Raw genomic sequence first — 129,070 nt, forward strand, 5'->3', positions numbered from 1 at the left:
AAAACACATACAACTGGGATCACTGTTATTTAACTACTAGTAATTAGTGATGCACGACTCATGCACGACTCGTCTGTGGCGAACAAATTCTTTAAATGACTGGGAGTGAAAAGAGTGAATCTTAGACTTAAAATCTGGAAATGTTTACTAAACTGAAGTTAAGTACAAGGAGAAAAAAGTCTCTGCATTTGTTAAAATTCATCTTGATTGTTACTTATTCACTCTTTGCATTCCGCTGTTATAATAATTCTTGACAGAATTCAAGTATTCTCGGGAGAGTTCCATTCACAACTCAGAGCTGAACCGACTCCTCCATCGTTCAGGAAGTCCTCCCTCGCTCACCGTGCGTCACACCGACTGAACCGAAAAACAAACAAAGAATCGGATGAACGCAACGACTCTTTTTACCGAGTGACTCGTCGGGAACCGAATCTCAAAAGAGGGTCAAAGCTTTCATCACGACCAGTAGTCGTGAAAGTTGTTCTGCTGGAGATGAGCATTGAGATTAATTAGCGTAGCCTTGCAATTTTGATGTTGCAACACGAGAGCTATTTTCCATTATTCCCCCCTCCCCCGCCCCCTCTACAGGTGGGCTAGGGAAACGCGGCAGGTTTCCTCGTCTTCCTCACCAGCTTCCTGGGCGTCATATTCATGTCTCGCTGTCTGAGCGACGTCAGCCTCATCATGACATCATAACCGCCGTTCAAGGTCCAGACTCCTCCACCCTCGTAGGCCTCGCTCCTCCACCGCTCCGTGGACTCAGGACTCGTTCATCCCAGTCGCGACTCAACAACCAGAAAAAAGAGGAAATCTCTAACTCTACTCGTGTTGCTTGTTCCTAGACAATGTTTGGCTGTGGCTGTGACATTAAAGCCGCTTTAATACAGAGATCCCTCAATACTGCCCTGAAGAAGAGCCGTCGACATCACGGCTTTGCCTTTTGACACTTTTGACCACTTAAGTGCCATATTCCAGAGAAAACGGCTCCATCACCGCAGTGCAAAACCCCAGACCGGCAGGCAGCCGCAGCGGACATGCGCAGTAGAGTCGGCTCCTCGCCTATGTGACATCCGGCTGTAATGTGGTCGCAGAGGACGGCAAAAAGTTAAAATAGTTAGACTTTTTTGACGGCAAATGCCGTGTACCGTGGCTGTTGCCGGTGTTCTCTGCTGAGCTGCACCGTGCTGTCGTCCACTAACATGTTTGGTTTGCCGTCGTTTTGGACTAAATCGCAAATGACGTCATGTGATTTGTCGGTCCATTAGCGACGCAGCGTTGCTGTGCTGGCGTTTGAAGAGACGACGTGTGTCTCCTTCAACGGGATGAATGAATGGTCTTCAACCGTAGCTTTCAGAAGAAGCCATTCAACACCAGGTTTGCCCTTTAATGAGCTCGGCCTGGGAACCTTGCCTGCACGCCTCGCCAGGCGGCATCGTCTGGAGCTGCTTTATCCACAACACCGATCCCCAGTCTCTCTCTCTTTATGTTTTCATTCTTTACGTACGTAGCTCCGGGGCAGGGCCGTGTGTGCAGCCGTCCTGTGGGATCACGTGATGTGTTTGTCATGAAGTAGAGCAGATATACCCAACCAGACCAGGTGACGACCAAATGGGATTTCCCCGATCACGGATATAACAGTACTCTAAGAGTACTCTAAGAGGAAAGTTGAAACAGGTTGTTTTTTGGGAGCAACTGCAAAATTATGACTGTGTAAATTAATAAATTACACTACTGTGTAAAGTAATAGTATCACTGTAATAGCAACACTGATCCTATTGTAACTGCTCAGAGCAATATATGTGAGGTGACGGTATGTGTGTGTGGCGGGAGGCAGGGGAAAGAAATGCCTTAAAAATTGTGTTGAGGCATTTGAATTCCAGGCTCAGATCGGGGTTTGTGGCCTTTATCTGGAGTGTGGCTTCACAGGTCATAGACGTTAATATCATTCACTCTTTTGGGAGTAATGCTGCGATACTGTAGACCAACACGAGGCCTTTGAGACTAAACCTTTGTCCAGAGTTTCACACAATAAATAGAATTTCCCTCATCGGTGCCATTGAATACCAGAGTGACGATGTCGGCTGGTCAGGTTGTGATCTTTTCAAAGCCAAAGAAGTCCAAGAAGACCTTCAGTTTTACTTTGGAATGTTTGGAGTGTTTTGTGACTGGAGAAGTTCATCGTTCAGCCTGGCTGCAGTGTAGTTCTATGGTTGGGCGGTGTTTGCGGCTGTGGGTGGGGTTTCCAACGCCGCAAATAACGACAGTTCTCATCCTGAAGTAGGGCTGCACGATTAAGGATGAAATGATAATCATGATTATTTTACTCAATACTGTGATCACCATTATTGATCATGATTATTGATCCATTTGGGAAACAGAATTATTTTATGGCACTTTCTAAATCAACAGAAAACTGCCTTTACAATAATAATGTATTTTATAAACCTTGAAATAAAAAAGTGTTTTAACTGACTTCAGGACTACACCTACAAACAAAACATAAAAGAATGAAAATATTTGAAAACACATACACAATAAATACATTTTGCTTGCATTCTGTAATTGTTTATGGTTATTGCGACCAGAAATTATAATACAGGAATTTATTTTCTTTCATCCAGTTGTCTTCTGGAAACACTTGAACTTATTTTTTTGACAAACATAATAAAGTTTATTAGTCACAAAATAATAGCTTGCTGACAGGAGGAGCCCGCCCTGTGAACGACGCCATGTTGGAACCGGAAAAACTGAAAATATTGACCTTATTCAGATTGTCTGCGGGTTCGTCGGCTCCATGACGTCCATACAGGCCTGATATCAGTTACATCTTCATGTTGCGCCTTCTTGATAAGGACCTGGTTGTTGACCAATCACTTACGATGCAATGCCATCATGTGAGCTGTGGAGGACCTAATTTGCACACGCACGCGTTGTGGGGATGAAAAAAAATACAGTTTTTTTATTAAATTATTCCACAATAACGGACCGATCTGGATCAAACTTGGACGACGGCATGTTGGGGCCGCCCCCAATCCACATTTTATTCAGCTTGTCCGTTGACTGCGTCGGATCCATGACATCCACAGGCGAGCGACGTCAGGTTTTCATGAACAAAAACAGCAGAGGCTGGAGCCCCAATAATAAGTGAAATAGACAAATGTCGACAAGACAAAGAAATAAGGTCAAATAAAGGTGAAGAACAGCTCATATCAAGGTGTGTTCCTCCCATGTGTTGGGCATTCTGCCCTTTCTCCTAAAATGTCAGACATCGCTCGACTCCTTTTTAAACTCGTACTTTTTACTATTAGTGTTGTTGTTGCCTCTAATGGCCTGATATTTGTGCCCCCCCCCGTCTGCCTTGTCAGGAAACTGGATCAACGTCTTAATCGCCCTGAGACGAGGGTCGCTGCAGTGCAGGCACAAGTACACACACACACACACACACACACACACACACACACACACACACACACACGTGCATACTTTTTGGCAGCTCATTAACAGCCCACGATCCAGCGCCAAAGGGAATAACTGCATGTAGATGAGCGGTGTGTGTGTGCGAGCCACCTGGACAGACAGGAGGACATCTCTGTTGCATGTTCAGAGGAATTAAGGTGCATTATGAGCTGCTGAAGGGGAGAACGGAGGCAGCGCTGGCGACTGAGACTGTGTGTGTGAGTGCACAGGATGATCCTGATACAGAATGATTGTGCACAGAACACTGCTCCATCAATAACACAACAGATGACTTGGATTCCTCATCAACTGTTTCATCCAATTTATTTTAAAAAGGTTTTTAAAGATGTCACATCAAGAAAATTCAAACCTCCACATTCAATGGTTTTTGATTATCACACATATTTGAACAAAGTGAGTCTTATGTTCCCATCAAAACATGAAAAACATGTCATCATTATTTCTGGCTTTGACCTCTAGAGAGCTGCATGTGTTAAAGGACATCTCTTCATTTCATATTTGTTAGAATTATTCCCAAGTAAGTAACTTCATTCTTTACTGGTATGTTACACATTTCAGAAATGGTGCAATCTTTAATATTCATTGATTATCACAGTGATGAGTTGAATTGAAGACCTGCAGCTTGAATATCCCATAATATTTCCCAAAGGGGATCTGAGCAGCGTCTCTTCAAAACAGCGTAGTATCATCAGCGAACTGGTTGATGATGATTTGATTGTAAGCAACAGAGACGCCTTGTGATCCACTGATACTAATATGAGAAGCAAGAAGAAATACTTCAAATCATCTGCTGACAAACCAACAGCTGATGTCACAGACCCTACGTCCATTTTGTTCTACAGTCTTTGGTTTGGACGGGAACAAAGTTGTACAAACAGCAAGAAGCAGAGCTGTGCCGTTCTCTAGAGAGTTATGAAATAACGGTAACATGCAGAAGACTGGACAACAGCAGGTTGACAAACATCAACATGACTACAACACTTATTTTGACAGTAAAGTTATATACAGATGAAGGGATAATTACTATAAAAATATGTCATATACACAAATATACCACAGCATGGAAAGGCAAATTAGTACAGTGTTTATGAACTACGTGATAAAAACATTGAATATTCAGTTCGCTTTTAGAGAGAGTATACTACACCTCCTCCATCTGACACAGAGACACTGAGGAACCAGAGAACAAACTGAATCCAGCGTGGAGTGGATAAATGAATGTGGTGTAGAAGGTGTAGAGGTGTCTCAGTGTGTCAGAGGAAACTGAGTAGAAGGACAGAGTGCCAGCAGACCAGTCCAGATACACTCCTACTCTGTGACGACCAGAGGACGGAAGGAGATCTAAGTCTGTTCCACTGTTATTGTACCAGGCAGAGCAATGATCATTAGAACAAGACAGAATCCAGGACTTGTCATTCAATCCCAGACAGCAGTCATCACTGCTTCTGATTCCTCTGTATGTCATTCCTATTTCAACCCTTCCTTCCCTCTCTACCTCCCAGTAGCAGCGTCCAGTCAGACCTTCTCTACACAACACCTGTTTCCAGTAGTCAAATCTCTCTATGTGATAAGGGCGTGGCTGCTCCTCTTCAACCTTCACCTTCCTGTTGTTGTCAGACAGACAGAGTTGTCTGTGTGCTGTATTTGGGTCCAGTGTGAGTTTAACACCATCTGGCGAGAACAATACACAATACAGCAACAGTTTATAATCTAACAAGTTCAAGTTCAAGTTCAAGATTGTCCATTTATCAGCAGCGTGATGAAGACACATGATGTCCACCATCATCTTCATTCTCAGTAGGATCTGAATGGATGGACGTCCAGTACTGCTGTGTGGATGGACTTTCCATCTAAATAGTTGATAAATAGTAATGAATCAAACTAAACAGACACTTACACTTCCTCAGCCCTGGTTTTAGCCTCCACTCTCCACCCTGCTCCACCCTGAGAAGAACACAGTCAGAGCAGAACGTTCTCTTAGATCAGGGAAACATGGACATTAAGAAGCTCCCGTATCCATCTTTTCCCATCATACATCAGTCATATGTGCTGTCTAACAACAAAGCACGTTCCCCAGCATCCCAGTATGATTGACCACACGGTTGTGGAGCATCCTCCTTGTAGAAGAGCTTGTCAGGGAGTGCCCGCTGGTCTCTACATACCTGAGAGTGTCCAGTCTCCAGCGTGGGTCCTCCAGGCCAGCAGAGAGCAGCCTCACTCCTGCCTCTCCTGGGTGGTTGTAGCTCAGGTCCAGCTCTCTCAGATGGGACGGGTTGGAGCTCAGAGCTGAGGCCAGAGAAGCCACGCCCTCCTGTGTGAGCAGACAACCTGACAAGCTGCAAACACAACATGAAGCACAAGGTGTCAACATCAGGAAAACGGTTACTACAGCAACAGACACATAATACAATGAGATGGAATATTTATTTGAAATTATTTTGGAAGCAGTATGCCAGCGCTGTGGTAGCAGGATGTGAAGACATGGAGGGAGGAGTTGTTCCCCCTTACAACGTCATTATTAACAGACAGACGTCATTCAGAAATAACTGACCACTGATTGACCCATCAGTAAATATTCTATAGAGCCGTGTAATAATGTCAGTCAAGTAGTTGTATGGGTGATTTAAAAATGTAAGATCATGCAGACACATATATGTTCCATGTTCTAAAACACTTTTTCAGAAGGACTTTCATGTAAATGGATCATTGTTTGATGTTTATTCATGGTCCAGTTGGTTCCAGAGGTTGAGTAACACTGACCTGAGAGTGTCCAGTGCACAGTGTGGACTCCCCAGTCCAGCAGAGAGCAGCTTCACTCCTGAATCCTGCAGATCATTGTTGCTCAGGTCCAGCTCTCTCAGACGAGAGGAGTTGGAGCTGAGAACTGAGGCCAGAGCTTCACAGCTTCTCTCTGACAGATTACAGCCTCTCAGCCTGCACACGCACACACACACACACACACACACACACACACACACACGCACGCACGCACGCACGCACGCACGCACGCACGCACGCACGCACGCACGCACGCACGCACGCACACACACACACACACACTTAGGGACTTATATCTTCAGAGAATGTGTTTTCATACAGGTCACATGAGGTAGATTGTACATTAAATACGATTTAACATAATTAATAATAATAATACATCTACAAACACATGATTATGAGAATGGACTCATGGATCTGTGATTTGGCTTCAGAACAGCTGCATTATGCAGCTTCACATTATGTTGAGTCCTTTTGTAGGAGCCAATTGATGTATTGCCTTTGACCATTGAATACCTTTATTTTTTAATTACTCTGGACATAAAGTTTCTTGGAGTTGTTTTTGTGTTACAATGAACATGGTGGATGAAGATAAATACCCCATTAGGTCCCACAGTGGTTATTATAATAACATTTCATGGGAAAGTAACCATTTAAAATAACCACGACACCTTTGTTTTATTCCAATTTCACGTCTCTTCCATTATATTCTCCTGGATAATTGGTAGTTTTGACATTGTCTGTTTTGCTGTTCTTCATTCCATGTCTATCTTCCTCACTCTGCACCGATTGCTCTCCTAGCCATCCTGGAAGGAGGATCCCTCTCTCAAGTCCCTTCTCAAGGTTCCTTTATGTTTCTGTCTGGGATTCTGGGAATTTTTTCCTGGTCCGTAATTTAGGGTTGGGGGGGTCGTCATCTAACTGTCCTTTGAATGTGAGGATGTAAAGGTCTGTGAGACTGTAACTGTGATGGAAGCTGTGACTTTTTGGAACGCTGTTCAATTACATTGTTTGGAAAAAGGCTGTGGTTAAACTGTACGAGCTATCTAAGAGATATGGAATAAATAAATTGTTTTGACAAATTATGATTACCCTGATGTGATTATTATATTCATTAATGTTATGATTTAGAATAATGATGTATATGTATTATATGCATTGTGTAAATGAAGTTATATTACCTGTATTTAATAGTGTATATTGACATAGTGCTTTACAGTAAACATGTATACAAATCTCAATATGATTGGAATATTTCGGTCAAGGTTGAGTAACACTGACCTGAGAGTGTCCAGTGCACAGTGTGGACTCCCCAGTCCAGCAGAGAGCAGCTTCACTCCTGAATCCTGCAGATCATTGGTGCTCAGGTCCAGCTCTCTCAGACGAGAGGAGTTGGAGCTGAGAACTGAGGCCAGAGCTTCACAGCTTCTCTCTGACAGATTACAGCCTCTCAGCCTGCACACACACACACACACACACACACACACACACACACACACACACACACACACACACACACGCACACACACACGCGCACACACGCGCACACACATACAATTTGATAGATTTACACACATTAACTTCTAATATCTCATCAGTTGTCAAACAGTGTGCACTTCATATATGTATGTTATCTGTGCACCTACAGAGATGTTTTGGAGGCTTTGACCATGGGCAGCAGCCTCAGAAGAGCCTCCTCTGAGGCAGAGTATTTCTTCAGGTCAAACACTTCCAGCTCCTCTTCTGATGACAGTAAGATGAAGACCAGAGCTGACCACTGAGCAGGGGAGAAGTTCCCTGTGGAGAGACTTCCTGATCTCAGGTGATGTTGGATCTCCTCCACTAGAGAACGGTCATTCAGCTCATTCAGACAGTGGAACAGGTTGATGCTTCTTTCTGGAGAGAGATTCTCACTGAACTTCTCCTTGATGTAACGCACTGTTTTCTGATTGGTCACTGAGGTACTTCCTGTCTGTTCCAGCAGGCCTGTTAGGAGCAGCTGATTGGTCTCCAGGGAAAGGCCCAATAGGAAGCGAAGGAACAAGTCCAGGTGTCCATTGACACTCTGCAAGGCCTTGTCCACAGCACTCTGGTAGAGGGATAAGTCAGGTTTATTTTTCTTTCCCTTAGATAACTTTGATGTTGGTTGTGGTTTTGACAGCAGATTGACACCGGTGCTGGTGAATGTCAGAAAGACATGAACAGCAGCCAGAAACTCCTGGATGCTCAGATGGACAAAGCAGAACACCTTGTCCTGGTGAAGCCCACACTCCTCTTTAAAGACCTGGGTGAAGACTCCTGAGTACACTGAGGCTGCTCTGACATCAATGCCACACTCTTCCAGGTCTGCTTCATAGAAGATCATGTTTCCTTTCTCCAGCTGCTCAAAGGCCAGTTTTCCCAGGGACAGAATGATCTTCCTGCTTTCTGTATTCCAGTGTGGATCTGTCCCAGATCCTCCATGATACTTGACATTCCCCTGTATGGACTGAACCAGCAGGAAGTGGATGTACATCTCAGTCAGGGTCTTGGGCATCGCTCCTCTCTGGGCTGTTGTCAGGACGTGATCCAGAACTGTAGCAGTGATCCAACAGAAGACTGGGATGTGACACATGATGTGGAGGCTGCGTGATGCCTTGATGTGGGAGATGATGGTGTCAGCCTGCTCCTCCTCTCTGAATCTCTTCCTGAAGTATTCCTCCTTCTGGGGGTCGCTGAAGCCTCTCACCTCTGTCGCCATGTCCACACACTCAGGAGGGATCTGATTGGCTGCTGCAGGTCGTGTGGTTATCCAGAGGCGAGCAGAGGGAAGCAGGTTGCCCTTGATGAGGTTTGTCAGCAGAACGTCCACTGAGGTGGACGCTGTGACATCAGTCCACATCTCATTGTTCTGGAAGTCCAGAGGAAGTCGACACTCATCCAGACCGTCCAAGATGAACACAACTTGGAACTTGTCGAAGCTGCAGATTCCTGATTCTTTGGTTTCAATAAAGAAGTGATGAACAAGTTCCACCAAACTGAACTGCTTCCCTTTCAGCAAGTTCAGCTCTCTGAAGGTGAATAGAAATGTGAAGTGTATGTCCTGGTTGGCTTTGTCTTCAGCCCAGTCCAGAGTGAACTTGTGTGTTAACACTGTTTTACCAATGCCAGCCACACCCGTTGTCATCAGTGTTCTGATTGGTTGATCTTGTCCAGGTAAGGGTTTAAAGATATCTTGACATTTGATTACTGTTTCTTCTGTCACTGTTTTCCTGGAAGCTGCTTCAATCAGTCTGACCTCATGTTCCTGGTTGACCTCCTCACCCCCTCCCTCTGTGATGTAGAGCTCTGTGTAGATCTGGTTCAGAAGTGTTGGTTGTCCTGCTTTAGCGATTCCCTCGTACAAACACTGGAACTTCTCCTTCAGATGAGACTTCAGTTTACGTCGGCAGACAGGAACAAGATTTACTGAATGAACAAACAACAGAGAACATCAATGAGTAGATGTTAAGGTCAATGAGAATAATGTCAATATTTCCTGCTAAATGTGTACAACTCACAAACCCATGTTGTCTATTTAGCTCATCACAGTTGGAACAAGCAGACTGACTGACTGTATGTGTGTGATGTGGAGGTTAACTGTGCAGTTGGTCATAAATCTGCAGCGTTACTGATATTCACATGTTCCACCATGATAACCAACATGTAGCTTTACTGGCTTATTGGTAACAGACCATTCTACTCTGACATGGAGGTGTTGAAATCTCCCATTAAAAAGGTACTAGTACTACGATAAATCTCCCATTTAAAAGGAACTAGTAGTACCATAAATCTACCATTAAAATGGTACGAGAACTACTATAAATCTCCCATTTAAAAGGTACTAGTATTACTAGACTGTAAATCTCCCATTAAATAGGTACTAGTACTACGATAAATCTCCCATTTAAAAGGTACTAGTACTACTATAAATCTCCCATTAAAAAGGTACTAGTACTACTATAAATCCCCCTTTAAAAGGTACTATTAGCAGTCTAAAAAAGTAGACAACTTCTATGTTGCTTTAATTTTGATCATATATTATTCCACTGGAAACTATATTAAAGTCTTAGTTCTTAGAATCCCGACTGTCTCCTAGCCACTGTCTCCTAGCAATTGTCTCCTAGCGACCTTGTCCTAGCGACTGTGTCCAAGCGACTGTCTCCTAGCAACTGTCTCCTAGCGACTGTCTCCTTGTAGCTGTCTCCTAGCGACTGTCTCCTTACTCCTTACTCCCCTACTGTCTCCTAGCAACTGTCTCCTAGCGACTGTTTCCTTGCGACTGTGTCCTAGCGACTGTGTCCTAGCAACTGTCTTCTGGCAGCTGTCTCCTAGCGACTTTCTCCAAGCGACTGTCTCCAAGCGACTGTCTCCTCGCGACTGTATCCTATCGACTGTCTCCTAGTGACCGTCTCCAAGCGACTCTGTCCTAGCGACTGTCTCCAAGCGACTGTCTCCTAGTGACTCGTCTCCTAGCGACTGTCTCCTAGCAACTGTCTCCTGGATATATATCTGAACTCTACATGTAGAGAACTGGTAGAGCTCTCATTTTCTTCTCAGAAACAGTTGTACTAATAAAGCAGAGAACCAGAGTGGAATGTTCCTTTAAATGTGTGAATCACAGTCTCTTACTGCTCTGCAGAGAGTCAGCCACATCCTCCTGCTTCATCCTCCTCAGGAAGTGCAGTGTGATGTTCACAACTCCCTCTCTGGCGCTCCTCCTCTGCTCCTCTTCCTCACCGTCCACCTCATCATCCTCTTCCTCCCTCTGCCTCTCTGAGCATTGTGGGTCATCTGGACTCAGAACCCTCCGGAGCCTCTTCAGCTCCTCCTTCACAAAGGTGACCATGTTGTCCTCCAGCAGCTGGAACAGAAGAACATCAGTGAGAACTTTACTGTCCTGGATTCACATCCCACTGGTGTGAAGAGGAAGCATGGAGACCATCAGCACCACAACACATGCTGCTTCATGTCATTTGGAGCTTGTTGGACATTTACACACCAGGAATAAGGAGTCCAGGTCTGTTTGATGCTGCTGTCCAGACTGACCACTGGTGACCTCTGACCTCTGCTGGTCTCTGTGGCGAACACACACACACACACACACACACACACACACACACACATACACACACACACACACACACACACACACACACACACACACACACACACACACACAGTTAGAGGTGATGGGACTGAAAAACGACCCGGGACTTTGACTCACAGAGCGACCCACCACACAAGTCCTTTTCCCAAATACATATTCACACTCCACCTCCTTTGATACGGTGCTATCCTTGGCTGTTTTCACCTTTCTTTTCCTCTCCATTTCACTGTGGTTCACAATCAACACAGTTTTTTGCTCAGTTGCACTCCCATCAATGAAAACAAGGCGGTATTCACCAATCGTGTTCTTCAAAGCTGACGTACAAGTTCAAGTTAAGAGGGGTCACTCGTGCAGCCCCAGCCACATCTTTTTATTTGACACATTTGGATCCTACCACACAAATATTTATAGACAGAATTCAACATTTGAACAAATGGAAATATGCCTTAATAAGTATAAAACATTAATACGACTAAAAATACAATTCATCATAAACAGGCAACAGACAGGATTAGTCATTTTAAAACAACGTCCCACAATGCATCAGGGCAGGTTGGCATGGTTGCAGCAGTTGATATCAATATCCAATATCCCTTGGAGCTTGAATTCAGTGCACTACACATTCTTTTGAAGTTGAAGCAGTAATTTCTATATTTCTACTGAGGTGTCTTAAAATATAAAGTCAAGCGCTGTTGAAGTTTTTGGAGAATTTGATGTACTGCTGGTCAGATATGTCTTTTTCCTGTTGGGGTGTGAATGTGCCTGTGTGTGTGTGTGTGTGTGTGTGTGTGTGTGTGTGTGTGTGTGTGTGTGTGTGTGTGTGTGTGTGTGTGTGTGTGTGTGTGTGTGTGTGTGTGTGTGTGTGTGTGTGTGTGTGTGTGTGTGTGTTTGTGTGTGTGCCGTGGCTAAAGAGATGTGAAGAGATTTGTTTATTGTTCGTGTATATGTGTAAATGATATATAGAATACATGGATTATTAACATTACATTACATTACAATTAGTCATTTAGCAGACGCTTTTATCCAAAGCGACTTACAAGGGAGAATAACATTCAAGCTACATTGCGAATCAATTAAATAGGTATACATATGTGGTGAGCAGTTAAATAATATATAAAAGAAACATTTCTTGCCCCTTTAGTGATAAATATACACGAGCCTGTTTATGGACTTTGTAAAGCTGATAATAAAGATTATGAGCCTTTCTTAAAGGACGTTTTATAAATGTATATGAGCCTTTTTCTTTCAAGGATGTTTTATACATTTGATAAAGGATATGAACCTTCACAGGACTTTATATATTTAATAACAAAATGAGCCTTCTTGAGAGAAGGACTAGAATCACCAGAAACAGTCTGCCTACACATGCATATACACATTCAGAAAAGAAAAGAAAATCTCCTGCTCTGAATTATGGGTAGGATTTGTGGATTGTTTGGTTGGTGTGTGAGTTTTTCTCTTTGTGCTTGGAGTGTGTGACAGTGCTTGTTGTGAGTTATGTTGGTTAAAGGAGCAGATAGTCTTGGTGAAATAGAAGGAACAGTGGGATTTTTGATGCAAGAGACGAGGTTTTGTGTTTCGGCTGCTGAGTGAAGGGAACCAGCTTTGATTTATGACTCCTTGTGTGGCCCAGGGGAGCTGAAACAGGATGTTCGTTCGCTGACGACCAGTGTAAACTGGAAGGTGTGACTACATTTAAGAGGTGGAGCAAGGGGTGGTGCTTAGTCGACTCCCCCTGACAAGAGGGGGTTGAAAAGAAGCTCCCCTCTCTCTCCCTCCTTTCTTAGTATGATAGAAGGAAATAAATTTTAAAAAAGAGAAATAAAATTAAATAGGAATATAGAATAAAAATAATGAATTAGAGGTAATATTAGATTGACTCATATACTCTTTAGATTTAACTCGTCGTATGAATAAAAGTAAACATTGCTTTATTTAAAGTGCACGAGAAATAAAAAAGCTGATAATGTATGTCTCATTGAATTGTATTATAGTATGTATAAGAATTTAGAGTGAGCCTAAGACACTGAACTCTTCTGTTGTTCTTTTTGTTTTTTCTTTCTTTCTTTTACTTTGCTGAGTGAGAGCTGGGGGAAAGACAGAGAAGATGGAATGTGTCTGAATTGGATCATCCAAGGGGCAGATGACAAGACATCTGGCAGTTCTTCACAGACACCGGGAGCATGCGGATGACAGCGCATAAGAATTCTGAATCCAGAGTGAATAAGGCCAGTACGATTTATCCACAAACTCTTTCAACAGACCTCACCTGCATTACCTATATGCCTATACATTTGGTTATAACGTACATGATTGCTTGTTCTCAAATATAGGATTACAGTAGTTATTTTTCTTATATAGCGTTTAGTTAGTAAGAGACTTGGCAACGGACTGACTAATCAAGGCATTCGCCTAATTAATGGAGCATTATTGATTTGATTGATCACATGCGGAAAAACTGATTTGATTTAAATACGGTTGAGTGCTGTGAATATTGGTTTCATTATCTGAGTATGGTTTATCTTGATTGAGGCTGTTTTGAGAGTGAACATTGATGGACATTTTGATAATTTAAGATAACTTAGTATGATCAGATGTATCACATCATGAACAAGTGAAGTTGCTTTCATAAGTGGGAAGCTATTGGTCTCCTTTGGGGTTGGTAAATTCAGTTGTTTTTAGTTGAGTGTGATTACACCGTGCTTTATAAATGATTTTAAAATAAATCAATTTGAGTTACAATAAAAGAAATGGATACAAGAATTACAAAAGTTATCACTCCTATTGATGTAGTGCGAAAGAATAATCCTCTTATTAAAGATATTGCAAAAATATCAGGAAAATGGAGCAAGCGGTGGTCTGACATTGAACAACCATGGCCAGCTGAAGGAACTCTTAACCCGGCTGTGATTAAAATAATGCAGGTGCTTGTGTCCACATATAAAGTAAATAAAAAGAAAGGAAAAAGAGGAAAGAGATGCACGGAGAAAAGACAAACAGAACTTGGCATTCTGCAGCTGTTCGTAAAGGAGGGACAGACATGGTTCGAACAAAGTAGACAAGAAATAAAGTAAAATGAAAAGGAAGCAGAAAAATTGATGGAGAAGATTACCGCACCCTTCTCACATGCAGCATCTGTAAAGAAGCCCCCGCCTTATGAGAAGGAGGTGAAGTTCACTGATGTTTATCCTCAGCTCCCAGTGATGACAACGGAGGGCAACTATCTCTTCAAGGATGAGGATGAGCAAATAATAGAGATGGGCAAGGCTACAACAACCATTAAGATGTATCAGAGCTCCAACAGTACCAAGAGAAGGAACCGTTTGGGAAGCAGGCAACAAGTCAGAAGCCTGGAAATAGGAGAAGAGAGTGTGAGTGATTTGGACAAAGCTATTGGAGGATACGACCCCGCAGTCAGACGGATGTGGGCTAAAGTTGAGGAAGGAACAAGACCAGGAGACTCTCAGAAATCTCAGCCAAATACAGTTGGTGGATAAGAAGAATGAGGATAAGAAGCCCAAAGAGAAGGTCTATAGATGAGCAGAACAGAAAGAATTGTAGGTAGATAATGCACTGCGGCGCCCCTAAGGGGAGCAGCCGGAAGGAGAGGATTCTTGGTGGTGGAATGAGGAAGTAAAGGAGCAGCTATGAAGATAAACACTGATGATTATCTTGATAAAGAGCGTGACATTGAGAAAAGTGTGCCACATATGACTTTAATGGTGGCTGAAGGAGTTGAGCAGAAGCATGTGGAGAAATCATGAAGGATTGATGGTAGCACCCCTGACCTATTTAGTTTGATGATTCAGGAAGCACATGGGTTAGCCCATGTTGCAAGGGGGGAGGCAATAAGAAAAATCACGAAAGAGTATGGGCACCGTACTTGCTTGAGCAAATTGAGATGTCATAGGCAGATGTACAATCGCTCTTAAAAACAATGTTCGGAGAGGTGTGAAGAGTTCACCCGGTCACATTCCAACTCCGACAGGTCCCATGCGTGAGTTGGTTGTGGATTTTGCTGACATGATAAGACCAGTAGGAGGTAAAAGATACATGTTAGTGGACGTGGATAGATTTTCACGATGGACTGAAGCATGTCCAACAAAGCGTAAAGATGCTCAGTCAGTTGCCAAGCCAAGTTCTTGTGTCATGAGGTCATAAGCAGGTGGGGACTTCCAGATCGCATATCTTCAGATAATGGGAAAGAGTTCGTGGATAAAACAATAAAATTAATTCAGCAAAAATTGGGAATGAAACAATGTCTAGGAGCTGTTCATCATCTGCAAAGCCAAGGTGTTTCTGAAAAATTGAATGGTGTGCTGAAAAATCGCATTGTTAAAATCTGTCAGTATACAGGTCTGAATTTGCATTAGAGGTGTGTAGTTAGGAGCTAACACTAGTAGAGAAATATCTATTCTGAACATCTGATTCCATCATAGACCCGAGACTATTTTTGACTGAGAAAATGCATGGACAAAGGGGGGAAAAGGAAAATGTTAATCATATATTGGAATAATTTTAAAGTGTAATGCAAAAGTGAAATTATTATACTGTATTTGATGTGTGTGCAAGATACTGGCTGGTGAATTTTTCTTCCAGGACCAGTATGAGGTTGGCTGTGTCCACAGATCCTAACAGCCTAATGGACTTGAGCACTCAAACATGGACATTCAAAAATGGAGGAAGAAAATGGACGACGGACCCTGAATGAGGACATCATGATCAGGAGTGTCGAGTGAAATAGCATTGAAGATCGATGGTGTTAAAAAGCAACAGTTCAATACATACATTGGTGTTATGCAGGTTTTTATAATATTGGAGTTTGTTTATTACAATGTAACCCGTATTATTGATGAAAAGTCTGTATTCTACAGCAGATATTTTTAGCAAGACATATTACTTTAATTTAGTATTGTTTTCTTTTAAGTTTTTTGTAACAGGGTGAAATGGATATATTGGGACCTCAAGTGTTTTTTTTTTTTGCGGGGTTTTGAGGGACATTGATAATAGGCAGGGACATGTTCATTGGAAGGTCCGATGGGTCGACAGGCCTGACTTTGGACAAATTTTTGATTTATTTCTGAGGTTCTGAATGTATGCATTTACATGTAACATCCTGTACAGTTCTCTAAACCCTTCTTCTTTGCGGTTTATTGAATTGGAGTGCAATAGGTGGTTTCCTGGGGCAGAGGAACCGTGAGAGAATTTTCCTGTCTTGATTCTTGTTGAAAGAACTAAGAAAGGAAGCTGCCAGATGGGTTTTTCGCTCTCACAATTAATTGTATTGCTATGACTAAGTATATTCAAAAGGGTAGATTCTAATCAGTCTGTTTGTTAGTAGGTGATTTCTATTAAGCCAATTAACGTCGTAACTTCAATGACACTTCTCTCTGTCGAGACTTTGTGTAGTCTCGAAGGGGGGAAATATGAGGTGTCTGGGAATGAGTAGCGTCCCAAGAGATGTCACTCCTTCTTCATCAACACATCAAATTCATCAAGAAACTACACTACTTAACTACATGGATATACACAATAATTTAAAAAGTGCCAACAAAAGCCCTCCCTGTCACTGACGTTGTGCTTTAACGCTGGTTCCGTCCAATTCATTTCCTCCTTACTTGTTCCCTGTGCTCAGTAGAGAATGATGAACATCTACTCTGTTTCCACCATCTGTTTGAAAGTCCTACCTCTTCTCCCTGGAGGGGCGGCCATCTTTGAAGTCAATAGGAATTAACATAGACCAGTCACTCTTCATGGAGACACAGCTGGGTTCAGGACAGTCTGCTCTCTCCTGATGGAATCTACCAGATAAACAATAACCACCATCTGGACGTTAGGATTTGACGATGTTGAGCTGTTTTATTTGATAAACTATTTGATAAATCCTCACCTCTGCTCTGTAGAATGATCTCCAGCTTTGAACACCAAAGGTATTTTCATAGATTGGTCACTCTTGATGGAGACCCCACTGGGTGCAGGACCCTCTGGACTCTCCTGCTGCTCTGGGCTTAACACAACACACACAGAGCTTTTCCTCAGACTAATGAAGGTGTAGTGACATCACTGCTGAGCTCTGAGATGGACAACAGTCCCAGACGCTCAGAGATCCTCATCTTACCTCTTAGCTTTGCTCGGGCCGCCATGTTCCCCAGACTGAGTTGTTTTAAAGGTGGGACGCCCCTCCTCTCCCTCCTCAGACACATTCATAGTTGACTGCAGACCTTTAAATTCAGATAACATGATGATGTCACAGTGTTACACTTAACCACAGGTGGTCAAAGTCTGGCCTGCAGGCCAAACAGGTTCCGTAACTAGATTTAAACAGAAAGAGTTTACTACAAGCTCTGCATGTTATTCATCACAACACAGTTTGCACCTCAAACCAATAACAACAATACCTGCATTTGTAAGTGATGAGAACAAGCTCTGTATTTCTACCCAATCAGATGCAGCGAACAGAACGTTTCACTGATCACATTGAATGAGGGATGAATTTTGATCATCGCTCCTCCAGTTTCACAACATTTAACTCAAACTGAATGATTTACAGTCTCCAAGAAGCCACCGTTCATCCATTGTGTCCAAACAGAAACACACTTTTCTTGACCTTGGCTCATGTGACCATGTGGTGGTCTCTCTCTCCCAGTCGATGAAGTGGTTCTGTCTCTCTGGCTGGTCTATCATCTCTGCTTTGAGATTCTCTCGCTTGTGTTGATGTTTCTTTGTTCCAGTCTTCACTCGATGCATCTGAAACATTCCTTTCTATTCTCTACAAGTTAGAAAGGAATGACTTCCTGCAACACCAGATTGTTCGAGATTTCCTGTAAATCTCACCCCTTTCAGTAAGACAGGCAGATAGATGGGTATATCATAAGTGAGACATGATCAGTAAGGCAGGTATGTAAGCAGTAAGACAAGTGCATGTATTTCACATATAAAGCTTGAAACTAAGGTCATTCCCTTCTCCGACCTGGTGTTCTACATGAAGCGGATGCAGATCAAATGTTTTTCAGTCCAACCTGTGGAACCTCTTCAAATAGAAGGTAAATGATCAACAAGAACCAACGTCACATTCTAGCTTTCTTCAAAAATACATGAGCTCATACAGATATAGTGTCCGGAGCTGTGTTCCTACCTCACCCTTCATACGTCCACTGTTCCCTGGTAGGTTCCAGTCCGTTGAATCCACTGAGACATTTGACCTTCTTGATGTGTAGAGAGAAGACGCTGCTGTTCCTCCACAGCCCGTCCTGGCTGCTTGTGTTCATTTGTTCCTCCTCAGTAAAACTTTCCTTCTCAAGTGTCATCACATGAGTTTGAAATCAAACCGGTCCAACCAGGAACCTGGAACCAACTCCCACATCAGCGAGTGCAGACGGACTGTGTGTACAGCAAGTGTTGCACAGCAGCTAACTGAGCGGTAGGTCCAGCTCACACAGAGAAGGTGTGAATGAGGGTGGAGATATGGCTCCATCTCTAAACCTGAGTGAGCAGGTACAACGACGCTGGATTCAAAGAGCTGGTGCATCTCTGTGGCTCTTTAGGCCTGTACATGCTTCATGGTGGGGTCAGAGGGGAGTCTCTAGGGAGGTTCACCTACTGTTCAGCTCTTGACTATTGTAGTTGACTGTGTTCACTGACCTGGACCCCTTCTCTACATATTCAATATTTTTCACAAATCAGCCAATAAAGGTCTTATTAAAAATAGCTCTGTGGTATCTTGGTATTTTGCCGTCAGGTAACTGAGACCAACTTCTGGTTTGTTCACCTTTTATTAACCGTCTTCAGCAACATGTGGCGCGGCCGTAACATGCCAGGCTGGCTATCAGTACAACACATGACAGAGAGGGCGAAGGAGCATTTACTTAAGATAGAGTCACTCTACTGGCGAAGTCATATAATTGCACTCTATCACATCCCTCCCTTCTTCGCTCTTGCTTTTCTGTCCTTTAGTTAACCAATGAAAATAATAATACACCACAGCATTTTCTTTCCCATCTAGCCAATAACATATAAACTTATATATATATATATATTAGCTTGCTGTACCCTGCTTCCTTTTTATAAATGTATGTAACCATCACAATGTCAGAACACCTTTTATTTCTTCCGAACACTTTGTTATCTACTTTTCTTTCTTTTTATTTATTTATTAGAACACTCATCTCCCCCTTAGGGAGACTAGGGTACATTCTTGCCCCTAAAGGCATCCACTTTATGTGGAGTAGTCTTTCAAATGGTTTGGAGGACGTTGGTCCCTCCTTAATCTGTGCAATCCGTCGGCTGATGTACCCCCTGGTGCTGGGTCACCACTGGCACAGCACTGTCCTCTCTTTGGTGAGAACTCACCTTCCTCAAAGTTGCGATGTTTGGCGTGCCTGTCATGGTAGTTTTTCTGACTTGTTTGTTTTGACTCGACTTTTTCGTTTTAAATCTGGGTGCATCAAGTCAAGTGTACAGCTCAGCTTCCTTCCCATCATCATCTCAGCTGGTGACAATCCAGTAGTCGACTGTGGAGTGATGCGATAGCTGAACAAAGCACTATCCACCATTGTCTCTATTGTCCCAGCTGTGCTGTTCTTCATCAGCTCCTTGAATGTTTGCACTGCCCTCTCTGCTAGACCATTAGAAGAGGGGCTCCAGGGAAGTGTTTCAAAGAGTTTGTGTCCGGGGTGGAAGGGGTCAGCCACAATCTAACCTGCACACCTCACGGTCCTTGAGGCATACCTGGAGAGATGGCAGATTGTGTATATATATATATATATATATATATATATATACACACACACACACTTCTTTTTGGATACAGATTATAAATCTTTTCTTTGGATATACTGACTTAAATTTTGACTTGATTTTATTTATTTTGAGCAGAATATTTTTTTTTTGTTCGTATACTTCTAGTTCTATTTCTGTTTTTATACTTTTTCATTTCATACGGTGCACTGCCTCTGTAGGCACTGCCACTTTGCATTTCACTGCATACCTGTATGCATGTGATGAATAAAAACCTTGAATCTTGAATCTACATTAATGAACTAGTGGTGTTGTTGGAACAATCTTCAGCCCTGCAGGCCACACCCTCAACAAGAAGGAAGTAAAATTCCTGCTCGATGCAGATGACCTTGTGTTGCTGTCACCCACAGAGTAGAGTCTGCAGAAGCCTCTGGATCTGTTGGAGCAATACTGCCACAACTGGGCCCTGCCAGTAAACTTAAAGAAATCCAAAATAATGATCTCCCAGAAAAAGCCCAGTTCTCAGGAAAACAGACACATGTTCACCTTCGGAAACACAGCACCAAAACACACCCTGTCCTATGATGACCTCAGTGCCTCTGAAAACTTTGGTCCGGCAGTGAATGCACTGAAAGAGAAGGCCTGTAGAGCCGTGTGGTCAGTGTAGGACAGGCCAGTGTAGGACAGGTGTGGTCAGTGTAGGACAGGTGTGGTCATTGTAGGACAGGCATGGTCAGTCGCAATGGTCTGTCGCAATGTAGCTGAATGTTATTCTCCCTTGTAAGTCGCTTTGGATAAAAGCGTCTGCCAAATGACTAAATGTAAATGTAAATGTAAATGTCAGTGAATGGACGGGTGTGGTCATTGTAGGACAGGTGAGGTCAGTGTAGAACAGGTGTGGTCATTGTAGGAAAGGTGTGGTCATTGTAGGACAAGTGAGGTCAGTGTAGAACAGGTGTGGTCATTGTTGGACAGGTGTGGTCATTGTAGGACAGGTGAGGTCAGTGTAGGGCAGGTGTGTTCATTGTAGGACAGGTGTGGTCATTGTAGGACAAGTGAGGTCAGTGTAGAACAGGTGTGATCAGTGTAGGACTGATGTGGTCAGTGTAGGACAGGTGTGGTCAGTGTCGGACAGGTGTGGTCATTGTAGGACAGGCGAGGTCAGTGTAGGAAAGGTGTGGTCAGTGTAGGACAAGTGAGGTCAGTGTAGAACAGGTGTGGTCATTGTTGGACAGGTGTGGTCATTGTAGGACAGGTGAGGTCAGTGTAGGGCAGGTGTGTTCATTGTAGGACAGGTGTGGTCATTGTAGGACAAGTGAGGTCAGTGTAGAACAGGTGTGATCAGTGTAGGACTGATGTGGTCAGTGTAGGACAGGTGTGGTCAGTGTCGGACAGGTGTGGTCATTGTAGGACAGGCGAGGTCAGTGTAGGAAAGGTGTGGTCAGTGTAGGACAGATGTGGTCAGTGTAGGACAGGTGTGGTCAGTGTAGAACAGGTGAGGTCAGCGTAGAACAGGTGTGGTCAGTGTAGGACAGGCCAGTGTAGGACAGGTTTGGTCAGTGTAGGACAGGTGTGGTCATTGTAGGACAGGCATGGTCAGTGTAGGACAGGTGTGGTCGGTGTAAGACAGGTGTGGTCATTGTAGGACAGGTGTGGTCAGTGAATGGACGGGTGTGGTCATTGTAGGACAGGTGAGGTCAGTGTAGAACAGGTTTGGGTCATTGTACTAAAGGTGTGGTCATTGTAGGACAAGTGAGGTCAGTGTAGAACAGGTGTGGTCATTGTAGGACAGGTCTGATCATTGTAGGACAGGTGAGGTCAGTGTAGGACAGGTGTGTTCATTGTAGGAAAGGTGTGGTCATTGTAGGACAAGTGAGGTCAGTGTAGAACAGGTGTGATCAGTGTAGGACAGATGTGGTCAGTGTAGGACAGGTGTGGTCAGTGTCGGACAGGTGTGTTCATTGTAGGACAGGTGTGGTCATTGTAGGACAGGCGAGGTCAGTATAGGAAAGGTGTGGTCAGTGTAGGTCAGATGTGGTCAGTGTAGGACAGGTGTGGTCAGTGTAAGACAGGTGTGGTCTGTGTAGAACAGGTGAGGTCAGCGTAGGACAGGTGTGGTCAGTGTAGGACAGGCCAGTGTAGGACAGGTTTGGTCAGTGTAGGACAGGTTTGGTCAGTGTCAGACAGGTGTGGTCAGTGTAGGACAGGTGAGGTAGAGACAGATGCACTTTCTACTGCACCGTCAACAATACAAAAACATCAGACTTTTCTAATTATAAATTAAATTGACTCAGCGTCATTCACCGCACTGTGTGATGAAGTAAAGATGGACGTGCTCCTTGGGGGAGGGACAAACAGCTCCCCCAGATGGACGCTTCATCTTAGAGTGTCATCAACTGAGCTGTGACCTGCCCTCTACATACTGGTACATTTTATTTATTATAGAGAGAGAGAGAGATTTTAGATTTTTTAAAAAACGATTAATTGAACAAACATCCAAAACAGCGTTTTGAGTTTGAAACAAGAGGAAGTGAGAACATACACAAGAGAATAAATAATCATGAAGTACATAGGATAAACAAAGACATAATGAGTAGTATTATTGTTGATAGTAGGAGTTAATGAATAAAATAAATAAACAAACACATTCATAGGGAGGGGGCTACAAATAGCCAAAAAACAAAAGAAATCATTAAATCTTTAAAAGACAAAATATACGTAACATTATAATGAACATAATATATAAATGCCTCTCCTTGATTGTGCAGTTTTACTGCATGGATATTATTGCACATATGTGTGAGTTGGTATGTGAGTGAGTGGATAGTAGTAGTAGTGTAGTACGAAGAATGTCAAACACATACAACTGTGATCACTGTTATTTAACTACTAGTAGTTAGTGATGCACGACTCATGCACGACTCATCTGTAGCGAACAAATCCTTTAAATGACCTGGGAGTGAAAAGAGTGAATCTTTGACTCAAAATCTGGAAATGTTCACTGAGCTGAAGTAAAGTTCAAGGAAAAAAAAGTCTCTGCATTTGTTAAAATTCATCTTGATTGTTATTTATTCACTCTTTGCATTCCACCGTTATAATATTCTTGACAGAATTCAAGTATTCTCGGGAGAGTTCCATTCACAACTCAGAGCTGAACCGACTCCTCCATCGTTCAGGAAGTCCTCCCTCGCTCACCGTGCGTCACACCGACTGAACCGAAAAACCAACAAAGAATTGGACGAAACTCAACGACTCTTTTTACCGAGTGACTGGTTGGGAACCGAATCTCAAAAGAGGGTCAAAGCTTTCATCACGACCAGTAGTCGTGAAAGTTGTTCTGCTGGAGATGAGCATTGAGATGAATTAGCGTAGCCTTGCAATTTTGATCTTGCAACACGAGAGCTATTTTCCATTATTCCCCCTCCCCCGCCCCCTCTACAGGTGGGCTAGGGAAACGCGGCAGGTTTCCTCGTCTTCCTCACCAGCTTCCTGGGCGTCGTATTCATGTCTCGCTGTCTGACCGACGTCAGCCTCATCATGACATCATAGCCGCCGGTCGGGTTCCAGACTCCTCCACCCTCGTAGGCCTCGCTCCTCCACCGGTTCGTGGACTCAGGACTCGTTCATCCCAGTCGCGACTCTTCTCGTCCCTGGAGCCACGATGGTAGAACGAGCTCCCCCCCGGTAGCAGAACGAGCAAATCCCTCCCCATCTTCCGTCGCAGACTGAAGACCCCGTCTCTTCAGACCAAACCTGGCCCTGTCTACGCCCTGAGCATCTCTTTTCCCTTTACTGTCCGAATGACATTCCAACCGGAAAAAAGAGGAAATCTCTAACTCTACTCGTGCTGCTTGTTCCTAGACAATGTTTGGCTGTGGCTGTGACATTAAAGCCGCTTTAATACAGAGATCCCTCAATACTGCCCTGAAGAAGAGCCGTCGACATCACGGCTTTGCCTTTTGACACTGAACCAAACCAAGACAGCATAATGCTGCCCCCGTGTGTGATTTGAGGGAGCATGCTGGCTGTCCGGATCAGAGGCATGATCATGGGGCGCCACCTCCAACTCAACAGAGCCAGCCCCCTGCGGCGCGACGTATAACATGCCTGCCAGGTAGCGGACATCCATGATCTGGAGTGATCAATAGCTGATCACCTGGTTTCCACTGGCGATGGAAGCCCTTCTTTTATGACCGGAATTAATGATTCATATTTAATTATATTATTATACAAGTAATAACCTGGAGCCGCACCCCAATCACCGGACCATCCACACCACGTGCGCAACCGGGTTCAAATCTTCCGTCTGCTTCCTCGCTACAAGCACCAAACAGCCTCCGTGCAATTAGAAAAAAACAACTTTTATATCAATCCAGGGTTTTTTATTTATCCACTTAAGTGCCATTTTCCAGAGAAAACGGCACCGTCACTGCAGTGCAAAACTCGAGACTGGCAGGCAGCTGCAGCGGACACGTGACATCCGGCTGTAATGTGGTCGCAGAGGACGGCAAAAAGTTAAAATAGTTTGACTTTTTTTACCTCAAATGCGTGTACCGTGGCTGTTGCCGATGTTCTCTGCTGAGCTGCACCGTGTTGTCATCTACTAACATGTTTGGTTTGCCGTTTGGACTAAATCGCAAATGACGTCATGTGATTTGTCGGTACATTAGCGAAGCAGCGTTGCCGTGCTGGCGTTTGAAGAGACGACGTGTGTCTCCTTCAAAGGGCTGAATGAATGGTCTTCAACCGTAGCTTTCAGAAGAAGCCATTCAACACCAGGTTTTCCCTTTATTGCGCTCGGCCTGAGAACCTTGCCCGCACGCCTCGCCAGGCGGCATCGTCTGGAGCTGCTTTATCCACGACACCGATCCCCAGTCTCTCTCTCTTTATGTTTTAATTCTTTACACCATGACCCCGCTCGGCCACGTAGCTCTGGGGCAGGGCCGTGTGTGTAGCCGTCCTGTGGGATCACGTGATGTGTTTGTCATGAAGTAGAGCAGATATACCCAACGAAACCAGGTGACGACCAAATGGGATTTCCCCGATCACGGATATAAGAGTACTCTAAGAGTACTCTAAGAGGAAAGTTGAAACAGGTTGTTTTTTGGGAGCAACTGCAATATTATGACTGTATAAATTAATAAATTACACTACTGTGTAAAGTAATAGTATCACTGTAATAGTAACACTGATCCTACTGTAACTGCTCAGAGCAATATATGTGAGGTGACGGTATATGTGTGTGGCGGGAGGCAGGGGAAAGAAATGCCTCAAAAATTGTGTTGTGGCATTTGAATTCCAGGCTCAGATCGGGGTTTGTGGCCTTTATCTGGAGTGTGGCTTCACAGGTCATAGACGTTAATATCATTCACTCTTTTGGGAGTAATGCTGCGATACTGTAGACCAACACGAGGCCTTTTAGACTAAACCTTTGTCCAGAGTTTCACACAATAAATAGAATTTCTCTCATCGGTGCCATTGAATACCAGAGTGACGATGTCGGCTGGTCAGGTTGTGATCTTTTCAAAGCCAAAGAAGTCCAAGAAAACCTTCAGTTTTACTTTGGAATGTTTGGAGTGTTTTGTGACTGGAGAAGTTCATCGTTCAGCCTGGTTGCAGTGTAGTTCTATGGTTGGGCGGTGTTTGCGGCTGTGGGTGGGGTTTCCTACGCCGCAACTAACGGCGGTTCTCATCCTGAAGTAGGGCTGCACGATTAAGGATGAAATGATAATCATGATTATTTTATTCAATACTGTGATCACGATTATTGATCCATTTGGGAAACATAATTATTTTATGGCACTTTCTAAATCAACAGAAAACTGCCTTCACAATAATAATGTATTTTATAAACCTTGAAATAAAAAAGTGTTTTAACTGACTTCAGGACTACACCTACTAACAAAACATAAAATAATGAAAATATTTGAAAACACATACACAATAAATACATTTTGCTTGCATTCTGTAATTGTTTATGGTTATTGCGACCAGAAATTATAATTCAGGATTTATTTTCTTTCATCCAGTTGTCTTCTGCAGACACTTGTTTTTTTGTCAAACATAATAAAGTTTAATAGCCACAAAATATTAGCTTGCCGACAGGAAGAGCCCGACCTGTGAACGACGCCATCACTAGCAATGCAATGCCATCATGTGAGCTGTTGGGGACGTCATTCACACACGCAAGCGTTGTGGCGATGATAAAAAATACAGTTTTTTTATTAAATTATTCCACAATAACGGACAGATATGGATCAAACTTGGACGACGGCATGTTGGGGCCGCACCCAATCCACATTTTATTCAGCTTGTCCGTTGACTGCGTCGGATCCATGACATCCACAGAAGAGCGACGTCAGGTTTTCATGAACAAAAGCAGCAGAGGCTGGAGCCCCAATAATAAGTGAAATAGACAAAGGTCGACAAGACAAAGAAATAAGGTCAAATAAAGGTGAAGAAAAGCTCACATCAAGGTGTGTTCCTCCCATGTGTTGATCATTCTGCCCTTTCTCCTAAAATGTCAGACATCGCTCGATTCCTATTTCAACTCGTTGTATTTTTTACTATTAGTGTTGTTGTCGCCTCTAATGTCCTGATATTTGTGGCCCCCCCCCCGTCTGCCTTGTCAGGAAACTGGATCAACGTCTTAATCGCCCTGAGACGAGCGCCGCTGCAGTGCAGGCACAAGTACACACACACACACACACACACACACACACACACACACACACACACACACGTACATACTTTTTGGCAGCTCATTAACAGCCCACGATCCAGCGCCAAAGGGAATAACTGCATGTAGATGAGCTGTGTGTGTGTGCGAGCCACCTGGACAGACAGGAGGACATCTCTGTTGCATGTTCAGGGGAATTAAGGTGCATTATGAGCTGCTGAAGGGGAGAACGGAGGCAGCGCTGACGACTGAGACTGTGTGTGTGAGTGCACAGGATGATCCTGATACAGAATGATAGTGCACAGAACACTGCTCCATCATTAACACAACAGATGACTTGGATTCCTCATCAACTGTTTCATCCAATTTATTTTAAAAAGGTGAATTAATAATTAGAATTATATAATTATAAGTAAGTAACTTCATTCTTTACTGGTATATTACTCATTTCAGAAATGGGGAAATCTTTAATATCCATGAATTATCACAGTGATGAGTTGAAGTAAAGACCTGCAGCTTGAATATCCCATAATATTTCCCAAAGGGGCTCTGAGCAGCGTCTCTTTAAAACAGCGTAGTATCATCAGCGAACTGGTTGATGATGATTTGATTGTAAGCAACAGAGATGCCTTGTGATCCACTGATACTAATATGAGAAGCAAGAAGAAATGCTTCAAATCATCTGCTGACAAAACAACAGCTGATGTCACAGACCCTACGTCCATTTTGTTCTACAGTCTTTGGTTTGGACGGGAACAAAGTTGTACAAACAGCAAGAAGCAGAGCTGTGCCATTCTCTAGAGAGTTATGAAATAACGGTAACATGCAGAAGACTGGACAACAGCAGGTTGACAAACATCAACATGACTACAACACTTATTTTGACAGTAAAGTTATATACAGATGAAGGGAAAATTACTATACAAATATGTCACATACACAAATGTACTACAGCATGGAAAGGCAAATACGTACAGTGTTTATGATCTATGTGATAAAAACATTGAATATTCAGTTCAGCTTTTAGAGAGAGGATACTACACCTCCTCCATCTGACACAGAGACACGGAGGAACCAGAGAACAAACTGAATCCAGCGTGGAGTGGATAAATGAATGTGGTGTAGAAGGTGTGGAGGTGTCTCAGTGTGTCAGAGGAAACTGAGTAGAAGGACAGAGTGCCAGCAGACCAGTCCAGATACACTCCTACTCTGTGACGAGCAGAGGGAGGAGGGAGATCCAAGTCTGTTCCACTGTTATTGTACCAGGCAGAGCAATGATCATTAGAACAAGACAGAATCCAGGACTTGTCATTCAATCCAAAACAGCAGTCATCACTGCTTCTGATTCCTCTGTATGTCATTCCTATTTCAACCCTTCCTTCCCTCTCTACCTCCCAGTAGCAGCGTCCAGTCAGACCTTCTCTACACAACACCTGTTTCCAGATGTCAAATATCTCTCTGTGATCAGGGCGTGGCTGCTCCTCTTCAACCTTCATCACCTTCCTGTTGTTGTCAGACAGACAGAGTTGTCTGTGTGCTGTGTTTGGGTCCAGTGTGAGTTTAACACCATCTGGTGGAGAACAAGACACAATACAGCAACAGTTTATAATCTAACATCCCTGTTTGGTTCATATATTGTGGATTCATCAACAGACAGATTGTCCATTTATCAGCAGTGTGATGAAGACACATGATGTCCACCATCATCTTCATTCTCAGTAGGATCTGAATGGAGGGACTTTCCATCTAAATAGATGATAAATAGTATTGAATCACACTAAACAGACACTTACACTTCCTCAGCCCTGGTTTCAGCCTCCACGCTTCACCGTGCTCCACCCTGGGAAGAACACAGTCAGAGCAGAACATTCTCTTAGATCAGGGAAACATGGACATTAAGAAGCTCCCGTATCCATCGTTTCCCATCATACATCAGTCATATGTGCTGTCTAACAACAAAGCATGTTCCCCAGCATCCCAGTATGATTGACCACATGGTTGTAGAGCGTCCTCCTTGTAGAAGAGCTTGTCAGGGAGTGTCAGCTGGTCTCTACATACTTGAGAGTGTCCAGTCTCCAGCGTGGGTCCTCCAGGCCAGCAGAGAGCAGCCTCACTCCTGCCTCTCCTGGGTGGTTGTAGCTCAGGTCCAGCTCTCTCAGATGGGACGGGTTGGAGCTCAGAGCTGAGGCCAGAGAAGCCACGCCCTCCTGTGTGAGCAGACAACCTGACAAGCTGCAAACACAACATGAAGCACAAGGTGTCAAGAAAATGGTTACTATGGCAACCGATACATAACACAATGAGATGGAATATTGATTTGAAATTATTTCAGAAGCAGTATGCCAGCGCCGTGCACGCGGGAAGTGAACACATCCAAGGAGGAGTTGTTCCCTCTTACAACGTCATTATTCACAGACAGACGTCAGTATTCATAAATAACTGACCACTGATTGACCAATCAGTCAATATTCCATAGAGCCGTGTAATCATATCAGTCAAGTAGTTTAATGGGTGATTTAAAAACGTAAGATCATGCAGACATATAAAGTACACATGTTCCAAAACACTTTTTCAGATTGACTTTCATGAAAAAACATCATTATTTGATGTCCATTAATGATCCAGTTGGTTCCAGAGGTTGAGTAACACTGACCTGAGAGTGTCCAGTGCACAGTGTGGACTCCCCAGTCCAGCAGAGAGCAGCTTCACTCCTGAATCCTGCAGATCATTGTTGCTCAGGTCCAGCTCTCTCAGACGAGAGGAGTTGGAGCTGAGAACTGAGGCCAGAGCTTCACAGCTTCTCTCTGACAGATTACAGCCTCTCAGCCTGCACACACACACACACACACACACACACACACACACACACACACACACACACACACACACACACACACACACACTTAGGGACTTATATCTTAAGATAATGTGTTTTCATATACGTCACATACGGTAGATTGTACATTAAATACAATTAAATAGAATTAATAATTATAATACATCTACAAAGACATGATTGTGAGAATGGACTCATCATTGTATAATTGTGCTTCAGAACACCTGGATTATGCAGCTTCAAATTATGTTGAGTCCTTTTGTAGGAACCAAAAAGTAGATTGTTTTGTTCTAACCTACAGTTAATTTATTTGACTGAAGAGTAATAAAGCAGTGATCAGTCAGATCAAAGCTCAGGAGGTCAAGGGGGTCGTCTAGTAAGCAGAAGGTTGCTGGTTCCATCCCAAGCTCCTCCTGGTGGCGTACTGATGTGTCCTTGAGCAAGACACTTAAACCTCTAACCGCTCCCCGGGCGCCTCTACATGGCAGCCCGCTGCTCCTAGATATGTCAGATACTAGGATGGGTAAATGCAGAGAAATTAGGAATTTCCCCGTTGTGGGACTGATAAGGGTTTATATATGTATTTTAAAAAAGTATATTCACACTGTGTATGCATGCACTAATGACACTGTGAGTTAGCTCCCTCTGCAGGCTGGAGGAACAAAGGAACACACCTGAACTCATTTCAGTTCAGGTGTGGCTGCACTGGGAGCAGTGAGCACATACATACAGATACTCAGAGCTCCTTGGTTTGAATTACAGACTTATTTTGTCTTACAATCTTGGCTATGGAATAAAAGCATTGATTACCTTTCTTTTTAAACTACTCTGGACATTCAGTTTATTGGAGTTGTTTTTGGATTACAATGAACATGTTGCATGAAGACAAATCCCCCATTTGATGCCAAAGTGGTTATTATAAGAACATTTCATGGAAAAATAACCATTTAAAATAACCATTTAAAATGACACCTTTGTTTTATTCAAATTTCATGTTTCTTCCATTATATTCTCCTGGATAATTGGTAGTTTTGACATTGTCTGTTTTGCTGTTCTTCATTCCATGTCTATCTTCCTCACTCTGCACCGATTGCTCTCCTAGCCATCCTGGAAGGAGGATCCCTCTCTCAAGTCCCTTCTCAAGGTTCCTTTATGTTTTTGTCTGGGATTCTGGAAATTTTTTCCTGATCCTTCATTTAGGGTTAGGGGGGTCGTCATCTAACTGTCCTTTGAATGTGAGGATGTAAAGGTCTGTGATACTGGAACTGTGATGGAAGTTGTGACTTTTTGGAACGTTGTTCAATTACATTGTTTGGAAAAAGGCTGTGATTAAACTGTACGAGCTATCTAAGAGATATGGAATAAATAAATTGTTTTAACTAATAATGATAACCCTGATATGATTATTATATTTATTAATGTTATATTTACAATAATAATGTTTACATATATTACATGTATTTCTTCTAATAAAGTTGTGTTACCTATATTTTAAGTGTATATTGACATAGAAATTTATAGTTGACATGAATACAAATCTCAAAATGATTGAAATAATTCATCAAGGTTGAGTAACACTGACCTGAGAGTGTCCAGTGCACAGTGTGGACTCCCCAGTCCAGCAGAGAGCAGCTTCACTCCTGAATCCTGCAGATCATTGGTGCTCAGGTCCAGCTCTCTCAGACGAGAGGAGTTGGAGCTGAGAAGTGAGGCCAGAGCTTCACAGCTTCTCTCAGACAGATTACAGCCTCTCAGCCTGCACATCAACATGCACACAGATAAATATATAGTTTGATAGTATATATACACAGATATTAACTTCAAATATCTCATCAGTTGTCAAACAGTGTGCACTTCATATATGTATGTTATCTGTGCACCTACAGAGATGTTTTGGAGGCTTTGACCACGGGCAGCAGCCTCAGAAGAGCCTCCTCTGAAGCAGAGTATTTCTCCAGGTCAAACACTTCCAGCTCCTCTTCTGATGACAGTAAGATGAAGACCAGAGCTGACCACTGAGCAGGGGAGAGGTTCACTGTGGAGAGACTTCCTGATATCAGGTGATGTTGGATCTCCTCCACTAGAGAACAGTCATTCAGCTCATTCAGACAGTGGAACAGGTTGATGCTTCTTTCTGGAGAGAGATTCTCATTAAACTTCTTCTTGATGTAAAGCACTGTTTTCTGATTGGTCAGTGAGGTACTTCCTGTCTGTTCCAGCAGGCCTGTTAGGAGCAGCTGATTGGTCTCCAGTGAAAGACCCAATAGGAAGCGAAGGAACAAGTCCAGGTGTCCATTGACACTCTGCAAGGCCTTGTCCACAGCACTCTGGTAGAGGGATTTTAAGTCAGGTTTCTTTTTAAAAAGCCGAGATAACTTTGATGTTGGTTGTGGTTTTGACAGCAGATTGACACCGGTGCTGGTGAATGTCAGAAAGACATAAACAGCAGCCAGAAACTCCTGGATGCTCAGATGGACAAAGCAGAAAACCTTGTCCTGGTGAAGCCCACACTCCTCTTTAAAGACCTGGGTGAAGACTCCTGAGTACACTGAGGCTGCTCTGACATCAATGCCACACTCTGCCAGGTCTGCTTCATAGAAGATCATGTTTCCTTTCTCCAGCTGCTCAAAGGCCAGTTTTCCCAGGGACAGAATGATCTTCTTGCTCTCTGTATTCCAGTGTGGATCTGTCCCAGATCCTCCATGATACTTGACATTCCCCTGTATGGACTGAACCAGCAGGAAGTGGATGTACATCTCAGTCAGGGTCTTGGGCATCGCTCCTCTCTGGGCTGTTGTCAGGACGTGATCCAGAACTGTAGCAGTGATCCAACAGAAGACTGGGATGTGACACATGATGTGGAGGCTGCGTGATGCCTTGATGTGGGAGATGATGGTGTCAGCCTGCTCCTCCTCTCTGAATCTCTTCCTGAAGTATTCCTCCTTCTGTGGGTCGCTGAAGCCTCTAACCTCTGTCGCCATGTATACACACTCAGGAGGGATCTGATTGGCTGCTGCAGGTCGTGTGGTTATCCAGAGGCGAGCAGAGGGAAGCAGGTTGCCCTTGATGAGGTTTGTCAGCAGAACGTCCACTGAGGTGGACGCTGTGACATCAGTCCACATCTCATTGTTCTGGAAGTCCAGAGGAAGTCGACACTCATCCAGACCGTCCAAGATGAACACAACTTGGAACTTGTCGAAGCTGCAGATTCCTGATTCTTTGGTTTCAATAAAGAAGTGATGAACAAGTTCCACCAAACTGAACTGTTTCCCTTTCAGCAAGTTCAGCTCTCTGAAGGTGAATAGAAATGTGAAGTGTATGTCCTGGTTGGCTTTGTCTTCAGCCCAGTCCAGAGTGAACTTGTGTGTTAACACTGTTTTACCAATTCCAGCCACGCCCGTTGTCATCAGTGTTCTGATTGGTTGATCTTGTCCAGGTAAGGGTTTAAAGATGTCTTGACATTTGATTACTGTTTCTTCTGTCACTGTTTTCCTGGAAGCTGCTTCAATCAGTCTGACCTCATGTTCCTGGTTGACCTCCTCACCCCCTCCCTCTGTGATGTAGAGCTCTGTGTAGATCTGGTTCAGAAGTGTTGGTTGTCCTGCTTTAGCGATTCCCTCGTACAAACACTGGAACTTCTCCTTCAGATGAGACTTCAGTTTACGTCGGCAGACAGGAACAAGATTTACTGAATGAACAAACAACAGAGAACATCAATGAGTAGATGTTATTGTCAATGAGAATAATGTAGATATTTCCTGCTAAATGTATAAAACTCACAAACCCATGTTGTCTATTTAGCTCATCACAGTTGGAACAAGCAGACTGACTGACTGTATGTGTGTGATGTGAAGGTTAACTGTGCAGTTGGTCATGAATCTGCAGCTTTACTGATATTAACACCATGAAAACCAACATGTAGCTTTACTGGCTTATTAGTAACAGACCATTCTACTCTGATATGGAGCTGTTGAAATCTCCCATTAAAAAGGTACTAGTACTATGATAAATCTCCCATTTAAAAGGTACTAGTAGTACCATAAATCTACCATTAAAATGGTACGAAAACTACTATAAATCTCACATTTAAAAGGTACTAGTATTACTATACTGTAAATCTCCCATTAAAAAGGTACTAGTACTACGATAAATCTCCCATTTAAAAGGTACTAGTACTACTATAAATCTCCCATTAAAAAGGTACAAGTACTACTATAAATCTCCAGTCTAAAAAAGTAGACACCTTCTATGTTGCTTCAATTTTGATCATATATTATTCCACTGGAAACGATATTAAAGTCGTAGTTCTTAGACTCGCGACTGTCTCCTAGCCACTGTCTCCTAGCGACTGTCTCCTAGCGACTGTGTCCTAGCGACTGTGTCCTAGAGACTGTCTCCTAGCGACTGTCTCCTAGCGACTGTCTCCTTGTAACTGTCTCCTAGCGACCGTGTCCTAGCGACTGTGTCCTAGCAACTGTCTTCTGGCAGCTGTCTCCTAGCGACTGTCTCCAAGCGACTGTCTCCAAGCGACTGTCTCCAAGCGACTGTCTCCTCGCGACTGTATCCTATACCTTGTCTCCTAGTGACCGTCTCCAAGCGACTCTGTCCTAGCGACTGTCTCCAAGCGACTGTCTCCTAGCGACTCGTCTCCTAGCAACTGTCTCCTGGATATATCTCTGAACTCTACATGTAGAGAACTGGTAGAGCTCTCATTTTCTTCTCAGAACAGTTGTACTAATGAAGCAGAGAACCAGAGTGGAATGTTCCTTAAAATGTGTGAATCACAGTCTCTTACTGCTCTGCAGAGAGTCAGCCACATCCACCTGCTTCATCCTCCTCAGGAAGTGCAGTGTGATGTTCACAACTCCCTCTCTGGCGCTCCTCCTCTGCTCCTCTTCCTCACCGTCCACCTCATCATCCTCTTCCTCCCTCTGCCTCTCTGAGCATTGTGGGTCATCTGGACTCAGAACCTTCCGGAGCCTCTTCAGCTCCTCCTTCACAAAGGTGACCATGTTGTCTTCCAGCAGCTGGAACAGAAGAACATCAGTGAGAACTTTACTGTCCTGGATTCACATCCCACTGGTGTGAAGAGGAAGCATGGAGACCATCAGCACCACAACACATGCTGCTTCATGTCATTTGGAGCTTGTTGGACATTTACACACCAGGAATAAGGAGTCCAGGTCTGTTTGATGCTGCTGTCCAGACTGACCACTGGTGACCTCTGACCTCTGCTGGTCTCTGTGGAGAGCACACACACACACACACACACACACACACACACACACACACACACACACACACACACACACACACACACACACACACACACACACACACACACACACACACACACACACACACACACACACACACACACAGTTAGAGGTGACACTCTTGGATGTGACAGAGGTTGAAGGTTCTGATGGGACTGAAAAACGACCCGGGACTGTGACTCACAGAGCGACCCACCACATGAGTACTGTTCCCAAATACATATTCACACTCCACCTCCTTTGATACGGTGCTATCCTTGGCTGTTTTCACCTTTCTTTTCCTCTCCATTTCAACTGTGGTTCACAATCAACACAGTCGTTTGCTCAGTTGCACTCCCCTCAATGAAAACAAGGCGGGGATTCACCAGTCGTGTTCTTCAAAACTGACGGACAAGTTCAAGTGTAGAGGGGTCCCTTGTGCAGCCCCAGCCACACCTTTTTATTTGACACATTTGGATCCTACCACACAAATATTTATAGACAGAATTCAACATGTTAACAAATGGAAATATATAAATATATAAAACATGAATACAACTAAAAATACAATTCATCCTAAACAGGCAACAGACGGGATTAGTCATTTTTAAACAACGTCCCACAATGCATCAGGGCAGGTTGGCATGGTTGCAGCAGTTGATATCAATATCCAATATCATTGGAAGCTTTAATTCAGTGCACTACACGTTCTTTTAACGTTGAAGCAGTAATTTATATATTTCTACTTAACTACACGGATATACACAATAATTTAAAAAGTGCCAACAAAAGCCCTCCCTGTCACTGACGTTGTGCTTTAACGCTTGTTCTGACCAATTCATTTCCTCCTGACTTGTTCACTCTCCTCAGTGGAGAATGATAACAACCATCTCCTCTGTTTCCACCATTTGTTTGAAAGTCCTACCTCTTCTCCATGGAGGGGCGGCCATCTTTGAAGTGAATAGGATGAAACATAGACCTGTCACTCTTCATGGAGACACAGCTGGGTTCAGGACAGTCTGCTCTCTTTTGATGGAATCTACCAGATAAACAATAAGCACCATCCAGACGTTTGGATTTGAGGATGTTTAGCTGTTTTATTTGATCAACTATTTGATAAATCCTCACCTCTGCTCCGTAGAATGATCTCCATCTTTGAACACCAAAGCTATATCCATAGATTGGTCACTCTTGATGGAGACCCCACTGGGTGCAGGACCCTCTGGACTGTCCTGCTGCTCTGGGCTTCAACACAACACACACAGAGCTTTTCCTCAGACTAATGAAGGTGTAGTGACATCACTGCTGAGCTCTGAGATGGACAACAGTCCCAGACGCTCAGAGATCCTCATCTTACCGCTTAGCTTTGCTCGGGCCGCCATGTTCCCCAGACTGAGTTGTTTTAGTGGTGGGACGCCCCTCCTCTCTCTCCTCAGACACATTCATAGTTGATTGCAGACCTTTAAATTCAGATAACATGATGATGTCACAGTGTTACACTTAACCACAGGTGTTCAAAGTCCGGCCTGCAGGCCAAACAGGTTCTGCAACAACATTTAAACAGAAAGAGTTTACTACAAGCTCTGCATGTTATTCAGCACAACACACTTTGCACTTCAAACCAATAACAACAATACCTGCATTTGTAAGTGATCAGAACAAGCTCTGTATTTCTACCCAATCAGAAGCAGTGAACAGCACGTTTCACTGATCACATTGAATGAGGGATGAATATTGATCATCACTCTTCCAGTTTCACAGCATTTAACTCAAACTGAATGATTTACAGTCTCCAAGAAGTCACTGTTCATCCATTGTGTCCAAACAGAAACACACTTTTCTTGACCTTGGCTCATGTAACAATGTGGTGGTCTCTCTCTCCCAGTCCATGAAGTGGTTCTGTCTCTCTCGCTGGTCTATCATCTCTACTTTGAGATTCTCTCGCTTGTGTTGATGTTTCTTTGTTCCAGTCTTCACTCTTTGCATCTCAAACATTCCTTTCTATTCTCTACAAGTTAGAAAGGAATGACTTCCTGCAACACCAGATTGTTCGAGATTTCCTGTAAATCTCATCCCTTTCAGTAAGACAGGCAGATAGACGGGTATATCATAAGTGAGACATGATCAGTAAGGCAGGTATGTAAGCAGTGACACAGGTACATGTATTTTACATATAAAGCTTGAAACTAAGGTCATTCCCTTCTCCGACATGGTCTTCTACATGAAGCGGATGCAGATCAAATGTTTTTCAGTCCAACCTGTGGAACCTCTTCAAATAGAAGATAAATGATCAACAAGAACCAACGTCACATTCTAGCTTTCTACAAAAATACATGAGCTCATACAAAAATAGTGTCGGGAGCTGTGTTCCTACCTCAAGCTTCATACGTCCACTGTTCCCTGGTAGGTTCCAGTCCGTTGAATCCACTGAGACATTTGACCTTCTTGATGTGTAGAGAGAAGACGCTGCTGTTCCTCCACAGTCCGTCCTGGCTGCTTGTGTTCATTTGTTCCTCCTCAGTAAAACTCTCCTTCTCAAGTGTCATCACATGAGTTTGAAGTCAAACCGGTCCAACCAGGAACCTGGAACCAACTCCCACATCAGCGAGTGCAGACGGACTGTGTGTACAGCAAGTGTTGCACAGCAGCTAACTGAGCGGTAGGTCCAGCTCACACTGAGAAGATGTGAAGGTGAGATGGAGATCTGGCTCCATCTCTAAACCTCAGTGAGCAGGTACAACGACGCTGGATTCACCCTCCAAAGCACAGGCAACTTGACCCTCCTGCATTTTAAATGTTGTGGAACATTGATGTTGTTGTGGATCTGTCAAACCAATTAAAACCAATCAAAAAAGCACCAACACATATGCGGCTAAAACTAAATCAAATCACATCAAATGTGATAACGATTTATATATATGTGCAGCATACCATCCCCCCTCCCCCCCCGGAATCTCCCTATTTTAACAAATACCTTTTTGACCATCTCCAAGTACAGATCAACCGCTACCAGGCCCAGAAAGGGGGTTCTGCTGATGGAGACCTGAACGCCACAACATGATGTGAGCCTGATACAATTAATATAATTATATAATTATAGAACCCAGAATCATGAGGCGCCGCCCCTGTGTGAGCACCTTGTGTCGATTCTGCACATTTTAGTATTTTTAGAGCTTATAGAGCTTATTGTGTGTAATCACCGGGTGTCATGACATTTCACTGCATATATGTATGACCGTATGTATATGTATGTGACAAATAACCTCTTGAACTTGATATAGTGGATGCTACTGGCAACAGTCACATCTTCAGACACCTTCCCTGTACCTCAACCCCACCCCTTCACTGTACCTCAACCCCACCCCTTCACTGTACCTCAACCCCACCCCTTCACTGTACCTCAACCCCACCACTCCTCAGAGAAACAACCCTGACCGTGTGGTCAACAAAACAGGCAAAGAGCTGGTGCATCTCTGTGGCTCCTTAGGCCTGTACATGCTTCATGGTGGGGTCAGAGGGGAGTCTCTAGGGAGGTTCACGTACTGTTCAGCTCTTGACTATCGTAGTTGACTGTGTTCACTGACATGGACCCCTTCTCTATATATTCAATATTTTTCACAAATCAGCCAATAAAGGTCTTATTAAAAATAGCTCTGTGGTATCTTGGTATTTTGCCTTCAGGTAACTGAGACCAACTCCTGGTTTGTTCACCTTTTATTAACCGTCTTCAGCAACATGTGGCGCGGCCGTAACATGCCAGGCTGGCTATCAGTACAACACATGACAGAGAGGGCGAAGGAGCATTTACTTAAGATAGAGTCCCTCTACTGGCGAAGTCATATAACTGCACTCTATCACATCCCTCCCTTCTTCGCTCTTGCTTTTCTGTCCTTTAGTTAACCAATGAAAATAATAATACACCACAGCATTTTCTTTCCCATCTAGCCAATAACATATAAACTTAAATATATGTATATATATATATTAGCTTGCTGTACCCTGCTTCCTTAATATAACTTTATGTAACCATCACAATATCAGAACACCTTTTATTTCTTCCGAACACTTTGTTATTTACTTTTCTTTCTTTTTATTTATTTATTCAAACACTCATCTCCCCCTTAGGGAGACTAGGGTACATTCTTGCCCCTAAAGGCATCCACTTTATGTGGAGTAGTCTTTCAAATGGTTTGGAGGACGTTTGTCCCTCCTTAATCTGCGCAATCGGTCGGCTGATGTACCCCCTGGTGCAGTATCCTCCTGGGTCACCACTGGCACAGCACTGTCCTCTCTTTGGTGAGAACTTGCGCCCTCCAGTGCTCCAGCAGCTGGTGGACTGGGTTCTGTTATGTCGTCCCCTGTAGTACTGGACACTGGTGTAGGCAGCTCCCCTTCCTGCCTGCTGAACAGCTGATCGACATGTCGCCTGACCACTTTTCCATCCCCCAGCAACACAGTATAGGAAACTGGTCCTGTTAACTCCTGCACTCGTCCATGTATCCATTTAGGTCCATATCCAAAGTTCTTAGTGTAGACAGAGTCACCGTCCTCAAAGTTGCGATGTTTTGCGATGTTAGTTTTTCTGTCTTGTTTGTTTTGACTCGACTTTTTGTTTTAAATCTGGGTGCATCAAGTCAAGTGTACACCTCAGCTTCCTTCCCATCATCATCTCAGCTGGTGACAATCCAGTAGTCGACTGTGGAGTGATGCGATAGCTAAACAAAGCCCAATCCACCATTGTCTCTATTGTCCCAGCTGTGCTGTTCTTCATCAGCTCCTTGAATGTTTGCACCGCCCTCTCTGCTAGACCATTAGATGAGGGGCTCCAGGGAAGTGTTTCAAAGAGTTTGTGTCCGGGGTGGAAGGGGTCAGCCACAATCTAACCTGCACACCTCACGGTCCTTGAGGCATACAGGTCCTGGAGAGATGGCAGATTGTGTATATATATATATATGTATATATATATATATATATATATATATATATATATATATATATACACACACACACACACTTCTTTTTGGATACAGATTATAAATCTTTTCTTTGGATATACTGACTTAAATTTTGGCTTGATTTTATTTATTTTGAGCAGAATATTTTTTTTTTGTTCGTATACTTCTAGTTCTATTTCTGTTTTTATACTATTTTATTTCATACGGTGCACTGCCTCTGTAGGCACTGCCACTTTGCATTTCACTGCATACCTGTATGCATGTGATGAATAAAAACCTTGAATCTTGAATCTACATTAATGAACTAGTGGTGTTGTTGGAACAATCTGCAGCCCTGCAGGCCACACCCTCAACAAGAAGGAAGTAAAATTCCTGCTCTATGCAGACGACCTGGTGTTGCTGTCACCCACAGAGCAGAGTCTGCAGAAGCCTCTGGATCTGCTGGAGCAATACTGCCACAACTGGGCCCTGCAAGTAAACTTAAAGAAATCCAAAATAATGATCTTCCAGAAAAAGTCCAGTTCTCAGGAAAACAGACACATGTTCACCTTCGGAAACACCGCACCAGAACACACCCTGTCCTATGATGACCTCAGCTCCTCTGGAAACTTTGGTCCGGCAGTGAATGCACTGAAAGGCCTGTAGAGCCGTGTGGTCAGTGTAGGACAGGCCAGTGTAGGACAGGTGTGGTCAGTGTAGGACAGGTGTGGTCGGTGTAAGACAGGTGTGGTCATTGTAGGACAGGTGTGGTCAGTGAATGGACAGGTGTGGTCATTGTAGGAAAGGTATCGTCATTGTAGGACAAGTGAGGTCAGTGTAGAACAGGTGTGGTCATTGTAGGACAGGTGAGGTCAGTGAAGGACAGGTGTGGTCAGTGTAGGACAGATGTGGTCAGCGTAGGACAGGTGTGATCAGTGTAGGACAGGCCAGTGTAGGACAGGTGTGGTCAGTGTCGGACAGGTGAGGTAGAGACAGATGCACTTTCTACTGCATCATTCACGCACTGTGTGATGAAGTAAAGATGGCCGTGCTCCTTGGGGGAGGGACACACAGCTCCCCCAGCTGGACGCTTCATCTTAGAGTGTCATCAACTGAGCTGTGACCTGCCCCCTACATACTGGTACATTTTATTTATTATAGAGAGAGAGAGAGATTTCCGATTTTTAAAAAACGATTAATTGAACAAACATCCAAAACAGCGTTTTGAGTTTGAAACAATAAGAGGAAGTGAGAACATACACAAGAGAATAAATAATCATGAAGTACATAGGATAAACAAAGACATAATGAATAGTATTATTGTTGATAGTAGAAGTAAATGAATAAAATAAATAAACAAACAACTTAATAGGGAGGGGGTTACAAATAGCCAAAAAAAATAAATCGTCACATCTTTAAACAGACAAAATATACGTAACATTATAATGAACATAATATATAAATGCCTCTCCTTGTTTGTGCAGTTTTACTGCTTGGATATTATTGCACATATGTGTGAGTTGGTATGTGAGTGAGTGGATAGTAGTAGTAGTGTAGTACGAAGAATTTAAAAAACACATACAACTGTGATCACTGTTATTTAACTACAAGTAATTAGTGATGCACGACTCATGCACGACTCATCTGTAGTGAACAAATCCTTTAAATGACCTGGGAGTGAAAAGAGTGAATCTTAGACTCAAAATCTGGAAATGTTTACTAAACTGAAGTAAAGTACAAGGAAAAAAAAGTCTCTGCATTTGTTAAAATTCATCTTGATTGTTACTTATTCACTCTTTGCATTCCACCGTTATAATAATCTTGACAGAATTCACTTATTCTTCCATTCACAACTCAGAGCCGAAACCGACTCCTCCATCGTTCAGGAAGTCCTCCCTCGCTCACTGTGTCTCACACCGACTGAACCGAAAAACCAACAAAGAATCGGACGAACGCAACGACTCTTTTTAGCGAGTGACTCGTCGGGAACCGAATCTCAAAAGAGGGTCAAAGCTTTCATCACGACTAGTAGTCGTGAAAGTTGTTCTGCTGGAGATGAGCATTGAGATGAATTAGCGTAGCCTTGCAATTTTGATCTTGCAAGACGAGAGCTATTTTCCATTATTCCCCCCTCCCCCGCCCCCTCTACAGGTGGGCTAGGGAAACGCGGCAGGTTTCCTCGTCTTCCTCACCAGCTTCCTGGGCGTCGTATTCATGTCTCGCTGTCTGAGCGACGTCAGCCTCATCATGACATCATAGCCGCCGGTCGGGTTCCAGACTCCTCCACCCTCGTAGGCCTCGCTCCTCCACCGGTTCGTGGACTCAGGACTCGTTCATCCCAGTCGCGACTCCTCTCGTCCCTGGAGCCACGATGGTAGAACGAGCTCCCCCCCGGTGGCAGAACGAGCGAATCGCTCCCCATCTTCCGTCGCAGACTGAAGACCTCGTCTCTTCAGACCAAACCTGGACCTGTCTACGCCCTGAGCATCTCTTTTCCCTTTACTGTCCGAATGACATTCCAACCGGAAAAAAGAGGAAATCTCTAACTCTACTCGTGTTGCTTGTTCCTAGACAATGTTTGGCTGTGGCTGTGACATTAAAGCCGCTTTAATACAGAGATCCCTCAATACTGCCCTGAAGAAGAGCCGTCGACATCACGGCTTTGCCTTTTGACACTGAACCAAACCAAGACAGCATAATGCTGCCCCCGTGTGTGATTTGAGGGAGCATGCTGGCTGTCCGGATCAGAGGCGTGATCATGGGGCGCCACGTCCAACTCAACAGAGCCGGCCCCCTGGGGCGCGACGTATAACATACCTGCCAGGTAGCGGACATCAATGATCTGGAGTGATCAATAGCTGATCACCTGGTTTCCACTGGCGATGGAAGCCCTTCTTTTATGACCGGAATTAATGATTCATATTTAATTATATTATTATACAAGTAATAACCTGGAGCCGCACCCCAATCACCGGACCATCCACACCATGTGCGCAACCGGGTTCAAATCTTCCGCCTGCTTCCTTGCTACATGCACCAAACAGCCTCCGTGCAATTAGAAAAAAACAACTTTTATATCAATCCAGGGTTTTTTATTTACGCCACTTAAGTGCCATATTGCAGAGAAAACGGCACCATCACTGCAGTGCAAAACTCGAGACCGGCAGGCAGCTGCAGCGGACACGTGACATCCGGCTGTAATGTGGTTGCAGAGGACGGCAAAAAGTTAAAATAGTTTGACTTTTTTGACCTCAAATGCCGTGTACCGTGGCTGTTGCCGGTGTTCTCTGCTGGGCTGCACCGTGTTGTCGTCTACTAACATGTTGGGTTTGCCGTTTGGACTAAATCGCAAATGACGTCATGAGATTTGTCTGTACATTAGCGAAGCAGCGTTGCCGTGCTGGCGTTTGAAGAGACGACGTGTGTCTCCTTCAACGGGATGAATGAATGGTATTCAACCGTAGCTTTCAGAAGAAGCCATTCAACACCAGGTTTTCCCTTTAATGAGCTCGGCCTGAGAACCTTGCCTGTACGCCTCGCCAGGCGACATCGTCTGGAGCTGCTTTATCCACAACACCGATCCCCAGTCTCTCTCTCTTTATGTTTTCATTCTTTACGTACGTAGCTCCGGGGCAGGGCCGTGTGTGCAGCCGTCCTGTGGGATCACATGATGTGTTTGTCATGAAGTAGAGCAGATATACCCAACCAGACCAGGTGATGACCAAATGGGATTTCCCCGATCACGGATATAACAGTACTCTAAGAGGAAAGTTGAAACAGGTTGTTTTTTGGGAGCAACTGGAATATTATGACTGTATAAAATAATAAATTACACTACTGTGTAAAGTAAAAATATCACTGTAATCATAACACTGATCCTACTGTAACTGCTCAGAGCAATATATGTGAGGTGATGGTATATGTGTGTGGCGGGAGGCAGGGGAAAGAAATGCCTCAAAAATTGTGTTGAGGCATTTGAATTCCAGGCTCAGATCGGGGTTTGTGGCCTTTATCTGGAGTGTGGCTTCACAGGTCATAGACGTTAATATCATTCACTCTTTTAGGAGTAATGCTGCGATACTGTAGACCAACACGAAGCCTTTTAGACTAAACCTTTATCCAGAGTTTCACACAATAAATAAAGTTTCTCTCATCGGTGGCATTGAATACCAGAGTGACGATGTCGGCTGTTCAGGTTGTGATCTTTTCAAAGCCAAAGAAGTCCAAGAAAACCTTCAGTTTTATTTTGGAATGTTTGGAGTGTTTTGTGACTGGAGAAGTTCATCGTTCAGCCTGGTTGCAGTGTAGTTCTATGGTTGGGTGGTGTTTGCGGCTGTGGGTGGGGTTTTCTACTTCGCAACTAACGGCGGTTCTCATCCTGAAGTAGGGCTGCACGAATAAGGATGAAATGATAATCATGATTATTTTACTCAATGCTGTGATCACGATTATTGATCATGATTATTGATCCATTTGGGAAACAGAATTATTTTATGGCACTTTCTAAATAAACAGAAAACTGCCATCACAATAATAATGTATTTTATAAACCTTGAAATAAAAAAGTGTTTTAACTGACTTCAGGACTACACCTACAAACAAAACATAAAATAATGAAAATATTTGAAAACACATACACAATAAATACATTTTGCTTGCATTCTGTAATTGTTTATGGTTATTGCGACCAGAAATTATAATACAGGAATTTATTTTCTTTCATCCAGTTGTCTTCTTGAAACACTTATTTTTTTTTCAAACATAATAAAGTTTAATAGTCACAAAATATTAGCTTGCCGACAGGAAGAGCCCGACCTGTGAACGACGCCATCACTAGCAATGCAATGCCATCATGTGAGCTGTTTTAGGATCTGAGCAGCGTCTCTTCTAAACAGCGTAGCATTATCAGTGAACTGGTTGATGATGATTTGATTGTAAGCAACAGAGACGCCTTGTGATCCACTGATACTAATACGAGAAGCAAGAAGAAATGCTTCAAATCATCTGTTGACAAACCAACAGCTGATGTCACAGACCCTACGTCCATTTTGTTCTACAGTCTTTGGTTTGGACGGGAACAAAGTTGTACAAACAGCAAGAAGCAGAGCTGTGCTAGAGAGTTATGAAATAACTGTAACATGCAGAAGACTGGACAACAGCAGGTTGACAAACATCAACATGACTCCAAAACTTATTTTGACAGTAAAGTTATATACAGATGAAGGGATAATTACTATAAAAATATGTCATATACATTAATGTACCACAGCATGGAAAGGCAAATACGTACAGTGTTTATGAACTATGTGATAAAAACATTGAATATTTAGTTCAGTTTTTAGAGAGAGGATACTACACCTCCTCCATCTGACACAGAGACACGGAGGAACCAGAGCACAACTTAAATCCAGGGTGGAGAGGTTCAGTGAATGTGGTGTAGAAGGTGTGGAGGTGTCTCAGTGTGTCAGAGGAAACTGAGTAGAAGGACAGAGTGCCAGCAGACCAGTCCAGATACACTCCTACTCTGTGACGAGCAGAGGACGGAGGGAGATTTATGTCTGTTCCACTGTCATTGTACCAGGCAGAGCAATGATCATTAGAACAAGACAGAATCCAGGACTTGTCATTCAATCCAACACATCAGTCATCTCTGCTTCTGATTCCTCTGTATGTCATTCCTATTTCAACCCTTCCTTCCCTCTCTACCTCCCAGTAGCAGCGTCCAGTCAGACCTTCTCTACACAACACCTGTTTCCAGATGTCAAATCTCTCTTTGTGATCAGGTTGTGGCTGCTCCTCTTCAACCTTCATCACCTTCCTCTTGTTGTCAGACAGATCGAGTTGTCTGTGTGCTGTGTTTGGGTCCAGTGTGAGTTTAACACCATCTGGTGGAGAACAAGACACAATACAGCAACAGTTTATAATCTAACAAGTTCAAGTTCAAGTTCAAGATTGTCCATTTATCAGCAGTGTGATGAAGACACATGATGTCCACCATCATCTTCATTCTCAGTAGGATCTGAATGGATGGACGTCCCGTGCGGCTGTGTGGATGGACTTTCCATCTCAATAGTTGATAAATAGTAATGAATCAAAAAAACAGACACTTACACTTCCTCAGCCCTGGTTTTAGCCTCCACGCTCCACCGTGCTCCACCCTGGGAAGAACAGTCAGAGCAGAACGTTCTCTTAATTCTGGGAAACATGGACATTAAGAAGCGCCCGTATCCATCTTTTCCCATCATACATCAGTCATAAGTGCTGTCTAACAACAAAGCACGTTCCCCAGCATCCCAGGATGATTGACCACATGGTTGTGGAGCATCCTCCTTGTAGAAGAGCTTGTCAGGAAGTGTCCGCTGGTCTCTACATACCTGAGAGTGTCCAGTCTCCAGCGTGGGTCCTCCAGGCCAGCAGAGTGCAGCCTCACTCCTGCCTCTCCTGGGTGGTTGTAGCTCAGGTCCAGCTCTCTCAGATAGGACGGGTTGGAGCTCAGAGCCGAGGCCAGAGAAGCCACGCCCTCCTGTGTGAGCAGACAACCTGACAAGCTGCAAACACAACAGGAAGCACAAGGTGTCAACATCAGGAAAACGGTTACTACAGCAACAGACACTGACACATAATACAATGAGATGGAATATTTATTTGAAATTATTTTGGAAGCAGTATGCCAGCGCTGTGGTAGCAGGATGTGAAGACATGGAGGGAGGAGTTGTTCCCCCGTACAACGTCATTATTAAAAGACAGATGTCATTCAGAAAAAACTGACCACTGATTGACCAATCAGTCAATATTCTATAGAGCCGTGTAATAATATCAGTCAAGTAGTTGTATGGGTGATTTAAAAATGTAAGATCATGCAGACACATATATGTTCCATGTTCTAAAACACTTTGTCAGAAGGACTTTCATGTAAATGCATCATTATTTGATGTCTATTCATGATCCAGTTGGTTCCAGAGGTTGAGTAACACTGACCTGAGAGTGTCCAGTGCACAGTGTGGACTCCCCAGTCCAGCAGAGAGCAGCTTCACTCCTAAATCCTGCAGATCATTGGTGCTCAGGTCCAGCTCTCTCAGACGAGAGGAGTTGGAGCTGAGAACTGAGGCCAGAGCTTCACAGCTTCTCTCTGACAGATTACAGCCTCTCAGCCTGCACACACACACACACACACACACACACACACACACACACACACACACACACACACACACACACACACACACACACACACACACACACACACACACACACACACACACACACACACACACACACACACACACTTAGGGACTTATATCTTAAGAGAATGTGTTTTCATACAGGTCACATGAGGTAGATTGTACATTAAATACAATTTAACATAATTAATAATAATACATCTACAAAGACATGATTATGAGAATGGACTCATGGATCTATGATTTGGCTTCAGAACACCTGGATAATGCAGCTTCACATTATGTTGAGTCCTTTTGTAGGAGCCAATTGATGTATTGCCTTTGACCATTGAATACCTTTATTTTTTAATTACTCTGGACATTAAGTTTCTTGGAGTTGTTTTTGTGTTACAATGAACATGGTGGATGAAGACAAATACCCCATTAGGTCCCACAGTGGTTATTATAATAATATTTCATGGGAAAGTAACCATTTAAAATAACCACGACACCTTTGTTTTATTCCAATTTCACGTCTCTTCCATTATATTCTCCTGGATAATTGGTAGTTTTGACATTGTCTGTTTTGCTGTTCTTCATTCCATGTCTATCTTCCTCACTCTGCACCGATTGCTCTCCTAGCCATCCTGGAAGGAGGATCCCTCTCTCAAGTCCCTTCTCAAGGGTCCTTTATGTTTCTGTCTGGGATTCTGGGAATTTTTTCCTGATCCTTCATTTAGGGTTGGGGGGGTCATCATCTAACTGTCCTTTGAATGTGAGGATGTAAAGGTCTGCGATACTGGAACTGTGATGGAAGCTGTGACTTTTTGGAACGTTGTTCAATTACATTGTTTGGAAAAAGGCTGTGGTTAAACTGTACGAGCTATCTAAGAGATATGGAATAAATAAATTGTTTTAACTAGTAATGATAACCCTGATATGATTATTATATTTATTAATGTTATATTTCGAATGATAATGTTTACATATATTACATGTATTTCTTCTAATAAAGTTGTGTTACCTATATTTTAAGTGTATATTGACATAGTAATTTATAGTTAACATGAATACAAATCTCAAAATGATTGAAATATTTCGTCAAGGTTGAGTAACACTGACCTGAGAGTGTCCAGTGCACAGTGTGGACTCCCCAGTCCAGCAGAGAGCAGCTTCACTCCTGAATCCTGCAGATCATTGGTGCTCAGGTCCAGCTCTCTCAGACGAGAGGAGTTGGAGCTGAGAACTGAGGCCAGAGCTTCACAGCTTCTCTCTGACAGATTACAGCCTCTCAGCCTGCACATCAACATGCACACAGATAAATACATAGTTTGATATTATATAGACACAGATATTAACTTCAAATATCTCATCAGTTGTCAAACAGTGTACAGTTAATATACGTATGTTATCTGTGCACCTACAGAGATGTTTTGGAGGCTTTGACCACAGGCAGCAGCCTCTGAAGAGCCTCCTCTGAAGCAGAGTATTTCTCCAGGTCAAACACTTCCAGCTCCTCTTCTGATGACCACTGAGCAGGGGAGAGGTTCACTGTGGAGAGACTTCCTGATCTCAGGTGATGTTGGATCTCCTCCACTAGAGAACGGTCATTCAGCTCATTCAGACAGTGGAACAGGTTGATGCTTCTTTCTGGAGAGAGATTCTCACTAAACTTCTCCTTGATGTAACGCACTGTTTTCTGATTGGTCACTGAGGTACTTCCTGTCTGTTTCAGCAGGCCTGTTAGGAGCTGCTGATTGGTCTCCAGGGAATGGCCCAATAGGAAGCGAAGGAACAAGTCCAGGTGTCCATTGACACTCTGCAAGGCCTTGTCCACAGCACTCTGGTAGAGGGATTGTAAGTCAGGTTTCTTTTTCTTTCCCTTAGATAACTTTGATGTTGGTTGTGGTTTTGACAGCAGATTGACACCGGTGCTGGTGAATGTCAGAAAGACATGAACAGCAGCCACAAACTCTTGGACGCTCAGATGGACAAAGCAGAACACCTTGTCCTGGTAAAGCCCACACTCCTCTTTAAAGATCTGGGTGAAGACTCCTGAGTACACTGAGGCTGCTCTGACATCAATGCCACACTCTGCCAGGTCTGCTTCATAGAAGATCAGGTTTCCTTTCTCCAGCTGCTCAAAGGCCAGTTTTCCCAGGGACAGAATGATGTTCCTGCTCTCTGTATTCCAGTCTGGATCTGTCCCAGATCCTCCATGATACTTGACATTCCCCTGTATGGACTGAACCAGCAGGAAGTGGATGTACATCTCAGTCAGGGTCTTGGGCATCGCTCCTCTCTGGGCTGTTGTCAGGACGTGATCCAGAACCGTAGCAGTGATCCAACAGAAGACTGGGATGTGACACATGATGTGGAGGCTGCGTGATGCCTTGATGTGGGAGATTATGGTGTCAGTCTGCTCCTCCTCGCTGAACCTCTTCCTGAAGTATTCCTCCTTCTGTGGGTCACTGAAGCCTCTCACCTCTGTCACCATGTCCACACACTCAGGAGGGATCTGATTGGCTGCTGCAGGTCGTGTGGTTATCCAGAGGCGAGCAGAGGGAAGCAGGTTGCCCTTGATGAGGTTTGTCAGCAGAACGTCCACTGAGGTGGACGCTGTGACATCAGTCCACATCTCATTGTTCTGGAAGTCCAGAGGAAGTCGACACTCATCCAGACCGTCCAAGATGAACACAACTTGGAACTTGTCGAAGCTGCAGATTCCTGATTCTTTGGTTTCAATAAAGAAGTGATGAACAAGTTCCACCAAACTGAACTGTTTCCCTTTCAGCAAGTTCAGCTCTCTGAAGGTGAATAGAAATGTGAAGTGTATGTCCTGGTTGGCTTTGTCTTCATCCCAGTCCAGAGTGAACTTGTGTGTTAACACTGTTTTACCAATGCCAGCCACGCCCGTTGTCATCAGTGTTCTGATTGGTTGATCTTGTCCAGGTAAGGGTTTAAAGATGTCTTGACATTTGATTACTGTTTCTTCTGTCACTGTTTTCCTGGAAGCTGCTTCAATCAGTCTGACCTCATGTTCCTGGTTGACCTCCTCACCCCCTCCCTCTGTGATGTAGAGCTCTGTGTAGATCTGTTTCAGAAGTGTTGGTTGTCCTGCTTTAGCGATTCCCTCGTACAAACACTGGAACTTCTCCTTCAGATGAGACTTCAGTTTACGTCGGCAGACAGGAACACGATTTACTGAATGAAGAAATTTCATAGAACATCAATGAGTTTATGTTATTGTCAATGAGAATAATGTCAATATTTCCTGCTAAATGTGTACAACTCACAAACCCATGTTGTCTATTTAGCTCATCACAGTTGGAACAAGCAGACTGACTGACTGTACGTGTGTGATGTGGAGGTTAACTCTCAGCTGGTCATAAATCTGCAGCTTTACTGATATTCACATGTTCCACCATGATAACCAACATGTAGCTTTACTGGCTTATTAGTAGCAAACCATTCTACTCTGACATGGAGGTGTTGAAATCTCCCATTAAAAAGGTACTAGTACTACGATAAATCTCCCATTTAAAAGGTACTAGTAGTACCATAAATCTACCATTAAAATGGTACGAGAACTACTATAAATCTCCCATTTAAAAGGAACTAGTATTACTATACTATAAATCTCCCATTAAAAAGGTACTAGTACTACGATAAATCTCCCATTTAAAAGGTACTAGTACTACTATAAATCTCCCATTAAAAAGCTACTAGTACTACTATAAATCTCCTATTAAAAAGGTACTAGTACTACTATAAATCTCCCATTCAAAAGGTACTAATACTACTATAAATCTATTAGCAGTCTAAAAAGGTAGACACCTTCTATGTTGCTTCAATTTTGATCGTATATTATTCCACTGGAAACGATATTAAAGTCTTAGTTCTCAGACTCCCGACTGTCTTCTAGCAACTGTCTCCTTACTCCTTACTCCCCTACTGTCTCCTGGCAACTGTCTCCTAGCGACTGTTTCCTTGCGACTGTGTCCTAGCAACTGTCTTCTGGCAGCTGTCTCCTAGCGACTGTATCCAAGCAATTACAATTACCAGACGCTTTTATCCAAAGCGACTTACAATTGTTCAAACACCGACGGACGCAGCCATCAGGAGCAATTAGGAGCAATTAGGGGTTAAGTGTCTTGCTCAAGGACACTACAGCATGCTAGCAGGAGGAGCCTGGGATCTAACCAGCAACCTTTAGATCACTAGACGACCAAGCGACTCTGTCCTAGCGACTGTCTCCAAGCGACTGTCTCCTAGCGACTCGTCTCCTAGCGACTGTCTCCTAGCGACTGTCTCCTGGATATATCTCTGAACTCTACATGTAGAGAACTGGTAGAGCTCTCATTTTCTTCTCAGAAACAGTTGTACTAATAAAGCAGAGAACCAGAGTGGAATGTTCCTTTAAATGTGTGAATCACAGTCTCTTACTGCTCTGCAGAGAGTCAGCCACATCCTCCTGCTTCATCCTCCTCAGGAAGTGCAGTGTGATGTTCACAACTCCCTCTCTGGCGCTCCTCCTCTGCTCCTCTTCCTCACCGTCCACCTCATCATCCTCTTCCTCCCTCTGCCTCTCTGAGCATTGTGGGTCATCTGGACTCAGAACCTTCCGGAGCCTCTTCAGCTCCTCCTTCACAAAGGTGACCATGTTGTCCTCCAGCAGCTGGAACAGAAGAACATCAGTGAGAACTTTATTGTCCTGGATTCACATCCCACTGGTGTGAAGAGGAAGCATGGAGACCATCAGCACCACAACACATGCTGCTTCATGTCATTTGGAGCTTGTTGGACATTTACACACCAGGAATAAGGAGTCCAGGTCTGTTTGATGCTGCTGTCCAGACTGACCACTGGTGACCTCTGACCTCTGCTGGTCTCTGTGGAGCACACACTCACACACACACACACACAACCACACACACACACACACACACACACACACACACACACACACACACACACACACACACACACACACACACACACACACACACAGACACACACACACACACACACACACACACACACACACACACACACACACACACACACACACACACACACACACACACACACACACAGTTAGAGGTGACACTCTTGAATGTGACAGAGGTTGAAGGTTCTGACGGGACTGAAAAACGACCCGGGACTTTGACTCACAGAGGGACCCACCACACGATTACTGTTCCCAAATACAGATTCACACTCCACCTCCTTTGATACGGTGCTATCCTTGGCTGTTTTCACCTTTCTTTTCCTCTCCATTTCACTTTGGTTCACAATCAACACAGTTGTTTGCTCAGTTGCACTCCCATCAATGAAAACAAGGCGGTATTCACCAGTCGTGTTCTTCAAAGCTGACGTACAAGTTCAAGTTTAGAGCGGTCACTCGTGCAGCCCCAGCCACACCTTTTTATTTGACACATTTGGATCCTACCACACAAATATTTATAGACAGAATTCAACATTTGAACAAACGGAAATATGCCTTAATAAGTATAAAACATTAATACGACTAAAAATACAATTCATCATAAACAGGCAACAGACAGGATTAGTCATTTTAAAACAACGTCCCACAATGCATCAGGGCAGGTTGGCATGGTTGCAGCAGTTGATGTCAATATCCAATATCCCTTGGAGCTTGAATTCAGTGCACCACACATTCTTTTGAAGTTGAAGCAGTAATTTCTATATTTCTACTGAGGTGTCTTAAAATATAAAGTCAAGCGCTGTTGAAGTTTTTGGAGAATTTGATGTACTGCTGGTCAGATATGTCTTTTTCCTGTTGGGGTGTGAGTGTGCCTGTGTGTGTGTGTGTGTGTGTGTGTGTGTGTGTGTGTGTGTGTGTGTGTGTGTGTGTGTGTGTGTGTGTGTGTGTGTGTGTGTGTGTGTGTGTGTGTGTGTGTGTGTGTGTGTGTGTGTGTGTGTGTGTGTGTGTGTGTGTTTGTGTGTGTGCCGTGGCTAGAGAGATTTGTTTATTGTTCGTGTATATGTGTAAATGATGTATAGAATACATGGATTATTAACATTACATTACATTACATTTAGTCATTTAGCAGACGCTTTTATCCAAAGCGACTTACAAGGGAGAATAACATTCAAGCTACATTGCGAATCAATTAAATAGGTATACATATGTGGTGAGCAGTTAAATAATATATAAAAGAAACATTTCTTGCCCCTTTAGTGATAAATATACACGAGCCTGTTTATGGACTTTGTAAAGCTGATAATAAAGATTATGAGCCTTTCTTAAAGGACGTTTTATAAATGTATATGAGCCTTTTTCTTTCAAGGATGTTTTATACATTTGATAAAGGATATGAACCTTCACAGGACTTTATATATTTGATAACAAAATGAGCCTTCTTGAGAGAAGGACTAGAATCACCAGAAACAGTCTGCCTACACATGCATATACACATTCAGAAAAGAAAAGAAAATCTCCTGCTCTGAATTATGGGTAGGATTTGTGGATTGTTTGGTTGGTGTGTGAGTTTTTTCTCTTTGTGCTTGGAGTGTGTGACAGTGCTTGTTGTGAGTTATGTTGGTTAAAGGAGCAGATAGTCTTGGTGAAATAGAAGGAACAGTGGGATTTTTGATGCAAGAGACGAGGTTTTGTGTTTCGGCTGCTGAGTGAAGGGAACCAGCTTTGATTTATGACTCCTTGTGTGGCCCAGGGGAGCTGAAACAGGATGTTCGTTCGCTGACGACCAGTGTAAACTGGAAGGTGTGACTACATTTAAGAGGTGGAGCAAGGGGTGGTGCTTAGTCGACTCCCCCTGACAAGAGGGGGTTGAAAAGAAGCTCCCCTCTCTCTCCCTCCTTTCTTAGTATGATAGAAGGAAATAAATTAAAAAAAAGAGAAATAAAATTAAATAGGAATATAGAATAAAAATAATGAATTAGAGGTAATATTAGATTGACTCATATACTCTTTAGATTTAACTCGTCGTATGAATAAAAGTAAACATTGCTTTATTTAAAGTGCACGAGAAATAAAAAAGCTGATAATGTATGTCTCATTGAATTGTATTATAGTATGTATAAGAATTTAGAGTGAGCCTAAGACACTGAACTCTTCTGTTGTTCTTTTTGTTTTTTCTTTCTTTCTTTTACTTTGCTGAGTGAGAGCTGGGGGAAAGACAGAGAAGATGGAATGTGTCTGAATTGGATCATCCAAGGGGCAGATGACAAGACATCTGGCAGTTCTTCACAGACACCGGGAGCATGCGGATGACAGCGCATAAGAATTCTGAATCCAGAGTGAATAAGGCCAGTACGATTTATCCACAAACTCTTTCAACAGACCTCACCTGCATTACCTATATGCCTATACATTTGGTTATAACGTACATGATTGCTTGTTCTCAAATATAGGATTACAGTAGTTATTTTTCTTATATAGCGTTTAGTTAGTAAGAGACTTGGCAACGGACTGACTAATCAAGGCATTCGCCTAATTAATGGAGCATTATTGATTTGATTGATCACATGCGGAAAAACTGATTTGATTTAAATACGGTTGAGTGCTGTGAATATTGGTTTCATTATCTGAGTATGGTTTATCTTGATTGAGGCTGTTTTGAGAGTGAACATTGATGGACATTTTGATAATTTAAGATAACTTAGTATGATCAGATGTATCACATCATGAACAAGTGAAGTTGCTTTCATAAGTGGGAAGCTATTGGTCTCCTTTGGGGTTGGTAAATTCAGTTGTTTTTAGTTGAGTGTGATTACACCGTGCTTTATAAATGATTTTAAAATAAATCAATTTGAGTTACAATAAAAGAAATGGATACAAGAATTACAAAAGTAATCACTCCTATTGATGTAGTGCGAAAGAATAATCCTCTTATTAAAGATATTGCAAAAATATCAGGAAAATGGAGCAAGCGGTGGTCTGACATTGAACAACCATGGCCAGCTGAAGGAACTCTTAACCCGGCTGTGATTAAAATAATGCAGGTGCTTGTGTCCACATATAAAGTAAATAAAAAGAAAGGAAAAAGAGGAAAGAGATGCACGGAGAAAAGACAAACAGAACTTGGCATTCTGCAGCTGTTCGTAAAGGAGGGACAGACATGGTTCGAACAAAGTAGACAAGAAATAAAGTAAAATGAAAAGGAAGCAGAAAAATTGATGGAGAAGATTACCGCACCCTTCTCACATGCAGCATCTGTAAAGAAGCCCCCGCCTTATGAGAAGGAGGTGAAGTTCACTGATGTTTATCCTCAGCTCCCAGTGATGACAACGGAGGGCAACTATCTCTTCAAGGATGAGGATGAGCAAATAATAGAGATGGGCAAGGCTACAACAACCATTAAGATGTATCAGAGCTCCAACAGTACCAAGAGAAGGAACCGTTTGGGAAGCAGGCAACAAGTCAGAAGCCTGGAAATAGGAGAAGAGAGTGTGAGTGATTTGGACAAAGCTATTGGAGGATACGACCCCGCAGTCAGACGGATGTGGGCTAAAGTTGAGGAAGGAACAAGACCAGGAGACTCTCAGAAATCTCAGCCAAATACAGTTGGTGGATAAGAAGAATGAGGATAAGAAGCCCAAAGAGAAGGTCTATAGATGAGCAGAACAGAAAGAATTGTAGGTAGATAATGCACTGCGGCGCCCCTAAGGGGAGCAGCCGGAAGGAGAGGATTCTTGGTGGTGGAATGAGGAAGTAAAGGAGCAGCTATGAAGATAAACACTGATGATTATCTTGATAAAGAGCGTGACATTGAGAAAAGTGTGCCACATATGACTTTAATGGTGGCCGAAGGAGTTGAGCAGAAGCATGTGGAGAAATCATGAAGGACTGATGGTAGCACCCCTGACCTATTTAGTTTGATGATTCAGGAAGCACATGGGTTAGCCCATGTTGCAAGGGGGGAGGCAATAAGAAAAATCACGAAAGAGTATGGGCACCGTACTTGCTTGAGCAAATTGAGATGTCATAGGTTGATGTACAATCGGTCTTAAAAACAATGTTCGGAGAGGTGTGAAGAGTTCACCCGGTCACATTCCAACTCCGACAGGTCCCATGCGTGAGTTGGTTGTGAATTTTGTTGACATGATAAGACCAGTAGGAGGTAAAAGATACATGTTAGTGGACCTGGATAGATTTTCACGATGGACTGAAGCATGTCCAACCAAGCGTAAAGATGCTCAGTCAGTTGCCAAGCCAAGTTCTTGTGTCATGAGGTCATAAGCAGGTGGGGACTTCCAGATCGCATATCTTCCGACAATGGGAAAGAGTTTGTGGATAAAACAATAAAATTAATTCAGCAAAAATTGGGAATGAAACAATGTCTAGGAGCTGTTCATCATCTGCAAAGCCAAGGTGTTTCTGAAAAATTGAATGGTGTGCTGAAAAATCGCATTGTTAAAATCTGTCAGTATACAGGTCTGAATTTGCATTAGAGGTGTGTAGTTAGGAGCTCACACTAGTAGAGAAATATCTATTCTGAACATCTGATTCCGTCATAGACCCGAGACTATTTTTGACTGAGAAAATGCATGGACAAAGGGGGGAAAAGGAAAATGTTAATCATATATTGGAATAATTTTAAAGTGTAACGCAAAAGTGAAATTATTATACTGTATTTGATGTGTGTGCAAGATACTGGCTGGTGAATTTTTCTTCCAGGACCAGTACGAGGTTGGCTGTGTCCACAGATCCTAACAGCCTAATGGACTTGAACACTCAAACATGGACATTCAAAAATTGAGGAAGAAAATGGACGACGGACCCTGAATGAGGACATCATGATCAGGAGTGTCGAGTGAAATAGCATTGAAGATCGATGGTGTTAAAAAGCAACAGTTCAATACATACATAGGTGTTATGCAGGTTTTTATAATATTGGAGTTTGTTTATTACAATGTAACCTGTATTATTGATGAAAAGTCTGGATTCTACAGCAGATATTTTTAGCAAGACATATTACTTTAATTTAGTATTGTTTTCTTTTAAGTTTTTTGTAACAGGGTGAAATGGATATATTGGGACCTCAGGTGTTTTGTTTTTTTGCGGGGTTTTGAGGGACATTGATAATAGGCAGGGACATGTTCATTGGAAGGTCCGATGGGTCGACAGGCCTGACTTTGGACAAATTTTTGATTTATTTCTGAGGTTCTGAATGTATGCATTTACATGTAACATCCTGTACAGTTCTCTAAACCCTTCTTCTTTGCGGTTTATTGATTTGGAGTGCAATAGGTGGTTTCCTGGGGCAGAGGAACCGTGAGAGAATTTTCCTGTCTTGATTCTTGTTGAAAGAACTAAGAAAGGAAGCTGCCAGATGGGTTTTTCGATCTCACAATTAATTGTATTGCTATGACTAAGTATGTTCAAAAGGGTAGATTCTAATCAGTCTGTTTGTTAGTAGGTGATTTCTATTAAGCCAATTAACATCGTAACTTCAATGACACTTCTCTCTGTCGAGACTTTGTGTAGTCTCGAAGGGGGGAAATATGAGGTGTCTGGGAATGAGTAGCGTCCCAAGAGATGTCACTCCTTCTTCATCAACACATCAAATTCATCAAGAAACTACACTACTTAACTACATGGATATACACAATAATTTAAAAAGTGCCAACAATAGCCCTCCCTGTCACTGACGTTGTGCTTTAACGCTGGTTCCGTCCAATTCATTTCCTCCTGACTTGTTCCCTGTGCTCAGTAGAGAATGATGAACATCTACTCTGTTTCCACCATCTGTTTGAAAGTCCTACCTCTTCTCCCTGGAGGGGCGGCCATCTTTGAAGTCAATAGGAATTAACATAGACCTGTCACTCTTCATGGAGACACAGCTGGGTTCAGGACAGTCTGCTCTCTCCTGATGGAATCTACCAGATAAACAATAAGCACCATCTGGACGTTAGGATTTGAGGATGTTGAGCTGTTTTATTTGATAAACTATTTGATAAATCCTCACCTCTGCTCTGTAGAATGATCTCCAGCTTTGAACACCAAAGGTATTTTCATAGATTGGTCACTCTTGATGGAGACCCCACTGGGTGCAGGACCCTCTGGACTCTCCTGCTGCTCTGGGCTTCAAAACAACACACACAGAGCTTTTCCTCAGACTAATGAAGGTGTAGTGACATCACTGCTGAGCTCTGAGATGGACAACAGTCCCAGACGCTCAGAGATCCTCATCTTACCTCTTAGCTTTGCTCGGGCCGCCATGTTCCCCAGACTGAGTTGTTTTAAAGGTGGGACGACCCTCCTCTCCCTCCTCAGACACATTCATAGTTGACTGCAGACCTTTAAATTCAGACAGCATGAAGATGTCACAGTGTTACACTTAACCACAGGTGGTCAAAGTCTGGCCTGCAGGCCAAACAGGTTCTGTAACTAGATTTAAACAGAAAGAGTTTACTACAAGCTCTGCATGTTATTCATCACAACACAGTTTGCACCTCAAACCAATAACAACAATACCTGCATTTGTAAGTGATGAGAACAAGCTCTGTATTTCTACCCAATCAGATGCAGCGAACAGCACGTTTCACTGATCACATTGAATGAGGGATGAATATTGATCATCGCTCCTCCAGTTTCACAGCATATAACTCAAATTGAATGATTTACAGTCTCCAAGAAGTCACCGTTCATCCATTGTGTCCAAACAGAAACACACTTTTCTTGACCTTGGCTCATGTGACCATGTGGTGGTCTCTCTCTCAGTCCATCAAGTGGTTCTGTCTCTCTCGCTCGTCTATCATCTCTGCTTTGAGATTCTCTCTCTTGTGTTGATGTTTCTTTGTTCCAGTCTTCACTCGATGCATCTGAAACATTCCTTTCTATTCTCTACAAGTTAGAAAGGAATGACTTCCTGCAACACCAGATTGTTCGAGATTTCCTGTAAATCTCACCCCTTTCAGTAAGACACGCAGATAGACGGGTATATCATAAGTGAGACATGATCAGTAAGGCAGGTATGTAAGCAGTGACACAGGTACATGTATTTTACATATAAAGCTTGAAACTAAGGTCATTCCCTTCTCCGACCTGGTCTTCTACATGAAGCGGATGCAGATCAAATGTTTTTCAGTCCAACCTGTGGAACCTCTTCAAATAGAAGGTAAATGATCAACAAGAACCAACGTCACATTCTAGCTTTCTTCAAAAATACATGAGCTCATACAAATATAGTGTCGGGAGCTGTGTTCCTACCTCACCCTTCATACGTCCACTGTTCCCTGGTAGGTTCCAGTCCGTTGAATCCACTGAGACATTTGACCTTCTTGATGTGTAGAGAGAAGACGCTGCTGTTCCTCCACAGCCCGTCCTGGCTGCTTGTGTTCATTTGTTCCTCCTCAGTAAAACTTTCCTTCTCAAGTGTCATCACATGAGTTTGAAGTCAAACCGGTCCAACCAGGAACCGGGAACCAACTCCCACATCAGCGAGTGCAGACGGACTGTGTGTACAGCAAATGTTGCACAGCAGCTAACTGAGCGGTAGGTTCAGCTCACACTGAGAAGGTGTGAATGCGGGTGGAGATCTGGCTCCATCTCTAAACCTCAGTGAGCAGGTACAACGACGCTGGATTCACCCTCCAAAGCACAGGCAACTTGACCCTCCTGCATTTTAAATGTTGTGGAACATTGATATTGTTGGGGATCTGTCAAGCCAATTAAAACCAATCAAAAAAGCACCAACACATATGTGGCTGAAATTAAACAAAATCACATCAAATGTGATAACGATTTATACATATGTGCAGCATACCAACCCCCCCCACCCCCCCCGCCCCCGGAATCTCCCTATTTTAACAAATACCTTTTTGACCATCTCCAAGTACAGATCAACCTTTACCAGGCCCAGAAAGGGGGTTCTGCTGATGGAGACCTGAACACCACAACAGGATGTGAGCCTGATACAATTAATGCTATTATATAATAATAGAACCCAGAATCACGAGGCGCCGCCCCTGTGTGAGCACCTCGTGTCGATTCTGCACATTTTAGTATTTTTAGAGCTTATGAGCTTATTGTGTGTAATCACTGGTTGTCATGACATTTCACTGCATATATGTATGACCGTATGTATATGTATGTGACAAATAACTTCTTGAACTTGATATAGTGGATGCTACTGGCAACAGTCACATCTTCAGACACCTTCTCTGTACCTCAACCCCACCCCTTCACTTTACCTCAACCTCACCGCTCCTCAGAGAAACAACCCTGACAGTGTGGTCAACAAAACAGGCAAAGAGCTGGTGCATCTCTGTGGCTCCTTAGGCCTGTACATGCTTCATGGTGGGGTCAGAGGGGAGTCTCTAGGGAGGTTCATGTACTGTTCAGCTCTTGACTATCGTAGTTGACTGTGTTCACTGACCTGGACCCCTTCTCTACATATTCAATATTTTTCACAAATCAGCCAATAAAGGTCTTATTAAAAATAGCTCTGTGGTATCTTGGTATTTTGCCTTCAGGTAACTGAGACCAACTTCTGGTTTGTTCACCTTTTATTAACCGTCTTCAGCAACATGTGGCGCGGCCGTAACATGCCAGGCTGGCTATCAGTACAACACATGACAGAGAGGGCGAAGGAGCATTTACTTAAGATTGAGTCACTCTACTGGCGAAGTCATATAACTGCACTCTATCACATCCCTCTCTTCTTCGCTCTTGCTTTTCTGTCCTTTAGTTAACCAATGAAAATAATAATACACCACAGCATTTTCTTTCCCATCTAGCCAGTAACATATAAACTTATATATATGTATATATATATATTAGCTTGCTGTACCCTGCTTCCTTAATATAACTTTATGTAACCATCACAATGTCAGAACACCTTTTATTTCTTCCGAACACTTTGTTATTTACTTTTCTTTCTTTTTATTTATTTATTTATTCAAACACTCATCTCCCCCTTAGGGAGACTAGGGTACATTCTTGCCCCTAAAGGCATCCACTTTATGTGGAGTAGTCTTTCAAATGGTTTGGAGGACGTTTGTCCCTCCTTAATCTGCGCAATCGGTCGGCTGATGTACCCCCTGGTGCAGTATCCTCCTGGGTCACCACTGGCACAGCACTGTCCTCTCTTCGGTGAGAACTTGCGCCCTCCAGTGCTCCAGCAGCTGGTGGACTGGGTTCTGTTATGTCGTCCCCTGTAGTACTGGACACTGGTGTAGGCAGCTCCCCTTCCTGCCTGCTGAACAGCTGATCGACATGTCGCCTGACCACTTTTCCATCCCCCAGCAACACAGTTTAGGAAACTGGTCCTGTTAACTCCTGCACTTGTCCATGTATCCATTTAGGTCCATATCCAAAGTTCTTAGTGTAGACAGAGTCACCTTCCTCAAAGTTGCGATGTTTGGCGTGCCTGTCATGGTAGTTTTTCTGTCTTGTTTGTTTTGACTCGACTTTTTGTTTTAAATCTGGGTGCATCAAGTCAAGTGTACACCTCAGCTTCCTTCCCATCATCATCTCAGCTGGTGACAATCCAGTAGTCGACTGTGGAGTGATGCGATAGCTAAACAAAGCCCTATCCACCCTTGTCTCTATTGTCCCAGCTGTGCTGTTCTTCATCAGCTCCTTGAATGTTTGCACCGCCCTCTCTGCTAGACCATTAGATGAGGGGCTCCAGGGAAGTGTTTCAAAGAGTTTATGTCCGGGGTGGAAGGGGTCAGCCACAATCTAACCTGCACACCTCACGGTCCTTGAGGCATACAGGTCCTGGAGAGATGGCAGATTGTGTATATATATATATATGTGTATATATATATATATATATATATATATATATATATATATATACACACACACACACACACTTCTTTTTGGATACAGATTATAAATATTTTCTTTGGATATACTGACTTAAATTTTGACTTGATTTTATTTATTTTGAGCAGAATATTTTTTTTTTGTTCGTATACTTCTAGTTCTATTTCTGTTTTTATACTATTTTATTTCATACGGTGCACTGCCTCTGTAGGCACTGCCACTTTGCATTTCACTGCATACCTGTATGCATGTGATGAATGAAAACCTTGAATCTTGAATCTACATTAATGAACTAGTGGTGTTGTTGGAACAATCTGCAGCCCTGCAGGCCACACCCTCAACAAGAAGGAAGTAAAATTACTGCTCGATGCAGATGACCTTGTGTTGCTGTCACCCACAGAGCAGAGTCTGCAGAAGCCTCTGGATCTGCTGGAGCAATACTGCCACAACTGGGCCCTGCAAGTAAACTCTTCCAGAAAAAGCCCAGTTCTCAGGAAAACATACACATGTTCACCTTCGGAAACACCGCACCAGAACACACCCTGTCCTATGATGACCTCAGTGCCTCTGAAAACTTTGGTCCGGCAGTGAATGCACTGAAAGAGAAGGCCTGTAGAGCCGTGTGGTCAGTGTAGGACAGGCCAGTGTAGGACAGGTGTGGTCATTGTAGGACAGGTGTGGTCAGTGTAGGACAGGTGTGGTCATTGTAGGACAGGCGTGGTCAGTGTTAGACAGGCGTGGTCATTGTAGGACAGGCCAGTGCAGGACAGGTGTGGTCAGTGTAGGACAGGTGTGGTCTGTGTAAGACAGGTGTGGTCATTGTAGGACAAGTGTGGTCAGTGAATGGACGGGTGTGGTCATTGTAGGACAGGTGAGGTCAGTGTAGGACAGGTGAGGTCAGTGTAGGACAGGTGTGGTCAGTGTAGGACAGGTGTGGTCAGTGTAGGACAGGCCAGTGTAGGACAGGTGTGGTCAGTGTCGGATAGGTGTGGTCAGTGTCGGACAGGTGAGATAGAGACAGATGCACTTTCTACTGCATCATTCACGCACTGTGTGATGAAGTAAAGATGGCCGTGCTCCTTGGGGGAGGGACACACAGCTCCCCCAGATGGACGCTTCATCTTAGAGTGTCATCAACTGAGCTGTGACCTGCCCTCTACATACTGGTACATTTTATTTATTATAGAGAGAGAGAGAGATTTTAGATTTTTAAAAAACGATTAATTGAACAAACATCCAAAACAGCGTTTTGAGTTTGAAACAATAAGAGGAAGTGAGAACATACACAAGAGAATAAATAATCATGAAGTTCAAGACATAATGAGTATTATTGTTGATAGTAGAAGTAAATGAATAAAATAAATAAACAAACACATTCATAGGGAGGGGGCTACAAATAGCCAAAAAAACAAAATAAATCGTCAAATCTTTAAACAGACAAAATATACGTAACATTATAATGAACATAATATATAAATGCCTCTCCTTGTTTGTGCAGTTTTACTGCATGTATATTATTGCACATATGTGTTAGTTGGTATGTGAGTGAGTGGATAGTAGTAGTAGTGTAGTACAAGGAATGTCAAAAACACATACAACTGTGATCACTGTTATTTAACTACTAGTAATTAGTGATGCACGACTCATGCACGACTCATCTGTAGTGAACAAATCCTTTAAATGACCTGGGAGTGAAAAGAGTGAATCTTAGACTCAAAATCTGGAAATGTTCACTGAACTGAAGTAAAGTACAAGGAAAAAAAAGTCTCTGCATTTGTTAAAATTCATCTTGATTGTTATTTATTCACTCTTTGCATTCCACCGTTATAATATTATTGACAGAATTCAAGTATTCTTGGGAGAGTTCCATTCACAACTCAGAGCTGAAACCGACTCCTCCATCGTTCAGGAAGTCCTCCCTCGCTCACCGTGCGTCACACCGACTGAACCGAAAAACCAACAAAGAGTCGGACGAACGCAACGACTCTTTTTACCGAGTGACTGGTCGGGAACAGAATCTCAAAAGAGGGTCAAAGCTTTCATCACGACCAGTAGTCGTGAAAGTTGTTCTGCTGGAGATGAGCATTGAGATGAATTAGTGTAGCCTTGCAATTTTGATCTTGCAACACGAGAGCTATATTCCATTATTCCCCCTTCCCCTGCCCCCTCTACAGGTGGGCTACGGAAACGCGGCAGGTTTCCTCGTCTTCCTCACCAGCTTCCTGGGCGTCGTATTCGTGTTTCGCTGTCTGAGCGACGTCAGCCTCATCATGACATCATAACCGCCGATCAAGGTCCTGACTCCTCCACCCTCGTAGGCCTCGCTCCTCCACCGCTCCGTGGACTCAGGACTCGTTCATCCCAGTCGCGACTCTTCTCATCCCTGGAGCCACGATGGTAGAACGAGCTCCCCCCGGTGGCAGAACGAGCGAATCGCTCCCCATCTTCCGTCGCAGACTGAAGACCCCGTCTCTTCAGACCAAACCTGGACCTGTCTACGCCCTGAGCATCTCATTTCCCTTTACTGTCCGAATGACATTCCAACCGGAAAAAAGAGGAAATCTCTAACTCTACTCGTGCTGCTTGTTCCTAGACAATGTTTGGCTGTGGCTGTGACATTAAAGCCGCTTTAATACAGAGATCCCTCAATACTGCCCTGAAGAAGAGCCGTCGACATCACGGCTTTGCCTTTTGACACTGAACCAAACCAAGACAGCATAATGCTGCCCCCGTGTGTGATTTGAGGGAGCATGCTGGCTGTCCGGATCAGAGGCGTGATCATGGGGTGCCACGTCCAACTCAACAGAGCCGGCCCCCTGCGGCGCGACGTATAACATACCTGCCAGGTAGCGGACATCCATGATCTGGAGTGATCAATAGCTGATCACCTGGTTTCCACTGGCGATGGAAGCCCTTCTTTTATGACCGGAATTAATGATTCATATTTAATTATATTATTATACAAGTAATAACCTGGAGCCGCACCCCAATCACCGGACCATCCACACCATGTGCGCAACCGGGTTCAAATCTTCCGCCTGCTTCCTTGCTACATGCACCAAACAGCCTCCGTGCAATTAGAAAAAAACAACTTTTATATCAATCCAGGGTTTTTTATTTACGCCACTTAAGTGCCATATTCCAGAGAAAACGGCACCGTCACTGCAGTGCAAAACTCGAGACTGGCAGGCAGCTGCAGCGGACATGAGACATCCGGCTGTAATGTGGTCGCAGAGGACGGCAAAAAGTTTAAATAGTTTGACTTTTTTGACCTCAAATGCCGTGTACCGTGGCTGTTGCCGGTGTTCTCTGCTGGGCTGCACCGTGTTGTTGTCTACTAACATGTTGGGTTTGCCGTTTGGACTAAATCGCAAATGACGTCATGTGAATTGTCGGTACATTAGCGAAGTAGCGTTGCTGTGCTGGCGTTTGAAGAGACGACGTGTGTCTCCTTCAACGGGATGAATGAATGGTATTCAACAGTAGCTTTCAGAAGAAGCCATTCAACACCAGGTTTTCCCTTTAATGAGCTCGGCCTGAGAACCTTGCCCGCACGCCTCGCCAGGCGACGTCGTCTGGAGCTGCTTTATCCACAACACCGATCCCCAGTCTCTCTCTCTTTATGTTTTCATTCTTTACGTACGTAGCTCCGGGGCAGGGCCGTGTGTGCAGCCGTCCTGTGGGATCACATGATGTGTTTGTCATGAAGTAGAGCAGATATACCCAACCAGACCAGGTGATGACCAAATGGGATTTCCCCGAATACGGATATAAGAGTACTCTAAGAGTACTCTAAGAGGAAAGTTGAAACAGGTTGTTTTTTGGGAGCAACTGGAATATTATGACTGTATAAAATAATAAATTACACTACTGTGTAAAGTAAAAATATCACTGTAATCGTAACACTGATCCTACTGTAACTGCTCAGAGCAATATATGTGAGGTGACGGTATGTGTGTGTGGCGGGAGGCAGGGGAAAGAAATGCCTCAAAAATTGTGTTGAGGCATTTGAATTCCAGGCTCAGATCGGGGTTTGTGGCCTTTATCTGGAGTGTGGCTTAACAGGTCATAGACGTTAATATCATTCACTCTTTTGGGAGTAATGCTGCGATACTGTAGACCAACACGAGGCCTTTTAGACTAAACCTTTGTCCAGAGTTTCACACAATAAATAAAGTTTCTCTCATCGGTGCCATTGAATACCAGAGTGACGATGTCGGCTGTTCAGGTTGTGATCTTTTCAAAGCCAAAGAAGTCCAAGAAAACCTTCAGTTTTATTTTGGAATGTTTGGAGTGTTTTGTGACTGGAGAAGTTCATCGTTCAGCCTGGCTGCAGTGTAGTTCTATGGTTGGGCGGTGTTTGCGGCTGTGGGTGGGGTTTCCAACGCCGCAAATAACGACAGTTCTCATCCTGAAGTAGGGCTGCACGATTAAGGATGAAATGATAATCATGATTATTTTACTCAATGCTGTGATCACGATTATTGATCATGATTATTGATCCATTTGGGAAACAGAATTATTTAATGGCACTTTCTAAATCAACAGAAAACTGCCTTCACCATAATAATGTATTTTATAAACCTTGAAATAAAAAAGTGTTTTAACTGACTTCAGGACTACACCTACAAACAAAACATAAAAGAATGAAAATATTTGAAAACACATACACAATAAATACATTTTGCTTGCATTCTGTAATTGATTATGGTTATTGCGACCAGAAATTATAACACAGGAATTTATTTTCTTTCATCCAGTTGTCTTCTTGAAACACTTATTTTTTTTTCAAACATAATAAAGTTTAATAGTCACAAAATATTAGCTTGCCGACAGGAAGAGCCCGACCTGTGAACGACGCCATCACTAGTAATGCAATGCCATCATGTGAGCTGTTTTAGGATCTGAGCAGCGTCTCTTCTAAACAGCGTAGCATTATCAGTGAACTGGTTGATGATGATTTGATTGTAAGCAACAGAGACGCCTTGTGATCCACTGATACTAATACGAGAAGCAAGAAGAAATGCTTCAAATCATCTGTTGACAAACCAACAGCTGATGTCACAGACCCTACGTCCATTTTGTTCTACAGTCTTTGGTTTGGACGGGAACAAAGTTGTACAAACAGCAAGAAGCAGAGCTGTGCTAGAGAGTTATGAAATAACTGTAACATGCAGAAGACTGGACAACAGCAGGTTGACAAACATCAACATGACTCCAAAACTTATTTTGACAGTAAAGTTATATACAGATGAAGGGATAATTACTATAAAAATATGTCATATACATTAATGTACCACAGCATGGAAAGGCAAATACGTACAGTGTTTATGAACTATGTGATAAAAACATTGAATATTCAGTTCAGTTTTTAGAGAGAGGATACTACACCTCCTCCATCTGACACAGAGACACGGAGGAACCAGAGCACAACTTAAATCCAGGGTGGAGTGGTTCAGTGAATGTGGTGTAGAAGGTGTGGAGGTGTCTCAGTGTGTCAGAGGAAACTGAGTAGAAGGACAGAGTGCCAGCAGACCAGTCCAGATACACTCCTACTCTGTGACGAGCAGAGGGCGGAGGGAGATTTATGTCTGTTCCACTGTCATTGTACCAGGCAGAGCAATGATCATCAGAACAAGACAGAATCCAGGACTTGTCATTCAATCCAACACAGCAGTCATCTCTGCTTCTGATTCCTCTGTATGTCATTCCTATTTCAACCCTTCCTTCTCTCTCTACCTCCCAGTAGCAGCGTCCAGTCAGACCTTCTCTACACAACACCTGTTTCCAGATGTCAAATCTCTCTTTGTGATCAGGTTGTGGCTGCTCCTCTTCAACCTTCATCACCTTCCTCTTGTTGTCAGACAGATCGAGTTGTCTGTGTGCTGTGTTTGGGTCCAGTGTGAGTTTAACACCATCTGGTGGAGAACAAGACACAATACAGCAACAGTTTATAATCTAACAAGTTCAAGTTCAAGTTCAAGATTGTCCATTTATCAGCAGTGTGATGAAGACACATGATGTCCACCATCATCTTCATTCTCAGTAGGATCTGAATGGATGGACGTCCCGTGCGGCTGTGTGGATGGACTTTCCATCTCAATAGTTGATAAATAGTAATGAATCAAAAAAACAGACACTTACACTTCCTCAGCCCTGGTTTTAGCCTCCACGCTCCACCGTGCTCCACCCTGGGAAGAACAGTCAGAGCAGAACGTTCTCTTAATTCAGGGAAACATGGACATTAAGAAGCGCCCGTATCCATCTTTTCCCATCATACATCAGTCATAAGTGCTGTCTAACAACAAAGCACGTTCCCCAGCATCCCAGGATGATTGACCACATGGTTGTGGAGCATCCTCCTTGTAGAAGAGCTTGTCAGGGAGTGTCCGCTGGTCTCTACATACCTGAGAGTGTCCAGTCTCCAGCGTGGGTCCTCCAGGCCAGCAGAGAGCAGCCTCACTCCTGCCTCTCCTGGGTGGTTGTAGCTCAGGTCCAGCTCTCTCAGATGGGACGGGTTGGAGCTCAGAGCTGAGGCCAGAGAAGCCACGCCCTCCTGTGTGAGCAGACAGCCTGACAAGCTGCAAACACAACATGAAGCACAAGGTGTCAACATCAGGAAAACGGTTACTACAGCAACAGACACTGACACATAATACAATGAGATGGAATATTTATTTGAAATTATTTTGGAAGCAGTATGCCAGCGCTGTGGTAGCAGGATGTGAAGACATGGAGGGAGGAGTTGTTCCCCCGTACAACGTCATTATTAAAAGACAGATGTCATTCAGAAAAAACTGACCACTGATTGACCAATCAGTCAATATTCTATAGAGCCGTGTAATAATATCAGTCAAGTAGTTGTATGGGTGATTTAAAAATGTAAGATCATGCAGACACATATATGTTCCATGTTCTAAAACACTTTGTCAGAAGGACTTTCATGTAAATGGATCATTATTTGATGTCTATTCATGATCCAGTTGGTTCCAGAGGTTGAGTAACACTGACCTGAGCGTGTCCAGTGCACAGTGTGGACTCCCCAGTCCAGCAGAGAGCAGCTTCACTCCTGAATCCTGCAGATCATTGTTGCTCAGGTCCAGCTCTCTCAGACGAGAGGAGTTGGAGCTGAGAACTGAGGCCAGAGCTTCACAGCTTCTCTCTGACAGATTACAGCCTCTCAGCCTGCACACACACACACACACACACACACGCACGCACGCACGCACACACGTACGCACGCACGCACGCACGCACGCACACACACACACACACACACACACACACACACACACACACACAAATGGACTTATATCTTCAGAGAATGTGTTTTCATACAGGTCACATAAGGTAGATTGTACATTAAATACAATTTAACAGAATTAATAATTATAATACATCTACAAAGACATGATTATGAGAATGGACTCATGGATCTATGATTTGGCTTCAGAACACCTGGATTATGCAGCTTCACATTATGTTGAGTCCTTTTGTAGGAGCCAATTGATGTATTGCCTTTGACCATTGAATACCTTTATTTTTTAATTACTCTGGACATTAAGTTTCTTGGAGTTGTTTTTGTGTTACAATGAACATGGTGGATGAAGACAAATTCCCCATTAGGTCCCACAGTGGTTATTATAATAACATTTCATGGGAAAGTAACCATTTAAAATAACCATGACACCTTTGTTTTATTCCAATTTCACATCTCTTCCATTATATTCTCCTGGATTATTGGTAGTTTTGACATTGTCTGTTTTGCTGTTCTTAATTCCATGTCTATCTTCCGCAGTCTGCACCGATTGCTCTCCTAGCCATCCTGGAAGGAGGATCCCTCTCTCAAGTCCCTTCTCAAGGTTCCTTTATGTTTCTGTCTGGGATTCTGAGAATTTTTTCCTGGTCCTTAATTTAGGGTTGGGGGGGTCGTCATCTAACTGTCCTTTGAATGTGAGGATGTAAAGGTCTGTGAGACTGTGACTGTGATGGAAGCTGTGACTTTTTGGAACGTTGTTCAATGACATTGTTTGGAAAAAGGCTGTGGTTCAACTGTACGAGCTATCTAAGAGATATGGAATAAATAAATTGTTTTGACAAATTATGATTACCCTGATATGATTATTATATTCATTAATGTTATGATTTAGAATAATGATGTATATGTATTAGATGCATTGTGTAAATGAAGTTACATTACCTGTATTTAATAGTGTATATTGACATAGTGCTTTACAGTAAACATGTATACAAATCTCAATATGACTTAAATATTTCGGTCAAGGTTGAGTAACACTGACCTGAGAGTGTCCAGTGCACAGTGTGGACTCCCCAGTCCAGCAGAGAGCAGCTTCACTCCTGAATCCTGCAGATCGTTGGTGCTCAGGTCCAGCTCTCTCAGACGAGAGGAGTTGGAGCTGAGAACTGAGGCCAGAGCTTCACAGCTTCTCTCTGACAGATTACAGCCTCTCAGCCTGCACACACACACACACACACACACACACACGCACACACACACACACACACACAGACACGCACACACACACACGCGCACACACGCGCACACACACACAATTATATTAGATTTACACACATTAACTTCTAATATCTCATCAGTTGTCAAACAGTGTGCACTTCATATATGTATGTTATCTGTGCACCTACAGAGATGTTTTGGAGGTTTTGACCATTGGCAGCAGCCTCTGAAGAGCCTCCTCTGAAGCAGAGTATTTCTTCAGGTCAAACACTTCCAGCTCCTCTTCTGATGACAGTAAGATGAAGACCAGAGCTGACCACTGAGCAGGGGAGAGGTTCACTGTGGAGAGACTTCCTGATCTCAGGTGATGTTGGATCTCCTCCTCTAGAGAACGGTCATTCAGCTCATTCAGACAGTGGAAAAGATTGATGCTTCTTTCTGGAGAGAGATTCTCACTGACCTTCTCCTTGATGTAACACACTGTTTTCTGATTGGTCACTGAGGTACTTCCTGTCTGTTCCAGAAGGCCTGTTAGGAGCAGCTGATTGGTCTCCAGGGAAAGGCCCAATAGGAAGCGAAGGAACAAGTCCAGGTGTCCATTGACACTCTGCAAGGCCTTGTCCACAGCACTCTGGTAGAGGGATTGTAAGTCAGGTTTCTTGTTCTTTCCCTTAGATAACTTTGATGTTGGTTGTGGTTTTGACAGCAGATTGACACCGGTGCTGGTGAATGTCAGAAAGACATGAACAGCATCCAGAAACTCCTGGATGCTCAGATGGACAAAGCAGAACACCTTGTCCTGGTAAAGCCCACACTCCTCTTTAAAGACCTGGGTGAAGACTCCTGAGTACACTGAGGCTGCTCTGACATCAATGCCACACTCTGCCAGGTCTGCTTCATAGAAGATCATGTTTCCTTTCTCCAGCTGCTTAAAGGCCAGTTTTCCAAGGGACAGAATGATGTTCTTGCTCTCTGTATTCCAGTGTGGATCTGTCCCAGATCCTCCATGATACTTGACATTCCCCTGTATGGACTGAACCAGTAGGAAGTGGATGTACATCGCAGTCAGGGTTTTGGGCATCTCTCCTCTCTGGACTGTTGTCAGGATGTGATCCAGAACTGTAGCAGTGATCCAACAGAAGACTGGGATGTGACACATGATGTGGAGGCTGCGTGATGCCTTGATGTGGGAGATGATGGTGTTAGCCTGCTGTTCTTCTCTGAATCTCCTCCTGAAGTATTCCTCCTTCTGTGGGTCACTGAAGCCTCTCACCTCTGTGGCCATGGCCACACACTCAGGAGGGATCTGATTGGCTGCTGCAGGTCGTGTGGTTATCCATAGGCGAGCAGAGGGAAGCAGGTTGCCCTTGATGAGGTTTGTCAGCAGAACGTCCACTGAGGTGGACGCTCTGACATCAGTCCACATCTCATTGTTCTGGAAGTCCAGAGGAAGTCGACACTCATCCAGACCGTCCAAGATGAACACAACTTGGAACTTGTCGTAGCTGCAGATTCCTGATTCTTTGGTTTCAATAAAGAAGTGATGAACAAGTTCCACCAAACTGAACTGCTTCCCTTTCAGCAAGTTCAGCTCTCTGAAGGTGAATGGAAATGTGAAGTGTATGTCCTGGTTGGCTTTGTCTTCAGCCCAGTCCAGAGTGAACTTGTGTGTTAACACTGTTTTACCAATGCCAGCCACGCCCGTTGTCATCAGTGTTCTGATTGGTTGATCTTGTCCAGGTAAGGGTTTAAAGATGTCTTGACATTTGATTACTGTTTCTTCTGTCACTGTTTTCCTGGAAGCTGCTTCAATCAGTCTGACCTCATGTTCCTGGTTGACCTCCTCACCCCCTCCCTCTGTGATGTAGAGCTCTGTGTAGATCTGGTTCAGAAGTGTTGGTTGTCCTGCTTTAGCGATTCCCTCGTACAAACACTGGAACTTCTCCTTCATATGAGACTTCAGTTTACGTCGGCAGACAGGAGCAAGATTTACTGAATGAACAAACAACAGAGAACATCAATGAGTAGATGTTATTGTCAATTAGAATAATGTCAATATTTCCTGCTAAATGTGTACATCTCACAAACCCATGTTGTCTATTCAGCTCATCACAGTTGGAACAAGCAGACTAACTGACTGTATGTGTGTGATGTGGAGGTAAACTGTGTTGGTCATAAATCTGCAGCATTACTGATATCAACATGTTCCACCATGATTACCAACATGTAGCTTTACTGGCTTATTAGTAGCAAACCATTCTACTCTGATATGGAGGTGGAGAAATCTCCCAAAGGTACTAGTACTATGATAAATCTCCCATTAAAAAGGTTCTAGTAGTACCATAAATCTCCCATTAAAAAGGTACTAGAACTACTATAAATCTCTGACTGTCTCTTAGCGACTGTATCCTAGCGACTGTGTCCTAGCGACTGTCTCCTAGCGACTGTCTCCTAGCGACTGTCTCCTAGCGACTGTCTCCTGGATATATCTCTGAACTCTACATGTAGAGAACTGGTAGAGCTCTCATTTTCTTCTCAGAAACAGTTGTACTAATAAAGCAGAGAACCAGAGTGGAATGTTCCTTTAAATGTGTGAATCACAGTCTCTTACTGCTCTGCAGAGAGTCAGCCACATCCTCCTGCTTCATCCTCCTCAGGAAGTGCAGTGTGATGTTCACAACTCCCTCTCTGGCGCTCCTCCTCTGCTCCTCTTCCTCACCCTCCACCTCATCATCCTCTTCCTCCCTCTGCCTCTCTGAGCATTGTGGGTCATCTGGACTCAGAACCTTCCGGAGCCTCTTCAGCTCCTCCTTCACAAAGGTGACCATGTTGTCCTCCAGCAGCTGGAACAGAAGAACATCAGTGAGAACTTTACTGTCCTGGATTCACATCCCACTGGTGTGAAGAGGAAGCATGGAGACCATCAGCACCACCACACATGCTGATTCATGTCATTTGGAGCTTGTTGGACATTTACACACCAGGAATAAGGAGTCCAGGTCTGTTTGATGCTGCTGTCCAGACTGACCACTGGTGACCCCTGACCTCTGCTGGTCTCTGTGGAGAACACACACACACACACACACACACACACACACACACACACACACACACACACACACACACACACACACACACACACACACAGTTAGAGGTGATGTCTTGTAGTAAAAACACTCGTGGATGTGACAGAGGTTGAAGGTTCTGATGGGACTGAAAAACGACCCGGGACTTTGACTCACAGAGCGACCCACCACACGAGTACTGTTCCCAAATACAGATTCACACTCCACCTCCTTTGATACGGTGCTATCCTTGGCTGTTTTCACCTTTCTTTTCCTCTCCATTTCTACTGTGGTTCACAATCAACACAGTTGTTTGCTCAGTTGCACTCCCCTCAATGAAAACAAGGCGGGATTCACCAGACGTGTGACGTACAAGTTCAAGTTAAGAGGGGTCACTCGTGCAGCCCCAGCCACACCCTTTTATTTGACACATTTGGATCCTACCACACAAATATTTATAGACAGAATTCAACATGTTAACAAATGGAAATATGCCTTAATAAGTATAAAACATGAATACAACTAAAAATACAATTCATCCTAACCAGGCAACAGACGGGATTAGTCATTTTAAAACGACATGTCCCACAATGCATCAGGGCAGGTTGGCATGGTTGCAGCAGTTGATATCAATATCCAATATCATTGGAAGCTTGAATTCAGTGCACTACACGTTCTTTTAACGTTGAAGCAGTAATTTATATATTTCTACTTAACTACTATATACACAATAATTTCAAAAGTGCCAACAAAAGCCCTCCCTGTCACTGACTTTGTGCTTTAACGCTGGTTCTGACCATTTCATTTCCTCCTGACTTGTTCCCTCTGCTCAGTAGAGAATGAAAACAACCATCTCCTCTGTTTCAATCATCTGTTTGAAAGTCTTACCTCTTCTCCATGGAGGGGCGGCCATCTTTGAAGTCAATAGGATGAAACATTGACCAGTCACTCTTCATGGAGACACAGCTGGGTTCAGGACAGTCTGCTCTCTTCTGATGGAATCTACCAGATAAACAATAACCACCATCTGGACGTTAGGATTTGAGGATGTTTAACTGTTGTATTTGATCAACTATTTGATAAATCCTCACCTCTGCTCCGTAGACTGATCTCCAACTTTAAACACCAAAGGTATATTCATAGACCGGTCACTCTTGATGGAGACCCCACTGGGTGCAGGACCCTCTGGACTCTCCTGCTGCTCTGGGCTTCAACACAACACACACAGAGCTTCTCCTCAGACTAATGAAGGTGTAGTGACATCACTGCTGAGATCTGAGATGGACAACAGTCCCAGACGCTCTGAAATCCTCATCTTACCTCTTAGCTTTGCTCAGGCCGCCATGTTCCCCAGACAGAGTTGTTTTAGTGGTGGGACGCCCCTCCTCTCTCTCCTCAGACACATTCATAGTTGACGGCAGACCTTTAAATTCAGACAGCATGATGATGTCACAGTGTTTCACTTAACCACAGGTGGTCAAAGTCCGACCCGCAGGCCAAACAGGTTCTCCAAAAACATTTAAACAGAAAGAGTTTACTACAAGCTCTGCATGTTATTCATCACAACACACTTTGCACTTCAAACCAATAACAACAATACCTGCATTTGTAAGTGACCAGAACAAGCTCTGTATTTCTACCCAATCAGATGCAGCGAACAGCACGTTTCACTGATCACATTGAATGAGGGATGAATATTGATCATCGCTCCTCCAGTTTCACAGCATTTAACTCAAACTGAATGATTTACAGTCTCCAAGAAGTCACCGTTCATCCATTGTGTCCAAACAGAAACACACTTTTCTTGACCTTGGCTCATGTGACCATGTGGTGGACTCTCGCTCCCAGTCCATGAAGTGGTTCTGTCTCTCTCGCTGGACTATCATCTCTGCTTTGAGATTCTCTCGCTTGTGTTGATGTTTCTTTGTTCCAGTCTTCACTCGTTGCATCTTAAGCATTCCTTTCTATTCTCTTCAAGTTAAAAAGGAATGACTTTCTGCATTACCAGATTGTTCGAGATTTCCTGTAAATCTCACCCCTTTCAGTAAGACAGGCAGATAGACGGGTATATCATAAGTGAAACATGATCAGTGAGGCAGGTATGTAAGCAGTGACACAGGTACATGTATTTTACATATAAAGCTTGAAACTAAGGTCATACCCTTCTCCGACCTGGTATTCTACATGAAGCGGATGCAGATCAAATGTTTTTCAGTCCAACCTGTGGAACCTCTTCAAATAGAAGGTAAATGATCAACAAGAACCAACGTCACATTCTAGCTTTCTTCAAAAATACATGAGCTCATACAAATATAGTGTCGGGAGCTGTGTTCCTACCTCACCCTTCATACGTCCACTGTTCCCTGGTAGGTTCCAGTCCGTTGAATCCACTGAGACATTTGACCTTCTTGTAGTGTAGAGAGAAGACGCTGCTGTTCCTCCACAGTCCGTCCTGGCTGCTTGTGTTCATTTGTTCCTCCTCAGTAAAACTTTGCTTCTCAAGTGTCATCACATGAGTTTGAAGTCAAACCGGTCCAACCAGGAACCGAGAACCAACTCCCACATCAGCAAGTGCAGACGGACTGTGTGTACAGCAAGTGTTGCACAGCAGCTAACTGAGCGGTAGGTTCAGCTCACACTGAGAAGGTGTGAACGCAGGTGGAGATATGGCTCCATCTCTAAACCTCAGTGAGCAGGTACAACGACGCTGGCTTCACCCTCCAAAGCACAGGCAACTTGACCCTCCTGCATTTTAAATGTTGTGGAACATTGATATTGTTGTGGATCTGTCAAACCAATTAAAACCAATCAAAAAAGCACCAACACATATGTGGCTGAAATTAAACAAAATCACATCAAATGTGATAACGATTTATATATATGTGCAGCATACCAACCCCCCCCCCCCCCCCCAACCCCCGCCCCCGGAATCTCCCTATTTTAACAAATACCTTTTTGACCATCTCCAAGTACAGATCAACCTTTACCAGGCCCAGAAAGGGGGTTCTGCTGATGGAGACCTGAACGCCACAACAGGATGTGAGCCTCATACAATTAATGCTATTATATAATAATAGAACCCAGAATCACGAGGCGCCGCCCCTGTGTGAGCACCTTGTGTTGATTCTGCACATTTTAGTATTTTTAGAGCTTATAGAGCTTATTGTGTGTAATCACTGGGTGTCATGACATTTCACTGCATATATGTATGACCGTATGTATATGTATGTGACAAATAACCTCTTGAACTTGATATAGTGGATGCTACTGGCAACAGTCACATCTTCAGACACCTTCACTGTACCTCAACCCCACCCCTTCACTGTACCTCAACCCCACCCCTTCACTGTACCTCAACCCCACCCCTTCACTGTACCTCAACCCCACCGCTCCTCAGAGAAACAACCCCGACCGTGTGGTCAACAAAACAGGCAAAGAGCTGGTGCATCTCTGTGGCTCTTTAGGCCTGTACATGCTTCATGGTGCGGTCAGAGGGGAGTCTCTAGGGAGGTTCACCTACTGTTCAGCTCTTGACTATCGTAGTTGACTGTGTTCACTGACCTGGACCCCTTCTCTATATATTCAATATTTTTCACAAATCAGCCAATAAAGGTCTTATTAAAAATAGCTCTGTGGTATCTTGGTATTTTGCCTTCAGGTAACTGAGACCAACTTCTGGTTTGTTCACCTTTTATTAACCGTCTTCAGCAACATGTGGCGCGGCCGTAACATGCCAGGCTGGCTATCAGTACAACACATGACAGAGAGGGCGAAGGAGCATTTACTTAAGATAGAGTCCCTCTACTGGCCAAGTCATATAACTGCACTCTATCACATCCCTCCCTTCTTCGCTCTTGCTTTTCTGTCCTTTAGTTAACCAATGAAAATAATAATACACCACAGCATTTTCTTTCCCATCTAGCCAATAACATATAAACTTATATATATATATATATATTAGCTTGCTGTACCCTGCTTCCTTTTTATAAATGTATGTAACCATCACAATGTCAGATCACCTTTTATTTCTCCCGAACACTTTGTTATCTACTTTTCTTTCTTTTTATTTATTTATTAGAACACTCATCTCCACCTTAAGGAGACTAGGGTACATTCTTGCCCCTAAAGGCATCCACTTTATGTGGAGTAGTCTTTCAAATGGTTTGGAGGACGTTGGTCCCTCCTTAATCTGTGCAATCCGTCGGCTGATGTACCCCCGGGTGCTGGGTCACCACTGGCACAGCACTGTCCTCTCTTTGGTGAGAACTCACCTTCCTCAAAGTTGCGATGTTTGGCGTGCCTGTTATGGTAGTTTTTCTGACTTGTTTGTTTTGACTCTACTTTTTCGTTTTAAATCTGGGTGCATCAAGTCAAGTGTACAGCTCAGCTTCCTTCCCATCATCATCTCAGCTGGTGACAATCCAGTAGTCGACTGTGGAGTGATGCGATAGCTAAACAAAGCCCTATCCACCTTTGTCTCTATTGTCCCAGCTGTGCTGTTCTTCATCAGCTCCTTGAATGTTTGCACCGCCCTCTCTGCTAGACCATTAGATGAGGGGCTCCAGGGAAGTGTTTCAAAGAGTTTGTGTCCGGGGTGGAAGGGGTCAGCCACAATCTAACCTGCACACCTCACGGTCCTTGAGGCATACCTGGAGAGATGGCAGATTGTGTATATATATATATATATATATATACACACACACACACTTCTTTTTGGATACAGATTATAAATCTTTTCTTTGGATATACTGACTTAATTTTGACTTGATTTTATTTATTTTGAGCAGAATATTTTTTTTTTGTTCGTATACTTCTAGTTCTATTTCTGTTTTTATACTATTTCATTTCATACGGTGCACTGCCTCTGTAGGCACTGCCACGTTGCATTTCACTGCATACCTGTATGCATGTGATGAATAAAAACCTTGAATCTTGAATCTACATTAATGAACTAGTGGTGTTGTTGGAACAATCTTCAGCCCTGCAGGCCACACCCTCAACAAGAAGGAAGTAAAATTCCTGCTCGATGCAGATGACCTTGTGTTGCTGTCACCCACAGAGCAGAGTCTGCAGAAGCCTCTGGATCTGTTGGAGCAATACTGCCACAACTGGGCCCTGCAAGTAAACTTAAAGAAATCCAAAATAATGATCTTCCAGAAAAAGCCCAGTTCTCAGGAAAACAGACACATGTTCACCTTCGGAAACACAGCACCAAAACACACCCTGTCCTATGATGACCTCAGTGCCTCTGAAAACTTTGGTCCGGCAGTGAATGCACTGAAAGAGAAGGCCTGTAGAGCCGTGTGGTCAGTGTAGGACAGGCCAGTGTAGGACAGGTGTGGTCAGTGTAGGACAGGTGTGGTCATTGTAGGACACGCATGGTCAGTGAATGGACGGGTGTGGTCATTGTAGGACAGGTGAGGTCAGTGTAGAACAGGTGTGGTCATTGTAGGAAAGGTGTGGTCATTGTCGGACAAGTGAGGTCAGTGTAGAACAGGTGTGGTCATTGTTGGACAGGTGTGGTCATTGTAGGACAGGTGAGGTCAGTGTAGGGCAGGTGTGTTCATTGTAGGACAGGTGTGGTCATTGTAGGACAAGTGAGGTCAGTGTAGAACAGGTGTGATCAGTGTAGGACTGATGTGGTCAGTGTAGGACAGGTGTGGTCAGTGTCGGACAGGTGTGGTCATTGTAGGACAGGCGAGGTCAGTGTAGGAAAGGTGTGGTCAGTGTAGGACAGATGTGGTCAGTGTAGGACAGGTGTGGTCAGTGTAAGACAGGTGTGGTCTGTGTAGAACAGGTGAAGTCAGCGTAGGACAGGTGTGGTCAGTGTAGGACAGGCCAGTGTAGGACAGGTTTGGTCAGTGTAGGACAGGTGTGATCATTGTAGGACAGGCATGGTCAGTGTAGGACAGGTGTGGTCGGTGTAAGACAGGTGTGGTCATTGTAGGACAGGTGTGGTCAGTGAATGGACGGGTGTGGTCATTGTAGGACAGGTGAGGTCAGTGTAGAACAGGTGTGGTCATTGTACTAAATGTGTGGTCATTGTAGGACAAGTGAGGTCAGTGTAGAACAGGTGTGGTCATTGTAGGACAGGTGTGGTCATTGTAGGACAGGTGAGGTCAGTGTAGGACAGGTGTGTTCATTGTAGGAAAGGTGTGGTCATTGTAGGACAAGTGAGGTCAGTGTAGAACAGGTGTGATCAGTGTAGGACAGATGTGGTCAGTGTAGGACAGGTGTGGTCAGTGTCGGACAGGTGTATTCATTGTAGGACAGGTGTGGTCATTGTAGGACAGGCGAGGTCAGTATAGGAAAGGTGTGGTCAGTGTAGGACAGATGTGGTCAGTGTAGGACAGGTGTGGTCAGTGTAAGACAGGTGTGGTCTGTGTAGAACAGGTGAGGTCAGCGTAGGACAGGTGTGGTCAGTGTAGGACAGGCCAGTGTAGGACAGGTTTGGTCAGTGTAGGACAGGTTTGGTCAGTGTCAGACAGGTGCGGTCAGTGTAGGACAGGTGAGGTAGAGACAGATGCACTTTCTACTGCACCGTCAACAATACAAAAACATCAGACTTTTCTAATTATAAATTAAATTGACTCAGCGTCATTCACCGCACTGTGTGATGAAGTAAAGATGGCCGTGCTCCTTGGGGGAGGGACACACAGCTCCCCCAGATGGACGCTTCATCTTAGAGTGTCATCAACTGAGCTGTGACCTGCCCTCTACATACTGGTCCATTTAATTTATTATAGAGAGAGAGAGAGATTTTAGATTTTTTAAAAAACGATTAATTGAACAAACATCCAAAACAGCGTTTTGAGTTTGAAACAAGAGGAAGTGAGAACATACACAAGAGAATAAATAATCATGAAGTACATAGGATAAACAAAGACATAATGAGTAGTATAATTGTTGATAGTAGGAGTAAATGAATAAAATAAATAAACAAACACATTCATAGGGAGGGGGCTACAAATAGCCAAAAAAATAAAAGAAATCATTAAATCTTTAAAAGACAAAATATACGTAACATTATAATGAACATAATATATAAATGCCTCTCCTTGTTTGTGCAGTTTTACTGCTTGGATATTATTGCACATATGTGTGAGTTGGTATGTGAGTGAGTGGATAGTAGTAGTAGTGTAGTATGAAGAATGTCAAACACATACAACTGTGATCACTGTTATTTAACTACTAGTAGTTAGTGATGCACGACTCATGCACGACTCATCTGTAGTGAACAAATCCTTTAAATGACCTGGGAGTGAAAAGAGTGAATCTTAGACTTAAAATCTGGAAATGTTCACTGAGCTGAAGTAAAGTTCAAGGAAAAAAAAGTCTCTGCATTTGTTAAAATTCATCTTGATTGTTACTTATTCACTCTTTGCATTCCGCTGTTTTAATAATTCTTGACAGAATTCAAGTATTCTCGGGAGAGTTCCATTCACAACTCAGAGCTGAACCGACTCCTCCATCGTTCAGGAAGTCCTCCCTCGCTCACCGTGCGTCACACCGACTGAACCGAAAAACAAACAAAGAATCGGACGAAACTCAACGACTCTTTTTACCGAGTGACTGGTTGGGAACCGAATCTCAAAAGAGGGTCAAACCTTTCATCACGACCAGTAGTCGTGAAAGTTGTTCTGCTGGAGAATAGCATTGAGATGAATTAGTGTAGCCTTGCAATTTTGATCTTGCAACACGAGAGCTATTTTCCATTATTCCCCCTCCCCCGCCCCCTCTACAGGTGGGCTAGGGAAACGCGGCAGGTTTCCTCGTCTTCCTCACCAGCTTCCTGGGCGTCGTATTCATGTCTCGCTGTCTGAGCGACATCAGCCTCATCATGACATCATAGCCACCGGTCGGGTTCCAGACTCCTCCACCCTCATAGGCCTCGCTCCTCCACCGCTCCATGGACTCAGGACTCGTTCATCCCAGTCGCGACTCTTCTCTTCCCTGGAGCCACGATGGTAGAACGAGCTCCCCCCCGGTGGCAGAACGAGCAAATCCCTCCCCATCTTCCGTCGCAGACTGAAGACCCCGTCTCTTCAGACCAAACCTGGACCTGTCTACGCCCTGAGCATCTCATTTCCCTGTACTGTCCGAATGACATTCCAACCGGAAAAAAGAGGAAATCTCTAACTCTACTCGTGCTGCTTGTTCCTAAACAATGTTTGGCTGTGGCTGTGACATTAAAGCCGCTTTATTACAGAGATCCCTCAATACTGCCCTGAAGAAGAGCCGTCGACATCACGGCTTTGCCTTTTGACACTGAACCAAACCAAGACAGCATAATGCTGCCCCCGTGTGTGATTTGAGGGAGCATGCTGGCTGTCCGGATCAGAGGCGTGATCATGGGGCGCCACGTCCAACTCAACAGAGCCGGCCCCCTGCGGCGCGACGTATAACATACCTGCCAGGTAGCGGACATCCATGATCTGGAGTGATCAATAGCTGATCACCTGGTTTCCACTGGCGATGGAAGCCCTTCTTTTATGACCGGAATTAATGATTCATATTTAATTATATTATTATACAAGTAATAACCTGGAGCCGCACCCCAATCACAGGACCATCCACGCCGCGTGCGCCACCGCGTTAAAATCTTCCGTCTGCTTCCTCGCTACAAGCACCAAACAACCTCCGTGCAATTAGAAAAAAACAACTTTTATATCAATCCAGGGTTTTTTATTTACGCCACTTAAGTGCCATATTCCAGAGAAAACGGCACCATCACTGCAGTGCAAAACTCGAGACTGGCAGGCAGCTGCAGCGGACACGTGACATCCGGCTGTAATGTGGTTGCAGAGGACGGCAAAAAGTTAAAATAGTTTGACTTTTTTGACGGCAAATGCCGTGTACCGTGGCTGTTGCCGGTGTTCTCTGCTGGGCTGCACCGTGTTGTCGTCTACTAACATGTTGGGTTTGCCGTTTGGACTAAATCGCAAATGACGTCATGTGATTTGTCGGTACATTAGCGAAGCAGCGTTGCCGTGCTGGCGTTTGAAGAGACGACGTGTGTCTCCTTCAAAGGGATGAATGAATGGTCTTCAACCGTAGCTTTCAGAAGAAGCCATTCAACACCAGGTTTTCCCTTTAATGCGCTCGGCCTGAGAACCTTGCCTGAACGCCTCGCCAGGCGGCATCGTCTGGAGCTGCTTTATCCACAACACCGATCCCCAGTCTCTCTCTTTATGTTTTCATTCTTTACGTACGTAGCTCCGGGGCAGGGCCGTGTGTGCAGCCGTCCTGTGGGATCACGTGATGTGTTTGTCATGAAGTAGAGCAGATATACCCAACGAGACCAGGTGACGACCAAATGGGATTTCCCCGATCACGGATATAAGAGTACTCTAAGAGTACTCTAAGAGAAAAGGTGAAACAGGTTGTTTTTTGGGAGCAACTGGAATATTATGACTGTATAAATTAATAAATTACACTACTGTGTAAAGTAATAGTATCACTGCAGTAGTAACACTGATCCTACTGTAACTGCTCAGAGCAATATATGTGAGGTGACGGTATATGTGTGTGGCGGGAGGCAGGGGAAAGAAATGCCTCAAAAATTGTGTTGAGGCATTTGAATTCCAGGCTCAGATCGGGGTTTGTGGCCTTTATCTGGAGTGTGGCTTCACAGGTCATAGACGTTAACATCATTCACTTTTTTAGGAGTAATGCTGCGATACTGTAGACCAACACGAGGCCTTTTAGACTAAACCTTTGTCCAGAGTTTCACACAATAAATTTAATTTCTCTCATCGGTGCCATTGAATACCAGAGTGACGATGTCGGCTGGTCAGGTTGTGATCTTTTCAAAGCCAAAGAAGTCCAAGAAAACCTTCAGTTTTATTTTGGAATGTTTGGAGTGTTTTGTGACTGGAGAAGTTCATTGTTCAGCCTGGTTGCAGTGTAGTTCTATGGTTGGGCGGTGTTTGCGGCTGTGGGTGGGGTTTCCTACGCCGCAACTAACGGCGGTTCTCATCCTGAAGTAGGGCTGCACGATTAAGGATGAAATGATAATCATGATTATTTTACTCAATACTGTGATCACCATTATTGATCCATTTGGGAAACAGAATTATTTGATGGCACTTTCTAAATCAACAGTAAACTGCCTTCACAATAATAATGTATTTTATAAACCTTGAAATAAAAAAGTGTTTTAACTGACTTCAGGACTACACCTACAATCAAAACATAAAAGAATGAAAATATTTGAAAACACATCCACAATAAATACATTTTGCTTGCATTCTGTAATTGTTTATGGTTATTGCGACCAGAAATTATAATACAGGAATTTATTTTCTTTCATCCAGTTGTCTTCTGGAAACACTTATTTTTTTGTCAAACAAAATAGTTTAATAGTCACAAAATATTAGCTTGCCAACAGGAAGAGCCCGACCTGTGAACGACGCCATCACTAGCAATGCAATGCCATCATGTGAGCTGTTGGGGACGTCATTCACACACGAACGCGTTGTGGCGATGATAAAAAATACAGTTTTTTCATTAAATTATTCCACAATAACGGACAGATATGGATCAAACTTGGACGACGGCATGTTGGGGCCGCACCAAATCCACATTTTATTCAGCTTGTCCGTTGACTGCGTCGGATCCATGACATCCACAGATGAGCGCCGTCAGGTTTTCATGAACAAAAACAGCAGAGGCTGGAGCCCCAATCATAAGTGAAATAGACAAAGGTCGACAAGACAAAGAAATGAGGTCAAATAAAGGTGAAGAACAGCTCACATCAAGGTGTGTTCCTCCCATGTGTTGATCATTCTGCCCTTTCTCCTAAAATGTCAGACATCGCTCGACTCCTTTTTAAACTCGTTGTATTTTTTACTATTAGTGTTGTTGTCGCCTCTAATGTCCTGATATTTGTGGCAGCTCCCCCCCCCCCACGTCTGCCTTGTCAGGAAACTGGATCAACGTCTTAATCGCCCTGAGACGAGCGCCGCACAAGTACACACACACACACACACACACACACACACACACACACACACACACACACACACACACACACACACACACACACACACACACACACGTGCATACTTTTTGGCAGCTCATTAACAGCCCACGATCCAGCGCCAAAGGGAATAACTGCATGTAGATGAGCTGTGTGTGTGTGCGAGCCACCTGGACAGACAGGAGGACATCTCTGTTGCATGTTCGGAGGAATTAAGGTGCATTATGAGCTGCTGAAGGGGAGAACGACTGAGACTGTGTGTGTGAGTGCACAGGATGATCCTGATACAGAATGATAGTGCACAGAACACTGCTCCATCATTAACACAACAGATGACTTGGATTCCTCATCAACTGTTTCATCCAATTTATTTTAAAAAGGTGTTTTTAAAGATGTCACATCAAGAAAATTCAAACCTCCACATTCAATGGTTTTTATTATCACACATATTTGAACAAAGTGAGTCTTATGTTCCCATCAAAACATGAAAAACATGTCATCAATATTTCTGGCTTTGACCTCTAGAGAGCTGCATGTGTTAAAGGACATCTCTTCATTTCATATTCGTTAGAATTATTCCCAAGTAAGTAACTTCATTCTTTACTGGTATGTTACACATTTCAGAAATGGTGCAATCTTTAATATTCATTGATTATCACAGTGATGAGTTGAATTGAAGACCTGCAGCTTGAATATCCCATAATATTTCCCAAAGGGGATCTGAGCAGCGTCTCTTCAAAACAGAGTAGTATCATCAGCGAACTGGTTGATGATGATTTGATTGTAAGCAACAGAGACGCCTTGTGATCCACTGATACTAATATGAGAAGCAAGAAGAAATGCTTCAAATCATCTGCTGACAAACCAACAGCTGATGTCACAGACCCTGGGTCCATTTTGTTCTACAGTCTTTGGTTTGGACGGGAACAAAGTTGTACAAACAGCAAGAAGCAGAGCTGTGCCGTTCTCTAGAGAGTTATGAAATAACGGTAACATGCAGAAGACTGGACAACAGCAGGTTGACAAACATCAACAACTTATTTTGACAGTAAAGTTATATACAGATGAAGGGAAAATTACTATAAAAATATGTCATATACACAAATATACCACAGCATAGAAAGGCAAATACGTACAGTGTTTATGATCTATGTGATAAAAACATTGAATATTCAGTTCAGTTTTTAGAGAGAGGATACTACACCTCCTCCATCTGACACAGAGACACGGAGGAACCAGAGCACAACTTAAATCCAGGGTGGAGTGGTTCAGTGAATGTGGTGTAGAAGGTGTGGAGGTGTCTCAGTGTGTCAGAGGAAACTGAGTAGAAGGACAGAGTGCCAGCAGACCAGTCCAGATACACTCCTACTCTGTGACGACCAGAGGACGGAAGGAGATCTAAGTCTCTTCCACTGTTATTGTACCAGGCAGAGCAATGATCATTAGAACAAGACAGACTCCAGGACTTGTCATTCAATCCAAAACAGCAGTCATCACTGCTTCTTATTCCTCTGTATGTCATTCCTATTTCAACCCTTCCTTCCCTCTCTACCTCCCAGTAGCAGCGTCCAGTCAGACCTTCTCTACACAACACCTGTTTCCAGATGTCAAATCTCTCTGTGTGATCAGGTTGTGGCTGCTCCTCTTCAACCTTCATCACCTTCCTCTTGTTGTCAGACAGATCGAGTTGTCTGTTTGCTGTGTTTGGGTCCAGTGTGAGTTTAACACCATCTGGTGGAGAACAATACACAATACAGCAACAGTTTATAATCTAACAAGTTCAAGTTCAAGTTCAAGATTGTCCATTTATCAGCAGTGTGATGAAGACACATGATGTCCACCATCATCTTCATTCTCAGTAGGATCTGAATGGATGGACGTCCAGTACTGCTGTGTGGATGGACTTTCCATCTCAATAGTTGAAAAATAGTAATGAATCAAAAAAACAGACACTTACACTTCCTCAGCCCTGGTTTCAGCCTCCACGCTCCACCGTGCTCCACCCTGGGAAGAACAGTCAGAGCAGAACGTTCTCTTAGATCAGGGAAACATGGACATTAAGAAGTTCCCGTATCCATCGTTTCCCATCATACATCAGTCATATGTGCTGTCTAACAACAAAGCACGTTCCCCAGCATCCCAGTATGATTAACCACATGGTTGTAGAGTGTCCTCCTTGTAGAAGAGCTTGTCAGGGAGTGCCCGCTGGTCTCTACATACCTGAGAGTGTCCAGTCTCCAGCGTGGGTCCTCCAGGCCAGCAGAGAGCAGCCTCACTCCTGCCTCTCCTGGGTGGTTGTAGCTCAGGTCCAGCTCTCTCAGATGGGACGGGTTGGAGCTCAGAGCTGAGGCCAGAGAAGCCACGCCCTCCTGTGTGAGCAGACAACCTGACAAGCTGCAAACACAACATGAAGCACAAGGTGTCAGGAAAATGGTTACTATGGAAACCGATACATAACACAATGAGATTGAATATTGATTTGAAGTTATTTTAGAAGCAGTATGCCAGCGCCGTGCACGCGGGAAGTGAACACATCCAAGGAGGAGTTGTTCCCTCTTACAACGTCATTATTCACAGACAGACGTCGGTATTCATAAATAACTGACCACTGATTGACCAATCAGTCAATATTCCATAGAGCCGTGTAATCATATCAGTCAAGTAGTTTAATGGGTGATTTAAAAACGTAAGATCATGCAGACATATAAAGAGTAGACATGTTCCAAAACACTTTTTCAGAAGGACTTTCATTTAAATGCATCATTATTTAATGTCCATTCATGATCCAGTTGGTTCGAGCGGTGGAGTAACACTGACCTGAGAGTGTCCAGTGCACAGTGTGGACTCCCCAGTCCAGCAGAGAGCAGCTTCACTCCTGAATCCTGCAGATCATTGTTGCTCAGGTCCAGCTCTCTCAGACGAGAGGAGTTGGAGCTGAGAACTGAGGCCAGAGCTTCACAGCTTCTCTCTGACAGATTACAGCCTCTCAGCCTGCACACACACACACACACACACACACACACACACACACACACACACACACACACACTCAGGGACTTATATCTTAAGCGAATGTGTTTTCATACACGTCACATACGGTAGATTGTACATTAAATACAATTTAATAGAATTTATAATCATAATACATCTACAAAGACATGATTGTGAGAATGGACTCATCATTGTATAATTGTGCTTCAGATCACCTGGATTATGCAGCTTCAAATTATGTTGAGTCCTTCTGTAGGAACCAAAAAGTAGATTGTTTTGTTCTAACCTACAGTTAATTTATTTGACTGAAGAGTAATAAAGCAGTGATCAGTCAGATCAAAGCTCAGGAGGTCAAGGGGGTCGTCTAGTAAGCAGAAGGTTGCTGGTTCCATCCCAAGCTCCTCCTGGTGGCGTACTGATGTGTCCTTGAGCAAGACACTTAAACCTCTAACTGCTCCCCGGGCGCCTCTACATGGCAGCCCGCTGCTCCTAGATATGTCAGATACTAGGATGGGTAAATGCAGAGAAATTAGGAATTTCCCGGTTGTGGGACTGATAAGGGTTTATATATATATTTAAAAAAAGTATATTCACACTGTGTATGCATGCACTAATGACACTGTGAGTTAGCTCCCTCTGCAGGCTGGAGGAACAAAGGAACACACCTGAACTCATTTCAGTTCAGGTGTGGCTGCACTGGGAGCAGTGAGCACATACACATACAGATACTCAGAGCTCCTTGGTTTGAATTACAGACTTATTTTGTCTTACAATCTTGGCTATGGAATAAAAGCATTGATTACCTTTATTTTTAAACTACTCTGGACATTCAGTTTATTGGAGTTGTTTTTGGATTACAATGAACATGTTGCATGAAGACAAATCCCCCATTTGATGCCAAAGTTGTTTTTATAAGAACATTTCATGGAAAAATAACCATTTAAAATAACCATTTAAAATGACACCTTTGTTTTATTCAAATTTCACGTCTCTTCCAATATATTCTCATGGATAATTGGTAGTTTTGACATTGTCTGTTTTGCTGTTCTTAATTCCATGTCTATCTTCCTCACTCTGCACCGATTGCTCTTCTAGCCATCCTGGAAGGAGGATCCCTCTCTCAAGTCCCTTCTCAAGGTTCCTTTATGTTTTTGTCTGGGATTCCGGAAATCTTTTCCTGATCCTTCATTTAGGGTTGGGGGGGTCGTCATCTAACTGTCCTTTGAATGTGAGGATGTAAAGGTCTGTGAGACTGTAACTGTGATGGAAGCTGTGACTTTTTGGAACGCTGTTCAATTACATTGTTTGGAAAAAGGCTGTGGTTAAACTGTATGAGCTATCTAAGAGATATGGAATAAATGAATTGTAACTAATAATGATAACCCTGATATGATTATTATATTTATTAATGTTATATTTAGAATGAGAAATACATGTAATATATGTAAAAATTAACATATATTACATGTATTTCTTCTAATAAAGTTGTGTTACCTATATTTTAAGTGTATATTGACATAGTAATTTATAGTTGACATGAATACAAATCTCAAAATGATTGAAATATTTCATCAAGGTTGAGTAACACTGACCTGAGAGTGTCCAGTGCACAGTGTGGACTCCCCAGTCCAGCAGAGAGCAGCTTCACTCCTGAATCCTGCAGATCATTGGTGCTCAGGTCCAGCTCTCTCAGACGAGAGGAGTTGGAGCTGAGAACTGAGGCCAGAGCTTCACAGCTTCTCTCTGACAGTTTACAGCCTCTCAGCCTGCACATCATCATGCACACAGATAAATATATAGTTTGATAGTATAGATACACAGATATTAACTTCAAATATCTCATCAGTTGTCAAACAGTGTACAGTTAATATATGTATGTTATCTGTGCACCTACAGAGATGTTTTGGAGGCTTTGATCACGGGCAGCAGCCTCAAAAGAGCCTCCTCTGAAGCAGAGTATTTCTTCAGGTCAAACACTTCCAGCTTCTCTTCTGATGACAGTAAGATGAAGACCAGAGCTGACCACTGAGCAGGGGAGAGGTTCACTGTGGAGAGACTTCCTGTTCTCAGGTGATGTTGGATCTCCTTCACTAGAGAACGGTCATTCAGCTCATTCAGACAGTGGAACAGGTTGATGCTTCTTTCTGGAGAGAGATTCTCATTAAACTTCTCCTTGATGTAAAGCACTGTTTTCTGATTGGTCACTGAGGTACTTCCTGTCTGTTCCAGCAGGCCTGTTAGGAGCAGCTGATTGGTCTCCTGGGAAAGACCCAATAGGAAGCGAAGGAACAAGTCCAGGTGTCCATTGACACTCTGCAAGGCCTTGTCCACAGCACTCTGGTAGAGGGATTTTAAGTCAGGTTTCTTTTTAAAAAGCAGAGATAACTTTGATGTTGGTTGTGGTTTTGACAGCAGATTGACACCGGTGCTGGTGAATGTCAGAAAGACATGAACAGCAGCCAGAAACTCCTGGATGCTCAGATGGACAAAGCAGAAAACCTTGTCCTGGTGAAGCCCACACTGCTCTTTAAAGACCTGGGTGAAGACTCCTGAGTACACTGAGGCTGCTCTGACATCAATGCCACACTCTGCCAGGTCTGCTTCATAGAAGATCATGTTTCCTTTCTTCAGCTGCTCAAAGGCCAGTTTTCCCAGGGACAGAATGATCTTCTTGCTCTCTGTATTCCAGTGTGGATCTGTCCCAGATCCTCCATGATACTTGACATTCCCCTGTATGGACTGAACCAGCAGGAAGTGGATGTACATCTCAGTCAGGGTCTTGGGCATCGCTCCTCTCTGGGCTGTTGTCAGGACGTGATCCAGAACTGTAGCAGTGATCCAACAGAAGACTGGGATGTGACACATGATGTGGAGGCTGCGTGATGCCTTGATGTGGGAGATGATGGTGTCAGCCTGCTCCTCCTCTCTGAATCTCTTCCTGAAGTATTCCTCCTTCTGTGGGTCACTGAAGCCTCTCACCTCTGTCACCATGGCCACACACTCAGGAGGGATCTGATTGGCTGCTGCAGGTCGTGTGGTTATCCAGAGAGGGAAGCAGGTTGCCCTTGATGAGGTTTGTCAGCAGAACGTCCACTGAGGTGGACGCTGTGACATCAGTCCACATCTCATTGTTCTGGAAGTCCAGAGGAAGTCGACACTCATCCAGACCGTCCAAGATGAACACAACTTGGAACTTGTCGAAGCTGCAGATTCCTGATTCTTTGGTTTCAATAAAGAAGTGATGAACAAGTTCCATCAAACTGAACTGTTTCCCCTTCAGCAAGTTCAGCTCTCTGAAGGTGAATAGAAATGTGAAGTGTATGTCCTGGTTGGCTTTGTTTTCAGCCCAGTCCAGAGTGAACTTGTGTGTTAACACTGTTTTACCAATGCCAGCCACGCCCGTTGTCATCAGTGTTCTGATTGGTTGATCTTGTCCAGGTAAGGGTTTAAAGATGTCTTGACATTTGATTACTGTTTCTTCTCTCACTGTGTTCCTGGAAGCTGCTTCAATCAGTCTGACCTCATGTTCCTGGTTGACCTCCTCACCCCCTCCCTCTGTGATGTAGAGCTCTGTGTAGATCTGGTTCAGAAGTGTTGGTTGTCCTGCTTTAGCGATTCCCTCGTACAAACACTGGAACTTCTCCTTCAGATGAGACTTCAGTTTACGTCGGCAGACAGGAACAAGATTTACTGAATGAACAAACAACAGAGAACATCAATGAGTAGATGTTATTGTCAATGAGAATAATGTCAATATTTCCTGCTAAATGTGTACAACTCACAAAACCATGTTGTCTATTCAGCTCATCACAGTTGGAACAAGCAGACTGACTGACTGTATGTGGTTGATGTGGAGGTTAACTCTCAGTTGGTCATAAATCTGCAGCTTTACTGATGTTAACATTTTCCACCATGATTACTAACATGTAGTTAATCTCCCATTAAAAAGGTACTAGTACTACAATAAATCTACAATTAAAAGGGTACTATTAGTAATCTAAAAAAGTAGACACCCTCTATGTTGCTTCAATTTTGATCATATATTATTCCACTGGAAGCAACATTAAAGTTACTTCCTAGACTCCCGACTGTCTCCTAGTGACTGTCTCCTTACTCCCCTACTGTCTCCTGACAACTGTCTCCTAGCCACTGTCTCCTAGCGACTGTGTCCTAGGGACTGTGTCCTAGCGACTGTCTCCGAGCGACTGTCTCCTAGGGACTGTCTCCTGGAAATATCTCTGAACTCTACATGTAGAGAACTGGTAGAGCTCTCATTTTCTTCTCAGAAACAGTTGTACTAATAAAGCAGAGAACCAGAGTGTAATGTTCCTTTAAATGTGTGAATCACAGCCTCTTACTGCTCTGCAGAGAGTCAGCCACATCCTCCTGCTTCATCCTCCTCAGGAAGTGCAGTGTGATGTTCACAACTCCCTCTCTGGCGCTCCTCCTCTGCTCCTCTTCCTCACCCTCCACCTCATCATCCTCTTCCTCCCTCTGCCTCTCTGACAACACATGCTGCTTCATGTCATTTGGAGCTTGTTGGACATTTACACACCAGGAATAAGGAGTCCAGGTCTGTTTGATGCTGCTGTCCAGACTGACCACTGGTGACCTCTGACCTCTGCTGGTCTCTGTGGAGAACACACACACACACACACACACACACACACACACACACACACACACACACACACACACACACACACACACACACACACACACACACACACAGTTAGAGGTGATGGGACTGAAAAACGACCCGATCTTTGACTCACAGAGGGACCCACCACACGAGTCCTGTTCCCAAATACATATTCACACTCCACCTCCTTTGATACGGTGCTATCCTTGGCTGTTTTCACCTTTCTTTTCCTCTCCATTTCACTGTGGTTCACAATCAACACAGTTGTTTGCTCAGTTGCACTCCCATCAATGAAAACATGGCGGTATTCACCAGTCGTGTTCTTCAAAACTGACGGACAAGTTCAAGTTTAGAGGGGTCACTCGTGCAGCCCCAGCCACACATTTTTATTTGACACAATTGGATCCTACCACACAAATATTTATAGACAGAATACAACATTTGAACAAACGGAAATATGCCTTAATAAGTATAAAACATTAATACGACTAAAAATACAATTCATCATAAACAGGCAACAGACAGGATAAGTCAGTTTAAAACAACGTCCCACAATGCATCAGGGCAGGTTGGCATGGTTGCAGCAGTTGATATCATAATCCAATATCACCGGAAGCTTGAATTCAGCGCACTACAGGTTCCTTTAAAGATGAAGCAGTAATTTCTATATTTTCTACTTAACTACATGGATATACACAATAATTTAAAAAGTGGCAACAAAAGCCCTCCCTGTCACTGACGTTGTGCTTTAATGCTGGTTCTGACCAATTAATTTCCTCCTGACTTGTTCCCTCTGCTCAGTAGAGAATGATAAAAACCATCTCCTCTGTTTCCATCATCTGTTTGAAAGTCATACCTCTTCTCCCTGGAGGGGCGGCCATCTTTGAAGTCAAGAGGATCATCCAAAGACCGTTCACTCTTCATGGAGACACAGCTGGGTTCAGGACAGTCTGCTCTCTCCTGATGGAATCTACCAGATAAACAATAAGCACCATCTGGACGTCAGGATTTGAGGATGTTGAGCTGTTTTATTTGACCAACTATTTGATAAATCCTCACCTCTGCTCCGTAGACTGATCTCCAGCTTTAAACACCAAAGCTATATCCATAGACCTGTCACTCTTGATGGAGACCCCACTGGGTGCAGGACCCTCTGGACTCTCCTGCTGCTCTGGGCTTCAACACAACACACACAGAGCTTTTCCTCAGACTAATGAAGGTGTAATGACATCACTGCTGAGCTCTGAGATGGACAACAGTCCCAGACGCTCTGAAATCCTCATCTTACCTCTCAGCTTTGCTCGGGCCGCCATGTTCCCCAGACAGAGTTGTTTTAGAGGTGGGACGCCCCTCCTCTCTCTCCTCAGACACGTTCATAGTTGACTGCAGACCTTTAAATTCAGACAGCATGATGATGTCACAGTGTTTCACTTAACCACAGGTGGTCAAAGTCTGGCCCATGGGCCAAACAGGTTCCGTAACGAGAGTTAAACAGAAAGAGTTTACTACAAGCTCTGCATGTAACTCATCACAAAACACTTTGCACCTCAAACCAATAACAACAATACCTGCATTTGTAAGTGATGAGAACAAGCTCTGTATTTCTACCTAATCAGATGCAGCGAACAGCACGTTTCACTGATCACATTGAATGAGGGATGAATATTGATCATCACTCCTCCAGTTTCACAGCATTTAACTCAAACTGAATGATTTACAGTCTCCAAGAAGTCACCGTTCATCCATTTTGTCCAAACAGAAACACACTTTTCTTGACCTTGGCTCATGTAACCATGTGGTGGTCTCTCTCTCCCAGTCCATGAAGTGGTTCTGTCTCTCTCGCTGGTCTATCATCTCTGCTTTGAGATTCTCTCGCTTGTGTTGATGTTTCTTTGTTCCAGTCTTCACTCTTTGCATCTCAAGCATTCCTTTCTATTCTCTACAAGTTAGAAAGGAATGACTTCCTGCAAACCAGATTGTTCGAGATTTCCTGTAAATCTCACCCCTTTCAGTAAGACAGGCAGATAGACGGGTATATCATAAGTGAGACATGATCAGTAAGGCAGGTATGTAAGCAGTGAGACAGGTACATGTATTTTACATATAAAGCTTGAAACTAAGGTCATTCCCTTCTCCGACCTGGTGTTCTACATGAAGCGGATGCAGATCAAATGTTTTTCAGTCCAACCTGTGGAACTTCTTCAAATAGAAGGTAAATGATCAACAAGAACCAACGTCACATTCTAGCTTTCTTCAAAAATACATGAGCTCATACAAATATAGTGTTGGGAGCTGTGTTCCTACCTCACCCTTCATACGTCCACTGTTCCCTGGTAGGTTCCAGTCCGTTGAATCCACTGAGACATTTGACCTTCTTGATGTGTAGAGAGAAGACGCTGCTGTTCCTCCACAGCCCGTCCTGGCTGCTTGTGTTCATTTGTTCCTCCTCAGTAAAACTTTCCTTCTCAAGTGTCATCACATGAGTTTGAAGTCAAACCGGTCCAACCAGGAACCTGGAACCAACTCCCACATCAGCGAGTGCAGACGGACTGTGTGTACAGCAGGTGTTGCACAGCAGCTAAGTGAGCGGTAGGTCCAGCTCACACAGAGAAGACGTGAAGGTGAGGTCGAGATCTGGCTCCATCTCTAAACCTCAGTGAGCAGGTACAACGACGCTGGATTCACCCTCCAAAGCACAGGCAACTTGACCCTCCTCCATTTTAAATGTTGTGGAACATTGATATTTTTGTGGATCTGTCAAGCCAATTTAAACCAATTAAAAAAGCACAAATTCATATGTGGCTGAAATTAAATAAAATCACATCAAATGTGATAAAGATATATATATATGTGCATCATACCCCCCCAGGAATCTCCCTATATTAACAAATACCTTTTTGACCATCTCCAAGTAGAGATCAATCGCTACCAAGCCCAGAAAGGGGGTTCTGCTGGTGGAGACCTGAACGCCACAACAGGGTGTGAGCCTGATACAATTAATGCTATTATATAATTATAGAACCCAGAATCATGAGGCGCCGCCCCTGTGCGAGCACCTTGTGTCGATTCTGCACATTTTAGTATTTTTAGAGCTTATAGAGCTTATTGTGTGTAATCACCGGGTGTCATGACATTTCACTGCATATATGTACGACTGTATGTATATGTATGTGACAAATAACCTCTTGAACTTGATATAGTGGATGCTACTGGCAACAGTCACATCTTCAGACACCTTCACTGCACCTCAACCCCACCGCTCCTCAGAGAAACAACCCTGACAGTGTGGTCAACAAAACAGGCAACGAGCTGGTGCATCTCTGTGGCTCCTTAGGCCTGTACATGCTTCATGGTAGAATCAGGGGGGAGCCTCTAGCGAGGTTCACGTACTGTTCAGCTCTTGGGACAAATGTAGTTGACTGTGTTCACTGACATGGACCCCTTCTCTATATATTCAATATTTTTTTCACAAATCAGCCAATAAAGGTCTTATTAAAAATAGCTCCATAATAAAACAGAAACCCAAGAAGGAGGATAGGTTTGATGAAGAATGAAAAAAATGAGGAGAAACCTGTTCAGTCAAAAACACCATCAACCACAAAGCACAGACCTGCATCAAAATTATGCTGAAACCCTGAGAGAAAACAAACAGAAAAAAAAAGAAAACATTACAATCAAAAAGTTAAAGAAATTGAAGAATTACATTTAATAATTACTAATTAATAATTATTTAATATTACATTTCACTGCATATATCTATGAAAGTTTGTATATGTATGTGATAAATAAAAAATCTTGAATCTCTTGAATCTTGAATTGGAGACATCGACCAAAACCAATTCTGGGAAAAATGGAACTTAAACAACAAAGAAAATATACATTTGGCAGTTCAAAATGTTTATGTTTGGAAAAAACATTTTGAAAAGCTGTATGAAGAAATATCACTGAACAGTCTGACCTCCAATCAGAAACAAATACAAGAAAAAATAAGAATACTTGAAACAACTATCAAAAATAATCAGAACCCACTTAATTACCAAATGACAATAAAATAATTATAAGACAACATTAAAATGCTAAAATCAGGAAAGTCATGTGGTCCCAACAGTATCAGGAGGGCGATGCTAAAGAACAGCACTGAGCTGCAGCAGATCCCTGCTTCAACTGTTCAACCTGCTCCTTCAAGCTGCTTCCCTGGGATCCGGAGTCGGGGGCTTATTTCCCCAATACACAAGAGTGGAGACAAACTGGACCCTAATAACTACCGAGGCATCTGTGTGAGTAGTGATCTGGGGAAGGTTTCCTTCAGCATTATCAATGCCTGAACACTGGCCTTGCTTGTGGAACACAATGTCTTGAGTAATGGACAAATTGGCTTCCTCCCAAATCACCGCACTACTGATCATATTAACACCCTACACCCTACATCGATCAACACATACACCAAAAAAAATAAAGGAAGATTTTTGCATCATTTATCGATTTTAAGAAAGTGTTTGATTCAATCTGGAAAAAGGGATTCTACTTTAAAATTCCCCAAAGTGGTATAGGGGGTAAAGTTAAAAACATCATCAAATCAATCGATGTCAAAAATAAGAGCAGAATAAAAATCGGCAAAAGAAGAAGAGACTTCTTCACTCAAGGGCAAGGTATTCTCCAGGGAGGTAACTTATCTCCAACGCTCTTCTGACAGCCAGGCCGCAGGCGGTCAGGGTGTGTGGAGACACCTCCAACTCACTCACCCTGAGCACAGGATGCCCCCAGGGCTGCGTCCTCAGCCCACTACTCTACTCCCTGTACACAAATGACTGTGTGGCCAGGTCCAGTTCCAACTCCATCGTTAAGTTTGCGGACGACACAGTCATGGTGGGCCTGATCTCAGATAACAACCAGAAGCCAACATGGACGAGGTGGTGGATCTGACACTCTGGTGTCAAAAGAATTGCCTTGTCATGAACGTCTCAAAGACTAAGGAGCTGATTGTGGACTTAAGGAGGGCACCACAACCGAGGACATATACACCATTGTGGATTAATGGGATTACTGTTGACAGGGTGAGCAGTTTTAAATACCTGTGAGTTGACATTACGGAGGATCTGGACATGGACATGGACATCCTCTCTCCATAGGACTTCCTCTCCATAGGAGCCACCCCCCTCCAGAACCAGAGCCTGCAGGATCATGAAGGATCCTCACCACCCCAACAACCGACTGTTCTAGCTGCTGCGGTCAGGCAAATGCCTTCGCTGTCATGCAGCCAAAACAAAAAGACTGAGACTGAGTTTCTTTCCACGAGCCATCAGGACTGAACCTGTAACTATAACGTGTATACACATACAACACACTACACACCTACACACATGCTACTGCTGCTGCTCATCTTCTATTGGTTGCACACTTCAGATGTACAGTATATATATATATATATATATAAAAAAAAAATATATACACACACACACACACACACACACACACACACACATATATATATATATATATACACACTTGGATACAGATTATAAATATTTTCTTTGGATGTACTGACTTGATTTTGACTTTTTTTTATTTATTTTGCGCAGAATATTTTTTTTTGTTCGTATAGTTCTAGTTCTATTTCTGTTTTTATACTATTTTATTTGATACGGTGCACTGTCTCTGTAGGCACTGCCACTTTGCATTTCACTGCATACCTGTATGCATGTGATGAATAAAAATCTTGAATCTTGAATCTACATTAATAAACTAGTGGTGTTGGAACAATCTGCAGCCCTGCAGGTCACACCCTAAACAACAAGGAAGTAAAATTCCTGCTCTATGCAGATGACCTTGTGTTGCTGTCACCCACAGAGTAGAGTCTGCAGAAGCCTCTGGATCCGCTGGAGCAATACTGCCACAACTGGGCCCTGCCAGTAAACTTAAAGAAATCCAAAATAATGATCTTCCAGAAAAAGCCCAGATCTCAGGAAAACAGACACATGTTCACCCTCGGAAACACCGCACCAGAACACACCCTGTCCCATGATGACCTCAGTGCCTCTGGAAACTTTGGTCCGGCAGTGAATGCACTGAAAGAGAAGGCCTGTAGAGCCTTTAATGCAATTAGAAGAAACTTTCACCAAATAGACATCAACCAGACCAACCAGAATCTGAAACAAGATATTTGATAATATTTGATTTGATATTTGATCATTCTAATAGCCCTTTATGGAAGTGAAGTGTGGGATCCACTTAGTCAGCACAACTACACTAGATGGGACAAGCATCCAATAGAGACCCTGCGTGCCCAATTGTGCAGAAGTATATTGAACATACAAAGAAAAACACCAATGAACGTAGGGTAGAATAAAGTCGATATCCATTAATAATAAACATTCAGAAGATACCCATACCTTTTTGGATGCATCTTAAATTAAGTCCCCAAGATACAGTGCAATTTGAAACACTGCAAACCCGAGAACGGAACCCCAAAAAGAATCCCTTCAGTCAGCTGGTCATGAGACTTACTGACCAACCAACACAGTTCCATCTCAGACCAGAACTTCATTGCTATCTCACCCTTAAAGATGAACTGGCAGAATATCTCTTTACTGTCAGAGATGAAGCAGAGAGAGATCCTGACCAAGTATGTCCTCAGTGACCACAGTCCAGACTTTGAAAAAGGCAGACACAAAAATACTAAAGAGCAAAGATTATGTGGTCAGTGTAGGACAGGTGAGGTCATTGTAGGACAGGTGTGGTCATTGAAGGACAGGCGTGGTCAGTATAGGACAGGTGTGGTCAGTGTAGGACAGGTGTGGTCATTGTAGGACAGGCGTGGTCATTGTAGGACAAGTGTGGTCAGTGTAGGACAGGTGTGGTCAGTGTAGGACAGGCCAGTGCAGGACAGGTGTGGTCAGTGTAGGACAGGTGTGGTCGGTGAAAGACAGGTGTGGTCATTGTAGGACAGGTGTGGTCAGTGTAGGACAGGTTTGGTCAGTGTAGGAGAGGTGTGGTCAGTGAATGGACAGGAGTGGTCATTGTAGGACAGGTGAGGTCAGTGTAGAACAGGTGTGGTCATTGTAGGAAAGGTGTGGTCATTGTAGGACAAGTGAGGTCAGTGTAGAGCAGGTGTGGTTAGTGTAGGACAGGTGTGGTCATTGTAGGACCGGTGAGGTCAGTGTAGGACAGGTGTGGTCATTGTAGGACAAGTGAGGTCAGTGTAGAACAGGTGTGGTCATTGTAGGATGGGTGTGGTCATTGTAGGACAGGTGAGGTCAGCGTAGGACAGTTGTGGTCAGTTTAGGACAGGCCGGTGTAGGACAGGTTTGGTCCGTGTAGGACAGGTGTGGTCAGTGTAGGACAGGTGTGGTCAGTGTAGGACAGGTGAGGTAGAGACAGTTGCATTTTCTACTGCACCATCAACAATACAAAAACATCAGACTTTGCTAAATATAGACTAAAGAATAAAGACTCAGCATCATTCACCGCACTGTGTGATGAAGTAAAGATGGACGTGCTCCTTGGGGGAGGGACACACAGCTCCCCCAGATGGACGCTTCATCTTAGAGGGTCATCAACTGAGCTGTGACCTGCCCTCTACATACTGGTACATTTTATTTATTATAGAGAGAGAGAGAGATTTTAGATTTTTAAAAAAACAATTAATTGAACAAACATCCAAAACAGCGTTTTGAGTATGAAACAGTAAGAGGAAGTGAGAACTACACAAGAGAATAAATAATCATGAAGTTCAAGACATAATGAGTATTATTGTTGATAGTAGAAGTAAATGACTAAAATAAATAAACAAACACATTAATAGGGAGGGGGCTACAAATAGCCAAAAAAACAAAATAAATCGTCAAATCTTTAAAAGACAAAATATACGTAACATTATAATGAACATAATATATAAATGCCTCTCCTTGTTTGTGCAGTTTTACTGCATGTATATTATTGCACATATGTGTGAGTTGGTATGTGAGTGAGTGGATAGTAGTAGTACTGTAGTACGAAGAATGTCAAAAACACATACAACTGGGATCACTGTTATTTAACTACTAGTAATTAGTGATGCACGACTCATGCACGACTCGTCTGTGGCGAACAAATTCTTTAAATGACTGGGAGTGAAAAGAGTGAATCTTAGACTTAAAATCTGGAAATGTTTACTAAACTGAAGTTAAGTACAAGGAGAAAAAAGTCTCTGCATTTGTTAAAATTCATCTTGATTGTTATTTATTCACTCTTTGCATTCCACCGTTATAATATTCTTGACAGAATTCAAGTATTCTCGGGAGAGTTCCATTCACAACTCAGAGCTGAACCGACTCCTCCATCGTTCAGGAAGTCCTCCCTCGCTCACCGTGCGTCACACCGACTGAACCGAAAAACAAACAAAGAATCGGATGAACGCAACGACTCTTTTTACCGAGTGACTCGTCGGGAACCGAATCTCAAAAGAGGGTCAAAGCTTTCATCACGACCAGTAGTCGTGAAAGTTGTTCTGCTGGAGATGAGCATTGAGATTAATTAGCGTAGCCTTGCAATTTTGATGTTGCAACACGAGAGCTATTTTCCATTATTCCCCCCTCCCCCGCCCCCTCTACAGGTGGGCTAGGGAAACGCGGCAGGTTTCCTCGTCTTCCTCACCAGCTTCCTGGGCGTCATATTCATGTCTCGCTGTCTGAGCGACGTCAGCCTCATCATGACATCATAACCGCCGTTCAAGGTCCAGACTCCTCCACCATCGTAGGCCTCGCTCCTCCACCGCTCCGTGGACTCAGGACTCGTTCATCCCAGTCGCGACTCAACAACCGGAAAAAAGAGGAAATCTCTAACTCTACTCGTGTTGCTTGTTCCTAGACAATGTTTGGCTGTGGCTGTGACATTAAAGCCGCTTTAATACAGAGATCCCTCAATACTGCCCTGAAGAAGAGCCGTCGACATCACGGCTTTGCCTTTTGACACTTTTGACCACTTAAGTGCCATATTCCAGAGAAAACGGCTCCATCACCGCAGTGCAAAACCCCAGACCGGCAGGCAGCCGCAGCGGACATGCGCAGTAGAGTCGGCTCCTCGCCTACGTGACATCCGGCTGTAATGTGGTCGCAGAGGACGGCAAAAAGTTAAAATAGTTTGACTTTTTTGACGGCAAATGCCGTGTACCGTGGCTGTTGCCGGTGTTCTCTGCTGAGCTGCACCGTGCTGTCGTCCACGAACATGTTTGGTTTGCCGTCGCTTTGGACTAAATCGCAAATGACGTCATGTGATTTGTCGGTCCATTAGCGACGCAGCGTTGCTGTGCTGGCGTTTGAAGAGACGACGTGTGTCTCCTTCAACGGGATGAATGAATGGTCTTCAACCGTAGCTTTCAGAAGAAGCCATTCAACACCAGGTTTGCCCTTTAATGAGCTCGGCCTGGGAACCTTGCCCGCACGCCTCGCCAGGCGGCATCGTCTGGAGCTGCTTTATCCACGACACCGATCCCCAGTCTCTCTCTCTTTATGTTTTCATTCTTTACGTACGTAGCTCCGGGGCAGGGCCGTGTGTGCAGCCGTCCTGTGGGATCACGTGATGTGTTTGTCATGAAGTAGAGCAGATATACCCAACCAGACCAGGTGACGACCAAATGGGATTTCCCCAATCACGGATATAACAGTACTCTAAGAGTACTCTAAGAGGAAAGTTGAAACAGGTTGTTTTTTGGGAGCAACTGCAAAATTATGACTGTGTAAATTAATAAATTACACTACTGTGTAAAGTAATTGTATCACTGTAATAGTAACACTGATCCTATTGTAACTGCTCAGAGCAATATATGTGAGGTGACGGTATGTGTGTGTGGCGGGAGGCAGGGGAAAGAAATGCCTTAAAAATTGTGTTGAGGCATTTGAATTCCAGGCTCAGATCGGGGTTTCTGGCCTTTATCTGGAGTGTGGCTTCACAGGTCATAGACGTTAATATCATTCACTCTTTTGGGAGTAATGCTGCGATACTGTAGACCAACACGAGGCCTTTGAGACTAAACCTTTGTCCAGAGTTTCACACAATAAATAGAATTTCCCTCATCGGTGCCATTGAATACCAGAGTGACGATGTCGGCTGGTCAGGTTGTGATCTTTTCAAAGCCAAAGAAGTCCAAGAAAACCTTCAGTTTTACTTTGGAATGTTTGGAGTGTTTTGTGACTGGAGAAGTTCATCGTTCAGCCTGGCTGCAGTGTAGTTCTATGGTTGGGCGGTGTTTGCGGCTGTGGGTGGGGTTTCCAACGCCGCAAATAACGACGGTTCTCATCCTGAAGTAGGGCTGCACGATTAAGGATGAAATGATAATCATGATTATTTTACTCAATACTGTGATCACGATTATTGATCATGATTATTGATCCATTTGGGAAACAGAATTATTTTATGGCACTTTCTAAATCAACAGAAAACTGCCTTTACAATAATAATGTATTTTATAAACCTTGAAATAAAAAAGTGTTTTAACTGACTTCAGGACTACACCTACAAACAAAACATAAAAGAATGAAAATATTTGAAAACACATCCACAATAAATACATTTTGCTTGCATTCTGTAATTGTTTATGGTTATTGCGACCAGAAATTATAATTCGGGAATTTATTTTCTTTCATCCAGTTGTCTTCTGGAAACTCTTATTTTTTTGTCAAACATAATAAAGTTTAATAGTCACAAAATATTAGCTTGCCGACAGGAAGAGCCCGACCTGTGAACGACGCCATCACAAGCAATGCAATGCCATCATGTGACCTGTTGGGGACGTCATTTGCACACACACGCGTTGTGGCGATGATAATAAATACAGTTTTTTTATTAAATTATTCCACATTAACGGACCGATCTGGATCAAACTTGGACGACGGCATGTATGGGCCGCCCCCAATCCACATTTTGTTTAGCTTGTCCGTTGACTGCGTCGGATCCATGACATCCACAGACGAGCGACGTCAGGTTTTCATGAACAAAAACAGCAGAGGCTGGAGCCCCAATAAAAAGCGAAATAGACAAAGGTCGACAAGACAAAGAAATAAGGTCAAATAAAGGTGAAGAACAGCTCACATCAAGGTGTGTTCCTCCCATGTGTTGATCATTCTGCCCTTTCACCTAAAATTTCAGACATCGCTCGACTCCTTTTTAAACTCATTGTATCTTTTTCAATTAGTGTTGTTGTTGCCTCTAAAGGCCCTCATATTTGTGGCAGCTTCCCCCCCCCACATCTGCCTATCAGGATACTGGATCAACGTCTTAATCGCCCTGAGACGAGCGCCGCACAAGTACACACACACACACACACACACACACACACACACACACACACACACACACACACACACACACACACACACACACACGTGCATACTTTTTGGCAGCTCATTAACAGCCCACGATCCAGCGCCAAAGGGAATAACTGCATGTAGATGAGCGGTGTGTGTGTGCGAGCCACCTGGACAGACAGGAGGACATCTCTGTTGCAGGTTCAGAGGAATTAAGGTGCATTATGAGCTGCTGAAGGGGAGAACGGAGGCAGCGCTGACGACTGAGACTGTGTGTGTGAGTGCACAGGATGATCCTGATACAGAATGATAGTGCACAGAACACTGCTCCGTCAATAACACAACAGATGACTTGGATTCCTCATCAACTGTTTCATCCAATTTATTTTAAAAAGGTGTTTTTAAAGATGTCACATCAAGAAAATTCAAGCCTCCACATTCAATGGTTTTCATTATCACAGATATTTGAACAGAGTGAGTCTTATGTTCCCATCAAAACATGAAAAACATGTCATCAATATTTCTGGCTTTGACCTCTAGAGGGCTGCATGTGTTAAAGGACATCTCTTCATTTCATCTTTGTTAGAATTATTCCCAAGTAAGTAACTTCATTCTTTACTGGTATGTTACACATTTTAAAAATGGTGCAATCTTTAATATTCATTAATTATCACAGTGATGAGTTGAAGTAAAGACCTGCAGCTTGAATATCCCATAATATTTCCCAAAGGGGATCTGAGCAGCGTCTCTTCAAAACAGTGTAGTATCATCAGTGAACTGGTTGATGATGATTTGATTGTAAGCAACAGAGACGCCTTGTGATCCACTGATACTAATATGAGAAGCAAGAAGAAATGCTTCAAATTATCTGCTGACAAAACAACAGCTGATGTCACAGACCCTACGTCCATTTTGTTCTACAGTCTTTGGTTTGGACGGGAACAAAGTTGTACAAACAGCAAGAAGCAGAGCTGTGCCGTTCTCTAGAGAGTTATGAAATAACGGTAACATGCAGAAGACTGGACAGCAGCAGGTTGACAAACATCAACATGACTCCAAAACTTATTTTGACAGTAAAGTTTTATACAGATGTAGGGAAAATTACTATAACAAGATGTCATATACACAAATATACCACAGCATGGAAAGGCAAATACATACAGTGTTTATGAACTACGTGATAAAAACATTGAATATTCAGTTCAGCTTTTAGAGAGAGGATACTACACCTCCTCCATCTGACACAGAGACACGGAGGAACCAGAGAACAAACTGAATCCAGCGTGGAGTGGATTAATGAATGTGGTGTAGAAGGTGTAGAGGTGTCTCAGTGTGTCAGAGGAAACTGAGTAGAAGGACAGAGTGCCAGCAGACCAGTCCAGATACACTCCTACTCTGTGACGAGCAGAGGACAGAGGGAGATTTATGTCTGTTCCACTGTTATTGTACCAGGCAGAGCAATGATCATTAGAACAAGACAGAATCCAGGACTTGTCATTCAATCCCAGACAGCAGTCATCACTGCTTCTGATTCCTCTGTATGTCATTCCTATTTCAACCCTTCCTTCCCTCTCTACCTCCCAGTAGCAGCGTCCAGTCAGACCTTCTCTACACAACACCTGTTTCCAGATGTCAAATCTCTCTGTGTGATCAGGGCGTGGCTGCTCCTCTTCATCCTTCACCTTCCTGTTGTTGTCAGACAGATAGAGTTGTCTGTGTGCTGTGTTTGGGTCCAGTGTGAGTTTAACACCATCTGGTGGAGAACAATACACAATACAGCAACAGTTTATAATCTAACAAGTTCAAGTTCAAGTTCAAGATTGTCCATTTATCAGCAGCGTGATGAAGACACATGATGTCCACCATCATCTTCATTCTCAGTAGGATCTGAATGGATGGACGTCCAGTACTGCTGTGTGGAGGGACTTTCCATCTAAATAGTTGATAAATAGTAATGAATCAAACTAAACAGACACTTACACTTCCTCAGCCCTGGTTTTAGCCTCCACGCTCCACCGTGCTCCACCCTGGGAAGAACAGTCAGAGCAGAACGTTCTCTTAGATCAGGGAAACATGGACATTAAGAAGCTCCCGTATCCATCTTTTCCCATCATACATCAGTCATATGTGCTGTCTAACAACAAAGCACGTTCCCCAGCATCCCAGTATGATTGACCACATGGTTGTAGAGCGTCCTCCTTGTAGAAGAGCTTGTCAGGGAGTGTCAGCTGGTCTCTACATACCTGAGAGTGTCCAGTCTCCAGCGTGGGTCCTCCAGGCCAGCAGAGAGCAGCCTCACTCCTGCCTCTCCTGGGTGGTTGTAGCTCAGGTCCAGCTCTCTCAGATGGGACGGGTTGGAGCTCAGAGCTGAGGCCAGAGAAGCCACGCCCTCCTGTGTGAGCAGACAGCCTGACAAGCTGCAAACACAACATGAAGCACAAGGTGTCAACATCAGGAAAACGGTTACTACAGCAACAGACACATAATACAATGAGATGGAATATTTATTTGAAATTATTTTAGAAGTAGTATGCCAGCTCCGTGGTAGCAGGATGTGAACATTTACATTTAGCAGACGCTTTTATCCAAAGCGACTTACAATTATTCAAACACCGACGGACACAGCCATCAGGAGCAATTAGGGGTTAAGTGTCTTGCTCAAGGACACTACAGCGTGCTAGCAGGAGGAGCCTGGGATCGAACCAGCGACCTTTGGATTACTAGACGACCAGCTCTACCTCCTGAGCTACCATCCCCATGTGGAGACATGGAGGGATGAGTTGTTCCCCCTTACAACGTCATTATTAACAGACAGACGTCATTCAGAAATAACTGACCACTGATTGACCAATCAGTCATTATTCTATAGAGCCGTGTAATAATATCAGTCAAGTAGTTGTATGGGTGATTTAAAAATGTAAGATCATGCAGACACATATATGTTCCATGTTCTAAAACACTTTGTCAGAAGGACTTTCATGTAAATGCATCATTATTTGATGTCCATTCATGATACAGTTGGTTGCAGAGGTTGAGTAACACTGACCTGAGAGTGTCCAGTGCACAGTGTGGACTCCCCAGTCCAGCAGAGAGCAGCTTCACTCCTGAATCCTGCAGATCATTGGTGCTCAGGTCCAGCTCTCTCAGACGAGAGGAGTTGGAGCTGAGAAGTGAGGCCAGAGCTTCACAGCTTCTCTCAGACAGATTACAGCCTCTCAGCCTGCACACACACACACACACACACGCACGCACGCACGCACACACACACACACACACACACACACACTTAGGGACTTATATCTTAAGAGAATGTGTTTTCATCCAGGTCACATAAGGTAGATTGTACATTAAATACAATTTAACAGAATTAATAATAATAATAATACATCTACAAAGACATGATTATGAGAATGGACTCATGGATCTATGATTTGGCTTCAGAACACCTGGATAAAGCAGCTTCACATTATGTTGAGTCCTTTTGTAGGAGCCAATTGATGTATTGCCTTTGACCATTGAATACCTTTATTTTTTAATTACTCTGGACATTAAGTTTCTTGGAGTTGTTTTTGTGTTACAATGAACATGGTGGATGAAGACAAATACCCCATTAGGTCCCACAGTGGTTATAATAATAACATTTCATGGGAAAGTCACCATTTAAAATAACCACGACACCTTTGTTTTATTCCAATTTCACGTCTCTTCCATTATATTCTCCTGGATAATTGGTAGTTTTGACATTGTCTGTTTTGCTGGTCTTCATTCCATGTCTATCTTCCTCACTCTGCACCGATTGCTCTCCTAGCCATCCTGGAAGGAGGATCCCTCTCTCAAGTCCCTTCTCAAGGTTCCTTTATGTTTCTGTCTGGGATTCTGGGATTTTTTTCCTGGTCCGTAATTTTGGGTTGGGGGGGTCGTCATCTAACTGTCCTTTGAATGTGAGGATGTAAAGGTCTGTGAGACTGTAACTGTGATGGAAGCTGTGACTTTTTGGAACGTTGTTCAATTACATTGTTTGGAAAAAGGCTGTGGTTCAACTGTACGAGCTATCTAAGAGATATGGAATAAATAAATTGTTTTGACAAATTATCATTACCCTGATATGATTATTATATTCATTAATGTTATGATTAAGAATAATGATGTATATGTATTAGATGCATTGTGTAAATTAAGTTATATTACCTCTATTTAATAGTGTATATTGACATAGTGCTTTACAGTAAACATGTATACAAATCTCAATATGACTTAAATATTTAGGTCAAGGTTGAGTAACACTGACCTGAGAGTGTCCAGTGCACAGTGTGGACTCCCCAGTCCAGCAGAGAGCAGCTTCACTCCTGAATCCTGCAGATCATTGGTGCTCAGGTCCAGCTCTCTCAGACGAGAGGAGTTGGAGCTGAGAACTGAGGCCAGAGCTTCACAGCTTCTCTCTGACAGATTACAGCCTCTCAAGCTGCACACACACACACACACACACACGCACACAGACACGCACGCACGCACGCACGCGCGCGCGCGCGCGCGCGCGCGCGCACGCACACACACACACACACACACACACACACACACACACACAAAGATGAATACTTTTTTTTATATTAGATTTACACACATATTAACTTCTAATATCTCATCGGTTGTCAAACAGTGTGCACTTCATATATGTATGTTATCTGTGCACCTACAGAGATGTTTTGGAGGCTTTGACCATGGGCAGCAGCCTCAGAAGAGCCTCCTCTGAGGCAGAGTATTTCTTCAGGTCAAACACTTCCAGCTCCTCTTCTGATGACAGTAAGATGAAGACCAGAGCTGACCACTGAGCAGGGGAGAGGTTCACTGTGGAGAGACTTCCTGATCTCAGGTGATGTTGGATCTCCTCCACTAGAGAACAGTCATTCAGCTCATTCAGACAGTGGAACAGGTTGATGCTTCTTTCTGGAGAGAGATTCTCACTGAACTTCTCCTTGATGTAAAGCACTGTTTTCTGATTGGTCACTGAGGTACCTCCTGTCTGTTCCAGCAGGCCTGTTAGGAGCAGCTGATTGGTCTCCAGGGAAAGGCCCAATAGGAAGCGAAGGAACAAGTCCAGGTGTCCATTGACACTCTGCAAGGCCTTGTCCACAGCACTCTGGTAGAGGGAGTATAAGTCAGGTTTCTTGTTCTTTCCCTTAGATAACTTTGATGTTGGTTGTGGTTTTGACAGCAGATTGACACCGGTGCTGGTGAATGTCAGAAAGACATGAACAGCAGCCAGAAACTCCTGGATGCTCAGATGGACAAAGCAGAACACCTTGTCCTGGTAAAGCCCACACTCCTCTTTAAAGATCTGGGTGAAGACTCCTGAGTACACTGAGGCTGCTCTGACATCAATGCCACACTCTGCCAGGTCTGCTTCATAGAAGATCATGTTTCCTTTCTCCAGCTGCTCAAAGGCCAGTTTTCCCAGGGACAGAATGATCTTCTTGCTCTCTGTATTCCAGTGTGGATCTGTCCCAGATCCTCCATGATACTTGACATTCCCCTGTATGGACTGAACCAGCAGGAAGTGGATGTACATCTCAGTCAGGGTCTTGGGCATCGCTCCTCTCTGGGCTGTTGTCAGGATGTGATCCAGAACCGTAGCAGTGATCCAACAGAAGACTGGGATGTGACACATGATGTGGAGGCTGCGTGATGCCTTGATGTGGGAGATGATGGTGTCAGCCTGCTTCTCTTCTCTGAATCTCTTCCTGAAGTATTCCTCCTTCTGTGGGTCACTGAAGCCTCTCACCTCTGTCACCATGTCCACACACTCAGGAGGGATCTGATTGGCTGCTGCAGGTCGTGTGGTTATCCAGAGGCGAGCAGAGGGAAGCAGGTTGCCCTTGATGAGGTTTGTCAGCAGAACGTCCACTGAGGTGGACGCTGTGACATCAGTCCACATCTCATTGTTCTGGAAGTCCAGAGGAAGTCGACACTCATCCAGACCGTCCAAGATGAACACAACTTGGAACTTGTCGAAGCTGCAGATTCCTGATTCTTTGGTTTCAATAAAGAAGTGATGAACAAGTTCCACCAAACTGAACTGCTTCCCTTTCAGCAAGTTCAGCTCTCTGAAGGTGAATAGAAATGTGAAGTGTATGTCTTGGTTGGCTTTGTCTTCAGCCCAGTCCAGAGTGAACTTGTGTGTTAACACTGTTTTACCAATGCCAGCCACGCCCGTTGTCATCAGTGTTCTGATTGGTTGATCTTGTCGAGGTAAGGGTTTAAAGATGTCTTGACATTTGATTACTGTTTCTTCTGTCACTGTTTTCCTGGAAGCTGCTTCAATCAGTCTGACCTCATGTTCCTGGTTGACCTCCTCACCCCCTCCCTCTGTGATGTAGAGCTCTGTGTAGATCTGGTTCAGAAGTGTTGGTTGTCCTGCTTTAGCGATTCCCTCGTACAAACACTGGAACTTCTCCTTCAGATGAGACTTCAGTTTACATCGGCAGACAGGAACAAGATTTACTGAAAGAAGAAGCAACAGAGAACATCAATGAGTAGATGTTATTGTCAATGAGAATTATGTCAATATTTCCTGCTAAATGTATAAAACTCACAAACCCATGTTGTCTATTTAGCTCATCACAGTTGGAACAAGCAGACTAACTGACTGTATGTGTGTGATGTGGAGGTTAACTGTGCAGTTGGTCATAAATCTGCAGCTTTACTGATATTAACATGTTCCACCATGATAACCAACATGTAGCTTTACTGGCTTATTAGTAGCAGACCATTCTACTCTGATATGGAGGTGGAGAAATCTCCCAAAGGTACTAGTACTATGATAAATCTCCCATTAAAAAGGTTCTAGTAGTACCGTAAATCTACATTTACATTTACATTTACATTTAGTCATTTGGCAGACGCTTTTATCCAAAGCGACTTACAAGGGAGAATAACATTCAGCTACATTGCGACAGAGATTAGTGTTACAACAACATTGGTGTAACAATAAATACTGCAAGGTGGTGCAAAGTAATTGTAGATTAGGACAGGAGGTACTCACTGAAGAGCTGGGTCTTCAGGTGCTTCTTAAAGACAGAGAGGGAGGTCCCCGCTCTGGTCATTTTTGGCAGCTCGTTCCACCAACGTGGAACTACAAATGAGAATAGCCTGGATTGCCGTGGCTGTATGGCCGGCAGAGCCAGGCGACGCTCATTTGACGAGCGCAGCATCCGGGGGGCAACATGTGCTCTTACAAGAGCATTTAAGTAGGCGGGAGCATTCCCAACAATCACTCTGTAGGCCAGCATAAGAGACTTGAACTTGATGCGGGCGGCTACAGGTAACCAGTGGAGCTCGATGAGCAGCGGAGTGACATGTGCCCTCTTTGGCTGGTTGAACACCAGTCGCGCCGCCGCATTCTGTATCATCTGAAGTGGCTTCACCGCACAGGCCGGCAAGCCTGTTAAGAGGGCATTGCAGTAGTCGAGACGGGACATCACCAAGGTTTGTACCAGCAGTTGAGTGGCATATTGGGTCAGGTACGGCCTGACTTTTCGGATGTTGAGTAGTGCGAAGCGGCAGGACCGGGAGACTGCGGCAACATGGTCCGAGAATGTCAGTTGGTCATCAATAATGACACCAAGATTCCTTGCAGCCTTGGTAGGAACAAGAGATAGAGAGTCCATTTTAATATCAATGTTGTGATAAATACCTTGTTTGGCCGGGAAGACCAGCAGTTCCGTTTTCGCCAGATTTAGTTGAAGATGATAATCCTTCATCCATGTGGATATGTCAGCGAGACAATCCGAGATCCGCGTCGAGATAGTAGGGTCGTCTGGCGGGAAGGACAGATAGAGTTGAGTATCATCCGCATAGCAGTGATATGAAAAGCCATGTGAGCGGATGATCGGGCCCAGTGAGGTGGTGTATATGGCAAAGAGGAGGGGTCCTAGCACCGAGCCTTGGGGCACCCCTGTGGTGAGGTTGTGAGGCACAGACAGCTGGCCTCGCCATGTCACACTGAACGAGCGCCCAGTAAGGTAAGATTCGAACCAGGAAAGTGCACTGCCCGTTATGCCCATGCTTGAGAGTATGGACAGGAGTATGCAATGATTGACAGTGTCAAAAGCAGCTGATAAGTCTAGCAGAATGAGGACCGAGGATTTGGCAGCAGCTCTAGCAGTTTTTAAGGCCTCTGTCACAGACAACAGGGCTGTTTCAGTGGAGTGACCACTTTTGAAGCCAGATTGAAGTGTATCAAGAAGGTTGTTTCTTGACAGGTACTCTGTAACCTGTCTAGAGACCGCCCTCTCTAAGGTTTTGGAAAGGAATGGGAGGAGAGAGACCGGCCGATAGTTTCCTACTTGATTGGGATCGAGTGAGGGTTTTTTGAGCAGTGGTGCGACCCGAGCCGCTTTGAAAGCGGAAGGGAAAGTGCCGGAAGTTAGGGAAGAATTAATCACATGTGTGATTGCCGGGGTGATAGTCGGTGATATGGCTTGAAGGAGGTTGGATGGGATCGGATCTAGCGGACAGGTAGTGGGACGGCTACATGTTAGTAGTTTAGATACCTCACTTTCAGCGAGGGGGGTGAAACCAGGGAACGATGAGCCTAGGGCTGGAGAAGACAGGTTGTGAGTAAGTTGTTTAGTGAATTGGCTGCTGATGGCTGCCACTTTGTTAGTAAAAAAGGAGGCAAGGCAGTCGGCAGTGAGGTTAGTAGCTGGGGGAGGTGGTGGAGGGTAAAGCAGAGACTTGAAGGTGGCGAATAACTTACGTGTGTCTGTGGCACCGTTGATCCTATCGTTGAAGAAGGCCTTCTTGGCAGCAGTGATGCTGGAGGAGAAGGAGGACAGCAGTGTCTGGTAGCTAGCAAGATCCTCAGTTGTTTTGGATTTGTGCCATTTCCTCTCGGCTGCTCTGAGGTCGGTGCGCGTTGTCCGGAGGGTGTCAGTCAGCCAAGGGTGCGACTGGGTTGAACGAGCAGGTCTGGTGGATAGTGGACACAGGCTATCCAGACATGAGCTCAAGGTGGAGCAGAGGGAGTCAGTGGCATCATTAACCTGCAGAGAGGAGAAAGTGCCGTGGGGTGGAAGAGAAGAGGAGAGCACAGAGGAGAAGTGGGTGGGAGACAAGTTGCGGAGATTGCTGCGGATAGTAACCATGGGTGGGGAGGTGGGGGGTTGTTTTGGTAGCTGGACATTGAAGTGGATGAAGAAGTGGTCAGAGAGATGAAGAGGAGTGACCCATAGGTTGTCGGTGGTACAGCTCCGAGCAAGAATGAGATCAAGCTCTTTGCCAGCCTTGTGAGTCGGTGGAGTCGGGATCTGTCTTAGGTCGAACGAGCGAACCAAAGACAGGAAGTCAGCCGAGCTCGCACTGTCCAAGTGGATGTTCATGTCTCCGAGGACGAGCATGGGACACTCGTGCTCAGGGATTGATGACAGCAGGGTGTCAAGCTCATGTAGGAAGTCACCTAGTTGTCCTGGTGGACGGTAGATGACGACCACATAGGCTTTCACCGGAGCAGTCACCAAGACGGCGTGATATTCAAAGGAGGCAAAGTTGTTTAAAGGCAGCAGTGGATTAAATTTCCATGTGTTGGAAATTAGCAGGCCAGTCCCACCACCACGGCCAGATGGTCTGGATGTGTGGGAGAATGAGTAGTTAGTGGAGAGTGCAGCCGGGGTTGCGCTATCTTCCGGTTTAATCCATGTCTCAGTGAGAGCAAGGAGCTCTAAGGAGAGTTGGTTGGCATGACCAGAAATGAAGTCTGCCTTGTTAACTGCAGATCGACAATTCCACAAGCCAACAGAGAAGGAGGTCTTTGCAGAAGATGTTTGCTGCAGGGACCTGAGGTTACCCGGATTGCATCGGCGTATGGTATAACGACGCTTTCTGGGTGACCTTGAAGTTGTAGGGATGCGGTAGTAGCACATTTTGTATGGAGTGAGAGAAAGAAGGCAGGTTTGCCTTGTTCGGTGTCCTTGCTTCGGTTGACGTGCAGAGGTAGACGTGCGTCTTCACACGAGAGCGACTACAAATGGGCCAATGCTTGAAGCTAACGCTTCAAGGGCAGGACCATAAATAGGTGATAGAATACAGCTGCTTGTGTGATTAGGGTTGCACCTGGCTAAGAGCACGCCCACATAAGAGAGGACTTACCTGAATAGGGGGTGTGTCTGGAACACAAGCTTGTTGGCAGATCAGCAAATAGCAGTGAAATGTACAGAGTCAATCCAGTAGTCCAAGTTGCAATATTACAATACGAGCAGTGATACACTACACAGCAACCTCAGCACTAGAGCTCGACTAGAGCTTTAATCTACCATTAAAAAGGTACTAGAACTACTATAAATCTCCGACTGTCTCTTAGCGACTGTATCCTAGCGACTGTCTCCTAGCGACTGTCTCCTTGAAATATCTCTGAACTCTACATGTAGAGAACTGGTAGAGCTCTCATTTTCTTCTCAGAAACAGTTGTACTAATAAAGCAGAGAACCCGAGTGGAATGTTCCCTTAAATGTGTGAATCCTTACTCCTCGACTCTCTCCTAGCGACTGTCTCCTAGAGACCGTCTCCTAGCGACTGTCTCCTTGGGATTGTCTCGTAGCGACTGTGTCCGAGCGACTGTCTCCTTGCGACTGTCTCCTAGTGACTGTCTCCTAGCGACTGTCTCCTGGATATATCTCTGAACTCTACATGTAGAGAACTGGTATTGCTCTCATTTTCTTCTCAGAAACAGTTGTACTAATAAAGCAGAGATCAGAGTGGAATGTTCCTTTAAATGTGTGAATCACAGTCTCTTACTGCTCTGCAGAGAGTCAGCCACATCCTCCTGCTTCATCCTCCTCAGGAAGTGCAGTGTGATGTTCACAACTCCCTCTCTGGCGCTCCTCCTCTGCTCCTCTTCCTCACCGTCCACCTCATCATCCTCTTCCTCCCTCTGCCTCTCTGAGCATTGTGGGTCATCTGGACTCAGAACCCTCCGGAGCCTCTTCAGCTCCTCCTTCACAAAGGTGACCATGTTGTCCTCCAGCAGCTGAAACAGAAGAACATCAGTGAGAACTTTACTGTCCTGGATTCACATCCCACTGGTGTGAAGAGGAAGCATGGAGACCATCAGCACCACAACACATGCTGCTTCATGTCATTTGGAGCTTGTTGGACATTTACACACCAGGAATAAGGAGTCCAGGTCTGTTTGATGCTGCTGTCCAGACTGACCACTGGTGACCTCTGACCTCTGCTGGTCTCTGTGGAGAACACACACACACACACACACACACACACACACACACACACACACACACACACACACACACACACACACACACACACACACACACACAACACACACACACACACACAGTTAGAGGTGACACTCTTGAATGTGACAGAGGTTGAAGGTTCTGATGGGACTGAAAAACGATCCGGGACTTTGACTCACAGAGCGACCCACCACACGAGTCCTGTTCCCAAATACATATTCACACTCCACCTCCTTTGATTCGGTGCTATCCTTGGCTGTTTTCACCTTTCTTTTCCTCTCCATTTCACTGTGGTTCACAATCAACACTCCCATCAATGAAAACAAGGTGGTATTCACCAGTCGTGTTCTTCAAAACTGACGGACAAGTTCAAGTTTAGAGGGGTCCCTCGTGCAGCCCCAGCCACACCTTTTTATTTGACACATTTGGATCCTACCACACAAATATATATAGACAGAATTCAACATTTGAACAAATGGAAATATGCCTTAATAAGTATAAAACATTAATACAACTAAAAATACAATTCATTATAAACAGGCAACAGACGGGATTAGTCATTTTAAAACAACGTCCCACAATGCATCAGGGCAGGTTGACATGGTTGCAGCAGTTGATATCAATATCCAATATCACAGGAAGCTTGAATTCAGTGCACTACACGTTCTTTTAAAGTTGAAGCAGTAATTTATATATTTCTACTTCACTAAATGGATATACACAATCATTTAAACAACAAAAGCCCTCCCTATCACTGACATTGTGCTTTAACGCTGGTTCTGACCAATTCATTTCCTCCTGACTTGTTCCCTCTGCTCAGTAGAGAATGATAACAACCATCTCCTCTGTTTCCATCATCTGTTTGAAAGTCCTACCTCTTCTGCCTGGAGGGGCGGCCATCTTTAAACACCAATGGTATATTCATCGACCAGTCGCTCTTCATGGAGACACAGCTGGGTTCAGGACAGTCTGCTCTCTCCTGATGGAATCTACCAGATAAACAATAACCACCATCTGGACGTTAGGATTTGAGGATGTTTAACTGTTGTATTTGATCAACTATTTTATAAATCCTCACCTCTGCTCCGTAGACTGATCTCCATCCTTAAACACCAAAGGTATATTTATAGATTGGTCACTCTTCATGGAGACACAGCTGGGTTCAGGACAGTCTGCTCTCACCTGATGGAATCTACCAGATAAACAATAAGCATTACATTACATTTAGCAAACGCTTTTATCCAAAGTGACTTACAATTGTTCAAACACTGACGGACGCAGCCATCAGGAGCAATTAGTGTCTTGCTCAAGGATCACTAGACCACCAGCTCTACCGCCTGAGCTACCATCTAAGCACCATCTGGACGTTAGGATTTGAGGATGTTTAACTGTTGTATTTGATCAACTATTTGATAAATCCTCACCTCTGCTCCGTAGACTGATCTCCATCTTTAAACACCAAAGGTATATCCATAGATTGGTCACTCTTGATGGAGACCCCACTGGGTCCAGGACCCGCTGTACTCTCCTGCTGCTCTGGGCTTCAACACAACACACACAGAGCTTTTCCTCAGACTAATGAAGGTGTAGTGACATCACTTTTGGACTCTGAGATGGACAACAGTCACAGACGCTCAGAGATCCTCATGTTACCTCTTAGCTTTGCTCGGGCCGCCATGTTCCCCAGACTGAGTTGTTTTAGTGGTGGGACGACCCTCCTCTCTCTCCTCAGTCACATTCATAGTTGATTGCAGACCTTTAAATTCAGACAGCATGATGATGTCACAGTGTTTCACTTAACCACAGGTGGTCAAAGTCCGGCCCACAGGCCAAACAGGTTCTACAACAACATTTAAACAGAAAGAGTTTACTACAAGCTCTGCATGTTATTCATCACAACACACTTTGCACTTCAAACCAATAACAACAATACCTGCATTTCTTTTTGGTCAGAACAAGCTCTGTATTTCTACCCAATCAGATGCCGCGAACAGCACGTTTCACTGATCACATTGAATGAGGGATGAATATTGATCATCACTCTTCCAGTTTCACAGCATTTAACTCAAACTGAATGATTTACAGTCTCCAAGAAGTCACCGTTCATCCATTGTGTCCAAACAGAAAGACACTTTTCTTGACCTTGGCTCATGTGACCATGTGGTGGTCTCTCTCTCCCAGTCCATGAAGTGGTTCTGTCTCTCTCGCTGGTCTATCATCTCTACTTTGAGATTCTCTCACTTGTGTTGATGTTTCTTTGTTCCAGTCTTCACTCTTTGCATCTCAAACATTCCTTTCTATTCTCTTCAGGTTAAAAAGGAATGACTTCCTGCAACACCAGATTGTTCGAGATTTCCTGTAAATCTCATCCCTTTCAGTAAGACAGGCAGATAGACGGGTATATCATAAGTGAGACATGATCAGTAAGGCAGGTATGTAAGCAGTGAGACAGGTACATGTATTTTACATATAAAGCTTGAAACTAAGGTCATTCCCTTCTCCGACCTGGTGTTCTACATGAAGCGGATGCAGATCAAATGTTTTTCAGTCCAACCTGTGGAACCTCTTCAAATAGAAGGTAAATGATCAACAAGAACCAACGTCACATTCTAGCTTTCTTCAAAAATACATGAGCTCATACAAATATAGTGTCGGGAGCTGTGTTCCTACCTCACCCTTCATACGTCCACTGTTCCCTGGTCAGTTCCAGTCCGTTGAATCCACTGAGACATTTGACCTTCTTGATGTGTAGAGAGAAGACGTTGCTGTTCCTCCACAGCCCGTCCTGGCTGCTTGTGTTCATTTGTTCCTCCTCAGTAAAACTTTCCTTCTCAAGTGTTATCACATGAGTTTGAAGTCAAACCGGTCCAACCAGGAACCGAGAACCAACTCCCACATCAGCGAGTGCAGACGGACTGTGTGTACAGCAAGTGTTGCACAGCAGCTAACTGAGTGGTAGGTCCAGCTCACACTGAGAAGGTGTGAACGCAGGTGGAGATATGGCTCCATCTCTAATCCTCAGTGAGCAGGTACAACGACGCTGGCTTCACCCTCCAAAGCACAGGCAACTTGACCCTCCTGCATTTTAAATGTTGTGGAACATTGATATTGTTGTGGATCTGTCAAACCAATTAAAACCAATCAAAAAAGCACCAACACATATGTGGCTGAAATTAAACAAAATCACATCAAATGTGATAACGATTTATATATATGTGCAGCATACCAACCCCCCCCCAACCCCCGCCCCCGGAATCTCCCTATTTTAACAAATACCTTTTTGACCATCTCCAAGTACAGATCAACCGCTACCAGGCCCAGAAAGGGGGTTCTGCTGATGGAGACCTGAACGCCACAACAGGATGTGAGCCTGATACAATTAATGCTATCATATAATAATAGAACCCAGAATCACGAGGCAGAATCTGTGTGAGCACCTTGTGTCGATTCTGCACATTTTAGTATTTTTAGAGCTTATAGAGCTTATTGTGTGTAATCACCGGGTGTCATGACATTTCACTGCATATATGTATGACCGTATGTATATGTATGTGACAAATAACCTCTTGAACTTGATATAGTGGATGCTACTGGCAACAGTCACATCTTCAGACACCTTCACTGTACCTCAACCCCACCCCTTCACTGTACCTCAACCCCACCGCTCCTCAGAGAAACAACCCCGACCGTGTTGTCAACAAAACAGGCAAAGAGCTGGTGCATCTCTGTGGCTCCTTAGGCCTGTACATGCTTCATGGTAGGGTCAGAGGGGAGTCTCTAGGGAGGTTCACGTACTGTTCAGCTCTTGACTATCGTAGTTGACTGTGTTCACTGACCTGGACCCCTTCTCTATATATTCAATATTTTTCACAAATCAGCCAATAAAGGTCTTATTAAAAATAGCTCTGTGGTATCTTGGTATTTTGCCTTCAGGTAACTGAGACCAACTCCTGGTTTGTTCACCTTTTATCAACCGTCTTCAGCAACATGTGGCGCGGCCGTAACATGCCAGGCTGGCTATCAGTACAACACATGACAGAGAGGGTGAAGGAGCATTTACTTAAGATAGAGTCACTCTACTGGCGAAGTCATATAATTGCACTCTATCACATCCCTCCCTTCTTAGCTCTTGCTTTTCTGTCCTTTAGTTAACCAATGAAAATAATAATACACCACAGCATTTTCTTTCCCATCTAGCCAATAACATATAAACTTATATATATATATATATATTAGCTTGCTGTACCCTGCTTCCTTTTTATAAATGTATGTAACCATCACAATGTCAGAACGCCTTTTATTTCTTCTGAACACTTTGTTATCTACTTTTCTTTCTTTTTATTTATTTATTAGAACACTCATCTCCACCTTAAGGAGACTAGGGTACATTCTTGCCCCTAAAGGCATCCACTTTATGTGGAGTAGTCTTTCAAATGGTTTGGAGGACGTTGGTCCCTCCTTAATATGTGCAATCCGTCGGCTGATATACCCCCTGGTGCTGGGTCACCACTGGCACAGCACTGTCCTCTCTTTGGTGAGAACTCACCTTCCTCAAAGTTGCGATGTTTGGCGTGCCTGTCATGGTAGTTTTTCTGACTTGTTTGTTTTGACTCTACTTTTCGTTTTAAATCTGGGTGCATCAAGTCAAGTGTACACCTCAGCTTCCTTCCCATCATCATCTCAGCTGGTGACAATCCAGTAGTCGACTGTGGAGTGATGCGATAGCCAAACAAAGCCCTATCCACCCTTGTCTCTATTGTCCCAGCTGTGCTGTTCTTCATCAGCTCCTTGAATGTTTGCACCGCCCTCTCTGCTAGACCATTAGATGAGGGGCTCCAGGGAAGTGTTTCAAAGAGTTTGTGTCCGGGGTGGAAGGGGTCAGCCACAATCTAACCTGCACACCTCACGGTCCTTGAGGCATACAGGTCCTGGAGAGATGGCAGATTGTGTGTATATATATATCTATATATATATATAGATATATATATACATATATATATATACACACACACACTTCTTTTTGGATACAGATTATAAATATTTTCTGTGGATATACTGACTTAAATTTTGACTTGATTTTATTTATTTTGAGCAGAATATTTTTTTTTTGTTCGTATACTTCTAGTTCTATTTCTGTTTTTATACTATTTCATTTCATACGGTGCACTACCTCTGTAGGCACTGCCACTTTGCATTTCACTGCATACCTGTATGCATGTGATGAATAAAAACCTTGAATCTTGAATCTACATTAATGAACTAGTGGTGTTGTTGGAACAATCTGCAGCCCTGCAGGCCACACCCTCAACAAGAAGGAAGTAAAATTCCTGCTCGATGCAGATGACCTGGTGTTGCTGTCACCCACAGAGTAGAGTCTGCAGAAGCCTCTGGATCTGTTGGAGCAATACTGCCACAACTGGGCCCTGCCAGTAAACTTAAAGAAATCCAAAATAATGATCTTCCAGAAAAAGCCCAGTTCTCAGGAAAACAGACACATGTTCGCCCTCGGAAACACCGCACCAAAACACACCCTGTCCTATGATGACCTCAGTGCCTCTGAAAACTTTGGTCCGGCAGTGAATGCACTGAAAGAGAAGGCCTGTAGAGCCGTGTGGTCAGTGTAGGACAGGCCAGTGTAGGACAGGTGTGGTCAGTGTAGGACAGGTGTGGTCATTGTAGGACAGGCATGGTCAGTGTAGGACAGGTGTGGTCGGTGTTAGACAGGTGTGGTCATTGTAGGACAGGTGTGGTCAGTGAATGGACGGGTGTGGTCATTGTAGGACAGGTGAGGTCAGTGTAGAACAGGTGTGGTCATTGTAGGACAGGTGAGGTCAGTGTAGAACAGGTGTGGTCATTGTAGGAAAGGTGTGGTCATTGTAGGACAAGTGAGGTCACTGTAGAACAGGTGTGGTCATTGTAGGACAGGTGTGGTCATTGTAGGACAGGTGAGGTCAGTGTAGGACAGGTGTGTTCATTGTAGGACAGGTGTGGTCATTGTAGGACAAGTGAGGTCAGTGTAGAACAGGTGTGATCAGTGTAGGACAGATGTGGTCACTGTAGGACAGGTGTGGTCAGTGTCGGACAGGTGTGGTCATTGTAGGACAGGCGAGGTCAGTGTAGGAAAGGTGTGGTCAGTGTAGGACAGATGTGGTCAGTGTAGGACAGGTGTGGTCAGTGTAAGACAGGTGTGGTATGTGTAGAACAGGTGAGGTCAGCGTAGGACAGGTGTGGTCAGTGTAGGACAGGCCAGTGTAGGACAGGTTTGGTCAGTGTAGGACAGGTGTGGTCATTGTAGGACAGGTGTGGTCAGTGAATGGACGGGTGTGGTCATTGTAGGACAGGTGTGGTCAGTGTAGAACAGGTGTGGTCATTGTAGGACAAGTGAGGTCAGTGTAGAACAGGTGTGGTCATTGTAGGACAGCTGTGGTCATTGTAGGACAGGTGAGGTCAGTGTAGGACAGGTGTGTTAATTGTAGGACAGGTGTGGTCATTGTAGGACAAGTGAGGTCAGTGTAGAACAGGTGTGATCAGTGTAGGACAGATGCGGTCAGTTTCGGACAGGTGTGGTCAGTGTCGGACAGGTGTGTTCATTGTAGGACAGGTGTGGTCATTGTAGGACAGGCGAGGTCAGTGTAGGAAAGGTGTGGTCAGTGTAGGACAGGCCAGTGTAGGACAGGTTTGGTCAGTGTCAGACAGGTGTGGTCTGTGTAGAACAGGTGAGGTCAGCGTAGGACAGGTGTGGTCAGTGTAGGACAGGCCAGTGTAGGACAGGTTTGGTCAGTGTCAGACAGGTGTGGTCAGTGTAGGACAGGTGAGGTAGAGACAGATGCACTTTCTACTGCACCGTCAACAATACAAAAACATCAGACTTTTCTAATTATAAATTAAATTGACTCAGCATCATTCACCGCACTGTGTGATGAAGTAAAGATGGCCGTGCTCCTTGGGGGAGGGACACACAGCTCCCCCAGATGGACGCTTCATCTTAGAGTGTCATCAACTGAGCTGTGACCTGCCCTCTACATTCTGGTACATTTTATTTATTATAGAGAGAGAGAGAGATTTTAGATTTTTGTAAAAACGATTAATTGAACAAACATCCAAAACAGCGTTTTGAGTTTGAAACAAGAGGAAGTGAGAACATACACAAGAGAATAAATAATCATGAAGTACATAGGATAAACAAAGACATAATGAGTAGCATTATTGTTGATAGTAGGAGTTAATGAATAAAATAAATAAACAAACAAACACATTCATAGGGAGGGGGCTACAAATAGCCAAAAAACAAAAGAAATAATTAAATCTTTAAAAGACAAAATATACGTAACATTATAATGAGCATAATATATAAATTCCTCTCCTTGTTTGTGCAGTTTTACTGCATGGATATTATTGCACATATGTGTGAGTTGGTATGTGAGTGAGTGGATCGTAGTAGTAGTGTAGTATGAAGAATGTCAAACACATACAACTGTGATCACTGTTATTTAACTACTAGTAGTTAGTGATGCACGACTCATGCACGACTCATCTGTAGCGAACAAATCCTTTAAATGACCTGGGAGTGAAAAGAGTGAATCTTAGACTCAAAATCTGGAAATGTTCACTGAACTGAAGTAAAGTACAAGGAAAAAAAAGTCTCTGCATTTGTTAAAATTCATCTTGATTGTTACTTATTCACTCTTTGCATTCCACTGTTATAATAATTCTTGACAGAATTCAAGTATTCTTGGGAGAGTTCCATTCACAACTCAGAGCTGAAACCGACTCCTCCATCGTTCAGGAAGTTCTCCCTCGCTCACCGTGCTTCACACCGACTGAACCGAAAAACCGACAAAGAATCGGACGAACGCAACGACTCTTTTTACCGAGTGACTGGTTGGGAACCGAATCTCAAAAGAGGGTCAAAGCTTTCATCACGACCAGTAGTCGTGAAAGTTGTTCTGCTGGAGATGAGCATTGAGATGAATTAGTGTAGCCTTGCAATTTTGATCTTGCAACACGAGAGCTATTTTCCATTATTCCCCCTCCCCCGCCCCCTCTACAGGTGGGCTAGGGAAACGCGGCAGGTTTCCTCGTCTTCCTCACCAGCTTCCTGGGCGTCGTATTCATGTCTCGCTGTCTGAGCGACGTCAGCCTCATCATGACATAACCGCTGATCAAGGTCCAGACTCCACCCTCGTAGGCCTCGCTCCTCCTCCTGGTAGAATGAGCGAATCCCTCCCCATCTTCCCTCGCAGACTGAAGACGCCGTCTCTTCAGACCAAACCTGGCCCTGTCTACGCCCTGAGCATCTCTTTTCCCTTTACTGTCTGAATGACATTCCAACCGGAAAAAAGAGGAAATCTCTAACTCTACTCGTGCTGCTTGTTCCTAGACAATGTTTGGCTGTGGCTGTGACATTAAAGCCGCTTTAATACAGAGATCCCTCAATACTGCCCTGAAGAGCCGTCGACATCACGGCTTTGCCTTTTGACACTTTTGACCACTAAGAGCCATATTCAAGAGAAAACGGCTCCGTCACCGCAGTGCAAAACTCCAGACCGGCAGGCAGCCGCAGCGGACATGCGCAGTAGAGTCGGCTCCTCGCCTATGTGACATCCGGCTGTAATGTGGTCGCAGAGGACGGCAAAAAGTTAAAATAGTTTGACTTTTTGACGGCAAATGCCGTGTACCGTGGCTGTTGCCGGTGTTCTTGTTAGGAGGTATGCTGAGTGAACCCAGGTGCAGAGAACGAGGCAGAGGCGAGGTGGCAAAAATAGAGGTTTACTCAAAACAAGTACAAAAAACTGGGCAAAAACAAAAAAAAAGTCTCGGGAGCTTGGAACAAGAGCGTTGTCATGAGGTTAGACAAACTCAAGACTGAGCGCCCAAGGACACAAACGACAGGGTCTAAATAGGGACGACCAAATGAGACACAGGTGAAACACAACCTAATGAGGCAGGGTAATCAGGAACAGAAATAGGTGAAGCAGAGCAACCTTGAAAAGGCAGTACTGGCGGCATCTAGTGGCCGATGCCGGTAGGACCCGGGCGAACCCTGACAGTTCTCTGCCGAGCTGCACCGTGCTGTCGTCTACTAACATGTTTGGTTTGCCGTCAGTTTGGACTAAATCGCAAATGACGTCATGTGATTCGTCGGTCCATTAGCGAAGCAGCGTTCCCGTGCTGGCGTTTGAAGAGACGACGTGTGTCTCCTTCAACGGGATGAATGAATGGTCTTCAACCGTAGCTTTCAGAAGAAGCCATTGAACACCAGGTTTTCCCTTTAATGCGCTCGGCCTGGGAACCTTGCCCGCACGCCTCGCCAGGCGGCATCATCTGGAGCTGCTTTATCCACGACACCGATCCCCAGTCTCTCTCTCTTTATGTTTTCATTCTTTACGTACGTAGCTCCGGGGCAGGGCCGTGTGTGCAGCCGTCCTGTGGGATCACGTGATGTGTTTGTCATGAAGTAGAGCAGATATACCCAACGAGACCAGGTGACGACCAAATGGGATTTCCCCGATCACGGATATACTCTAAGAGTACTCTAAGAGTATTCTAAGACGAAAGTTGAAACAGGTTGTTTTTTGGGAGCAATATATGTGAGGTGACAGTATGTGTGTGTGGTGGGAGGCAGGGGAAAGAAATGCCTTAAAAATTGTGTTGAGGCATTTGAATTCCAGGCTCAGATCGGGGTTTGTGGCCTTTATCTGGAGTGTGGCTTCACAGGTCATAGACGTTAATATCATTCACTCTTTTAGGAGTAATGCTGCGATACTGTAGACCAACACGAGGCCTTTTAGACCAAACCTTTGTCCAGAGTTTCACACAATAAATAGAATTTCTCTCATCGGTGGCATTGAATACCAGAGTGAGGATGTCGGCTGGTCAGGTTGTGATCTTTTCAAAGCCAAAGAAGTCCAAGAAAACCTTCAGTTTTATTTTGGAATGTTTGGAGTGTTTTGTGACTGGAGAAGTTCATCGTTCAGCCTGGTTGCAGTGTAGTTCTATGGTTGGGCGGTGTTTGCGGCTGTGGGTGGGATTTCCTACATCACAACTAACGACGGTTATCATCCTGAAGTAGGGCTGCATGATTAAGGATGAAATGATAATCATGATTATTTTACTCTATGCTGTGATCACGATTATTGATCATGATTATTGATCCATTTGGGAAACAGAATTATTTTATGGCACTTTCTAAATCAACAGAAAACTGCCTTCACAATATCCAGTTGTCTTCTTGAAACACTTAAACTTATTTTTTTGTCAAACATAATAAAGTTTAATAGTCACAAAATAATAGCTTGCCGACAGGAAGAGCCCGCCCTGTGAACGATGCCATGTTGGAACCGGAAAAACGGAAAATATTGGTCTTATTCAGATTGACTGCGGGTTCGTCGGTTCCATGACGTCCATACAGGCCTGATATCAGTTACATCTGCATGCGGTACCATCTTGATAAGGACCTGGTTGTTGACCAAATCACTAGCAATGCAATGCCATCATGTGAGCTATGATGATGTCATTTGCACACGCACGCATTGTGGGGATGATAAAAAATACAGTTTTTTTATTAAATTATTCCACAATAACAGACCGATCTGGATCAAACTTGGACGACGGCATGTTGGGGCCGCCCCCAATCCACATTTTATTTAGCTTGTCCGTTGACTGCGTCGGATCCATGACATCCACAGACGAGCGCCGTCAGGTTTTCATGAACAAAAACAGCAGAGGCTGGAGCCCCAATAATAAGTGAAATAGACAAAGGTCGACAAGACAAAGAAATAAGGTCAAATAAAGGTGAAGAACAGCTCACATCAAGGTGTGTTCCTCCCATGTGTTGGGCATTCTGCCCTTTCTCCTAAAATGTCAGACATCACTGGACTCCGATTTGAACTCATTGTATTTTTTTCAATAAGTGTTGTTGTCTCCTCTAATGCCCTGATATTTGTGGCAGCTCCCGTCCCCCCCACGTCTGCCTTTTCAGGAAACTGGATCAACGTCTTAATCGCCCTGAGACGAGCGTCGCTGCAGTGCAGGCACAAGTACACACACACACACACACACACACACACACACACACACGCATACGCATACGCATACGTACTTTTTGGCAGCTCATTAACAGCCCACGATTCAAGATTCAAGATTTCAAGATTCCAGATTTTTATTTGTCACATACATATACATACTTCCATACATATATGCAGTGAAATGTAATGCAACACAATGGTGATACGTGATGATGGTGATGGTGAAACGGTGATAGCACACAATATGTCCTAGGAAAAAATAGAAATTCCTTTCTAATAGACCGACTAACTGACTCCTAAAACGTAATACAGTAAGTGGAATACTTATAGAATAAGATAAAAATATATAGAATAAAATACAATAAAAATGAATTGAAATAAAATGGAATAGATAGAAGGAATATGCCTATGTATATACAGATATGTGCATTTAAAGTGGAATGTGAATTAAAGTGGCAAGTGAATTAAAGTGGCAAGTGAATGTGAATAGAGGGAGTAGTGTTTGGGATAATACAGCGCAGTATACAACAGTACGGCGCAGCAATACGGCATCACGAACAACCCTGAACAGTGATACAGTATGCGGTACAGTATGCTACATACAGTACAGTAGGTAGTGGAGCCTAGTGTATGGCTCAGTTAGGACCCCTGGTGAGGTCAGCGTTGACAGTTCTAATGGCGTGCGGGAAAAAACTCCGTCTCAGTCTCTCTGTTCTCGCTGTGTGACTGTGGAGGCGCTTGCCTGACCGCAGCAGCTGAAACAGTCCGTTGTTGGGGTGATGAGGATCCTTCATGATCCTGCAGCTCTGCTACTACACCTCCTGGTGAAAAACTCCTGCAAGGGGGGGAGGGTAGTTCCAGTGGTACGTTCGGCTGAACGCACCACCCTCTGCAGTGCCCGCCTGTCCTGGGCAGTACAGTTCCCAAACCAGGCAGTGATGTTGCCTGTCAGGATGCTCTCCACTGCTCCAGAGTAGAAGGACTTGAGGATCCTCACCGAGACCCGGAATTTCCTCAGCTGCCTGAGGTGGTAGAGACGCTGCCTCGCCTTTCTCACCAGAGTGTCTGTGTGAACAGTCCATGTTAAGTCCTCTGTGATGTGGACTCCCAGATATCTGAAGCTGCTCACCCTATCAACAGAAGTCCCATTAATCCACAAGGGCGCGTGCGTCCTCGATTGTGATCCACGCCTAAAGTCCACAATCAGCTCCTTGGTTTTGCTGACGTTCAGGTGTAGGCTGTTGTCCTGGCACCAGAGTGACAGGTCAGCCACCTCCTCGCGGTAGGCCTTCTCATCGCAGTCGGTGATCAGGCCCACGACCACAGTGTCGTCAGCAAACTTGATGATGGTGTTGGAGCTGGACCTGGCCACACAGCCGTGTGTGTACAGGGAGTACAGTAGGGGGCTGAGGACGCAGCCGTGGGGGGATCCTGTATTCAGGGTGAGGGAGCTTGACATGTACTTCCCCACCTTGATCACCTGGGGGCGGCCTGTGAGGAAGTCCAGGATCCAGGTGCACAGCGGACCATTTAATCCTAGCTCCATCAGCTTGACAGCCAGTCTGGTGGGGATTCTCACATAGGCCCCCTTCCGGCCATCCAGGTGCGTGAGCGTGGTGTGCAGTACCTGGGAGACCGCGTCATCCGTGGATCTGTTCTGCTGGTACGCGAACTGCAACGGGTCCAAGGTGCGGGGGAGGGAGGCGCAGATGTAATCCTTAATCAGCCTCTCGAAACACTTCATGACCACCGAGGTGAGGGCCACCCGACGGTAGTCATTCAGGCAGGTTGGAAAGGCGATCTTCGGGACAGGAACGACGGTGGACCTCTTGAAGCAGGACGGGACCACTGATTCAGCCAGGGAGATGTTGAATATTGTGGTGAACACCGGAGCTAGCTGGTTAGCACAGGTCTTCAGTACTCGCCCAGATATGCCGTCTGGGCCCGCAGCTTTCCTGGTGTTCACCCGCATCAGAGCCCTCCTGACCTCGTGCACGGACACAGAGTGCGCGCTCATCCCCAGCGGTGTAGCTCCAATTAGCCGGCGAGCTAGCGGTGCTGCTGCCAGACTCGAACCGCGCATAAAGGAGTTCAGTTGGTTGGCCAGGGAGGCGTCCACACTCGTGGCTGGGGAGGAGTTGCTCTTGTAGTTTGTTATTGTTCGCAGCCCCTCCCACAAGCGTCTGGTGTCCCCCCGCTCCATCTGCAGCTCCACGGTGTCTCTGTACGTCCGTTTAGCGTCCCTCACCGCCCTCCGCAGATTGTACGACGCCGCTTTGTAGTTGTCCATGTTACCAGATACAAGTCCGTCGTTATAAGCGGCCGTGCGCGCATTCAGAGCGCAGCGGATGGATTTATCAACCCATGGTTTCTGGTTTGGAAATATCCGAACTTTCACCGTGGGAACGATTTCATCCGCGAGCGTAGTTACAAAACTCACTACAGCCTCCGTAAACTCGCTGACGTCACTTGCACTTGTTTGGAACATGTCCCAGTCTACGTCAGTCAGAGCGTCCTGAAGCGCAGCCTCCGATTGGTCCGTCCACCGCTTCACTTCCCTCGTAATCACCAGATCCCGCGCGATCAGGGGCCTGTAAACAGGAAGCAGCGAGATCGCGGCGTGATCTGATTTCCCGAAAGCAGGAAGCGACACGGGCTTGTATCCGTTCTTGTAAGGAGTGTAACAATGGTCCAGAGTTCTGTCTCCCCTGGTGGCACACGTGATGTGTTGGTGGAAATTCGGCAGAACTTTTTTCAGGTTGGCCCTGTTAAAGTCCCCAGTCACCACCACAGCCGCGTCGGGATGTCTGTTTTGAAATCCGCACAACACATCGTACAGAACCGACAGAGCTGCGTCGGTGTCCGCTTGCGGTGGGATATAAACGGCTGTAATGATGACCGTGCTGAATTCCCGGGGGAGATAAAATGGACGGCATAGTATGGTCAGCTGTTCCAGGTTCGGCGAGCAGGAGTGGGAGAGGAATTTGGTGTTGTTGGCGTTACACCAGCGGTTGTTTACCATTAGGCAGACGCCTCCACCTTTGGATTTCCCCGACTCTCCCGTTCTGTCGCCGCGGAACACGGAGAAGGCCTCGGCTGGACGTATGGCTTCATCCGGCACCAGTGGGTTCAGCCATGTTTCCGTCAGGCAGAGGACGCAACAGTTCCTCGTTTCACGCTGGAATTGAATCCTCGCTCGAAGTTCATCCATCTTGTTCTCTAGGGACTGGACGTTGGCAAGAAGGATGCTTGGCAGAGGTGGACGGTAAGGTTGCGTCCTCATTCTGACCCGAATGCCGCCTCGTTTACCTCGGTGATCCGGCGATCCAGCGCCAAAGGGAATAACTGCATGTAGATGAGCTGTGTGTGTGTGCGAGCCACCTGGACAGACAGGAGGACATCTCTGTTGCAGGTTCAGAGGAATTAAGGTGCATTATGAGCTGCTGAAGGGGAGAACGGAGGCAGCGCTGGCGACTGAGACTGTGTGTGTGAGTGCACAGGATGATCCTGATACAGAATGATAGTGCACAGAACACTGCTCCATCAATAACACAACAGATGACTTGGATTCCTCATCAACTGTTTCATCCAATTTATTTTAAAAAGGTGTTTT

General features: G+C 44.1%; 3 protein-coding genes across 3 annotated transcripts; all 3 read right to left on the bottom strand.

Moving 5' to 3' along the window:
• Window positions 1-4,618: 4,618 nt before the first annotated feature.
• LOC307243533 (NACHT, LRR and PYD domains-containing protein 3-like) lies at window positions 4,619-17,526 on the bottom strand (the record flags this gene model as incomplete). Its single annotated transcript, XM_080018362.1, has 11 exons — window positions 4,619-5,148; window positions 5,375-5,421; window positions 5,640-5,813; window positions 6,238-6,411; window positions 7,537-7,710; window positions 7,902-9,702; window positions 10,906-11,137; window positions 11,276-11,351; window positions 17,071-17,184; window positions 17,274-17,385; window positions 17,502-17,526. The coding sequence occupies 11 exons, from the start codon at window positions 17,524-17,526 to the stop codon at window positions 4,619-4,621; spliced, it is 3,459 nt and encodes a 1,152-aa protein (XP_079874488.1).
• Window positions 17,527-27,835: 10,309 nt separating this feature from the next.
• On the bottom strand, window positions 27,836-74,699 carry LOC307243535 (uncharacterized protein; the record flags this gene model as incomplete). Its single annotated transcript, XM_080018363.1, has 25 exons — window positions 74,609-74,699; window positions 74,380-74,496; window positions 74,177-74,290; window positions 73,205-73,280; window positions 72,835-73,066; window positions 70,412-72,215; window positions 70,048-70,221; window positions 68,759-68,932; window positions 68,155-68,328; window positions 48,106-48,279; window positions 46,802-46,975; window positions 46,198-46,371; window positions 45,935-45,981; window positions 45,530-45,708; window positions 45,177-45,190; window positions 36,018-36,134; window positions 35,815-35,928; window positions 34,800-34,875; window positions 34,430-34,661; window positions 31,519-33,322; window positions 31,217-31,390; window positions 29,452-29,625; window positions 28,857-29,030; window positions 28,592-28,638; window positions 27,836-28,368 (listed from the first exon to the last, which is right to left on the bottom strand). The coding sequence occupies exons 1-25, from the start codon at window positions 74,695-74,697 to the stop codon at window positions 27,836-27,838; spliced, it is 7,161 nt and encodes a 2,386-aa protein (XP_079874489.1). The 5' UTR covers window positions 74,698-74,699.
• A 10,768-nt stretch (window positions 74,700-85,467) lies between these two features.
• LOC307243536 (uncharacterized protein) lies at window positions 85,468-114,201 on the bottom strand (the record flags this gene model as incomplete). Its single annotated transcript, XM_080018364.1, is given in 20 exon segments — window positions 85,468-86,000; window positions 86,227-86,273; window positions 86,490-86,663; window positions 87,087-87,260; window positions 88,853-89,026; window positions 89,155-90,309; window positions 90,311-90,950; window positions 91,619-91,706; window positions 92,036-92,144; window positions 92,759-92,872; window positions 92,962-93,078; window positions 94,212-94,363; window positions 94,796-94,864; window positions 104,411-104,934; window positions 105,162-105,208; window positions 105,425-105,598; window positions 106,228-106,401; window positions 107,470-107,643; window positions 107,876-109,679; window positions 113,970-114,201. Coding segments are annotated over 20 exon segments (6,660 nt in total). The 5' UTR covers window positions 114,187-114,201.
• Window positions 114,202-129,070: the final 14,869 nt, after the last annotated feature.

The sequence above is a fragment of the Zeus faber genome, assembly GCF_960531495.2.
Source record: "Zeus faber genome assembly, chromosome: 17".
NCBI lineage: Eukaryota > Metazoa > Chordata > Actinopteri > Zeiformes > Zeidae > Zeus > Zeus faber.